Source organism: Rutilus rutilus (genome assembly GCF_951802725.1).
Source record: "Rutilus rutilus genome assembly, chromosome: 2".
NCBI lineage: Eukaryota > Metazoa > Chordata > Actinopteri > Cypriniformes > Leuciscidae > Rutilus > Rutilus rutilus.
The window spans coordinates 33,526,307-33,668,931 of record NC_140210.1 but is presented as its reverse complement, the minus strand read 5'-3'; the positions used below and the strand labels follow the sequence as shown (position 1 = coordinate 33,668,931).

At 37.6% G+C, this 142,625-nt stretch overlaps 10 protein-coding genes across 22 annotated transcripts; 5 read left to right on the top strand and 5 right to left on the bottom strand.

The window, feature by feature from the left end:
* Nucleotides 1-1,490: 1,490 nt before the first annotated feature.
* Nucleotides 1,491-10,852, bottom strand: ccdc149b (coiled-coil domain containing 149b). 4 transcript variants are annotated; one of them, XM_084402098.1, is made up of 13 exons: nucleotides 10,660-10,831; nucleotides 9,493-9,654; nucleotides 8,711-8,749; nucleotides 7,313-7,420; nucleotides 7,028-7,144; nucleotides 6,252-6,424; nucleotides 4,725-4,797; nucleotides 4,513-4,597; nucleotides 4,234-4,381; nucleotides 3,992-4,068; nucleotides 3,788-3,820; nucleotides 3,549-3,635; nucleotides 1,491-2,672 (listed from the first exon to the last, which is right to left on the bottom strand). In XM_084402098.1, the coding sequence occupies exons 1-13, from the start codon at nucleotides 10,708-10,710 to the stop codon at nucleotides 2,140-2,142; spliced, it is 1,686 nt and encodes a 561-aa protein (XP_084258224.1). In that variant the 5' UTR covers nucleotides 10,711-10,831; the 3' UTR covers nucleotides 1,491-2,139. The 4 variants fall into 4 exon arrangements, with proteins under 4 accessions (XP_084258224.1, XP_084258226.1, XP_084258227.1 ...); XM_084402099.1 differs by having other exon boundaries at nucleotides 1,497-2,669; XM_084402100.1 differs by lacking the exon at nucleotides 3,788-3,820 and having other exon boundaries at nucleotides 10,660-10,852.
* Nucleotides 10,853-12,330: 1,478 nt separating this feature from the next.
* lgi2b (leucine-rich repeat LGI family, member 2b) lies at nucleotides 12,331-20,314 on the bottom strand. Of its 2 annotated transcripts, XM_084396998.1 has the most exons (9): nucleotides 20,190-20,314; nucleotides 16,024-16,105; nucleotides 15,760-15,831; nucleotides 15,491-15,562; nucleotides 15,231-15,302; nucleotides 14,725-14,796; nucleotides 14,455-14,624; nucleotides 13,837-14,001; nucleotides 12,331-13,741 (listed from the first exon to the last, which is right to left on the bottom strand). In XM_084396998.1, the coding sequence occupies exons 3-9, from the start codon at nucleotides 15,789-15,791 to the stop codon at nucleotides 12,924-12,926; spliced, it is 1,401 nt and encodes a 466-aa protein (XP_084253124.1). In that variant the 5' UTR covers nucleotides 15,792-15,831; nucleotides 16,024-16,105; nucleotides 20,190-20,314; the 3' UTR covers nucleotides 12,331-12,923. The 2 variants fall into 2 exon arrangements, with proteins under 2 accessions (XP_084253124.1, XP_084253123.1); XM_084396997.1 differs by lacking the exon at nucleotides 20,190-20,314 and having other exon boundaries at nucleotides 16,024-16,325.
* cdk2ap2 (cyclin dependent kinase 2 associated protein 2) lies at nucleotides 19,048-23,485 on the top strand. Of its 2 annotated transcripts, none has more exons than XM_084397032.1 (5): nucleotides 19,048-19,516; nucleotides 19,786-19,945; nucleotides 20,391-20,482; nucleotides 22,307-22,427; nucleotides 22,741-23,485. In XM_084397032.1, the coding sequence occupies exons 2-5, from the start codon at nucleotides 19,891-19,893 to the stop codon at nucleotides 22,806-22,808; spliced, it is 336 nt and encodes a 111-aa protein (XP_084253158.1). In that variant the 5' UTR covers nucleotides 19,048-19,516; nucleotides 19,786-19,890; the 3' UTR covers nucleotides 22,809-23,485. The 2 variants fall into 2 exon arrangements, with proteins under 2 accessions (XP_084253158.1, XP_084253159.1); XM_084397033.1 differs by having other exon boundaries at nucleotides 19,418-19,516; nucleotides 19,791-19,945.
* Nucleotides 23,106-29,080, bottom strand: aip (aryl hydrocarbon receptor interacting protein). Its single transcript, XM_084397025.1, has 7 exons — nucleotides 28,922-29,080; nucleotides 28,032-28,214; nucleotides 27,707-27,895; nucleotides 27,394-27,570; nucleotides 24,501-24,639; nucleotides 24,032-24,264; nucleotides 23,106-23,911 (listed from the first exon to the last, which is right to left on the bottom strand). Exons 1-7 carry the CDS (start codon nucleotides 29,018-29,020, stop codon nucleotides 23,906-23,908), a joined length of 1,026 nt encoding a protein of 341 aa, XP_084253151.1. The 5' UTR covers nucleotides 29,021-29,080; the 3' UTR covers nucleotides 23,106-23,905.
* A 260-nt stretch (nucleotides 29,081-29,340) lies between these two features.
* Nucleotides 29,341-32,589, bottom strand: sod3b (superoxide dismutase 3, extracellular b). Of its 2 annotated transcripts, none has more exons than XM_084396974.1 (2): nucleotides 32,448-32,557; nucleotides 29,341-30,523 (listed from the first exon to the last, which is right to left on the bottom strand). In XM_084396974.1, exon 2 carries the CDS (start codon nucleotides 30,490-30,492, stop codon nucleotides 29,893-29,895), a length of 600 nt encoding a protein of 199 aa, XP_084253100.1. In that variant the 5' UTR covers nucleotides 30,493-30,523; nucleotides 32,448-32,557; the 3' UTR covers nucleotides 29,341-29,892. The 2 variants fall into 2 exon arrangements, with proteins under 2 accessions (XP_084253100.1, XP_084253099.1); XM_084396973.1 differs by having other exon boundaries at nucleotides 29,746-30,504; nucleotides 32,448-32,589.
* Nucleotides 32,590-34,405: 1,816 nt separating this feature from the next.
* Nucleotides 34,406-37,714, top strand: ing2 (inhibitor of growth family, member 2). Its single transcript, XM_084402102.1, has 2 exons — nucleotides 34,406-34,683; nucleotides 36,689-37,714. The coding sequence occupies exons 1-2, from the start codon at nucleotides 34,545-34,547 to the stop codon at nucleotides 37,384-37,386; spliced, it is 837 nt and encodes a 278-aa protein (XP_084258228.1). The 5' UTR covers nucleotides 34,406-34,544; the 3' UTR covers nucleotides 37,387-37,714.
* Nucleotides 37,715-40,900: 3,186 nt separating this feature from the next.
* stox2a (storkhead box 2a) lies at nucleotides 40,901-95,500 on the top strand. 3 transcript variants are annotated; one of them, XM_084402054.1, is made up of 4 exons: nucleotides 40,901-42,003; nucleotides 84,222-84,374; nucleotides 88,758-91,275; nucleotides 93,616-95,500. In XM_084402054.1, the coding sequence occupies exons 1-4, from the start codon at nucleotides 41,676-41,678 to the stop codon at nucleotides 93,815-93,817; spliced, it is 3,201 nt and encodes a 1,066-aa protein (XP_084258180.1). In that variant the 5' UTR covers nucleotides 40,901-41,675; the 3' UTR covers nucleotides 93,818-95,500. The 3 variants fall into 3 exon arrangements, with proteins under 3 accessions (XP_084258180.1, XP_084258181.1, XP_084258182.1); XM_084402055.1 differs by lacking the exon at nucleotides 40,901-42,003 and adding an exon at nucleotides 65,743-66,300; XM_084402056.1 differs by lacking the exons at nucleotides 40,901-42,003; nucleotides 84,222-84,374 and adding an exon at nucleotides 66,025-66,300.
* A 7,149-nt stretch (nucleotides 95,501-102,649) lies between these two features.
* Nucleotides 102,650-107,770, top strand: tmem134 (transmembrane protein 134). Its single transcript, XM_084397182.1, has 8 exons — nucleotides 102,650-102,862; nucleotides 103,708-103,964; nucleotides 104,048-104,115; nucleotides 105,748-105,834; nucleotides 105,973-106,049; nucleotides 106,289-106,333; nucleotides 106,547-106,600; nucleotides 106,827-107,770. Exons 2-8 carry the CDS (start codon nucleotides 103,752-103,754, stop codon nucleotides 106,907-106,909), a joined length of 627 nt encoding a protein of 208 aa, XP_084253308.1. The 5' UTR covers nucleotides 102,650-102,862; nucleotides 103,708-103,751; the 3' UTR covers nucleotides 106,910-107,770.
* On the bottom strand, nucleotides 107,712-115,738 carry irf2a (interferon regulatory factor 2a). 4 transcript variants are annotated; one of them, XM_084397146.1, is made up of 10 exons: nucleotides 114,939-115,144; nucleotides 113,293-113,386; nucleotides 112,479-112,578; nucleotides 112,075-112,251; nucleotides 111,877-111,911; nucleotides 111,673-111,784; nucleotides 111,099-111,266; nucleotides 110,924-110,967; nucleotides 109,181-109,243; nucleotides 107,717-108,864 (listed from the first exon to the last, which is right to left on the bottom strand). In XM_084397146.1, the coding sequence occupies exons 2-10, from the start codon at nucleotides 113,377-113,379 to the stop codon at nucleotides 108,541-108,543; spliced, it is 1,110 nt and encodes a 369-aa protein (XP_084253272.1). In that variant the 5' UTR covers nucleotides 113,380-113,386; nucleotides 114,939-115,144; the 3' UTR covers nucleotides 107,717-108,540. The 4 variants fall into 4 exon arrangements, with proteins under 4 accessions (XP_084253274.1, XP_084253272.1, XP_084253273.1 ...); XM_084397147.1 differs by lacking the exon at nucleotides 114,939-115,144 and adding an exon at nucleotides 115,542-115,738 and having other exon boundaries at nucleotides 107,910-108,864; XM_084397148.1 differs by lacking the exon at nucleotides 109,181-109,243 and having other exon boundaries at nucleotides 107,712-108,864; nucleotides 114,939-115,158.
* Nucleotides 115,739-117,639: 1,901 nt separating this feature from the next.
* dctd (dCMP deaminase) lies at nucleotides 117,640-141,897 on the top strand. 2 transcript variants are annotated; one of them, XM_084397123.1, is made up of 6 exons: nucleotides 117,640-117,849; nucleotides 123,894-124,005; nucleotides 126,153-126,288; nucleotides 131,519-131,635; nucleotides 136,788-136,884; nucleotides 141,268-141,897. In XM_084397123.1, exons 1-6 carry the CDS (start codon nucleotides 117,809-117,811, stop codon nucleotides 141,368-141,370), a joined length of 606 nt encoding a protein of 201 aa, XP_084253249.1. In that variant the 5' UTR covers nucleotides 117,640-117,808; the 3' UTR covers nucleotides 141,371-141,897. The 2 variants fall into 2 exon arrangements, with proteins under 2 accessions (XP_084253249.1, XP_084253250.1); XM_084397124.1 differs by lacking the exon at nucleotides 131,519-131,635 and having other exon boundaries at nucleotides 117,692-117,849.
* Nucleotides 141,898-142,625: the final 728 nt, after the last annotated feature.

The following is a 142,625-nucleotide window of genomic DNA, read 5'->3' as shown; positions in this document are numbered from 1 at the left end:
GTGGGAAGAACACACACAATTGACCAACGAAGGGCTCGTAACTCGACAGAGCGCAACGACCCCCAGATAGAACAGTGAAGCAATCACTGTGCGAGAACTCAATATAGGAATATCCAGTCAGAATTCAATCCAATGTAAACATAAAACGTACCATCACAGCTAGGGAGGATGATGTTAAGAATCGATAATGCTGTGCTCACGACACTACGAGATTTCGTTGGTATGCGTTTCGACCTATCTGGGGCCCTGTTTACACCTGATGTTTTGGTCGATCAGATCAAAAGTGGATGACCTTAAATACAGGTGTAAACGGAGTCAAAAACGCATTCCACCGGATTACTTTGGTAGATGCTCATGTGGTCGAATAGCCACACTTCCGCCTACTGGCCTAATGCGTAAACATTATGGGAAGCGCACTAACCTGGCAGGATATAAACTTTGTTGGCATTAAGACACAAATTTGGTTTGAAGACGAAAACCGAACCAAGCACAATGTTCTTTCGCCGTTCCAGATTTCTAATACACACTCACAGTGTTTGCCGTGGTTTTGCGGCTGTCAGAGCAGAAGCGAAAGCTGATGCTCTACGTATGTTTTTCCAACATCTCCAGACGCATTCATATGTAAATTGGCCAAGCTTATTTTGGCCATTAGATCGAAAGATCTGAAAAACCCATACATTTTTTCCCATACCCTCCCCTCAAATAAATCAGGGCAGAAGTGGTTGAAAGTGGACAAAAGAGACAGATTAAAACACCAGGTGTAAACGGGTATGTGTCTCCCTCGTCTACTTGTGATCCGATCGACCAAAACACATCTAAATTCCAGGTGTAAACAGGGCCTGGCTGGCGCTGCAATTATCCACTAATATAACACAGACTAATATGAAACAGAACCCAATTACATCCAAAGTGCGATTGCACAAAACGGAATCCAAACCGCAAACTAAATAAGCTGCTTAAACTTCCAAGCCTGACATAATCTTTTAGGTGAGTATTGTATTCAAATACTTTATGTTGCTTCATTAAAACGTATGTTGATAAATACAACGTGTTTTGTGAATGGCAAAAATAGGCTAAGCGGCGAAACTGTCTCACTGTTTACACAGATAGAGATATCTCTCTTAATACAATGGAGGGACCAGTAGCCTATATTTGCAAATGACCCGTGTCAGTATGTGTGACTAATTAACTGGCAGCTCGCACCAATTTTCAAAATAATGGCGTTGCCCTGAAAATGTCATTGATGTTTGTAAGCACGCATGTTACATAGATTTTATTTCGATAAAACACTGACGCGAGGACATCGAATAAACAACGAGATAATCCTTCCGTCATTATAAATATTTTCTGGTGTACCCAACAGGTCAAATCAACACAAACCACTTAAACTAAAACTTGATGTAGCCTAGTAACAGGCCTATTATATAGCAATCGCTAGTGTGTTGAAATGCAGGGTTTTTTTGTGCATAAATAAATATAACTTAAGCTTTCAAGCTGATGATTGTTCCCATTTTATTTTTACACTATATTACAGTATAATATTAGGTGATCTACACAGAATGATTTTACACCAACCTTATCAGATCAAACACTATTACAATCATTAAGATCAATTATAATAAATAAGACAAATATGAAATTAAATAAATATACTGACTCTGTAAGAAACCAATCATAATGGTTGAAATGACATCCAGTGTATTAAGGAAAAAATAGCCTTTACCTTATGCATGTGGATCAAGAATTACATGTGTTTTACTCATAAAGACAAATTACAAGAAGATTAAAATGACTTATGAAGATGTTTAAAATAGTCCAAATAAAAGAAGTGTCTTTGAAATGATTTCACAATAATTCTTGATGATCTCAGATGATTGAAAGCCTCCAGAAAGGGCTTATCACATTGTTGATTTTAATATTCAGCTTGCTGGTGTTACCAGCCATCCTCATGGTGAACTTTGTTATATTGCTTTGAACTTAATTGGAATAATAAATACGTTTAATTTAGACATTCAAGGGTTCTTTGTACTCTTTTGCCAGTCTTTTTCATTGTGTACACTTGTTTTAAGTGGGGCTTCAATGAATGGAGGTGTTTATATGCACTTCTCTCATAGTTCTTAATATCACGAAGAACAACATTTATTCCTGGTGTGAAGAAGTTTGAACATGAGAACTTGTGTCTAGGAAAGCATGTGATTTTTCGACCGATTGCTCTGTTTGCTGTTCCAGTGTACAAGGCTCAGGTCCAGAAATACAGTCCATACTGCCAAAGGTCTCTGATGCCACAGGCAGACTGTCTTCTAATACACATTGAATATCAAAGTCCTCCTCAGAAAGAACAACAGGATCATCATTCTTCACAGCCTCTTCTTCTGAACCTTTCAAAGACACTTCTGTGTTCGTAGACTGACATCCCCGGCTTGTAAGATCTTCATTATGTTCTTCTGATTCCCTCTCAGCAGGACACACAGGCTTCTCAGAGTCATAAGCTAGGGTTTTACACTGTGTGCTCCCTACAGGCTGGACACTTTCTGCTGGATTACTGAATTGTGGAGTTTGTGAGACTGAATATGGGCAGGTAAAATATTCATCCTTTTGGCTCGACTCGACTGCCACGGCCAGTCCAGTGTCCTCTGTGACCTCTTCTCCAGTAACAATCTCTTCATCTCCTACTGGAGAGAGATTGATCATCAAAGTTTTAACTTCATCAATTCATCAATTTGTTGTTGTTATTTTTTTATTAGACTTAAGAAATGCAGGTAATAGGTCATTTTTCCCTTTTTTCCAGTGAAAAGAGGTGATTTACCTTCAGAAAATGTTTTCGAAAGTTAACTGAAATATTCTCAAACTCACATGAGGTTTGAAATTTGTGGAATATATTCCAAAATTTACAGTTTAAAACATTGATTTGTGTGATTCTGAAGTTTTCTAAAAATGTTATTTTCCTATTATGCTTTTTACACTTAACTTTATGTTGCTGTTTAAGCATGAAAAAGGTCTGCAAAGTCCACTACAAAGGAAGTTATTCTCTATATCAGTAAAAACTCTTTCTGAACTCGATTGTGGTCGTACGTGCATGTCACAATATTCCTCATTTAACGCGTTAATATTTAAAATCGTATGCGTAAAAAATATTGAATGCAATTAATGCAGCATCCGTTTTTCTGTCATCTATCATTCTGTTTTTCTGGCAAGCGGTACATTATATGATAACGCTTTTATTCACGCAAATGCTTTTAAACCATTCAAGCGCGATTATAGGCTACTGTCTTTATGTTGTTTCTACGTTAATTTTGAGATTAAATGTGAAATTATTACAATAAAAAAATATATGAAAAACTTTAAATGTTAGGTACGATTAATCTCGATTAATTACAGGAAAAATGTGTGATTAATTCGTTAATCTTTTTTAATCGACTGACAGCACTAATATTAAAAAACTATTAAAAATTACTAAACATTTAGCTTATTAATTTAGCCTACTAAATTATTTCGCTAAATTAAACAAATCATTTAGCACAGGCTAGCAATAATAACTAACAACTCACCCATTGACTCTGGTGTTAGATGTACAGACTGTTCTGTGGTGGACTGGACATGCTGAGAGTCACTCAGGACAATAACAGCTTTCCTTCCTGTAAACAACGTTGGCGTCAACAAATGTGCTAATGAACTATTATAAATGATAGCTATATTGTCCGGTTAACAAAAAGGGTAGATAGAATTAGTTTGAAGAAAATTGCAGAAAGGTATAAAAGGCAAAAATTATATCGAATAATAAACGTACTCCCAAGTCCAAGAGACACATTGTAGGTGATGCCTCCAGAGAGTTGAGAAGAAAGAGTGGAAAGCAGAAATGGGAGAGCAATTAAAAGTTATTTAAAAATTAAAAATAAGCAAGATAAACTATATTATGTTACTAAAGTAAAGTTCTAAACTAAACTTAAACGATCATTAAAGTAAACTGCATGGTATTAGACGTGATGTTTACCTGGCAGACTCCACAATCCAGACACCTCTAATGTTTTCAATTTCCTTTCCAGTTCTGCAACCCGGTTACCCAGGATCCTGGTAAAATATACACAAACTATTAGTTAAATTTCACTTTTTAACAGTTTCCTATAAAATAAGTATTCTTAAAAGTAACTTTGACTTAACTGATATCTCACAATACTAATAAACTAGATCTTCTGTGATTTTCCGTACAGAAAATTAGGCGTCATCATAACATACTTGTTGGTTTGCCGTTGATGCTGAATGACCATGTTCTTCTCATGGATGGTCTCCAGCAGAGCAGTGGCCAGGGACTTCAGGTCACTAATGGACTGTGAAGTGACTGGGAGACTGCAGCCATTCTCCTCAGACAGCAACAACTCTTGTACTGGAAACACATGAGCTGTACCTTAGCTTCTAAATAACATTCCTTCAAAGAATTGTAAATAAATCAAAGAATACTACTTGTGAAGAACCCAACTGTTACTGTTTGGATTCTATAGAAGTGCTGTGTGGTACCTTGTTTAGCAGAGAGGACACCTGTCAGAGAGCTGCTGTTGGACTTTCCGTAGACTTTACAGTTCTTCTTGCTTTCCAAAGCACTCTGTAATAAAACACATTAGTGCATGATATGCTCAACATCAGAATATAGAATGAGTTTACACATATTACAGTTAAAGTAAGTGAATCTTTTGTGTTTATATAAATGTGGTTGTATGTGTAATAAATACCTTATACTTCATGACATTTGCTTTGAGGAGGCTGACTTCCTCCTGAAGCTGCATAAGCCGTTCATGCAGATATCTAAAAAAAGAAGATATTTTGAAGACTTCAGTATGATATACAGTCAAATTACACACAACATGATTAGCTAAAATAGCACTTTTGATAATGAATGATAATATTTAAGCAATGGCAAAGCCAACTGGACGTCACATCACTGCCTGTAACATCCCCACCAGACCACTAGAGGTCAGTCTTACCACAATTCTGATCGTGAGTGCAGCAGGGATGACGTACCAGTAAGTAGGTGTTCCAAATGATGTAGTGCACTTATACACTATGCACTTATACTATGCACTATGTACTTTTTTTTTTTGTTAAAGAAGTCCATTATCCAGGCATTTGGAGTGCACTTTTTCTCTTTTTTGGGAAATTTTAGGTGTGTACACACTATACATACTACAAGAATTGGGACACACCTAAATTTTTGTAGGCCAAAACCTGGAAACAAGTTTGCATTTTAGCACTTCCGATCCTGAAGTCAATGGGGTTTTTTTCTTGAAAAAGGCAGTTGCTTACAAGTGGTTAAATGAGACTACAGAGTCTGTCAATCAGGGACATTAAACATCAGGGACACTTTCACAGTCTCATGTTTATACTATTCTACCTCAAACTTTAAGGGAAAACATTTTTTAAATAAAAACTGAAGGAACTGTCAGATGCTCATTGACCGTGGGGTAGTTTGTTTATAGCCTACGTTTAGCTTTTTGCTTCTGCCAGTTGTATTCAGGCTTCAAAATTCAAGTTGTGTTCATTTGTGAAGATTCTCATGATGAACAAAACATGAATGAATCATAAACTTTTGTTGAACAAGGAGTTTATTTTCTGCAATAGTCCAAAAGCCAATGGAAAAATCCTATTGAGTTTTTGTCAAGGGAACCAGGGTGACGCAAGAAATAAAATATTTATTGAGTGTGGATGCATAGCAAACTGATGGGTCTGTATGTCTTATCTTGTTTTTACACAAATTGTTTTGCTATATTTTATTTTAAAATGTAGTTATATTTACATATTTGTATATTTACAGTAGGCATATGTGTATGCAGCATGAGTCCAAGTCATTTTTCTCTTACATGCGTGCGTTTCAAATTACTTAGTAGTATTTTAAGTGATATAACAGATTCTATAAAGAACTATAAAAGATACTTTTCTGTTTTTCTCCAGCTCTCGGCATCAGGTGAAATATGCACACACTCGCTAGATTGGAAATCCAACATGGCGGCCACATGCAACAAGCCTACATGTTTGCAAATTGTGCATTACTAAGTTCTTACTGAGTCTTTACTATGTTACTGAGGTTTTCTATACTTCTGTTAAATATACTGACTGTCATGGAAAACTAAATTGCACTGGTTTATGGATTATTTTGGATATAAAAAAATACATTTCTGTACGTGTAAGATAATTCTTGTGGGGAGTTTATCTCTTACTACTAATGCTAAATGTATGTATATCCTGAACATGTCAACACTGACCTGTTCTCCATACAAAGAGCATCTATATCCAGGATGCGGTTCTCATTGCTACCCAAGATGTGGTTAATTTCCAGATTTAGTCTGTGAGCTTTCTCCTGGTAGACATTACGCTCTGCTCTCACATCGTGAAGTTCATCTGTGGCTGCTTTTAAGCTTTGTTCCAGTGCTTCGTTCTACAACATCATAGGGTAAGGACACAGAACTATATTAGTGTATCTTTGTTGTTTTTTACCTCAAATCTATGACAAAGAAACTGAGACATGGCACATTAAGATATTCTTGAGAACTTAAAGTCCCCCTGTGGTGAAAATCCAGCTTTTTATCTTGTTTATATGTGTTTTTTTTAAGATGCATCAAGACAAACCATGTGCAAATTCAGAAGTCAACATCATTGCTGGGTATTTTCTCTTTAAAACTGCAGTGAACCAAAGACAGTCTCAAAATCGCGGTTTGAAATCGCTGGTGTTTCCGACATCACAAACCACCTTGTTACCAATCACAACGTGTGATCGTCAGCGAGTGGATCTCTGTGAGTGAGTGGAGGCGGGGCTAATTTGCATATCCATAGAACCGCATATATACTAAATGAGACAAGGGTGTACCTTTGAGTTACATTCAAGCGGTTTTAAGGCAAGAAGAATTTTTTTCAAGGAAAAAACATTTAAATATGTCATTTTGGTGATCAAAGATTAGTTTTAAGTGATAAGTTATTGACTACAGGGGGACTTTAAGTTTGATTTGACCCCAAAACGTGTAGAATGCCAAAGGCAATGCACCTGTTCTCGAGCTTTCTCTAACTGCTGAACAAGATCTTCTCTCTCATGGGCTGGAAAGTGACGAGTCCCCACCTCTTCGTCCCCTAGACGCTGCTTTGCAATGGTCATCCTCAGCAGCTGTGTGATGAAAAGACTGCATATATCTATGCTATACCACAATATATGGACTGTGATCAAAATGTTGAAGCCTCATAAGCATGCGACTACTCATTTGACTTTGCAAACATGTGCACATGATTTAGTCATGCAAAGAAATGACCTGACCTGCGTGTGCAAAGCCCATACCTTGTTATCACCCTGCACTTCTGCTAAACGTTGGTTCAGTTCTTTCACCTCGTCACCCAGCTGTTTGTTCTGTTCTCTCGAGTCTCTCAGTAACTGCGCCAGATTGACCTGTGGCAAACACAGGTCGAACAACACATTTGACTTTTCAACACGTAATACAAACAAAATTCCATTTATTTGAATAACATCAGATGAAAGTCATGAATACTGCTGGGTTGACTACTTCACTAAGTATATGTTTTGTTAACATACAGTGCTATGCATAAGTTTAGACACCCATGCTAAAGTTGACTAAAAAGAGGAATAAAAAATCATCTTTTGGAAATTGAACTTAATGCCTTAATTAAAAAAATGAGGAAAAATCCAACCTTTAAGGACACCAATTTTCTTTGTGAATGAATAATGTATCGTAAATAAATAAATGTTCTTCCTTAAAATACAGGGTGCATAAGTTAGTACACCCCTATGTTAAATTCCCATAGAGGCAGGCAGATTTTTATTTTTAAAGGCCAGTTACTTCATGGATCCAGGATACTATGCATCCTGATAAAGTTCCCTTGGCCTTTGGAATTAAAATAGCCCCACATCATCACATAGCCTTCACCATACCTAGAGATTGGCATGGAGTACTTTCCATAAGATCATCTCTCAATGCAAATCAAACCAGCTATTAGGCTAGCTATTAACTGAAATAAAACCATGCCAATCTCTAGGTATGGTGAAGGCTATGTGATGATGTGGGGCTATTTTAATTCCAAAGGCCAAGGGAACTTTATCAGGATGCATATATCCTGGATCCATGAAGTAACTGGCCTTTAAAAATACAAATCTGCCTGCCTCTATGGGAATTTAACATAGGGGTGTCCAAACTTATGCACCCTGTATTTTAAGGAAGAACATTTATTTATTTACGATGCATTATTCATTCACAAAGAAAATTGGTGTCCTTAAAGGTTGGATTTTTCCTCATTTTTTTAATTGAGGCATTAAGTTCAATTTCCAAAAGATGATTTTTTATTCCTCTTTTTAGTCAACTTTAGCATGGGTGTCTAAACTTTTGCATAGCACTGTATATTCAGTTGTATACATAATAGGGCATCTTTACAGAGATAAGTTAAGGCTGCTCTGTGCCTGCTCAAAATTCTGTGTAAAGATGCAATGCTGCATAAAAGCCAGGCTTAATGATGCCTGCTCTGACCTACCTCAGCCCCTAGCATCAAAGCATACAGCTGGAATTCCAGTATAAATGCATGTATGCACCTCTGAGCAGCATTAAAAAGGTCTGTGTAAAGACACTTAAATTCCAATTCAGAATTAATTAATTAAATTTGGCATAAAAGCATCTAACAGAGGATATATATTTAGACATGTTTAAATAGATGATAATAACAAACATACTTGCTTTCTTTTTTCAGGAGGCAGAGAGGGGTCACCATCCTATTAATGAAAAGAAAAAAAAAGTTCATATAAATACAAAGTTCTGTCATGAACTCTAGATGGGGCATGCTGATAATCTGCTTGCAATCAGGTCAGTAGCTGGGTTTCCATCCAAGCGTGAAGCAGATTTAATCAAAGTTCGCAAAATGTTTTAATAAAATGCGCTTCAATCAAGTTGTTCAAGCAGAGGATGGTGGTATTGGTAACCTAGTAACCAACAGTAAATAAAATACCATCAGCGGAAACACCCAATTAGTCGTGTGGGTTTAATGTTCACTATGTCAGAATTTATTAAGCAAATGAGTTTCCATTTCCAATTATTCGTATTAACTCTTTCGCACAAGTCAAAAACCACCTCAAGCGAGCGTAAATACTTTTTTTTTGCGAATGAAGGGATTTTTCTCCCCTCGAAATTTGGCTTTTCCATCACTCGTTTATAATGCGATTTATAAAAACAGGGTGATGGAAACATATTCTCTAAAAGGCACAGCTGATTGGTTCCAGACGTATCAGTAGCCAATAAGCTTGCTGCTTAACCTTTAAATGCTTGGTCAACATTTGCTATAGCAGTGCAGCATACTTTCAGAAACCCTCCAAACACTCAGAGTTGTCATGACAGAAATACACTTCATTATAATGACAATATATATATAAATTGCAAAATAATTAATGTACTTCATACTTCTACATGATTGTTTAATCAATTTAGAATAGAATAGAATAGAATAGAATAAAATACATACTATGAGCTCTCTGTACTTTTTCTTCAGCCCTTGGTGGCGCTCACGGAGCTGGTTTGCCATCAGTTTGAACTGATCCCTTTCCTGCTGGCAGGTGTCCAGTTCTTTTGATAAGATCAGCAGTGCCTCCTTCTTACTCTCCAGTTTTCTCTTGCATACCAGGAACTAGGCACAGAAAGAAAACAATGGGGTATTTAATGCTCCAATTCAATGCATTAGTCACCATTGCCAGAAAAGACAATAATCAAAGTGGGGTTTTGCACTGTTTATAGTGTTTTTCAACAAACTGACTTGAGCTTTGATTCCAGATGTTTCGGGAACTGCATGTTCTTTAGTAACATTTAATGTAGTTAGATGCTTTAATGTTACTTTTTAAAGTATCAAACAGTTACTGGTTGAATTAATGGTTGAAGGCCATTATTTTAAATTAATTATCATAATTAATGTAATTAAGTCATGGGGCCCCCTTGGAAGTTTTGTTGAAGGCCATTAATGGCCCTGACCCACTGTTTTAAAGGACTAATTAAGTCCTACCTTTAAATTAAAACAACCTACGAAGTGGTCAACCAATCCTTTGAAATTAGGCTATGCACTATCATACTTCCATATTTACGTTCACTGATTAGAAAGCAACATCTCCTACATTTTGTGCGTGTATGATGATTTGTGTAGCCTAAGGAGATTGTAAATCATTCTGTAATAGTGCAACATTGCAGTTTAAAATCATTAATTTCAAGATTTGCTTAATTTGCATGCCAGGTCTACCCTGAATTCAGCGCCGTTCACGGATCTTGTCGAGAAGAGGAAAGAGGATAAAGATTTAAGTTAATCCCTCCGCTGATCATGTCGTGTCAGACCTTACGTATTTGATTTATTATTATGCAAGACATTTAAAGATGCAATGAGAAACATACTACCTACTATTCGATAAAAGCGTTCACACGAAAATATGAAAACACGGGTACATATGGGGCTTTTATGTCTCTGTACATCAGCAAATCGTATTTAGAAAATCATGCCATTTAATTTTACACACGTCAAGTAGGTAAATCCATTGAAAACCATATTATATGGTTAATTTAAGCATCCTCTATACAGTGCAATGCTGATGATAGTATGATTCATAGAGTGCAGAGGAGCGTGAGGCATCAATATGTCTGCGTTTCCTACCTCATTCACCAGTCCCTGCCAATCACTTTCGCTTCTTCTGGAAGGATTCATTTTCGGTCAGAGAATATTCTTCTAAAAAAATCTGTCACTAACAACAGCTGTCACGTCCTAAGCATCTATTGCGACGAGGATGGCACGATTACATGTTTCGGGTTTCATCAATATAACGTACATCATTTCCGGCTGGGATGATGGCCAACAGTATGGCAGCGTGTCCCTTTAAGGACGCGATTCACGTGAAGTGCAATCTATGGTGAAGTGATAGCTGCAAAAGCCTAAGAATATACCATGGGTAATGTAGATTTTTACGTTAATTTATGTGATCATAAAGCTTCTGGCCTCAAATAAACTATAAATTATCGTTGCGAATGCATTGTTTTGCTGCAATAAGCCCCTGTAAACTTGTTTTTTACATTACGAATTTCACATAATGTTGTATCTAACTTGTAAATGATTATAATTATTCTAAGCCATATTCATTTGTTCTTTCTATTGTTTTGTTTTGTTTTGAGATGACCAAATTTGATATTGATAAGTCTACTCTTAAAGGGATAGTTGAAAAATTAAAGTGAAAGATGAAAATTCTATCATATTCACCCTCGTCGTTCGGAACACAAATTAAGATATTTTTGATGAAATCTGAGACCTTTCTGTCCCTCCGTTGACAGTCTACACAACTACTTGTCTTTGACGCTTCAAAAAGTTAATAAAGAGATTGTTCAACTAATCCATATGAATTGAGTGGTTTAGTCAGAATTTTTTTTAAAGACACGATACAAACATTCATCAACTCACACACATCAGTTGTGGTAAACGAAGCTCAAGCATATTTGCTTGACATGTGAAAACTGAGCCTCATTAAGAACCAATGAGGTTTGTTCTTGCGTGTCAAGCAGGTTCGGTTGAGCTTCTGTTTATGTTTGCTGATCAATGTTTATATGTGAATAAAACCTTAAATTAAATCTGTCCATGAAGCGATCAAGTCTCTTTAGAAAAATTGGACTAAACCGCTCAATTCATAAGGGTTAGTTTTACAATCTCTTTATGAACTTTTTGAAGCATCAAATTGGTAGTTGCATAGCTGTCAATGGAGGGACAGAAAGCTCTCCGATTTCATCAAAAAGATCTTCATTTGTTTTCCGAAGATGAACACAAGTCTTACGGGTTTGGAACGACATGAAGGTGAGTAATTAATAAAAGTATTTTCATTTTTGGGTATATTAAGGTAAAACTATAGGCTCTGTCTCTCTCTATAGGCCTATACATAATAATACTAATGTGCACATAATGCACAGCAGGCAATATCATATACTGTAGATATAGGCCTCTAACTTACATCACATAATTTCTGTGCTTACATCTGTGACATTCTGCTGATGCAGTCTTATTTATCACACCTAAGTGCTCTGTCACAAAGAATGATACTGCTGACTGGCTGGTAAAGTGATCCTTGTGAACACAAGCAGTTTCTCACTGTCAAGGAATAAAGTGTCATCCGGAATGTCCATTTTAATGTGCTTATTTCTTATTATGTTCTGTGTTTATATTGACAGTATGGAACAGTGATGCATTCATGACAAGCTGCTAAACCATTTATGCAGTTGGCTTCTTTGTGAGAAACTGAAAATGCATACATGTGAATAAGAACCAACAAGAATGAGTGAGCAGATCAATAGAAGATGCTGTTTTATTTATTATCATTAATATATTTTCAAATCTACATTCATTATATTGCTCGGCCAGCTACAGTTATAAAACTGACAAAAAGATTCTGTAAAATAAATAAATAAATCTAAGGCTTTCATTCATCAAAGGCAATAACATTGAGGGTCTCTACTGAATAATAGCATTAGTCAGCACCAATAACATGCTTGCATACAGTCAAACCAGCTCAATGGGTTAAATTAGCTTAGTTGACAAGCTTAAGTCCACAGTCTTTTGGATTGAAGGCTGAGTCCCTACCTTTGGTGAACCTAATATTTCACAATGAAAGTATTTAAAAGTGCCCTGATATGACCAAACATTCAGGTATTTTCAACATCTGAATAAATTAAGCTGCAGTGCATTATTTATTCAAACTTTAATACAAAAATGTTGCATAAATAGCTTTTGCAAGACTATAGAATAGAGATGTGCACTGGGTTTCAGCCTTTTTGTTGACAAAACATTACATTCATAAATATCAAGGTTAAATGTATGCATATATTGAGGAATAGAGTTTTGTTTTAGCATCTGACCAGATGGAACAAATAACAGCACATGCATCATTTGCTATAATCCACTGAAATATGTTCAAAAACCTTGGTTTTGCCTTTGAAACTGGTGGCCAGCACAAAATCACGCTGGTCTGTTGACAGTGCTGTGAATGAGCGTGGCCATTGAACATACACATCCCTGAACTTGATAAAACTCTGGTTCTCCTCATCCCATCGGAAGATCTGGGAAAAAGAATAATCACTGCTCAGAATCAAATAGTGCTGGTCTTTGAACTTGATGGGCTGTAATACCGTGGCGCCACGTGAAGGGAAGCCCTGTACTTCTTCAAAGTGTTTGCCGGTCCACTTCATGACTTTTGAGTCACCGATGTAGCAGGCGAGGGCAAGGTAGAGAACGTCCTTAATCCTAAAGGCCTTCACGCTGACAATGTCGTCCATATTTGCTATCTCATCATGTAGAACAAACTTTTGGGTGCTCTTGTTCCATTGGTAGATAACAGGAACCTGGGAGCGGCTCACTAGTATGAGAACAGATTTGCCATCTAAATCAATAAACTCTGCATCGGTATCACGAAACCACTCATGAAGGAACTGATATGGGTAGAAACCAGTTTCGTTCCATTTAAACAGAGTTGTCATTCCAGCTTTGGAACTGTCCACCATAAGGAAGAACCAGTCATCTCCAATCTGGAAGACTTCAATGTCATTTGGCTTGGACACATTAAGCATTTCAACTGCTTGAAACTTGGTGAACTTATTCTGTGCTTGGTCATATTTGTAGACAAGGGAGCCATCGAAGAGCTGGGAGACAATGACAAGTGCCTGCTCGTTGATCAGAACAGACCTGCACCCAACAACAGACCGTCCTGAAATATAATATATTTAAAAAATAAAATAAACTTCTGTACTCTTTCATAGTTATGACATATGGCAAATGATTATGGAGGTAACAGTGTCAAACCTGTGATTTCATCAAAAGGCCTGAAATTTGTCTCAATGTGATCCCATTCCATGATTATGCAGCTGTCTGAATTTGGAACTGCCATAGCAACATATATATCATCTTTGTGAAAGAAGATGTCTGCTGACATGGATTGAGTATTCACTATCTGATGCTGAACAAAATCTGAAGGGAAAGGAAACAGAAATAGTGTAGCACTTTCATTCATTGTCATTAAACAAGTGTGAACAAATCGCATTTCGCAATTCTTGTTTTTTAAGTAATATTGCAGCATTTATTATGAATGATTTATCTGTGCACATCACCATTAAAAAATAAAATAAAAATCCATGTGCCTTCGTAATCTTTAATCAAAATAAATTCCCCTTCCTCTTGCAGAGACTCCTCTCTTCTCTGATGACATGTTTACTGGCGAGAGGGCGGGACACCTGTCACTCACATGACATCACAGCAATGGCAAACCACAACAGTCCAACAATCAAATTAAGACCCGCCCCAAATTTTTTATGTTCGAGAATCAAAGTTTGTTTCACAATAAGAAAGAAAAGAATATCGCAACTTCCTTTTCGATTCAACAAAAAGAAAACTGAGATATCTGAGCAACAGAAATTGAGTTACCTGTGGAGACACACTTGCTGTGTTTTTCTGGGACATCCTTTAACAGGACACCCTTCATGGCAGATGGACTGGCACAGTAAACATCTGAGATTGTGGCATTGGATCGCTTCAACCACAGCATCAGCCACATGGACTCACAGTCGCACTGGAACATGTTCCCTCGCAGGTCTCTGTTTATTAGACATGAAATAATTAATACACAAGTTATCTACTTGGCAAAAGTTGTTGATTACATGTGCACATTTGCAAATAGTGAACTGAAGAACTCACAGTTCAATCAAAGAGCGCAGGTCAGAAAAAAGACCTCTGGGCAATGTTTTTATATTGTTGTTTGCTAATGATCTGTAAAAACAGAGAGGAAATGAATCAATACACACAGGCAAAAAACTTTATTTATAGTTTATACTTATGTATGTAAGATAATTTTTAGGCACCACAGTACCTTATAATTAATAATACTCAAGACAATAGCAGTCAGCAGTGTATCATTTACATTATGCATTTATCAGACACTTTTATCCAAAGTGACTTACAAAAGAGGAACAAAGCATTCATCAAAGAGCCAACAATCGTAGTACACAATGCCAGGAAAATACATTATGCATGTGCATTCTGTATCACATTATGTAGTGAAAATAAAATAAAATATTAAACAAAAAATATATGACCTACTTAATTAAATATTATATATGATGCCAGCCATAAATCTACATAATCTAAATTAATATGCATTCTGCAATGTCTTAGCCTTTCCTTGCTGCATGTTATATACTCACAGATGTGTAACATCCCGAAGTCCTCTGAAGGCATATTTGTTTATCTCTTCGATTTTGTTCCCCTCAATAAATCTGGTTGGAGAAATAAAATGAGACAAAATATACATCGCCAAGAATTTCAGTCAATCACTCTGCAGGGATAATGATCCAGATATCCAACAAATATGCGGATCTTAGTTAGTCAGTAATATATAATGTAAAGTCGAAGTGATCACTTTTTATCATAAATGTAACTGCAGAAAAGCTGTCCAAATACTTACAAATACTCAAGATGAGGAAGCCCTGAGAATGCATCCTCCTTTATTTCAGAAAATGAATTAGAACTAAGGAGACTGAGAAGAGAGAGAGAAAAAAGATACCAGGAAATAGCCTACCATGATGCATAAACTATCACAATTAATACCCGTCCCATAGTACAGAAATGACCTACATTTTCCAACATAACAAAGCATGCCTTGAATTTAATACATAGTGTTTCCTAATGCAGATAAACAGGTAAATTTAATAAAGTGATGCAGCAGTCACTTACATTAACTGCAGTGAGGGCATGAGCGAGAACATAGCCTCCTTGATGTCTGGGAAACTGCAATTAACAATACTCCTAAAAAAGAATAATAACAAATTAATAAATATTGCACTTTCATTTTTATTTTATTTTTGTACGTGCGCGTTCAGTTTCGAAACCACAAATATTTTATAGGTTTGGATGTCGCACCATCTTTATATTTGATACTGTGTAATCATAAGGATTTTCGCTCAAAAAATTGTTACGAGAACATAATATTGCACTTACAGAGAGTTGATGTCACTCGGTATAGTCCGGGGGATGAGAGAAGAACCGACACAAATGACTGAATCTGTCGTGCAAGTGCATCCTGAAGGACATTTGATTATTCGCTTTGATCGAACCAGTTGAAATGAACAAATGAATAGTAGTGTTACCAAAAGACACTTCCGGAAGGAAGAAAATTTATCGTTTGTAAGATCCATGGCTGTGTGCGGAGACGAAATCCAAACGCTCCCCTGTCCCGCACAGTGAACTGCAGCACGAAGGACTGACTCCAGAATCAGCAGCTCTGATGCAGTTGTGCTCTAGACTGTCCCATTGGAGGTGGTCTCACAAATTCAATAAAACAACTCAAAGTAGCCTATAACCATTAGATCATATCACTATTCTTTGTTTGTGTTTCTTCTTGCCTTAAGATGATTTTAAAATGTGCTAATTATTGCAAAAAAATAAACAAAAATTTTTTGACACCTCTTCCTGTTTTTCCTTGCTACAGGCTATTAATATTTATATAGGCCTAAGTTAAATGTCATATCAGCAAAATTGTGCTTTATCTGCATAGAGCAAGTTTGAAAATGCACAGATGATCTCAGCAATGAAAGCATGTGGGTAAAATGGAATATGTGGTAATGACACAGCAATTCTTTGAATGAATGGCCTCTGTGTCTTGTGTTATAGACAAGCTTCGCGGACATTGGTCATTACTTTACATTAAGATAAGCTCAAGCTGTTTGTGTCCTATATTTCCCTACATATTAAACTAGATGATGCATAACATAAGTTACAACAATTTCTCTGGCAACCAGTAATAAACTTCAATATTACAGGAAATAATGGACTCTACAGAATGCATACCATTAATCATTTAGAACCAGATCTGATTTCAGCATGTAAGTGCTTTCTATCTATATGTGACTATAGAGGAGGTGCTTAAATGGATGACAGAGACTTCTGCAATCTGGCACTTATTATGAAGTAGGTAGTATTAGTGGGTCTCAACTGCTTTACCTGCAGACCAAACTCCCAATGCATCAATGTCCATCAAATCAGTCACCATAACAGACTGCAAATTCCTAAGTATAGCCTATTTGCAGACAAGTCAATACAGACCACCTCATAAAAAAAATAAATAAATAAAAAATCATAGTCAGACAACTAAGGAAATTCAGAAACCAGTCAGCACCTTAGTCTGTTTTAAACCATCATTCAGGCATTGTCTATTTAGTACGGCAAAGAGAATACTTTAAAGGGGTGGTATAATGCCCCTTTCACAAGATGTAAAATAAGTCTTTGATGTCCTCAGAGTGTGTATGTGAAGTTTTAGCTCAAAATACCCCACAGATATTTTTATATACCATGTTAAAATGGTAAATTTTTGAGTGTGAGCAAAACCGCACTGTTTTGTGTCTGTTCCTTTAAATGCAAATGAGCTGCTGCTCCCAGCACAGGGGGCGGAGCTTCAACAACTTGCACTTACACAAGACATGCACTGAAAATTTCAAAACCTTTTAGCCTTTTATGTTCAAACCAGATTCAGACAATGATGGAGAGACTCAAGAAGAGGTGACAACATGTAGAATGAATGTAACAGGACGTTTCTGAATTGTTAGTTGATGAATTTATGTAGCTTATGTGTAGTTATCTTCTAGTCATTGATTAGCATATTCTGTCTTGAAAATATATAAATCGCGTTCCCGGGGACCGGGTTTATGTACATTTTAGGGTTGGTGATGTCACTAACCTGGGAGGAATGTCATGTAGTCCCTTTTGTTGTAGCCTAGTCCTTAAAAAGCTATTTCTTTAAAGGGGTGGTTGAATATGATTTCGCTTTTCTAACTTTATTTAGTGTGTAATGTTGCTGTTTGAGCATAAACAACATCTACAAAGTTACAACGCTCAAAGTTCAAAGCAGAGGGAGATGTTTGCTTTTAAAGAAATTACTTTTTAAGGACTACAACAAACGGCTGGTAGGGACTACACGACATTCAACCCGGGGTTAGTGACATCACTAACCCTAAAATTTACGTAAACCCACCCCTGGAACGCGATTTATAGATTATCATGACAGAATATGCTAGCCTAATCAATGACTAGAAGATAACTAAACACATAAGCTACATAAATTCATCAACTAACCATTCAGAAATGTTGTACATGTTGTTACTTCTTCTTCTCTCCACTGACTTCTGATTACTTTCTGACTTCGGTTTGAACATAAAAGGCTAAAGGTTTTTATGAAATTTCCACTGCATGTTGGTGTGAGGTAACAGGACACAAGCTGTTGAAGCTCCTCCCTCTGTGCCGGGAGCAGCAGCTCATTTGCATTTAAAGGGACAGACACAAAAACGGTGCGTTTTTGCTCACCCTCAAAAAGTGACAACTTTAACATGCTATATAAAAATATCTATGGGGTATTTTGAGCTAAAACTTCACATACACACTCTGGGGACATCAAAGACTTATTTAACATCTTGTGAAAAGGGCATTATACCACCCCTTTAAAAGCAAACATCTACCTTTGCTTTGAACTTTGGGCGTTGTAACTTTGCATATGTTGTTTATGCTCAAACAGCAACATTACACACTTACAAAATTTAAAAAAGTGAAATCATAATCAACCACCCCTTTAACACATTGTCACTAAAGCTTTAAAGATCCATGGAACAGATCTCCCCCAGCACATAATCTAACACACCAATATAAAAAGATGACCATGGATCCATCTAACTCAGCACATAACAGCAACTCCCCTCAGACAGAAGCTGGATATCATTAACAGCTAAAACATCCATCAATAAAAAACAGTTTCTTTCAAACAGCTGTCCTCAATAAATCTCCTTTACATAACCGTATTCTAATATTTCAACTAACTTTTTAAATGTACATGGCACATTGCGTTGTTTAATGCAGTGTAGCCTATTGTAGGCTACATTCATTGCATGCAGTACTTGCATAGGTGTTGTGCCACATTCTGACCCCCTGCCAGATTATTCCCCCGCTCCTCCTAATTTAGGATTAGGTGTGTGGGTGGAGTTACTATTAGGCAGTCAGATAGCAGCCTCAACACTATACCATTCTATTAGGCTATATTTTATTCAAAAAAAAAAAAATTTCAAACGCTTCTCCGGCTTACTGTAGCACACTCTCTCCAAACACCTCAACAAGAAAATTCCAGAATGGAATCTTCATTGTGGAAGAAAGAGAGGGCAAAGGCGCGTGCCTGATGACGCAGTCACTCTTTTTGCCGAGTATCATGGGAAAATAACATAGCAGGCTAGCACGCGCAGGAAGAGAGGAGAAGAACCGACACCTCCGCGAAGCGAAACTATTCCCGTGCGTTATATTCACCGCTTACCTCCTCGAACAAGTGTAAACCGGCGACCAGAAACCATCTTTAACGGTCCAACATATCGCGAAGTGTTTACGGTTGTTGTTTGTTTCATTTGTCGGCTTGTTGGATACTTAGCGCGTGTCGCTGTCGAGCGATTTCGCGGAAGAGGTGGGTATAGTTAAATTTACCTTTCATATACCACTACAGACATCCTCCACTCTTTATTACACACAAATGTTCGCACTAATTTGAAAGTGTTCGTTGTTCTACCCTAGCAGAAAATAGTGGAAAAGTCTATCAATGGCAGGCGATTTAAACAGAGTCAGGGCTTGAAGCCGGTTAAGTTAAGAGGGGACCGTCTTTTCTGTCCGCTAGCCTTTACCATGTCTCCCACCTCTTACACTTATCTGTATATCTGCTATTTGTGTTTACATTAGGCCAGCATCGTCCCTGCTTCAGATACCAAAGCCCATCGAGATTACATTCAGAAGATAAGAAGAAACTTTTCATCAAGCGAGGCTACAGTCGACGGCGGTGTAAATATGAGTTACAAGCCGATCGCCCCCGCACCCACCGGCTCCAACCACACTCCACCAGGTGAGTTTCATTGTGCTCTCTCTTCATTCATGATTTTTTTTACATACATTTTACCCGCATATGGGGTAATTTGTGTCTATCGCGTTTACAAATGCACCGTTTTTAATCCCGCGGAAAGGGGTCAGTGAACCTACTGTAAAAGAGGTCAGAGGCACGGATAAAGGGGGAGGAGTTAAAGGAGCCATCGCCATCTGTCTTGCTCATTACATAAATGTGTTATAGTGTGTTGCTAACCGCACCTTACCGCGTTTATGCTTAAAAGCTAAGTGTTGTTTTACTCATATGTGAGTGTGCCATGCCATCACATCCGTGCATCCGATCTTGGCTGTATCTTTCCTCACTTCCTTCCATACTCACACTGGGTGGCGAGATGTCATTGGTTGAAATTGGCCTTTTGACATTTTCATGGTTTGTGATTGGTCTTCCTATTGCTCTCTGGTTTTAGGATCATGTGGTTCATCTCCATCTCTGGCCTCCTCTTCTAACTTTAGACCAGCATTTAGTGACTTTGGTCCACCATCAATGGGCTTTGTACAAGTAAGTTAAGTTTATGATAACAGTGGGATTTTACTTTTTTTTTGCAATCTTGAAATGATTCCCAGTGGATCTAGTCTGTTTTTAATTGGAATATATATATGTGTGTGTGTGTGTGTGTGTATATGTATGTATATGTGTATATACACACACACACACACACACACACGAACACTACCGGTCAAAAGTTGGGTATAATTGTATTTTTACGTTATTAAAAGGTCACCAAAACTGCATTTATTTATTTAAATGTACTTTATTCCTGAATTTTCAACAGCCATTAAGCCAGTCTTCAGTATCACGTAATCACATGATGAGAATTGAGCACCAAATCAGTATAAATTATTATTGGTGCTCAATTACGTATTAATAATGATTCTTATTATTAACGTTAAACAGCTTGCTGCATGGTATTTTTGTGTAAACGGTGCTAAAAAAAAGTTGAGGATTCTGTCACTGTGATAGAAAGTTTAAGGGAACAGGTTTCATAAAAAAAAAAAAAAAAACTTTTGTAACATTATATATCTTTTTGTCGTCACTTAGTTTTGAGCAATTGAATGCATCCTTGTTAAAATATTCTTTTCTTTTTTTTTCTTCTTTAAAAAAAAAATCTTACTCCAAACTTTGGTAGTGTATCATGGTTACCACAAAAATATTAAGCAGCAAAAACTTTAAGTATTGATAGTAAAAATAAACAGTGAGCATAAAATTCCAAACTTTTAGTGTATATGTAACTTTTAGTAAAGAGGGTATCGCTCAGACTTCTGCACAACTATCTTGCAGGGCTCAGAATTAAGCCTTGTCATGTGCTTGTAAATCGGTCATTAACGTGTCCAAGTAAAAACGTTGCTTGTCTGAAAAAAATAGGATTTTTGTGTTGTAAATATAACTTATTCTGAAGCAATATTCTCAGTGTTCTATCAGCTTTGACATATTTAAATCTGCATATTTGTGATATTTACCCTGAGTGTATTTTCCCCCCTAATCTTATTATAAAATCTGAAATTTTATCAATAAATTCAATTAAAATAATATGACACTATAGGACTCTTACCAATCAAATTAAATAATTTAAATTGAAAAATTCCAACTGCATTAAATAATGTTATGAGATTGTTTTAAAAATATTTTTAATATACAAATAAGAAATGAACTAAATAGCCAGTGGGTGGCGGCAGGTGACCATTTTAATGAGTGAGTCATTGAGTCATTAATTCAAACGATTGGTTCAAACGGCTGATTCGTTCAAGAATGGGTCATTGAATCTTTGACTCAATCGATTTGTTCAGAACGCTGGATCAGTAATGAAAACACGGTTGAGTGTTACTGTGAGATGCACTATGGTTCTGCTGTGATCTTTGTCTGGAAATATTTTTGCTGTTCAAACAGAACAAAAACAGACAATATTGTGTGTAAAATGTAAGTCAAGTATATTTGTATAGCGCTTTTCACAATGCAGATTGTATCAAAGCAGCTTCACAGTATTACATTAAAATAATACAACAAGGTTTGTTTCTAGTGGAATTGACTTAATTTTAACTAGGCTATTTGTTTATTGAAATATGAAATCAGTGTCACATTTTCAATTGTGATGGTATTCAGGAAAACTGCACTCTTGATTGTGTGATGTTGCTTAACTATATCATATTTTATACATTCTGAATTTACCACAGTATGTTAAAGGGATAGTTCACCCAAAAATGTAAATTCTGTCATTTACTCACCCTCAAGTTGTTCCAAACCTGTATGAATTTCTTTCTTCTGTTGAACACAAAGGAAGATATTTTGAAGAATGTTTAATGTCGAGCCCCGTCTTGTTTTCTGTAGCCAGTTAAAGTGTCCCAGGGATCTACGTATAGTGAACTGCTCTCCGTCATTGAGGAGATGAGCCGTGAAATTCGTCCTACCTACGCTGGCAGCAAAAGTGCCATGGAGAGACTGAAGAGAGGTACACCACACCCTCCTGAATAAAGTGCATGCAGCACATTTGTAACAGTCAGTGACGTTTAGCCCTCTGGAGGAATGTAAGCCTAAGGACAGTCGTGATAGAGTTCACTCGGTTTTTCAGTTCTTCACATGGGATCAGACTTGCAACATTTATTTTATTCAGATTAATTATTGAAGTTGCATTACATATAAAAGTTGCCATCTAGTGTCTGACATGTAGTCATTTTGTATATTTGGATCATTAGCAAATGGTCTATCATGCTTCGAAACATTTACCTTTGAAATGGCTGATATGTGTTTCTGTCTTTCTTTAGGTATCATCCACGCACGTGCTCTTGTCAGGGAGTGTCTAGCGGAGACAGAGCGAAGTGCTCGCACATAACACACACACACACACACACACACCCTCCCTCCCTCCGGTACTTGTCTCCTCATTGTTCTGTTTCTCACAGACATGTCCCTTCTCTTTGCCAAGCTATTTACAACACCATCTCTTTCTATCTTTCTTAACGACATTTGTCCATCATGCATAGCTATCTCCCAGATGTACACCTCATGTAGTGTCACTGCGATTAGCCTAGAAATTTTTTAAGCCCAATTTTTTGCAATTCTGTATTTAAATAAAAAATAATAAATCAATCAATTTGTTAGATTTTTAATTCCACCGCATGCAAGAATAGCTTGTTTAAAAAAATTGGGTGAATAACTTTATTTGGCTTTGGTCACAACATAAATGCAGACTAGCTGCAGCAACATGTATTTAAAAAGCACTTTGAAAATATATTTTTATTTGTAGTGACATATATAGGTTTAACTGTGACAATTATTAACTACGCAAAAATGTGAACGAGTATACGTGTTCTGTTTCACTGATGGGGGAAGTATATTCTTTTACATTTATCACAGTGTTAACAATGTGTCTTTCACTTATATATTTCACAGGCCTTCTAATGCCTGACATTTCATATTTATTTCCTTTATCTTTCAAGATTAAAATGTAGTATACATACAAAGACAGTAAGGGTAATAACAATACAAGGGGGGGGGGGGGGGGGAGATATATAGTCATAGCAATCCCATTTTATCATCATCAGATTGTCTTTCAGCTTTGTTTCTTTCAGACTGCCCTTGTTAAAGAGCACTGGCCATAATGCACTGGGTTGTGAAGTTTCCATCAGCAATATCCAAAAAGTGAATACACAAGGCTGGTATTTACCCATTCCTGGTTCATAGAAGTTGCAGATCCCATTGATAACAATGAAAATGAGCATTCTTCAACAAATGATGGGTAACTCTCAGGGATAAATGGATTTGCCAGGCCATTCAAAGCTATGCACTGGATGCACTCTTCATTTGTATGTCAATTTACCAATAAAACATGATGAACAATAAGGGGATGATGGGTTAAATAAAGTTGTGAGGGATACATTTATCAGAGTGCATATCTCCTTATAAATGGAAAATTGGACAACCTTTGTTTCAGCCCTGAAAAGAGGAAAATAGCACTGGTTACTTAATGGAGCATTTTTTGTTGTTGTTGCTGTTTAACAATGTTATACACCCTAATTTAGATTCTTCATAGGTCGCATTTGAGATTAAACTGACCGTGGTAGCTGCAGCAGAGGCTTTGTCGCTGTAGGTGAACAGGTTTTTGTAGCGTCCCTTCTCCTCTTTCTGTTTTTCCCGAATGCGTTCCTCCATTGCTCTCAACTCCTTTGCAACTGAAGTTTCAAGTGATGGTTCCAATGTAATCACTTTGGCAAAGTCAGCTCTTGCCTCGGCTTCGTTCCATACCGCTGCATGAGCTTTCCCTCGTTTGAAATATGCCTTCACGTTATCTGTGAGAAAGACAAGACTGAGTATGGGCATTTGAAATGCAATAAAACGGTTCTCATGGTACTCAAGTTAACTGTAGCTTGTTTCTAAAGAACAATATTATTGCAGCTTTTAATTCCCTAAAAGATTTAGGACCAAGAAATTACACTACCCTAAAAGCGGGGGGAAAAAAAGTGCTTCGAGATGCCTAGCTGTAAATACAAAGTACATGTGATTTGACTTGTTTTGATATATTTACCTTCGTACTTGATGATAGAAGAGCAGTGGTCCAAAACCTCATAGTATTGGCCCAGCAGAAGCTTGCACTGGCAGTAGTTGAGGAGGAGAGGGGTGATCATGAGATCTAGTTTGATCCAATGCTCATCACCCGGACGCTCCTTTGAACAGGGAATATATCTTGTAAGTAAAAGTTGAATCTTAAAGGGATAATTCACCCAAAAATGACAAATCTGTCATTAATTACCCTCCCCCTCATGTCGTTCCAAACTCATAAGACTTTCGTCCATCTTCAGAACACAAATGAAGATCTTTTTTGATGAAATCTGAGAGCTTTCTGTCTCATAGACAGATACGCAAGTACCACTTTTGTACAAAAAAAAGGGTTCATTTGAAAAAGTTCATAAAGAGATAGTAAAACTAATCCATGTTTTTGAAAAGACTCATTTGCCTTTATATGATAAACAGTTTTAATTTAAGCTTTTATTCACATATAAACATTGATCAGATAACTTAAACAGAAGCTCAACTGAACCTGCTTGACGTGCGAGAACAAACCTCACTGGTTCTGGCGCTTGTCTGAAGTTTAAAATCATTGGTTACCCGTAAGCCAATCACATAACGTTTGGTTATGAAGTGTTATGTGCCGACTCAGCTGCATCGAACTTGCACTGTAAACATGTATGATGCGAAAACAAAACCATCGAGCGAAATTCCGGAGTGAACATGGCTGTGAATGACTTTTGCAGATTATGTGAAGTAAATCTACGCATCCACGGTACAATCAGGGCCTCTAAACTAATATTTGACAGTAGAGAGAAACAAGAAAATATTTGCAGCCAACTGTCAAAGTTAGGATTAGTTCTGTTAAACACAGCTCTTTGTTCATCTCGAGTCTGTCGGAAATGCTGCAACTTAACTGCAAGATTACAGCATGACATGGCAATATTTAAGGACTGGAAAAGAAAGGAATATAATACACTGTTGGCTAGTGCTACACGATAATGCACAGAGGTTGAGCAAGTGCATATATTTACCAATCAGAAACAACTTGTGAGATTCATGTTTGTTTCATCACTAAGAAGGTTTTCTTGCAGATTTAGTCGCAAGTGATGCTCATGAAGGTGTTTTCAGATCATCAGCGCTTTTTTGCAGTGCAGAAAAAGCATGTTCAATTAAGAAAAATACAGGGAGGAAACTATCAATTTAAGAAAATAGCTCTACTTAAATCTCTTGAAATCTAGCAACCAACACCAAATGCGAGATAACAAATGTCATATGAGAAAAAGGTTTTAGGATAAATAAGCAGCGGGCCAATATCTCAGATTATTTTGCTTAATCAGTTTGAGAATAACAATTTGTGGTCAAATACCATTAAACGTGCAGCCGAAGTGTTGGTTTCAAAAGGCTTCATTCTGTGCAAAAACCACCCCTGATATATTGCATGCAATGCTTCAAGGATACATTTGTTCTTCAACAAGGGTAATGTGTAAGTTTTAAAGGGTCATGAAGATGTTAACATATGTACAGTTGCACTTCACTGAAAACAACAACAGCACAGGTGCTTAAATTATTAAGGGAAAAGTGATTATTTTTTCACTTTTTTGGAGCAATTATGTTCTGGTTTAAAAAGCAAAGTTGAACCAACGTCATAAGTGAGGTATATGCATTAATTGGGAGTGGGGATTGGCTGTAGAGTACGCATCTACGACATCACTTTCAGAGCATTTCTCTGCATTTATTCACGAGTATGAACTCTTAATCCAATCACTGCGCTGTATTATGCATGAGATCGCATTACAGCGGAAAATTCAAATGTTACAAAAGAGAGATTCAGAGCTGTTCATTCTTGTAGCCTGTTCAAGTTCAGACACAAGGGTTTGTTTTCTCAGTACAGCAACACAAAAGTGTTGTTTGCACACAATGCGGTCAGAGCTGGAGTTTGACTTCCAACACATGAAAAAATATGACTGTAACGATATTTAACATGCAACAACACTCGCAACGCGGATAACAGTTCATATCCGGACCAGAGCAAGTGTGTTTCAAGTTTTTATGGACATATTTCATATTCTCTAGTGCCCCAAACATGAACCAGCACTGTCTGTGTGCACATATTTCATAATGTCTCTTCTAATACAGTAGTCAACATTTGAAGTGGATCAAAAAAGTTCATCACAGTCGTCCTAAGACAAGACCGGAAAATGTTCAAAATTCATGTATAACTTTGATGAAAGGTTTTGATCCACTTAAAATGTTGACTACTGACTGTATATATATGTGCATATAAGGACACTGATACAGTGGTACTTCTGATCATGAAGTAATTCTAATACACTGAAGAAACTTAAAGCCGAAAAGTCAAAGAGGAATGGACAAAAAATGAACTATACCTTTATTCTTTGTGTATTAAACTGATGTGTCATTTTTTAAATATCGTAGTGCTCGTATACGTAATGAAAATATTATTAGATCTTTTTAATGTTCTACCTCGTTTTTCATATAGACCAATAGCTCTGCAAAGTTGTAATGCTGATTTGTTGATATTGCTAAGAATAATTTATCAAAACATATTTGATTTGTTTATGATAGTTGTTAGGAATGATAATAATGATGACTTTTGTGAGTTTATTGTCATAGGTTCATATTTTTAAAAATAGATCAAGGCGTCCTCAACTCTGTTGTGCTTTTCTTTCTCCGCTCATATTTTAATATTCATTTGTCTGTTTATTGAGTGTGTTGTAGGTCTGTGTTTTATTGGTTGTTTTCTCCCTTCTTCCCACCCTCTACACTCCCACTTTTCCACAGCTCTGCACGCCCATTTCCTTAATCTTTTTCATATCTGAGGTGTGAACGACCAGTAATAAACCAGGGATTTCATGACACTTCAATGCTTAGCAACTATTAAGACTAACCTTCATCTGTAAGCTCTTCAGACAGGCTATAGCATTGTAGTACTTCTCAGCAGCTGCTGCAATATCTCCACTCTTGAACAGCGCATTTCCCTCTTCGTGGATCTGCGGTATGGCCTCCAGTTTCTCCTCATCTGTCATTGCCCATATTTCCAACTGAAAGGAGCCGGGGGGCAAGACCTTAGGAAGATGATTACATAGAGAATCATGAAACAGCCGCTTTGTAATTCAAGTATTTTTGTTGTTAAATTAGGCAGTTTTATTATGATAGCTCCGTTAACACCTCTAAAAAGGATACCATGCTACTGTTTCTCACCTGTAGCATTTCCAGAGTAAAAACTAGAGGCTGAGGATGGGCCTGCAACTTATCCAGATCGCAGTGACCTATGGAATGATGCGAGTGAACCTGAGCTACTCCACAGCAGTGTCTCTGTCCTTCCAGTGGGTCTTTTCCTTGGCTGATGTTGCGTAGTGACAGAGAAACCATGGGGTAGAGAGCTGTGTGCTATTACAGTAGAAACAAAAACAAATCAGCACTGAGCCGAAGAATCTCAAAAAATAAATGTTCTAAAGAATAACACATAGTTATTCAGATATTTACATATTACTGTAAGGCAGAAAAGAATGAACAGGTCACTAACCTTTACATCACAGGTGAAATCAGCAATTTCACCCTCTCTCATTGTGGTAACCACTTGCTCCCACACAGGAAGCTTGAACTTCTTCCCCAGTATGAGCTCCATAGGTTTACTCTTACCTCCCATTGTCCTGGAGTCATCCAACACAGTGCCATCACAAAGACTAGTGCGGTAATGAAACTTGACCTTTTGAGAGATACAAATAAAAGAATATTAATTTGTTATAAAGCATGTCATTTATTCCTCTGATATTTGTTGCATTATGACATTTAGTTTGATTAAATATTTCTAAATGTTGAGCCCAACAAGCTCTCAGGGCAAAAACACAGACATCTCTGGTGTTTACATTTTATTTTTCACTTCCTATTGTTTTTCTGACTATCATTTCATATGTCTGGCTTGACAGGTTAAGTTTATTGATATTTCATATAATGTAGCCAGTGGCTAACGTTACATAATATTGCAGTTAAAACGCTGCTGTTATTATACGTATATTATACGTGGGAGGAAATTGTTTTCCTCTCTCAGTGCCAAAAATGCAAACAGAAAGACACGCATATTGTCTGCGAGTCCTCCTTGATGGTCTGTAACATCAGGTATCCATCCCGATGTTTAGCTAAAGGCTAAATCTGAATACATTGGGCCTCCTTGTAAAAACAGCTCATAAAACAGTACAAATTCTCACAGTACTAATGCGATATATACTTAACATAACCCACTGGATGACTTCTGGGCAATTTTCGGGCGAATTCAAGCCCATAGTACACGTCAAAACTGGTGAATCTAGCTAACGTTAGCTCGCCATCTGTAGAGTTCGACACGTTAAAAATAATACACTTGTTCTCCGTCTCGACATTTCATTACTGTAAAATGTGTCCTGAACGTTACATTACCTTTGTTCCATTAGGAAACGTGGAAAGCTCTCCTTTTCCGGGAGAGATTACTTTTTTCTGAACGCCATCCGCTATGAGCTTAATAGCAAGTTCCTCCATTCTTCTTGAAGATGTAGAAGAATAGTGTCCCTCAGTCTGTTGAGACTAGATGGCGCTGCTGTGTAGCAGCGAAACGACATGGTTCACATTAAACAGCTTCACTTCAGGTTATAAAAAAATAAGATATTGATTTGACATAGTGTGTTTTGTAATTTGAATGCTGAGAGTATTTCTCATATTTTCTTTGACTATTAGCACTGAATTGTTCTTCTGGAGCTGATTTTGTGTGTGTGTGTGTGTGTGTGTGTGTGTGTGTGTGTTAGATAAATGTGTTTTTATGTTTTATACTCATGACAAACCTTTAGAAAATAACATTTGTTCTGTTCGTAATTTATTTATTATTTTAGGTAAACATCATATTCATAAATGTTATTGGTCAAAAAGAAATGTTGATGGCCAAAATTTGAGCTTTATCAGTAGCCCTATATCGAAGCACCACAGCAAAAAAATATATACTGTTTTCATTCCATTTTAGAGGCTTTTGTGCTTGTTTTGGTATTAGTGATGTTAGTTAGACTTCAATACACCTATAGGTCTTTAATTCTGTTTTTATTTAATTAATTTTGAAAATGCATTATTGATTTTTATTATTGTTATTCTTTTTTTGTGTTATTATTTTGGATCTGTTCTTTGCTTTAGTTGAGTTAGTTATGTCACTAAATTAAGCATAAAAAAATACTTAACATAGATCAAGTTTAAAGAATGAAGACATCTAAAAAGCCAATTAATTCAGTTTAATGGTTATTTAGTGTTGAAGATATAATAGCAACCAGACGTTTAGACCAATTAATGCAATTCTACAATTCCATTTTCAAAGTGTATCAGATATTCTATTGATAAATACTTCAAAATGTACTGTATATTATTTTCTATTAAATTGCAGGGTTGCCCAGTCCAATAACACAGCATGCCAGTCGCCCTCCAGCATTGCCATTCAGCAAGCTTGCCACATTGCCACCTCTGCCCAAATCATCCTGCCCCTCATGAATGACAACAGACCGGCCAAGTATTGAGAGAGTCCCAAAGAGTGTTGCATTGGAGTCCTGGGAGTGACGAATCTTCCCATTAACAGGCACAAAGTTCCCAAAGTCCCCTGGATGTTGTGGATGGTTCACGTTGAGGGGATTGTAATGCCCACCTGTAGATCCGCAGCCCTTGCTTAAGTCTCCGTACTCATGAATGTGCAACGCTCTGGGCTGCTGACTGGAGACAGGGAGACCATACAGCCTGAAAGTCACGCTCAGCTTGTCCTTTGGGCCAGACTGTGTGAAAAGAATGTGACCATACACACGAGGCATGCCAGGTGCTAGTCCAGTGTTAGGGCGCATTCTACATACGGCCCGATGGGAATCACTGTACACTGCTGTGGGAACTGGATATGAAGCATATGCCAAACCTGAGCGTGACCCACAAAAGTGCACATGGCAACTGAGCAAAAATGCCAGAAGTGGTAAAATGTAGAAGCTTTTCATTTCTTCTTTTCTCTGCGGCAAAGCAAAACACCTTAATTAAAAAATCAAAAAGCCAAATCAAATTATACAATGAGCCAATGCATTTAACATCAACACTCTGTTTCTTTACACTCTTTGCAATGTTGAACATGGACTATGTGCTTATTATTGAGCTATATATTCACAAGTGTACAGTACCAGTCAAAAGTTTGGAAACATTACTATTTTTAATGTTTTTGAAAGAAGTCTCTTATGCTCATCAAGCCTGCAGTAAAAAAAAACAAAAAAACAAAAAAAAACAGTAATATTATGAAATATTATTACAATTTAAAATAATGGTTCTCTTTTTTAATATATTTTAAAATGTAATTTATTTTTGTGATGCAAAGCTGAATTTTCATCAGCAAGTACTCCAGTCTTTGGTGTCGTATGATCCTTCAGAAATCATTCTAATATGATGATTTGATACTCAGTTATTATCAATGATGGAAACAGTTGTGCTGTTTAATATGTTTTTTTGGAATACTTTTTTCAGGATTCATTGATGAGTAAAACGTTAACAGCATTTATTCATAAAAACAGCATTTATTCAAAATAAAAACATTTCTAACAATATAAATCGTTACCATCACCTTTTATCAATTTAACGCATCCTTGTTGAATTAAAGTACTAATTTCTTTAAAAAAAAATAGTTATTGTTCCCAAACTTTTGAACGGTAGTGTACATTGTTACAAAACGGTAGTGTACATTGTTATTTTTTTTATAAAAAATTATAAAATTTCTATTCTAAATAAATACAGTTATTTTTAACTTTTTATTCATCAAATAATCCTGAAAAAAGTATCTCAGGTTATAAAAAAAATATTAAGCAGCACAACTGTTTCCAACATTGATCATAAATCAGCATATTAGAATGATTTCTGAAGGATCATAAGACACCAAAGACTGGAGTACTTGCTGATGAAAATTCAGCTCTGCATCACAAAAATAAATTACATTTTAAAGTATATTAAAAAAGAGAACCATTATTTTAAATTGTAATAATATTTCATAATATTACATTTTTTTTTTTTTTTAACTGCAGGCTTGATGAGCATAAGAGACTTCTTTCAAAAACATTAAAAATAGTAACGTTTCCAAACTTTTGACTGGTACTGTATGTATATACAAACATGAACTTTAAGGCAAGACACCCAGTTGACTGATAACATTAAGAATTACAAAAATAAAATTTGTATTACTATAGTTTTCTGAAATGTTATATTTAAATATGCAAATGAGCATTATCCAATTAAATACATACAAATTTTCACACACACACACACACACACACACACATATTAAGACAGGTTTACATTTTTTGTTTCATTTTTTTGACATTGGATTTCTGTTTTATCACTCTATAAATATGAAAATACTGTCAACTCAACAGCCAGAAAAAAAATTGTATTTAGATCAGGCGTATTATATAGCTATATGAGCAAACCACTCTGTATGAACCTTCAGAATATGGATAGGAATAAAACTGAAAAGTTTGGTGTATGTAAGTTCTGCTAAAGTGGAGATTTCTGCCTCAGTGCAGAAAAAAAAAAAAAAACTCATTTTGAGAAAATCCTTTATATTGTCATTTAAATCTACATACGCAAATAGATAAAGTGAAATAAAGGTAACACTTAAAAGTGTATTTTGTATGTTTTCTTTCCAGTCATTTGAAACAACACTTAGCCAAATAGTCCAACATCTCAAAATTGACCGATGCATAAAAAAACTGTTTTTGCCTTTAGTGTCAGAAGAGTGTACCACATAGCTATAGGCTACAGTCTCGCCTTTTAATGGTCTTAATTAATTAAAATGTTCAAATATCCTAACCAATACCATACGCCTCGTCGTTGCTAATCGCCCAAAACAAAATCTATATCGTTAGGTTACATGTTATGCTGATGTATACAAGTAGATTCTGCTACAGCTACTTACCTCTCGTGTGACGTCACGTTTAAAAAAAAATAACTTTTAAATAACAAACGATCGGTGTTCCTTCGCGTGAAATAATGGAAGGTTGTTGTTTTACACTTGCATAACTCAGGGGCGTAAACATCTCAAATTTAGTAAATTATAGGCTAATGCTTGCACTCCTTCTACGGATCAAATTTCATGTCTGCCCACATTGCGCAAAGAAATCATAGGCCTATGAAGATCACAAATAATTGAAGATTTTTTCCCCTCTTGTTTGTCCTCCATCAATGGTTTAGTAGTGAAAAGGTAGTTTTTTAAAAATTTTTTTAATGAAAGTATTATATATTTTGAGTATTTAAGAAAACTTGTTTAGGCTCACCCAGAGCCAATGAGAGAGGCGCTCGCATGACGGTTCGACGTGACGTATGTGGTCATTTACATGACGTCTCAGACCTCACTTCAGGACCAGGTAATTCAATGTATCGCAATATACGTGCTTCGCAATTATTGTATGTCTTTGTAGTGGTATATCACAGTCTTATATAAAACAATCTATTGAAATGAATGTAAAGCAATAAAGCCACCGTGCCACCGTCATGCAAACGCATCGCTGAATTCCGCTCTATATATTTCTTGGGCTAAGATAGTTATTAGTGCGCATGCCTGAAAACTTGTATTCTAAGCTACTTGCGGGGAACCTGGTTTCGCCATCATTGCTTAGGGGAAAGTCCCCGGACACTGGGCAGAGATGTCCTGCACACAGAGCAGAGCGGCGGTTTGCGCAGCCTATCAGAGCTAAGATGTCTTCAGTGACGGAGCGTGGAGCTTGCATTCCCCGTTTGTCAATGAAATAGTTACACAAGTGTAGTACACACGTACATCTACAGAACGGGGCTCATTCTCAGCTTGCGCATTGTTTTACACGGTCAATCTTGAATCTCAAATTCTTGAATTTATTATATTTATTGACAATTAATATTGACATGAAAACTGATTGTTTTCTTATATATAATATGAAAACCTATTCCAGTCAGTTATTTCACTTCAGTAAAATGACAATACTTGTCCGCTAGAGCTGATTTTCAAGGGATTTTTTATGAGAGCATTTGATTCTTACCATATTAAAATCCTTTGTGTAATTAATAACATAATACGTTAAATTAATTAATATAATTTATTCTAAATAAATTATTTTAAATAAATTATAATTGGGTTACCAAATTACATCAGCATCAACTCAAATTTTATTTGAAAATGTGTAATTTATATAACTAGGCCAACAATAACATGTTAGGAAATATAAACAAATGATACAAGTTTAAAAAGAGGAATTCATTACAGCGACATTTTAGCTGTTTAACTATTTAAATTGCCTTATTGACTGTCCTTCTGGTTTTTATGTTTCATTTTCTTATTGTACTCCGGTGTCTACTATTAATTTACAACTCTTTCGTTTACATATTAGAAATACATTTTATATTTATGTATAGGCTATGTCTGTGTTCATATTGTGTTTTTATATTGTTGTTCTGTGTCGTTTTTTTGGGGATAACAAAACTCTGGGGATAACAAAAATATCTTAAATCGTAGTCTCCACAATTTGAATTTCGGGGCATTTTTGTCACTATCAATAGCATTTTCGCCCCTAGCCCCAATTCATTTATGACTCTACTACAACTGATGTTTTTTGTCATTACATCATCTCATTATAAACAGTATATTTGCTAACCGTAGCATAACGCTGTGCTCGTATGGATCCATCTCGCTCTTAATGAAATCGAACCTCCAGTGTTCCATTAGAACTCTGGTCTGGACGCGCCCAGCTGATCCTGGATCCGCCCATATCTCAGCAACGCCACCTCTCATTGGCTAAACCGTCTGAAAATGCAAACCGCGGCATTTTATGGGTTGATCCTGCGCATGCGCACATCTGATAGTTTTGTTTGAAGGAGTTCTCGTAGCTAGAGAAGACTGGACTGTATTTGTCCGGAAAGAGTAGCTCTCTACGAGGTTGCCAACTAATACATTTTTAAAGGAACCTATGTGTGAAAAGCACCTATTTTTAAGACGCGGTTCTTCTCGAAAAGGCGCATAGCTGCTTGATGCATTACTATCATCATGTTAGGGCATTATCCAAACGTGGAAAAATCGCAGCTTGTCAACTACGTGGAGGATTATTTGGAATGTGTCGAATCGCTGCCTTTGGATATACAGAGGAATGTTTCATTGTTACGAGAGATCGACACCAAGTATCAAGGTAAGCGAAACATTTGTGAAAGGTGCCAGTGCGGTATGATGTATATTTATGCACATTTTAACGTTACATCGTGTGCACTTCACCCTGTGTAGACCGGCTTCGTTTAATTTCTTCGCAGTAACATAAAATACATTTTATTAAACATTTTATCGGTGCTTCCAATGCTGTCCACGCCCGTTGTGTTTTAGTTGTATTTTGTCTTTAGCACATTCAACTATGTTTGTTCCAGCAACACTATCCTACCACCAGTGATCAGCCATTTTGACTAGTGCATACTCTGTACTGTTGTTTGGCAGTGCTCCTTCTTAACGCATCGCTTTAGTTGCCATAGTATCGACGTAATGGTGCTTTCAGCGGCGTGTGTTTTGTTCGCATGTTGCCGAAACATCTACAGCTCGATGCCGACGCCTCGTAAAGCCTTCGAGTTTTTACTTTACAGTTTGCAAATGAAGGTTACCGAGCACATTTATTTATATGCAACGGGCAACGATTCATTCACGTTGCAAAGCACCGTGTAGTTCCTCATATTTTGATAAAACCGAGGTGCACGTACTGTGTGCTTGGGCAGGTAGTCTGGTTTTGTTCCACAGCGGTAGATTAAGCACTAGAACAACCCTGGCATATACATGCATCGCGAATACCAAACAATCGACTGTATTATGTGGAAGCCCATTTCCGCCACATAAGAAAAATAAGCATGCTTTTGTAATTCATAATTATTATGACATAAAAAGTCTAAATTCGGACATACTATGACGTAACAAGTCAAGTCTAAGTAATGACAAACTGTCTTGGTCATCATTTAGATTTTTTTTTTTAAATAGTAGGCTATTAGTTTGTCAATTTCTCATAATACATTTTTTTTTTGTCATATTTTGACTTTTTAATCTTATAATTATTACTTAGTATGTCATAATCGACTTAATGTGCCTATTAAGGCAGTTGTTCAGTTGGCAGTTGTTCTCAACTGGTTTGGTCACGGCCCACGGGACCCACACATTTCCCATGGTCATTAAGCCGCGACCCAACTTTTTTTTAAGAACTTGAACTAATTCATATCTATCTATCTATCTATGTGTATATGTGTATATATGTATATGTATGTGTGTGTGTGTGTTATAATGATTTATATGAATACAAAATGACACACACAAAGTACCGTGACATTTACATAATTGTAAGAATATGACTAAAACTGATGAATATACAGTATAAGGTAGGATATTAAATAGCAGTGCCAAAATAGGTTTTGTTAATTCAATAAAGTTAGTAAGTTGGTATGAGGCACCACAGTCATTTAAAAATAGACAAAATAACACTAAGTGAAAAAAAGTGGCAATGTTAGTTACCACGAACAAACACAAATAAATACACAATACTAACATAACCTGTTCGTGAAACATATGGAAATGAATAGAATGAACATCATACCTTCCCAGCTAACACACAAAGTACCAGTTATGTAATTTATTGATACTTTTTGGTAATTTCATTACTAATTGACATAACTACGACGTTGTAAGCTTTATTTATAATAAAGTGATCTACAAGAAAGTTCACATTTCTGAGGTGAGAGACTTTTTTTATTTAAGAATAATGGCACTGACATATAGCCTGACAGCATCTCATCTGACCGTGGATACTGAATCAGGACAACACGTTTTTCTCAGGCACTCTTAAACTGCGTCTGACAGAAGTATCAATAGCTTTCACGCACGTCTTTCAAAATAAAAGTCTTGCTTAAGAAAAACATTGAATTACGTTTGTTGTTGTTTCTTTGACTGCACACTCCGTGACCCACTCAGAAGACCCACTAGTTGAGAAACTGTTTTATGTCATAATTAAGATTTACCAAAGCATGATTTTTTTTCTTCTTCTTTTGTGATGGAAATGAGCTTCCATAGTAGTATGATAAAGAATGGCTTTGTAAAATGCATGCGGTGTGCACAAGCCACCTCACGTAATCTTTGTCTTTTGTTTTTTTTCCCTTTCCTGTGCCACTCAGAGGTCCTCAAGGAGGTGGATGAGATCTATGATAAGTACAAAAAGGAGAGTGACAGTGGGCAGCGCAAGCGGCTGCAGATTCAGTTGCAGCGGGCGCTCATCAGCAGTCAGGAGCTGGGAGATGAGAAAATCCATGTGGTCACCCAGATGATGGAGGTGGTGGAAAACCGCTCGCGTCAGATCGAGGCCCACTCGCCCTGCTTCTTGGAGCCGGCAGACACAGAGCGACCAGTGGAGAAGGTGAGGCATGACCCCGCGAGCACCTCCGCGAATGTTCTGCCTGAGCGCTCTTCGACGCGGCGACCCAGACGTCAGCGCAACAGCGAGAGCCGTGACACTTGTGCCAACGGTGCCATGGAGGACCTGGGAGAAGAGCCTCCGCAGCAGCCCCGTGAGAAAAAGTCCAAGTCGGCCAAGAAGAAGAAGCGCTCCAAGGCCAAGCAAGAGCGAGAGGCATCGCCGGTGGAGTTCACCATCGATCCCAACGAGCCCACCTACTGCCTCTGTGAACAGGTGTCCTATGGGGAGATGATTGGTTGCGACAATGAGCAATGTCCTATTGAGTGGTTCCATTTTTCCTGTGTTGGACTCACCTACAAGCCCAAGGGTAAATGGTATTGCCCCAAATGCAGGGGTGACAGTGAAAAGACTATGGAAAAAAGTGCAGATAGGGCCAAGAAGGATAGGAGGTCCAGGTAGTGCCTTACAGAAGATTGTCCTAGTGAAAATATGCCTGTGTGGGGGATTGGTGGATTTTTGTGTTTAACTTATGTTAAAAGGTTCTCCTCATGCACTTAGCTGAAAAGTTTCCAAACAGGTGCTGTTGTTGCTTTTGCATTAGGTTGGAAAATGACCAACAGATGTTATTAACCCTGGAAACACAGATGTTTAAGATACTGCCACTAATGTCCCTAAGACAATGAAGAGTTCTTTTCTAAGCCTTTTTTCCTCTTAATTGTTGATTTTAGAAAGCCTCAAGACTTTATATATGTTGGAGGTCACCCGGTCCAGGGTAACACTTGTTGTTAAAAAAAAGAGGAGTGTGATCAGTGCACAGGGTTTGATGAACATTATCAACACCTTTCTTTTGCATTTCTTCTTCTTCTTTTGTTCCACATTTTAGAATATATATATATATATATATATATATATATATATATATATATATATATATATATATATATATATGAAAACACACCTCTGAAATGTCTTCCAGTGAGAGAACAAATTCATTTTCTTTGTTACTGTTTTTGGAGTGATGTTTTTGTTAAATTCTCTCTTTTTTAAGTTTCCTCTATTTAAATAAATCAGTGCTTGTTATGTCTCTAATCTGCTTGTTTTTGTCACATGGATGATATAAAAAATGTCAGATATATATAGACAATAAGGTCTGCATATTAAGAGGTTGCTCGATTAGAGAAAATCTACACTACCAGGCAGAAGCTTGGGCACTCTTGAATTTGTTTGTCCTTTTAAAAATCTTTTGATATAAAGGCTTGTTCATAAAATATAAATCATTCATATGTATACATTTCTTTACGAAAACAAAAAATTGGACTAAATAGTGAATGAGAAGTGTGCAGCATACAGGAGCTTCTTAACTATTATATGAAAGCATCACAGCATGCAGACAGAGTGACTAATTTGAAGAGGAATTTAACATTTTATTTCTTTTATTTCATTTTGTTTTTACTATTCTTCTAAAATGTGGAAAATCGTATGAATAAAGAGTGAGTAGTTGTGTCAAAGGTTTTGACTTGTATATAAGAGCAGTGTTGGGTGTAACTCATTACTAAGTAATTATTACTATAATTGAATTACATTTCCTTTGAAAAGGTAAATTAAGGGGTTACTTTTTCTGTAATTTAATTATAGTTGCTTTGGTGTTATTTCATTAAATACTGTATAGACACAGAGCAATTATATATAAAACAGTGGATTTAACATCAAGATTTAACGGCTAATGTCAAAATGTATGTTTTTAATGTAACCTCCCTTTAAAAACTTTGTTCATTTTACTAATATTTTATGCAATTTTATATTGTTTATTTAAAAGAATTAAAATAGCAGTTTCATGTATATCCTTATACGGTTCAACTGGTGGTTGATTTAGAAAATTAGAAATGCGTAATGCAATACTTTTTCGATGGTAATTAGTACAGTAATCTATGTTGAAGATGTAATTAATTACTTTTTTTAGTTACTTACCCAACACTATATAAGAGACTATAATATTATGCTAATGGTAGAATTTGGCTCTCATTTCTTGCGTTCATCTTTCAATTTAGATGTGAAAGTCCAATTAAATAATTAAAAAAGGAGCTGTTGGTAAAGAAAATATTAATGAAAGGTCCTTGCAACTACAAGTTTTTGCTGTACTGATGAGGTAAGTTAATGTTTGTTTTTTTGGAGGTTTATGATGAGGTGTTAGTAGAAATATCTATTTAAAAGATTGGGATTTAGTCAACAATTTTGAGAAAATCGACTAAAAAAGATATATGTGCAGCAGACAGACATATAAAGACCATTCGTAATTTTAATAGAAGCACTGTATGAAACTGCCCCCAGAAAAAATACATCAAATCATGCAATTCAGTTTTTTTGTAGAGTATAAATAACAGTCCGGCCAGCAGATGTCCCTATAAACGCATCATTGGTTCTCAGCTGGTTTTGTTTCAGAACCCTTTTTTTGAAGTTCAAAACAACAAAAAAGCTTTAAAATAACAGCTCATTTTACAGTAATGTCTGAAAAAAAGAGATCACATTTTGTTAGAAGACACTTAAATGCGATTTTAAAGTACAACCTGCATATTTAATTCAACAAAGCATTGTGCTGTTTGGTTACCTGCAGCTCATTCAAGCTTTACAAATGATGATCATTAGTTGTGAATGTATATTTATTCTGGGTTACACAGTAATCATGGTTACTCTATAACCCAGGATTTGTTAAGTTAGCTTTTCAAAATCTATGAATTCAGCTGTCCGTTAATAAGTAATCCTGATTACTAAATACCTTCTAATGTGAAATGCAACACAGTTTCAATTCTGAAGTTACCTGGGCCGGTGGGAGTGTGTAAAGAAATGCCTTTTTATCTAAACAATTGCAACCCTGGGTCAGGATTTTAAAAGATTCAGTCTTGTTCTTTCTAGTGATACTCAAATAACTAAACAAGAGGAAACACCATGGGAACTTGGGAACCGAAAGCTGACACGAATGCCTGGTGCCCTTGCTCTCTGTGTTCAAGATAATTGATCAAGGCCTTAGAGAAAAGAAGCTCACACAAATTCAAACAAGGCCAAATTCTTTTCAGATAACAGTCAACCAATTCAAACTGCCTACCAAAAAAGGAAAGAAAAAAATACATAAATCAATTTAAAAAAAAAAATTAAATAGCCTACATGAATACAAATATTCTAAAGTAGCCAACTAAATGTCATAAATAAGATAAACTAAAACTATAGAAAGCTATTTTTGTACAAAAATTAAGAACTAATGATGATGTTGAATAAGTACAAAACTTACAAAAGAGTTTTTTAGTTTTTCAATTAGGCCTATCGATAAAGTTAAGAATTTAATTATACATTCCAGCTATAAAAAGGAATTAATTATAAAGACAACTGTTATATGACTGGGTTAATAATGTGCTAATATCTGAAAAAAAAGAAAAGAAAAGGTGTCACCACCTAATTGTGATTGGGGCATTTCTACACTTCAGCGAAACTTTTGAAAAAAAATAAATAAAAAACATTTATTTGTGTTTAATCAAAAACCCATCATTATAGTCCAATAGGCCTAGATCAAAGCGATTTAAATTGGGATAGCCTATTTTTTATATTTTTGCTTTGGACCCAGAGCATTGTGTAATATAATAAAATGCACTTGCTCTTTTTAATCAGCCCATAATTATAATCAGTTGAAATGTAACATTATGCCTTAGCCTGTATTCAGAACTAGATAAAGGCACCGAAACCAAGGACGGTGCCGGATAAATGAAGAAAACACATTGGCCAACACACACAAACAAACAAAGAACACAAACATAGCCTATCCTCTCATAGACTCTTTCAAGTTCACCCCATCATTTTCCTTTCTTGTAAAATGTTAAAAGTTCGTTAAACTAATCTGTGACCGCCAGCTCTCGTTCTGCTTTCCCCATGTTCACCTGTTGCGAGGCTCGTGCACTACACTCGCGATGTTTTGAAGGCCGCCTGTAGGTGGAGTCAGGAAAACATCTGGTGATCCGCGCGCTCTCTGTCGACACGTCCAATCTAATCCGCCGCACCGGACAGACACCAAGCGCACGGCGTCAGGGACGAGAACCCGACGCCTCCGAGACGAGTTAACGGCTGCGAGCGTGACACCGGAAAGCCCACGGTCTATATGAACGCCCCAAACAGTGTATAGACCGACTGGGAGGCAACCTCGGAGTGCACCAAATGAAGACGTGAATAAGAAGGAATGAAGTCATCTCCTGCGCTCTATGGCCAACAAACATCACCGATGAATGCAGTGATCGATCAACCCGCCGCTCAAGAGGCCTCGATGGTGGAGGAATCGGTCTCGCTTGCTTTCGGCCGAATGCGCACAATGTCGCGGGAGAGGTGTGGAAAGAGGCAGGTTGAGATCTATTAGTACAGACAGTCCCATTGATCATTCAGCTCAGCTGCTTTGCCCATCAGTGCAGTGCCTGGTTTAATATTGCCCAACGGACTGCTGGCACCGGGCTATGGGCGCACCGTACGGAACGCGGCGTTGCAAGCGTTTGTCTGATGAATAAATGACATTTGCGTCTCTCGCGCGTATCATGCTGGTGGACCCTCCGCCGTCACGCGCAGCGCTTCGGCTCCTGGAAATAAACTGAAATACGGTGCAATGTGTTCGTTTTGGAAATTCAATAAGGTGCGCAATAAAACCCCGTGTGAGTGCCGGACAGCATCGGACAGGGTCGCAATCCACGCCGTGGCCTGTGTGTGAAACGCGCCGGAGAATGGAGAAGTTCCTGCAGATAGCGCCCCATTCCTTGGCCATAGTGCTGTCACGGGTCAGCACGGAAGATGAAGCAGCCGCCGCGGTCACGGAGAAGCTTCAGCAACATCACACCGGCTATGAGATATTCGCTGACTTCAAAGCGGAGAACATGCAGCACTTCTGGAATAAGAAAGTCACAGACGCCATATCCGAGACCTTCTTCTTGGGCTGGATAGATGAACATGTTCTGCTCATTCAAGGCAAGGAGGATCATTTGGAGGTCCTGAGGGAAGGATGGACACGGAGGGCCCTCAAACCACCGCGGGGCTTCGAGATCAAGTGCATAGGTAAGTCTGACCAAATGGCATCACAACAGTCAGGGGAAGGAAGCAGACAAGTTTTTAGGAGGAATTATGTGGGCGAACCTAGTGCCAGTGTTTTGCAGTAAAGTATTTCAACACAGTGATGTGTAGTTGCAAAGGTATGAGAAGTATCCTATATTCACCTCCATATTGAACATGCCAGAAGGTGCACTTGTAAACTCAAATTGCATTGTGTATTGAGACTCCCCACCACGCACAACTGTCATGTGAGGTTTATTTATCTGCTTAAATTATCTACATTGTAAACATGCAACTTTAAGAAGAATGTGAAAACGATAAGGTAAAAGTTACCTTACCATGTATGATCTAATGGTATTATTTAAAAGACAATGCATTTTACTGTAAAAAGCGTTTTAGAAGTTAAAAAAGTATGAAATACCGTATAATTTCTGAAGAAAAGTTATATTCAATAAGGATTATTTTATAGTGATATTTTTTATTTATACTTTTATATTGAGATATATAAGTAAAAAGTAATCAATGCTTTCCCAGAAATCCTTAAGTGAACCAACACATTTAATTTTTTTTTATTAAAATAATGTACATTAGTGTGTAGGGACCTTCTGCTATTTTGTCTCTGTGTCAGTTATGCTGTGCTCTATGTGTAAGTTAAACAATTGATTATAAATGAGGCCACTTTCATCAACTTTAAATAGCTGAAATAGGCTGGCATATTAACATTATATTATTCAATGACACATACAGTAAGGAATTATACATTCTGCAGTATCCTGATAATTTACATTTACATTTACATTTAGTAAATGTAATGCTTGAAATATGTAGCAGTATTTTGTGTGGGAAAAGTTGCCAGTTAGTTGACAGCTGCCAGTTTGCTAGAACCAGTTGCGTACATAGATTTACGTATCCTTTAATCATTGTCATGTCAGAAAAAAACTGTCCTTTTAAAAAAAGAAATCTGGCAATCCTGGACAAATAAATTTGACAACTGGAATTTACAGTGAGATTTATTGTAAAACTAGGCTTTATAAAGTCTTTAAAACTGCTTTGAATATATATACAATATACAATCTAATAATGCTTTCCCATGCTAAAATACATTTGATGAGGATTTTCTTGTTGCATAAACAATATGAACAAGGAGACACTTGTTGCTATTACTTTCAAACCCCTTGTTCTGAAGGGTTCACCCATTCTTTGCTTTAACACTAACATAAATCTTGACGTCTACTTGAAGGAGAAAAAGGTTTAAAGTTAAAACCTTCCACTGGATTGTCCATCATTCAGAGATGAAGTACGAAAAGTTGTGCTTTATCTCTGTGGAATGTTCCTATTCTCCCAAAATTGCCCAACATTTCTTGGCAAAACAAATTGATTTAAGCCCTGTTTACACCTGGTATTAAGATCACAAGTAGACGAGGGAGACACAACATACCCGTTTACACCTGGTGTTTTAATCTCTCTTTTGTCCACTTTCAACCACTTCTGTCCTGATTTCTTTGAGGAGAGGGTCTGTAAGCAGGTAAATGTATAGCCACGTTTCCACCGCAAGAACTTTCCCCAGGAACTAGGAACTTTGGGGTGGTACTCTGTGTGTTTACACCGCAGGGACCAGGGTCTACATGAAGTTCAGGGTAAATATTTCCCGCTCCAAAAGTCCCTGCTCGTGAGGTAGTACTTTTTCAAAGTTCAGGAACATTCAGGGGTGGGACTTGGGCACTGAACATGCTGATTGGTTGAGTTCATGCCGTATTTTGATTGGTTGACTCCACGCAGCATTTTATTCAACCACCATCTGTTGCGGTGCGCAGCTGTAAAAAGTGAACAGTTGGATCAACTTAAAAAAATTACTTAAATTGGTAACACCTAAAGAAATTAAGTTTTCTCAACTTAAATTATCACGTTTTTCACGACCCAGTGAAGTTGATCCAACTGTTCACTTTTTACAGTGCTGTCGTCTGCTATTCGAATCAACAATGGAGTTTAAAAAATATGACCGATGGACCGACGACGAGGTTCAGGCTTTATTAAGCTTAAATTCAGAGGATGAAATCCTGTGGGAACTGTAAAGTCGTTCGCAGTCCTACGTCACTGGCCTATTTGCCTAATCTTCACGGTACTTTAGACCGCGGTGGAAACGCGGCTAGCAACAGGTCTGGGGGAAAAAGGTTCCTGGTAAAAAAGTTCCTGGGACAAATTGTTCCGGGTAATTTAGGTGGAAACGCGGCTTATGTGTTTTTTCAGATCTTTCGATCTAATGGGCAAAATATGCTCGCGCAATTTACATATGAACGCGCACAGAGACGACGGAAAAACACACTGAGAACATCAGCTTTTGTTTCTGCTCTGATAGCTGCAAGAAGACGTCAAATGCCTGTGACCGTGAGTGTGTGTTAGAAATCAGGAATGGTGAGAGAACATTGTTGTCTTGAGACGAAAAACGTAAGCTCAAAGTTTAAATCCCTTCTGGCTAGCACGCTTCCCATGTTTACGCATTAAGTCAGTAAACGGTGAGTAGGCAGTCTTTTGCGGCTGTTTGACCACATCATCTACACTACGAAAGAAATCCGGTCAAATGCGTTTTCGACTACCTCTGGAAGTGGTGGAAAGTGGACAAGTTCAAAAAGTTTTAGACCCCGTTTACACCTGTATTTAGCGTCGTCCACTTGGGATCCGATCAACTAAAACGCATCTTGATACCAGGTGTAAACAGGAGTATTGTAATCAACTGTACTTTAGGTTTTATGATGATGGAACTAAACTCTGTAGGGCAGTTGCCCTTTTTTGGACCGGATTTGAGGAATCCTGTCTTACACCGATCGGTCTGCACAGCGCTGCTTCAAGTTGAACACACCTCTCCGAAAATTACGAGTTTGCAGTACACGTTGTAATTACACATTCTACAAGCACGTGAAGGCTTCTTACACTTCAGAATCGTTATGGTAATTACGACATGCCATTAATGTACCTATATTCCACCTGCAGTTTTCTGGACTCTTTGTACGTCTCCATGGCTGTGTTAACAAAATATATTTTCAATATATTCGACTGTGAGGGATTGGGCCTCCAGTCACACATAATGCAAACATAAAACAAACCATATTACTGCACTCGGCTCAAAGGAGAATTCTTCTCATTCCACCGCTTTTTGGAATGTGGTGATATGTCTAGTATTTGCAGATTTGAGTTTAGACTTTTTGACTTGAATGGGCTAATCTACATTCCAACTGATCAAATGATTGATTCATCATTTTGAATGTTTACAATGGTTTGGGCTGTGTATTTAGTTTAAAAGAAGCATTCACTCTGGTTATTTTTCAGTTTGTGGTCTGATTTTATTACCTGAAAAGCCCTTAAAATCATCCATTTATTTAATAGATTTGTAAAAATCCAGAAAAAAATGATTGTGCAAACACATGCTGTTGTTACTCTTTTTAAAAGAAAGGTTCTCTATTGGCATTGATGGTTCCTTTAAGAACCGTTAACATTCACGGGAACCTCTCCACTGCACAAAAGGTTATTTCCTATGAAAAAAGGTTCTTCAGATTATTAAAATGTTCTTCACACTAAGATTTTTTTTTTTTTTAAGAACTTTTCACTTGAAGGTTCTTTGAGGAACCAAAAAATAGAGCTATTGCATCGCTACAAAAAACTCATTTTGGAACATTTATTTTTAAGAGCCTATAGACCTTATGTAGCTCTGCCCCTTTTCAGCGCTGCGCTCATTGTCTTTTGACTTCCGGTCTGTATTTTCACAGCGTTTTGCGTGTTTATTAATGAACGGCTCGTTTTAAAATCTCCCCGGTCGATTTACATTTGTTAAGTCATCTGCTTTAAACATTACAGTCCTCATGATAACTTTCGTTAACTTTACATTAAGTAAATCCACTTAAAAAGCTAATTACTCCTGGACAGAAATGCCATATAAATATACAGAGCGACCGCAAAACGGAAGTTAAAAGACAATATTCCAAAGATGGCGGCGCCCTTGTTTCTCTGGTGCATAAGGTCTATAGCAAAGAATTTGATCACAAATTGTTCTTTTTTCTTAGTTGATTTTGTGAAGATAGCATCTTTTGTAACAACTAATGTAGTAAATATTGCAAGCAGTTAATGTCATGTGAAAGGATTATTGTTGATTATCACCCCTCATTAATATCCACGATTGACAGCCAAATCTTAACCATTTAACGTTCTTTAATTAACTTTCTATAGTTAGTGATTACACTTTTTTTGGCTTGTCAGGTTAGGCATGCAAAAATACAAACAAACATGAGGTCTTATGTACCTATATTATAAGATTATGTACACAAATGAGGCTTTAAAATCTGTTGGTGTTTTCTCAATTATGGTTCTGGATCATCTTTACACAGCAGCTTTATACATGAACCAACCCCTTTTACAACCCCTATACTGTAACATAAATAAGAAATTCTTCCTTGCTGGCATTTAACATGAATATTCTGCTCTTCAATAAACTAATTGTTGATATAATTGTATAATTGTTGTTATATATATTCTATTCTTGAGTTGTTTTTCTTCCTCCCATGCAGTGAAACAGACCCAACAAAAGTGAAGACTCAAAAGTTAAAACTGTATTTCCTTAGATGTATAACCCAGACATCACCCCTGCCAGCAAACACTGCCATCTAGACAGTTATAAAAGTTTCCATTAGCGCTAAAAATGTCTTGACATGGCACAGGTCCCCTAAGGTGTGTGATTATCACAAGCATGGCAAACAAGTAGTGTCAAGCAGAGTTCATAACTGTTTGTGTGAGCGGTGGGGAGGATGTTTGTGCTCAGTGATACATCTGACATTAACTCAACTTATGTAAGGAAACTTTTTTCAGATCTTTGAACACTGTCTGGTAAAAACTTAATTGCAGACATGAAGTTTGACTCAAGCTTATCTCAAAGCTTTTGAAGTAAGCAGCCTGGGTGTTTTTACATTCAAAGATGGAACATATTTAGATGTATTTTGTAAAAATGTTGCATAGGAAAAAGATATAAGCGATATAGTAAAGGAAAAGTTAGCAACTAAGCGATAAAAGTGCTTTTTTAATGGTGTTGTTCTGCATCTTAAAAATAGTGATAAACAGACAAATCCATTTCAACTTTTGAGAATTTAGCTGTGCATTTTTCCAACATAAACAAAATAAGATCAGTTTCTACAAATTGTGAAAAACATAGCCTGCAATTATTTCTTCAAAATTATTAGAAATTTGAGATGTGTGTAACTCAAAGCCCCATATTTTCTTCTGGATGTCAGGATGAATTGGGTTGAAGATTTATATACTCTGGGTAAATTAGGGTGGCTTCCTCTGATGTCTTTGTATTACTTGGAGGTCGCCCAGAGACCGCGAGGTTTTAGATTTCACAAAACACTAACCACTTAGAGCCTTTTGGTAACCACACTCTTGAGGCGTCTGCAGAACAGCAATCATTTGTTGAAAAGTGAGAATCCCTCTTTAAACATGTTCAGTTTTTAGCATCTGACAGTAATGGAATGTGGTTGACTGTCCATAGATCACAGGGCGGAAACATACAAGGACCGTGATAGTACAGTGTCCCCGAAGGTCGTGCATACACATGGATTGTGGTGGTGGCAGGTCTGCTTTTGGTGCAGATGGGAAGGAAGGCTGTGGGACAGGAAAGGGAACTCTGTGACAAGCCCTATAAGCCTTGTCTTCAATAGGAGGAAAGGGAGGAGTGCTGAAGAGAATGAAGGGAAATAGCCAATGGATCAGCAAATCGGCATCATGTAGAGATGTGTGGACAGCCTGGCTCAGTCGTCAACTTTTCAGACAAAAGTTTTTTTGTTGTTGACAGTTAGTCCAAGAGTGTTATGGTTTCATTGTACCTTTTCCATAAATCATGAGGAATCCATTTTACTTTATCTTTTGAGTTAAGGAAGTCAATTCCAATGAAAATGAAATGTGCTTTGATCATATATACATATTTACTTGCGTTTGCCACTAAAAAAGTGCAATATTGATGTGTTGACAGCATCTAAACGTAAATCATTTACTTAAAAACAACCTTACAGATGTAGAAATGTTTACAAATCCTTATTTAATCTATGAATATTTAATTAATGGAATTAATTGTTCACAATTAAATGTTGTGTGAGGAGCAGATCCATTTCAAGTCTTTAGTCAATGCTCTTTATTTTATTTATTTCTTTAATAGTTTATTATATAGCTTTAATTGGTAGGGACAGATACAGTGAACATAGATTATCTTCTCGAAGAAATCCCATGTCGGTATCATAGTGTTTATAGCCAAGGCTAATTCGCATCTTCATTACTTCAGTAATTACTAAAAACTTTTAAATCCCACACCTATTAAAAATTCAAAAAATCAAAAGGAATCTAAAAATACAATATATTTATGTAACTATATAAATAGCCTATATGTTTATGATATAAAAGGATTCGTTAATATTTTACATGTATCTACAGTAAATACTAATACTGCTTACATTTTAGATGTTGTTAGTATGTCTATTGTGTCCATATTGTATGTTTCAGCATTTACCCAAATGTACAAAAAAGTTTTTGTTTCCTACAAATGCCTGCCTAAACAGTGAGTCCAAGCTGTAGTGGAAGCAGGATGAACAGCAGACGTACTAACAATAGGAGTTAAACGCAGTTCAGTGTTCATGGCTGTGTAGCACCTGCCGCTCTGCACATCCTACAGAAGGATCCCAACATTAGAAAGAGCAGGAGAAGTTTATTTTACAATATCTGTGATCATTTTACTCTAATCTTAACCGTTTGTTTGTTGCTTTTCACAGAATCGGATCAAATATAATGAGTAATGTCTCAAATAAGCGCTGTGTCTCATGTCAAGAGGATGTTTAAAGGCACAGCAGCAAAGAAAACATCCTTGTTTAATAAAATAAATTAAAATATAATAATGTTAATGTAATAACAAGATACCAGGGAAAACAAAATACCAGAAAAAAAAACAATTAAATTGTGTTATTGACCTTCTGTGTGTCTCCACTCTTGCTCTTTGTTCCCCAGTTCTCGAGGGGTAAAGGTTTGTTAGATGTGTCATCAGGTGTGTTGATAACACCTGATCATCCAAAGAGAATAAATAGTTCTGTGCATGTCTGTGTGGGAGAGGTGAGCAATAAGTCATGTTGAGTTGTGTTCTTTGTGGTGTTTTACTGCATATTTGGCTGATGTGGTGTTTGGGACTGTAATGCCTGTGCAGGTTCACTTTTAACACCTCATTGTAAATCTACCACTTCTGCCTTCAACACCAAACCTGGCGCAAGTACAGATGCGCAAATTTCCATGCATGTTAAACTGCTCAGTTTACTTCTACATTCGTTTTTAAATTATGCACATAAAAAGCATAAGGTGCACTCAGTAATGTTATTTTTTTTTATGCATTGTGATTCGACAGTCGATATGACTAGTGAGGTGGCTGCAGTTTTGTGCAAAAGTTTTCACTTACACATGGTCAAGTCTCCTTTATTTATATAGCGCTTTATACAATACAGATTGTTTCAAAGCAGCTTTACAGTGATAACAGAAAAAGAGAAAAAACCTTGGGAGAAACCAGGCTCAGTCGGGGGGCCAGTTCTTCTCTGGCCAATGAACGAACACGTTGTCATTATAATTGTTTAAAAGGACTTCAAGCTTAGGACACATATTCGGGTCGCCTGAAGTGCAGCCGCACCATATGTCAGAGCACTTTCCCACATGGCTATGGCTCCGACCTTAGCTGCAATTTTTAATGATAGCAAAAACTGAAAAAACATTAGTCAGAGAGATGAATAAGAAATGTCCTGTTGCATTCTACATGTTGTCACTTCTTCTTGAGTCTCTCCATCTTTGTCTGACTCCGGTTTGAACATAAAAGGCAAAAAGGTTTAAAAATTTTCAGTGCATGTCAGTGTGAGACAAGCTGTTGAAGCTCCGCCCTCTGTGCCGGGAGCAGCAGCTCATTTGCATTTAAAGGAACAGACACAAAACGGTGCGTTTTTGCTCACCCTCAAAAAGTGACAACTTTAACATGCTATATACAGTATCTGTGGGGTATTTTGAGCTAAAACTTCACATACACACTCAGGGAACATCAAAGACATATTTTACATCTTGTGAAAAGGGCATTATACCACCCCTTTAACGTCCATACCTACCTCTACCTCTGCCCTAAACCTACCCATAGAACAATGCAAATATAGTTTGGTAGCATTGTTAGTCAGAACATTTCATCCAACTGTCGGATTGACAGTTTGATGTTGTTGACACTTAGCAGCATAAATTCGGCAAATAAACATTAGTGGTCCTAAAACAGCCAAACAATATTAAGTTTTGTTTTCATTCATTAACTATGCATTTTAGCATGTCAGTACATATCTGATCTTGCACTTTGGGCAAATAGACTTTTGATGAATTTTCCGGTTGAAAGCCCAGCTGTGGCTTTGATCTTTGGCCTGTAAGGAGATCTGAGAGTGATCTCTGTGATCTCTCCTTTAGCCTGGAGCCTAACCTGCACTCTTCACCTTCTCCCGCGCCCGCTTCCCTCATGTGTCACCTACCTTGGTAGAACTTTGCTGAGTGTCGTCTCACTAATACCATTCTTGCACACTCTTATCAATCTTCTGTGTGTGTAGAGTCACTCCCAAGCGACTCTGAGAAGTTTCACACAAATCCATCTCAGTTCATTTCACAGTTGTTTGCTCTGTCTTGCTTTAGGGGCACAGTCATTCTCTAAAGTTCCAGCCAACACAATAAATGTGCTAGTGCTTTGATAGTATCTTTTTAGCCCATTCATGCTTTAAACTTCCTCCTTTTTAATGTTTTCTTCTTGCGGTCTTATATAAATTTGTGTTCATGTGTAAAAAGCCATTTTACAGCCATGCCATTCAGTCAAACCTGTACTAGGAAGGGCAGCCTGTGGAGATTCTACAACCTGGCAAGTTGCCACTTGAAATGTTTTTCTGACATTTATAGAGTGCTTTGAAAGGGGGAAATTACTGTGATAAAGACAATAGTCAGCAACACTTCTTTCAGTGTGTTCCTCTGATTAACGCAAAGTCTTAAGGCTTTAATGGAGTGGTATACAAAAATATATATTTTTGTGTCATACTATTGCTTCAAAAGCAATAGGAATCATTTTTGAACTCTTGAAAAGATAACCTTAAAGCTGCAGTCTGTAGTTTTTCCTCTTTTTCGCCATCTCTGTTCAAAATCTGCAATTGCAGTTATTCGCGGAATTATCAACTTTACGTGGGTTGTGCCTCGAATGTGCAGCTGTCAGTCACAGCGCCGGTGTGGATAAGCCTACTGTCATACAGAATAACAGATTCTACTTTTTGGAAGTATGACCAACATAAGAATTTTCACTGGAAAATATCGTATGAACAACTGTCACAGTGTTGTGTTATGTTCCCTGGTGTCCACTAGAGGTCCCCTTCCCCCACGGTGTCATTCTCATTAGGAACTGCATTTCCCACAATCCTTGTCTGCACTCATCACTGTTCATTGTACCCAGCTGTTCCCCATCATGATTGTTAGTTCTGTGTGTATTTATACCCTGTCTGTTTTAGTGTTTGTTACGGACATAGGCGTCGATTTCGGGGGGGACGGGGTTAATGCGTACCCACCAGATTTCGTCATGAGTCATTTTGTACCCACCACTTTTAGCTTCCGTCCATATTAATTTGACTTTTGGTTCGATTTTTTTTACCGTTTTCAGTGGTTGTGAGGAACAATATGAGAGAGAAATTTGGTAATCATTGTCTGACCCAACAAAAAAACATTATAATATTCATTTTATTTTATTTTCCGTGTTCGCATTTATGAGGGAATAAACAACATGTCAGTTCTCGGTTACGGACGTGAGCGCTCTGAAAGCGGCACTAAAAGACTGCTTTAAAACTTTCACAGAGACCTCAAACAGAACAGCTGCCTTTCTTTAAAGTGAATTTCGTTTTGTATTAATTATATCTTAATTTTAATCAATGTTTCATGAACCAATGGATTTAATAAATAAGAAGTAAATAGGCCTATAGCAGATAATCACGACATTGGAGGCGCTGGCGAGTGAACTGGAGTTCGTCTCATAAACGTTGAAATGAACCGAAACTCAGCGTATAATGCACATTCACATTCACAGCATATTTAGACACATTTAGACGCAGTCATGATCATTACTTTTACTTCAGTTCTTTGTGGCAAGATTTATGCGTGCGGTCGTCGGCTTGAGTGCGGCTATATTACGTAAACGCTCATTATCCTGTAGGCTATATAAGTAATTAAATTAATATAAAGGGGCGATTTGTCCACGAATTACTTAAATGAACAACTATAGCCTACTAGTCGACTAGGAAAAAAACTTTTAGTCGGAAGCAGCCCTTATTCCACATATTTTCGAACCAGGCAACAGTGTTGAGCGAGCGACCCTGCGGAATGAGCGAGCGGAGCAGAATATTCAGAAATGCGCTCTCCACTCACGAGCTCTGATCGGAACAAACCCGAACCTCACTGTCTGCTGAACTTGCGCAGAAACATCAAAATATAACCAGCTTTTTAAAATGTTTTTTAAAACTAAATACTATTTTAGCACAAATTATGAGCTTATTGGCGATTTTTTTAATAATTATTGACAAAATTAGAATATAGTAAAAGTTTTTTTTTTTTTTTTTTTTTTTTGGGGTGGGCGTGCCTGAGCTACAGGACATCGTCTTTCAAAACATAACCTGCGCGAAAGAGAGAAAAAAAATGAATGCGTCATTCTACCCAGCACTTCTGAAAATGCACTTCCGAATGCGTCTCTGTCCCCAGCACATTTCAAACCAAACTGACGCCCATGGTTACGGAGTCCTTGTTATTTGTCATGCCACTTCTGATACCCTGTGTTGCCTGTGTGTTTTTGTATTTGGATTGCCTATGGATTACGACCTATTGCCTGGACTGGATGTATGAGTACGGATTTCCCCAATAAAAGTACTGCGCTTGGATCTTGCCTTTTCCTGTGTGTGTTTGTGACAACAACTAAGTAACATCCACTTTTGTTCTGACCAGCTAAGGGAAAAAAAGCATTGCAGTAAATCGCGCTGATTAAATCTTAACGATTGCTTATATCACGTCAAACCGTGCAAATTATACTTTGTTCTCAAATTGTTAATGTTAACAGCATCAGCATTGCGTGACTACATTTAATGCCTTCCCGATATTTATCCTTGTTTTCGCATGGGCCCGGTTGCAAACTCTTTTTTTCTGTAGCCAGTCCGAAGTCCGAAGTCTTTCGCGTTTTACAACGGGTGAATCTCCAGTTGTCACTGGTGATTGTCATTTGAACCTTTCTGGATCCGCCATCAAATTTATGTTTAATTATATCAAGTGCTGTGAGAAAAGGCTATAAATCTCCATCTCCAAATTCCTCACACGCAACATAGCCTACTAGCCGAGACTCCTCCTTTATATGTACAGATGTGACGTAATGACGCAAAGACATGCTCGAATTAATTAATTCCACTGGAATTAAAAACATTATTACAAGCTTACCGTTTTGAAATGAGCTAAAGCAAGCAGACAGTTTTGAACACTGGCTGGTTATGTACTTGCCCAAACATTTATTTTGGATCATTTTTAACCCAAAAAAAGTTAAGGACTGCAGCTTCAAGTGTGGCATAATCTTTTATTATTATTTAAAAGGTAACTTACTAATGTTTTGTACACAAAGTTTTTACCTTGAAAAATATATTTAAAACCTTTTTTAAAACAATTAAGATATGTGCACTCACATGTATTAGAGTGTGAGGAAAATGTGTATTACTTTTTGCTTGATGGTTTCACACCACATTGGCATTTTATTCAGTTGAAAACCTTTAAATTTAAACTTTTCTTTACGGTTTTTCAAAACCATGTAAAACAACATGAATACAGAGAGTAGATTTCTTTGTCATGTACACTGTAAAAAAAATTCTTCAGATGATAAGTACTGGACTGGTTGTAGTTTCTTAATGGATTGTTTATTGATGGTTCATCTGGAACGTTCATGTACTCAATATACTTATATGAAAAACCATGTCCTAAGTCACAGTGGATGATATTTGGATGCAAGCAAATATTTGGACAGATGGAGTATCTACAGTGGTTGAAAATGTCACACTGATCAGAAAAATTGTGTGTTCATTGTATTTTGTATTAAACACACTTTTTGCTAACAGATCTGGGCCTCGATCATCTTAAACTGACATTAACCAAGTGTTGTGTGCAAACATTGAAATAAGAAGCTGTTTACCATTTGTGATGTCGGGGATAGTGGTCAATTTGTTTTCCCACCTCTAAAATGAATTAGGGTCCTTCAAGCTCTTATATTCATCAGGATTTGTGACCTGGGTCAATGGGCTTGTCAGCTGAGGCTCTATATTCCTTTATAACTTTAAAATTTTCTTTTATAAATTGTCACATCAACACAGGTAAAAAAAACAACAAAAAAAAAACATTTGAGATCATTCAAATTCTATGAAAATGTGACTACTTTGAATATCTGAATGTTGGATTTTCTGTTATTTTACATTAGACTGTTGGTATACATTTCTGGCTCTTACTCATCCAGGCTTTGGTTAAACCTTTATGTTTATGGTGTGTTCATACTTGGCAGGTTTGGTTTAATTAAAACAAACCCTGGTGCTATTGCTTTGTTAGTGCGGTTCATTTGATTAAGTGTGAACGCTGCCATCCGAACACTGGTGCGCAACAAACAAGCGGACTGAGACCCCTGAAAATATCGACTGAAATACACTATATTGGCAAAAGTTTTGGGACATCTGCCTTTACATGCACATGAACTTTAATGACATCCCATTCTTAATCCGTAGGGTTTAATATGGAGTTGGCCCACCCTTTGCACCTATAACAGCTTCAACTATACTGTGAAGGCTTTCCACAAGGTTTAGGAGTGTGTTTATGGGAATTTTTGACCATTCTTCTAGAAGTCCATGTCTTTATGGACCTTGCTTTGTGCACTGGTGCACTGTCATGTTGGAACAGGAAGGGGCCATCCCCAAACTGTTCCCACAAAGTTGGGAGCATGAAATTGTTCAAAATGTCTTGGTAGTTCCTTTCACTGGAACTAAGGGGCCAAGCCCAACCCCTGGAAAACAACCCCACACCATAATCCCTCCTCCACTACACTTTATACTTGGCATAATGCAGTCAGGCAAGTACCATTCTTCTGGCAACCGACAAACACAGACACGTCCATCGGATTGCCAGACAGAGAAGCGTGATTCGTCACTCCAGAGAACACGTCTCCACTGCTCTAGAGTCCAGTGGCGGCGAGCTTTACACCACTGCATCCGACGCTTTTCATTGCACTTGGTCATATAAGGCTTGGATGAAGCTGCTCGGCCATGGAAACCCATTCCATGAAGCTCTCTACGCACTGTTCTTGAGCTAATCTGAAGGCCACACGAAGTTTGGAGGTCTGTAGCTATTGACTCTACAGAAAGTTGGCGACTTCTGCGCACTGTGCGCCCATAGACAGTATAAGAAGTGGACAGAGCCATCTCATTGGAACTCAATTGAGACAAGTGAAGGCCATTTTTAGCGTTTTTTTTTTTTTAGGACTTCCGTTCCTGACGCGCAGACTCAAACAGAGCTCGACGACGTAGATGTGACGTGAGCAACCGTCTGTCTTCTAGTGGCTGTGGCATGAGAAATCTGAATCATTCCCTTCCGAAACTTGCAGAGACGGAGAGTGTGAGTAGGAGCTGTCCATGAGCTAGGAGCAGGAGAAACTTTTGCTAGGTATTCTGATTAATTATTTTGTCATTTTGCCTCCACGTCTCCCCGATTGCCCGCAAGCTTCTCCTCCTGTCCATACGGTAATCTCTCTACTGTGCGACAGAGAGTCGCATGGTTATGACGCAATCGTTAGCCTACTTTTACAAAAACTGCTTCTACGGGACCGTAACGTAAGATACAAGGTAATGGAGCATTTTATACATTGTCGTGTTTCTTTAGAAATAAATAATGGACAAATGGAGTCTTTAAACGCCTCAGAAGTAAAGTTATTCGCTGTCAAAGTGATGCCAAAATGAATGGGAGTCAATGGAATGCTAACAGCAGGTGAAGTTCTGCTACAAGATGGTGGCACGCGGCCGGCTTCAACTTCCGGTCGACTTCCTTCCCGCTTGTGTGCGCCTCAGCATGCGCTGACCCCGCTCTGTGATTTTACGTGGCCTACCACTTCGTGGCTGACTTGATGTTGTTCCCAACAATTGTGACTTATTGCACAGGTGGAAACCTATCACGGTACCACACTTGAATTCACTGAGCTCCTGAGAGCGACCCGTTCTTTCACTAATGTTTGTAGAAGCAGTCTGCATGTCTAGGTGCTTGATTTTATACAACAGTGGCCATGGAAGTGATTAGAACACCTGAATTCAATGATTTGGAGGGGTGTCCCAATACTTTTGGCCATATAGTGTATGAATGCAACACGGACCAAATACATCTAAACAAACCAAAAGGACAGCATGCTCAAGTTTTTCTCATCATAGTCGCGATTTTGCCCATTACAGTATAGGCACCGTCCTACAGCAGATCTTCGTCTGTGTGCGACAGAGGAATTGCTGCCGCTGTTTTGACTCCTTTACACATTTTCTAAGTTCTTTGTGAGTTCTCAGCTGGTAAAAATATCATGTACGCACATAGAACGAGCATATTTACACAGAACACAGTACACAGAATTGTTTTGGATGTTCGGTAAGTTCCGTTGTAATATACAGTGCCCTCCACTAATATTGGCACCCTTGGTAAATATGAGCAAAGGCGGCTGTGAAAATAAATCTGCATTGTTTATCCTTTTGATCTTTCATTAAAAAAAAAGACAAAATTATAACCTTTCATTGAAGTAAAACAATTGAAAGTGGGGGGGAAATCACATTATGAAATAAATGTTTTTTCTCCAAACATTTTTTTTTTTTATCAAATATATATACAGACCCTTTCCAAAAAATTAGAATATCATGGAAAAGTTTATTTATTTCAAGAATTCAACTTAACAGGTGAAACTAATATATTATATAGACTCATTACATGCAAAGTGAGATATTTCAAGCCTTTATTTGTTATAATTTTGATGATTATGGCTTACAGCTTATGAAACCCACAAAATCAAAATCCCAGAAAATATGAATATTACATGAAATCACACAGTAATTACACAGTGATACCATGGTCATTGAACCAGGTATTGGTTATTTTGGCAGTGTGGGCAGGTGCAAATCCTGCTGGAAAATGAAGGAAGCATGAAGTGCTCTGAAAATGTCCTGGTAGACGGCTGCGTTGACTCTGGATTTAATAAAGCACAGTGGACCAAAGTCCTCTTTTCTGATGAGAGCAAATTTTGCATCTCATTTGGAAACCAAGGTCCCAGAGTCTGGAGGAAGAATGGAGAGGCACACAATCCAAGATGCTTGAAGTCCAGTGTGAAGTTTCCACAGTCTGTGTTGGTTTGGGGAGCCATGTCATCGGCTGGTGTTGGTCCACTGTGCTGTCCACTCAACGCAGCCGTCTACCAGGACATTTTCAGAGCACTTCATGCTTCCTTCAACAGACAAGCTTTATGGAGATGCTGACTTCATTTTCCAGCAGGATTCTCTGTTTGATAATCCGCTGAAGCCTCAGCTCTTCTGCTGGTGCATCTTCTCCTGCCACATTTTGCCCTTCGCAGACGCAAGACGGCAAGTTGTATTTGAATGAAACGAGAGAGAGCGCGTCCGTTGCGATACATGGATGTGCGCTGTGTTATAATGCGTTGCTATTGACGACGGTCATTATAAGGAAGGAAATGCCATAGAATATAATCTTGCTTAAAAAAGTGCATAGAGCTGCTTGTTTTATTTGTTGTTTGTTGATTTTCAAATATTAAACTGTTTTTAGTGTGAGCATCAGTTCTTTTTGAACACTTTCATCTCGTTTTAACAAAACCGTGATAATATTGATAATCACGATAATTTTGGTCACTATAATCGTGATACGAAATTTTCATACCGTCCCATCCCTATTATGAACTCTGTGAAAATTGCACACCCTCTCCCAATTGGGACATTTACAACAGAAGAGTTCATTTGCAAAAACAGATCACTCCGTTCTTGTTCATTTTCATAAATCATGTTTTTTTTTAATTGTGCATTCCTAGTAATATCAATCAAACTGCAGCTGGGTTGTTTTGATTAAGTAATATTGAATAATAAATAAAAAAAAAAAATACAGGCAACTTACAAAACAATTTTTTTTATTATTAAAAGATAGTTATTTAGCAAAAGCAGATAACTCCAACAGTTGTTTTTTGGCAAAAATGACAAACTTTATTGTTGTGATTACACGCAATACAGGGAGCTTTTCCCTCACCACTGTAACATGCTGCTTTATAAAGGCTATAATCCCGAAGAAGATATCTTGGGTTCATCAAGTTCGTTTAAATGATCCATCCTGGATCACTTTTAGTCAGTTTTGACGAAACTCCCCTCAGCTAGCACGTCTTTTCGAAGTGACTAGCAGCCTTGTCACCTGACCTGAATACTGCGCACTGATTCGCTAAAACTTATCGGGTTGTGTTAACAAACAAGAAGAGTGCTTGTCGGTTTCTGCTGTAAAACTTGAACTCGCGATGCCTTGACAGTGGACAATAGGCTTTTGTGACAAAACGTGTTTTGGGTTCAGTCAATCTTGTTACGCGTCTATTTCAGATGATGAGATTAACGTTACAAAGACACACTTGCAGACAGTATTGTGAGTAAACGAAAATGCGTGCTTTTGACGGACGTTACTTGAGGACGTTGAGAGTTTCAAAATAAAGGTAACATATTGATATTTTACGTGTGGCATCGATGCATCATATCGTTAGAGGTTTGATCGATGCATCCATATCGATGTACTGTTCCACGCCTAGGTGCCAATATTAGTGGAGGGCACTGTATACACGTCATAAACGCTGTTTTTTGTGTTGTATTTTTAGGTTTAGTGTTAAAAATGACAGTGTGAATGCTAAAATGTAGCATACACCAAAATGTATCTTTTGGTCCGGACCAAAAGAACCCAGAGAACAGAATTAGGGCTTCTCTTATTAGGGCTCAAAAGGTTTATTCAAGAAACAAATAATTTAATGAAGACCCCTACATTTTCCTTCAGTAAGCTGCCATTTTACACCCTGTCTCATTCCCTGTTTAAATGGAGCATTTGTGCAGTGTTTGTTCAGGGCAGGCCTTTTTAAATCTCATCTGTCGAGGTCACCCATTTAAAAGAATTTCAACTTTTAGAGAGGTTTTGTGGAACTGTTTGTGTGCCCTGTAACACTCATGACAGAAAGAAATGTGTTATTGTTTGTGGAGTTTTAGAATATTACATTTAGGCCATATACATTCTTTAATTTATTTCTTTATTTAACTTTTTATATCAAGCTCAATCCTATTTTGATTTATTGATTTGTAATTAAGTTACATGCAGCATAATTTCAGTTTTATTGTAATTTATTAAATATTTATTAAATTAATTTACATGACAATTACATCACAATGTAACTTGTTCTCATACTACTTCATAGTATAATATTATGACTGTTGTGATTTGTCAAAAGTGACGTGACCTTAAAGTAATCTGACTATGTGAATTTGTGTGGTGTCTTACTCTGTTGTTTATACAAGGCTTATTTATATTGATCAAGCTGTATGCTCCACCTGCCTGGCTGACAGAAATAAACTCATGATATGGATTGATGCATTGCTGCCATCTAGAGGCATGGAGTATAATTTCTATCTGCATCCAGCCCTTTAATATAGTGTTTTAATATAAATCATGGAGGTTTGTCTTGTGAGTGATATCATATATATTTAAATATAGTAATTAGAATTTTAATTGAAAAAATAAAATGGTAAAAATAACATATTAATGATTATATTGTAACCATTTTAACATGTTAATATAGCTTCACAAAGCTATTATATCAATTAAACATATAAAATAAAATCTATAGCTCAGACACATGATAGATCAAGTTGAGACGGAACAATTAAACAGTTGAAAACCGAGGAATAATGAGACAACACAATAACTAATAACTAGGTGATTTTAATTATATTTGAGTTATTTTATATGTTATGATTTATTGTTGTGTGTGTGTGTGTGTGTGTGTATACAGCTCTGAAAAAAAAATGAAGAGAACACTGCAAAATTAGCAGTTTCCCTGGATTTATTATATTTATATGTATCTGTTTGAGTTAAATAAACATTTTAATTTATTCTTCAAACTACTGACAACATTTCTTCCAAATTTCAAATAAAAACATTGTCATTTAGAGCATTTATTTGCAGAACTAGTCAAAATAACGAAAAAAGATGCCATGTTTTCAGACCTCGAATAATGCAAAGAAAACAAGTTGATATTCATTTTTAAACAACACAATACTAATGTTTAACTTAGGAAGAGTTCAGAAATCAGTATTTGGTGGAATAACCATGCGACTTTGTCACACCTGGGGAAAAAATTCATGCAGCTTGTCTTTATTTAATGGCTGGTGACCCTCTTGCTTACATTCCAGAGGTTTTCGTGGGGTTCAGGTCTGGAGATTGTGATGGCCTTGACAGGGTCTTGTTCTGGTGGTCCTCCATAAACATGTTGATTGGCCTTGGCTGTGTGGATTGCAGGATTGTCCTGCGGGAAAAAAACAATCCTTCCAGTTGGGGAACATTGTCAGAGTAGAAAGAAGCTATTTTTCTTTCAGGATAATCTTGTATGCGGCTTGAGTTATACATCTTTTCGCAAAGACGTATCTGCCTGATTCTAGCCTTACTGAAGAACCACTAGATCATCACCAATCCTCCACCAAATTATCCCGTGGATGCAAAAGACTGTGGGTTGTAGGCCTCTCCAGGTCTCTGTCTAAACATTAGAGGATCACCTGAAAACTGGACTCATCAGAGAGGATCAGAATCAGGCAGATTTGTCTTTGTGAAGGACACGTGACTCAAGCAATGTACAATGTTTTCCTGGAAGAAAACATGCTTCTTTCTGCTCTGACAATGTTCCCATACTGATTTCTGAACTCTTCCTAAGTTAAAGCATTAGTATTGTGTTGTTAAAAATGAATAGATAAATAAACAGATACATGATAAATCCAGAGAAACTGCTAATTTTGTGGTGGTCTCTTAATTTTTTTCCAGAGCTATATAAATGAGAGAGAGAGAGAGGGAGGGAGAGAGAGGGAGAGAGAGAGATCAGTTTGTTGGTATTGGTAATAACAATAATATAACTTTTTTTTATCGATTTAAAAATGGCTCCTAAAAAGCAATCAATTCCTCCTCAGCCCCTCTCCATATTTTCAGCGGTGTCTACTCTCCACCATTCACCTTTTAGAGATGTCCTACTGCAGAGCCTATGAGCTCATCAAGCAACGTCGCCATGGTTACGGCTGCTGTTGCGGCTCAGAAATAAGATGGCTGGTGTTTTTCCCCCCTTTCCTTTTTGTATGAATGAACCAGAGCAGCTTCGCCTTCACTCTTTTTTTTTTCTTCACACTGACTCTCTAATCCAATCCCCCGTCCTCCAGTCCGCAGCCAAGCAGGATAGTTAGTGATTTCAGCTGATGAGCAAGCAGACGGGCATAGGACGGTGTGAGGAAGAGGTTAGCACAAGGCCTTCATCCTCAAATGTACCTGAGCTGAACCTGCTGAAGGGCTCAGTCGATAAGGGAAGAGGAGTATTTACTATTTAGTAGATTTACTATTTTACTTGTTTTGTTGACATTGGGCTATTGAATTGCATTGCCCACACATACTTACACTAACACTAAATAATATTAATACTAATGCTGCTAGTACTTTATTATTTAATACAACTTTTACGTTTGGCGTTAGTACGATTTTATTATATATATTTTTTTTCAGCAATGATACTTTAAATTAATCTATAGTGACATTTAAGAAACTTAAGACAACTTTTTTTAACATTGGTAATAATGATAAATGTTTCTTGAGAAGCAAATCAGCATATTAGAATGTTTTCTGAAGGATCATGTGACACTGAAGACTGGAATAATTATGCTGAAATTTCAGCTTTCCATCACAGGGACAAATTAATAAATGTTTCAAATAAATGCATAATTTAGTGAACATTAGAGAAATCTTTCAAAATGTTACTGTCCCTAAACTTTTGAACAGTAGTGTACAAAAAATACAAAGCTAGTAATACTTGTCATGTGTTTATAGCCTACGCTAGAAGATTTGTTTCATGTATTGAACTGAGACTCATAGTAGCAATATTGTACCACTAGATGGTATGTTAGGATTATACCCATTGTAAAATGATCAAAACTAAATATCAGTGATGAGAAACATTAGACATTATTCATACTTTAATATGTGTATGTAGCCTATATATTGTTTGTAGGTGTGTATTTGTAGCAATTATTCTCTGAACAAGTTCAGAAATTTCAAAACGACTCTCTCCATTGAATCAGCTTAAATGTATCAGCTATTGTGGATTTTATTGTGATATTCTGCAGTTATGTTCTTGCTAGATACATTGTTACAGTTTCACTTTATTTTACAGTACATGCACTTACATGTACTTAGAGTGTACTTACCTAAGAATGAACTGGGTAGCATAAGGTATCTACATGGGTTAAGGATAGGTTTTGGGGTAGGTTCAAGGTTAGTAGCTAGTTATTACACAGTTATTATAATTACTATAATATGTACATGGGAAACTGAAATGTAAAATAAAGTGCTACCATGATTACTACAAGAAAGCACATATGTTGTGTTTGTGACATTTACATATGGGTAGGTAGGTAACAAAACCATCTGTAGAGTTAATATTCTGAAACTGGGGAGGTTCTCTGTTACATTTGATTAAAAAGAAGAAGAGATAGATTAACTTTCTACAATAAATTACTGTAAAATGAGTCCCTCCAACTTTTAATGCTGACTCACAGAGGTCATGTTCACAGCATGTTGTGTCACACCCCCTCTTGCTTGTTGTTAGCCTTTAGCCTCCGTAACGCCTTCTTGCACGAAGTTTTGTGCCGTGGTCACATTCTCTCTCGTTTTAATTGCAGAGGGGGTGGGAGCAGCTTGAAGGGAAGGCATTGGTGTTTTGTCATGCTTAGTTGGCCTCTAACCTCCTCCTCCTCTTGATTTTAAATCAACACAGTCCCCTCCCCTGCATTCAAGTTCAATTATTATTGGGATATCAACTAGGTTTGTCAAAATACCAAGTTACTTAAGTGCATCTTAATAGGTATGTTTTGTTTGTGGTTATGCCATTGTAGAAATGCAATATCACTATCAGCCATGATTAATGTATTTAAAGAGCGAAAGTGACCAATAATAGAGGGTTACCAAGATAAAGGGAGTTGTTTTCTGGTCATGTGATCTTTATGTGATGACCCACTACATGCAAACTAATTTGCTTGGGATTACATTTTCTGTCAAGGTACTCTTGTTAGTATATAAGCATTGAGTAATATTAATTGCTATATTTACCATAGGGTTTGGGTTGAGACTAGTTGTTTGTAATTATGCATCATTTACTGTTATTACTATAGTGAGTCCATGTAACGTGTAACAAGGATACTGTGTAAAATAAAGTGTTACCTTTTATTATTATACTACTGAGACAACTGGAGTCTTCATCTTATGTGATATTTCATGATTTCAAGCATATTTTTATATTAAGTAGGATACATTTGTGTGCATAATGATTCGCATATTATGTTATTCAAAGGCATTTGGTCATTCAGCTCTCTCCAGCTGTTCTGCATTTAAAGGGATACTTCATCCCCAAATTAAAAATCTCTCATCATTTATTTACCCTCATGCTGTCCCAGATGAATATGATTTTCGTTCTTCTGTGGAACCCAAACAGAGATTTTTAGAAAAATATTCCATCTCTGTGAGTCCATATAATGCAAGTGAATGGGTTGACTCTTAAAAAACAATGCAAAATGAACATGGCAGTAATCTATAGGACCCCAGTTGTTGGTTTGTGTACGACTAAATACTAATATTTGTAACTTTTTACACTGTAAACCTTCTTGCCAACTGTCAGCACTTTTTGAGTGATTTTCACATCACGCTTCACAACGTGCCGATGTTTGCGTCAAGCGCACATGTATGACAGTTGGTAGGAAGTGATTGTTTATAATATTAACATTTAAAATATTAGTATTTTTCTCCCACACCTGTCGTTTTGTTTCAGAACACCATTACCATTGTGTTCATTTTGATTGGTTTGAAGCTTCAGCTATGAGGGACCCATCCATTTGCAATAAATAGACTCAAAAAGAGAGATACTTCTCTAAAAATCTCCATTTGTGTTCCATAGAAGAACGAAAGTCTTCTATTTTTTATCTTTAAAAAAAAATAAATACATTTTTGGGTCCAGTATCCCTTTAATGTCATTACAATGTCTAAATAAATACAATTGTGTCCTGATGGAGTAGTGTAGTGTAGAGTAGTGAAGTAGTGGATTAGTTTTACAGGTCCTTGTTTATTCAGTTTTACACATTTCTCTGTTTTATAATTGAACAGAACAAATACTCTGGTACAATTAGCATAGCACTAAAGCAGGTCGTGGGGAAGATGGAGAAGATGCGCACTTGTTTTAAACATTTTTATATTACATGTTATTCTAGGACACCTGCTATGATCTGCATGTGTTTTCCATTCAGTCTTTAATTTCCTTTATGAACCCTGCTATTATTTCCTTTTCTCCCCATCTTTCTTTTCCATCCACGCTAACTCGCTCTCAATCGCACTCGAAACACGCACGCTCACGTAGAGCCTCTGCCGTGCGCTCACACACTCGATCGCTTGCTCTGCTGCTCTCCTGCCTCCCCCCTCACTCACACATACACTCTCACACACACACACCCCTTTCATAAGGTGCTGGCAGCAGCAGTGTTAGCAGCAGCAGCGACGGCAGCAGCATTGAAAGAGGAGGGAGCCTCGGAGACAAGATGTAGTCGCGTGAATGAGCATGTAGCCTCGCAGCCGCCGTCCTCCTTCACTGTGGAATTACGGAACAAAAGAGGAGGACCATTCTTCCGCATCTGCAGTTTCCATTTTTTCCACCTTCCCCCTCGTCGTGGTTTTTCTGCCTTCCCCTCGCCCGTGTCGTCGTTTTCGACGGAGGCTAGTGGCAGAGCTGGAGACGAGGGAGGCTGACAAGGGCTTGTCTGCGGACTGAGATCACCAAAGCTTCGAGGTCACCTCAGAGGCCGTTCTCGCCTTTCTTCTTTTTTTCCCTCCCCCTTTGCATTTTCTCTTTTCCAGGCAGGCCTTTTGTTTTTCAGCGGACTTGTCCGAGAGGCTGCCGCCATCGTGCTGAATTGGGCTATTGTTGGACAGGCAGGCCTCTCTCTTTCTCTCGCTCTCTCTCTCTCTCTCTCTCTCTCTCTCTCTCTCTCTCTCTCTCTCTCTCTCTCTCTCTCTCTCTCTCTCTCTCTCTCTCTCTCTCTCCCCCCTCTCTCTCTCTCTCTCTCTCTCTCTCTCCCTCCCTCCCTTCACTATACCCTATCTTCCCTCCCTCCTCTATCTTCCTTCATCACTCCATCCTTTCATCGTGATGCACCTTGCTTAAACTCATATGTGTGTTTGGTACACACGCATTGTCCGGAATTGTCTTTGCGCTGCTTCACGTTTTCCTTCTTGTCCCACCCTGCCGTCCCCCTCTTCTCCCATCCCCGCAGTGCCTGGCGATGTAATGTGCCCTTCGTGGCACACGAATCCGGATGTTTGGCAGGGGGTCGGTGGGATTTGTTCCAGCCAAGGGTGATGCCTCAGAGGACAGCCCATCCCAGCGCTCCCACGCCCACCTCCAACCACTGAGCACGCCCGCCTGCGCCGCCACGTGTCACCCCCTGTTCGCGTGCGTACGTGCGCGTATGTGTGTATATGCGTACGCACGGGTGCATGTGCGAGAGCGCCCTTACCATGACTCTGGCCTGATACCTGGACTGGGGTGTCCCCTGCCAATGTGGGGGAGGGACTGAACCTCAGGTTACTCCCCACCCCCTCCCTCCCCTTACCCTCTTCCCTCCCCCCTCCCCCTTCCCCCTTCTCCCCGCCACGGGTAACCTGCCGGCATGAAGAAGACCCGCAGCACCAACTTCAGGCGGGCCTGGCCCAGCTCTGATCTATCGGAGCGGGCCTTAGAGCGCATCCGCACTCGCAGTGAGAAGGACTACCACCACCATAAGCACTTTCCACCGCCCCCTCCTTCGACCCACATCTCCCCTTCTCCGAGGGGCTACATGACACCAGGTGGGTCCCCCAGGACCTCTGATTCACCTTGGACCAGAGGTTGTAAATCAGGGTTCCTCAAATCCGGTGCTGAAGGGCCACTGCCCTGCAGAGTTTAGCTCAAACCCTGATCAAACTGACCTACCTGTCATTTTCTAGTAACTCCGAAGACCTTGACTAGCTTGCTCAGGTGTCTTTGAGTAGGATTGGATCTAGACTCAGCAGGGCAGGAGCACTCCAGGGCTGGATTTGAGGAACCCTGCCATAAATGTTTGTTAGCCTAGCGTATTAGTAACCTGCCATTCTCCATCAATGTGTCTTGTTTAACTGGGCATGTAAGGTTTCTGTATTTGATGTGCCGATTGAGAGGAGCTTTTGAAGCAGTCTATAGAGGTGAAGCAATCACAACAACATGAGGAAAGAAAAGGATGAATCAAGCATGCATCCTCCATTTTGGTCCCAGCAAGGGTTTTACAGCACTAAGTTTGTAGCATCATGAATAACAATTCTGGCAGCTGGTTTTCCTGTTGTACGAGTGTTATGAGAGAGATTGTGATATGGCCCTAGGATTCATGGTTGCTTTTCTCCATTTTGCTTGTGAGTCTTCTGTGATTGTCCGTAATATTGAGCTGGAGAGCTGGTCAGGCCTGTAGAGGAGCACAACTGTGAAATGGGAAGATGACACATCTCATTTATAAACCAATTGATCTGTAGTTGAGGTAAAGAAACTTTCCACTGAAGTTGGTGCTAATTCAGATATGTCAAAAGCAATTTATATATGCTTGTATGTTTGTCTAGCCAAGCCATGTGTGTGTTATGTTTATGAAGTGTGAGTTAGCAAAGAGGCTGTGAAAAGGAAGAAATCATTAAGTTTTCTTAGCTTTAAGCGCACTGGGCAACACTCACAAATAGGATATTTTTTGGTGTCCCATTATGTTTTTGTAAACCATTTTAGGCACATATTCCATGTTTGGTTGAAAGAATTATTAGATATTTTGATAAAATATTATGTAATGTTAGATTAAGCCTGTCCCACCCTAGAGGTCTTGACCTTCTTGACTGTATCCAACAATTAAAAGCATACAACTGTCATAATTTTAATCGGTTGAATAGAGGTTCAATTTAATCTTTTTAAATGTAACTAATTTTATTCACCATTTTCTACAGCATGACATGAAGACAAGTAAATTACCACAAATTGTAGTCACAGCAGCCACTAAAACTATTGTGAGAATAATGATCAGACAAATATTGTTTCTTTAGGTATTGGGAAATAAAGTCATCCTAAACCACTTTACTGAGTGGTAGCTTAATATAGGCAAAATATGCACCACAATTACCCATTCAGCTGTAGTGATTTGATCAATTTAATTTTTAATTTAATTTTGAGGTTTATATAATGTTTATTGCTTTATACATATACGCTATATTTGTTTTATTCTGCTTTTGTCCCAATCTTTGGTAACAGGGTTGAAAAATTTGAACTCCTATGTAAAATACAATTTCATATAAATTGTAATTTGACCTTCTGAGACTGACAATCATCATTTTATGTAGGTTAAGTTCCTCTTTCTCTGACCATTTGCTGAAAGAGTATCCTTCACTTCATCGGACCCTCTTTTGTACCCCATGGAAAGTGCCACAAAGCAGACTAGTTTTCACCAGATGTGGTTTAAATTGTCTACTGAGGCAGTTACAAGTGTCTACACCTTGATTATCACGTTTTTTTTTTCAGGTCTCACTTTTTTAACGTGGCAATTCCTTTATAGTTAAGTGATTTAGAGGCTGACATTTTGCCATCTGTCCCTTTATTCTTTAAAGGGAAAGTTCACCTATTTACATGGTATTCCAAACCTGTGTTTTTTTCCACCACAGAACACAAAAGGAGATGTTTAAGAGAATTTTTGAGCTGCACTTTTCCATCACTATGGCTGTCAAGTGACATATGATAGTTTTGCATCAAAAACAGACAGAAATTTACAACCCAGGCTCAGTGCAAAAACGTGGCTGAGGCAACATTTGTGCTAAATGATATGTCGCTTGCACAATTTGCAACACTTTTAAATGTTTGAAAGGAATGTCCAGTGAGTGGTGCTAAAAGAATGTTCAGTTTGGTTTAAAACAAATGACCGTGAATATGGAAATATTAAATTATGTTGGTGGTTGTACATATCGCGTTAGTTCGGAAATATACTCTTTCTCCGCCATTGACGGAATTTTCCTGCTTTGTTTTCACTATTATATGGTAGAGGGTGCTATTACGCAACTTCTGAAAGAGTAGAGAATCTCCGAATCAAAACATGGGCAAAAAAGGAGCAGAAACAAGCGATAAAAGCTTTGCTTATGTACGTTGTAGTCTTTGACAAAAATAGGGGGTGTCAAAGACTGTCGATTTTTCTCAGCTTTTTGTTCAAAATGTTGCTTTTTTTATGAACCTTACCCACATTCAAGTGTTGTTAAAAAAAGGAATGCATGAAGCTAGACTAAAACTTTTTTTAAAAGCAGAGTCTCTGTTCTTTCGTTTGACAAATTGGATGTTCAGATATTCATATCACAAAATATTCTGGGGGCCGTGATGACATTTTTGTGAAAATGATCAAAAGCACTGGTGGTGGCTGGCAACTTTTAAATTAAATAACGCTGTTGGGGAAAGAGTTAAATGTGCAGTGAGTGGTGCTAAATGGTTAATGCTCTATTACATTTGAAATTAACCTACCCCCTATAAATCCTACCATAAACTGATAGTGTTAACAATAGCAAACATGAGATAAAAAAGTATGCCATGTTCCATTGCAAGTACAGTGTTGTACCAGACGAGCTACTCAGCAAGTTTACTACTTTAGAAATGCCATACATATGGAGCTGGTTATGTGGTGCGAACTGCTGGCACTATAAAAGTGTTTTGAGGTCCAAACATAGTATTGTACAAGGAACCATGCAAAATTTAATCGATAATCTCCTCCTGTAATAATCATTTGTGTGAAAAACAGATTTTGTAATAAAACACAGATAACTGCAGCATACAGTACATGGATCAGTGCAGCAAAAACACCTTTGCTGCCTTGTGTCTTTTTCAGGAGGGCGTCATTTTACCAACCAGCTTTACAGTGTGCCCAACTACAGTAGGTGTCAAGATTATCTTTAAAACTGTGCGACTTTTACTTGTCAGTGCAGGGTAATCACTGTATATAGAGTACAGACTAATATAACTCCTTGACTAACCTCATGGGTCTTACTACAAGTAAAGTTAGCTTACTGTGCTTACCACCCTTTTTACAATGAGACCAGCTGCATACAATGAGCTGTGTTCTTATTATTGTCCTAAATTTACCTGCTTGTAATTATCTTAACATTAGACAAATACTAATAAAATTATGCTATACATAAGTATATAATTTGTAATGCATGGCATTGATTTATAAGTATTATAAATATATGCCTTCAATTTACAGTACAAGTACTATAAAAAATAAGTAAGTTTTGGTGTTTTAGCATTTTTAATTGAGTATTTTTTTGTGGAAACCATGATACATTTTCTTCCAGGAATCACTTTTGTCACTTTTGATTTACCCCAAACTTTTGAATCTCATTGTTCTCTATGTGTCTGTGGAAACTTTTGCTGTGTCCTACATTACAAGCCAAACCAAAAATTCTCCCAGTGCAAAATTTGTGTTTTTAATATTAGTGTGAATTTCAATTCGCAACCCACTTTTACTTCTGTAATGTGACGTACTTCCATAGGACAGGATATTCCATGAAAAAAGTTTGAGTTTTATGCATTAGGAATTGATAGGATGGTGAAAAGTGGGTGTTTCATACCAAAATGAAATGAGTTTTGATCAAATTAGTTCTGGAACTAACAATAGTTGAATAATCCTTTGGTTAATTTACCAATAAATAATAACCATAAATAATCTATGGATGAACTTTTACTTAATGATATTATTTATCCCAAAAGATAAGATTTCTGCAGTGTAGGCCTAGGAAAGATGTTTACTATGGCTGCATTCACTGTCACTTTTTGGGATTTACAGCAGCGACTGTTTACAAGTGTGAATCCTGAACTGTTTTGTTCTTTCAGGAGATTAAAGATCAAACAGCTGAAGTCACAACTACATTCTAACTAACTAACTAACTACTAACCATAGCGACAGTATAAAACATGGCGGTGTCCATAAAACCGTGAAGTTTTACCACGATTGACAGCGCATAGTTAAATAAATGAGTCCAATCGAGGGGCTAGTTCATCCATTAGATATTTTAAATAACCAACAACAGCGTTAAGTGCTAAATGTTAAATTGTAACCAGTTGCACACACCGCAGCTTGTATAAAACAGAATGCCTTTTAAGCGCAGCCGTATTCAGCACAAAATATGTTTAAATATAATGACGATTACGTCAACGCATTGTTCCAGCCCTAGATAAAATATTTCAAAGCCAATCCATTTTTTCTATTTTGCATAGTTTGCACCTATAAATCAATAAGAACATGTGCATTAAGAAAGTAAATAGTGTCGGTTCTGATTTGATGTTGACTAATGGTTTCATCTCGGTTGCCTGTTTTTCACTGAACCGTACTTAGTGGCACAAAGTAACTACACACGCTCGCACGTACGCACCGACCCAGCTGTGACAGAGTCCCTGATTTAGGTGTGGGAGAGGAACGAGGCCATGCTGGTGCAGTAATAGCCTGGCCTCTGTAGTAATGCGAGAGAGAGATAGAAGAGGCTCTGCTTGAATAAATCGTTGGTCTCCGCCTCCAGTCAGCTGATAGATTTGTAGAAATCATTCAGCCACTATGAGGAACTCAGTTAAGCCTTTGGGATATTTTGCATTAATAATGACACACACACATGCATGTTTGAAAGATGTGCATGCCGTGCATGTCCTCATATAGTGCCTCTTGCTTTCCCTGTTCTGACACACACACACACACACACACCTATTTTAATATAGACCATCTCATTATTTCCTCACAACACAGATTTGCTCTGTCGTTCCATTTTTTTCTCTCTCTCTCTTCTACACATACTATCACTCGTTGCACCAGGCTAAAAATATCCACCCCAGTTCTGGACATCCCAGATGCTGACATCACTAGTGGGACTGTATGCAGGATTTGCATGGGATGATTGAGAAGAGAATGAGAGCATGAGAGAGGGAGGGATGGTGAGCGATTGGGCCACGGAAATAGGACTGCAAGCTAACATACTGCATGCAGTGAAGATTCTGCATTGACCCCCATTTGAAGAAGTGTTCGTTTCTAGTCTGTCCTATATAGCGATATTTGACCTTTCCGTAAAGAACGCCGGTCTCCATTTTGTGCCAGGCCTGAAGGTTACTAAATAAATCCTTACAGTAACATGGAGGACTGTGCATATAGTATGACTGTATCTTCATCACCTCCTTATTTAGTTAATGTGCTTGTAGTAGTGTTGGCTACGGAGTGAGACTGTTCTTGTCTTAAGATGAAAGTGGGTCAGCAGAGAGTCTGGGCCTAGTCTGAAGGGACCACCCTGAGTACTCGTCTCTATCCACTCCCTCACTTTTCAGTTACACTGGACCACTATACATTGTTGAGAATCAGGGACAAAATTAACTTAAGAAATTAAAAGATTCTTCTATCATAGGATGAAGCTCAAAGTTTGTGTAACAGAGCTATGTGTTCCCATTGCTGTAGATAGATTCACTGGGTCATAAGCCAACTTTTTGGTCTTCAGAAAAGAGAATGAGACAATGAAAAACTGTGGTTGATGAGCACTCTTAGGTTTTTCCAGTTTCATCAAACTACTCTATACAATGAGGTCCATACTATATATACTATATTTAACTTACTATATTTTGCATACTGTATTTTGCAATTTTTCTTTATGACTAATCAAATGCAAATTTGTGACTGACCATGTTAACTCATTTGTACAGAAGGCCATATTTCCTTACTTTAAATATTTTGCTTTCATTGAAGCCCAAAAGATTCTTTAGAACATTCTCAGATTGTGCTGGGATAACATGGATGATCAAGATTTCTCCAGCAATTGAAGCAAAAGCAGGACATACCAAAATAATAAGACACTGTGAAATTTCTATGCAATATACATACAAATTATGTTTTACTATATTTTGAATTTACAAAGTTGTCAATCAAAATTGACAATTATCTTTTTATGTAATATGTTTATTATAAATTATTTATCTGTGCACATCTTTTTTTTTCTTTTTTTATTAATGTGCCATCGCAATCTTTTATCAAAAAACGTACCCTTTTGTCATCTCTTCTCTTCTCTGAAGTGTTCCCTGACACAAGGGACATCGCAGCAATAGCAAACGACCTCGCTCCAATGATCCACTCAATTCCCGATGGACAAAATCAATATCCCATTTTGGATATACGTCATAATGGGAAAGATGATAACAATTTCCGTTTCATGACAACCTTAAATTAGAAGAAAATAAAATGTAAATAGAAGTATTTTCACTTGTGGTCTCTTTAAAGTCAAATTAATTATTACTTAATTGCTGTGCAAAACTTTATCCAGCCATGTTTTATTCCAGCAAAAGCTCCTCTTTTTTTCTGTTAAAACCACCTGTTCATTTACTGTTCTTTTTGTTTCTGTTCTTTTTCTCTTTATCGCTCTTTTAGAACAGTTTCTAGAAAAGTATTTTATTTACTATTCAGGATTATTGTGAAAGACATTGAATTGCTTGAGTTATTTATTATCTGCACAACGTATTTACTGTATACTTAGTCACTTTGTGTTTTGTGATCAATCTGATTGCTATCTCATTGGGTATGTATGCACATGTACACTTGCCCACATAAATGTGTCTCTGCAATATAAATAAAATTTTGCAAACATTACAGAGTTGCTTGACGCTGCTAATGTTAAGCACCAAAATTGTATGTTGAATCCTTCTATCCTCATATGACAAGTCTTTGAATTTTGCAGTTGCGCGCCATACATGTATGTTGTCCGTGACTGCTCGCTCATGTGTAGTTATGTTTTGGAAGTTTACATATGTTTCCTGACTCAAATATTTCTTGGAGGGCATTTGGTCTTTTAACTATCAGATACTTTACGATTTCTGCTACTCCATCCCCAGACTCTCTTCAGAGGATGGCCTGCTTTTGGCAAGGGCTACTCTTGCCCTGGCTAAATTTGGAATCCAGTGCCACAGCATCTGCGTCAGAGACAGATATCTCAGAATATCAGGATCAGAGCTTTTTATATGCCCTTTTTTATGTGCCTGTATGATGGGGGACTTTCTATAGAGACTTTTTCGCAATGTTTCTAAAATGAATAATGTTTTATGTATGCATTTATTTTGTCATGAAAGTGAAGGTGAGTGACTTTTAAGCAGCTTTATTAAAGTGCCCTTATTATGCTATTAGGTTGCTTATTTTGAGGTCTCCTATAGTACAACTATCAAAGGTAAAAAAAAAACTGCAATTTTCTCATAATATACATTGTAATATACATAATATACACTTCACCTAATTTCTCTCAGAGTCTGAAACCGGCTCGTTCGAAGATTAAGTCTCTCGAAATCCCTCCTTTTTTCGCGAGCCTACTGCTCTGATTGGTCAGACTGCCCTGTCTGTTGTGATTGGTCTACTGCTTACAACGGGTGTTGGAATTTTAGCTCCGGAGTAGAGCTGCACGATTAATCGTTAAATGATCGCATTCTTGATTCAAACACCTATGCGATCTCATTTCTAAATGACAACGATTCGCCTGTCTTTTAAACTCACACCGGAACCTTGAAATCTGCTTTTGTGCTGCTGCTGACCCAGAGAGAATCATGTATAGGTATGAAACGGCTTCACAAACAGTCTTTTCAAGCAAACACTTTCATTATTTCTGTGTTTCAATCATTCATATTATCACAGAAGAACTGGTTTATATAGCTTGGATATAAACACTGATGTCTACCGAAACGATCAAAATAGAGCAAATCACCTTTTGAAAGTAACGAGACGCTTCAAATAACGATTGTATCAATTATATCAATACACCAGTAGATGGTGACAACTGACAAGTGACTGTTAAAACATGTATTTGTCATTGAATCATTAATTTAAGAGATTCGTTCAAAAATGCTGATTCATCCAGTAATGAAACAAGTGAAGTATTTATAAGTGAGTCATTGAATCATTCATTCCAATCGTTTTTTTTTTTAAATAATTCAGATTAATTAAAGTCCTACTGAAATCAAAATTGACTCTATTTACTTTGTTAGCGCATATTACTAGTCTTGTGGTGAAAAATTAATCCGTGCAAGTTAATACACAGAAAAAATTGGTTTGCCGTCGTAATCTTTAATCAAAGTCTGAAAAGTTACTTCCGGTCTGGAATGGCGTTCCTTCTCTGATGACGTCGGTTTGACGGCTTGGTTTGGGAAACGCTTAACCACTCCCCTCAAACCGTTAGTCTGTTATGAGCAGAGATGGAGAGGAGGAGTGCTAGAGTAAAACCCTGCCCTCTGTTCAATATTCCGTTTCACTGGGAAATACGTCACAACACTGGAGAAAAGTCGTTTGCAACTTCCGGTTCACGCGTTTTAAATAGACTGCAGCAATTAACATTTTGCCAGAACCTCTAATAAATTACGTGTTGTGTTGTTTTGTTTAGTTGTCTGTTCAGAATCATGGGAGAATCGTGATCTCTTTTTGAAACAATTTTCAGTTGTAACCAGAATCGTGCAGCTCTACTCCAGAGGCTTCTTCAGCATTTGTATATGCAATGATTCGAACAGTAACAATGGCATTGTTTTTTTTCCCATATCAATTCCAGCGTGAGTCCTCATCCTTTTAAAGTGCATGCACTGTGGATTCGCAGCACAGAAAACAGCATCTTCTCGACGCAATCCAAACACGAACCGAACTCTTCCAGGTCTCGGCTACAACTATAGTCAAAGTAGACGTTGATCGCGCGCAGCCAATGAAAACTATAGGCTGGCATTATGTAAATTGATTACACTTTTACGTAGGTATGTAGCAGGAAGTGAGACTGGAATTGCTGACGACTCATTTCAGCAGTTCAGAATCGATTCTTTCTTTTAGGAGACGATCACTTTTATCTTTAAAACTTTGTTGACCTTTTACATTCATAAACAGCTATATTACACACTGCATGAAAGGTAATATTCAAAAAAGCTTAATAAATGTCATTTATTCTCATTATAATTCAACTTTAAAAACAGTACATTTAAATGTAAACATTAACAGATATCCAAAATGATGTTTACATTGTCTACTACATGTATAGTTCTTTCTCAATATCAGATAATCTGAGTGTAAATGTGGGTTGTTCAGGGGGCGGAACTCTGTTTTGGCACAAGCTAGCCAGACCAGTCAATAGCATAACATAGACTGCCATTGATTTTAGCTCTCGTGGTGACCTTGGCTGCTAATACACAAATAAATAAATAAAAAAACGTGATATTTTGGTCCAAGATTTCACATCCATATTCACTAGCATGTTTTATTGAAGTCGATATTTAAATCTAATGTTCCAAAGATAAAATGCTTCTTATATAAATTTCATACGGTGCTTGACGCATTACGCAGATTTGCAGAATGAAAGTGTGTCAATGCAGTGGAATGTAGTGGCCTACAGTCTGTATACTCTCATCTGAGGCAGTGCTAGGCTAGGCTAGCTGCAGCAGCAGCAGCACATTACCCCTGCTGGCCTAGCACTCACAATATCTCTGCTTCTTATCATCAGACTTTATCCATTGGTGTAATGATGAATAAAAAGTATTCAGCCTAGTACACATGTAATGCCAAGACCCACCGCCTGTGGTTTAGAAAGTTTAAATGCGAATTAGAATGTAGAAGAGTAGCTCCGGGGAACTCTTTTGTTGCGTTTGAAATATTTCTACTGTGCTAACAACATGAACATACTGTGAGTGGATGCCCAGCATTTTCTTTAAAGCTGAAAATGAATTTTATTGACATTGATTGTACTGTTGTATGTTGAAAATCCATGTTTACAGAACAAAAACATACTTTGCTTATACAGTATGCTACATACTGAATTTCTTTCAAATGTAGCATGATTTTACACAGAGTGGGTCTGACATTCTGCTTAGTACACTGTAAATATTTTATTTTTACAGAAAAAAATAAAAAATAAATGTATGCTACAATAAAACCTGTAAGTTACTTTACCATATAGTGTGAAAAACTGTAAACACTGCATTTTATGTAAATCTACTGTAAAACACTGTTAATGTATGACTTTTGCAAGTAAACAATGAAAATACTGTGTAAAGTTACAGTGGAAAAACAGTAAAAGGACATTACCAGAATTCCCTGTCTGACACATATCACATATGATTATATTTTGTATAAATTATTTTGATTCTTATCATTTTTGTTATTAGTAATGTACATTAGGATGTTTTGTGTTATATTTTCTATTATTTAGTTCATGCTTATTGCATCATTTTAGTGTTGTATGTTATTCTGATGGCATTTTGTCTTTGTATTGGTCATATTTCCTGGACAGAACACTTTTGATGAACTCATTTATCATGTGGTTTTCTATTGTACCACCACCTGTATTATTATCAGTACTTTTTAAGGAGGGGGGTCTATTTTGGTAGTTCAAGTATAGGTATATTAACATTATAACACAAAATATACAGACACCAATATCCATCCCAACACTGTCACCATATATTTAATGGTAAATTCTTGGCAACCAAATCTGCCTTTTTTTTACCATAAATTTCAAAAGATATTCTGTACAGTTTAGTCTGGAGTTTCACAAAACTGATTCAGTTACTAATTGAGACCTCAATATTCCCATCTATTTGAAACTTAACTTGGCCTAGGACCCTATTAAGCTGGGTCTAAAATTCAGATTCAGTTCGGTCTAAAAATGGCTAAACTGATCATTTTAAAAACGAGGTTGAGGCAATTTGTCTACTAAAAAATGACATTGTTCTAGCAACCTCTGACAAGTGTCCTGCTTTGCTTTTGACTGCCAGCTGTGTCACATGGCCCAATCCACTCACATGTCCTAAATATGAATTTAAAGTGATGGTTTATATGTCTATTTATATACTGTGGATCTTATATACAAGATGTTTTCGGCATCAGTGATGCATGCCTTGCTTTTTACATGCATTTGTGGTGCATTCTGACGTGGCTACACATAAACAAGGCTTAAGTCTGTCCAACAACCTGTTTTAGTCCTGCCAGTCAGTCTGGTGACCCTAATCCATTACCTACCTATCAGTAAGAGAGAGAGTGTGTGTGGATGTGTGTCTTATGGGTGGAGTTGAACTAGTTTGAAGCTGCTGGGCTGCCATATGGGACGTGATGTAATTCGTGGGCATGGTGAATGTGTGGGAGAGGGTGACTGTCATTCTATACTGACTGATGTATAGAAATGTGGCATATTTTTAGATTTGTAGTATGTAAAGCCATTTTAATATGTGGTTCCCCATCTTTTTTTCCCCAGCAAGTTCATGTAGAATGTTAATGGAAAGTTTAAAATGTTAATGTGGAATGTAGAATCTTAATGGAAAGTTTAGAATGTTAATGTAGAATGTTAATGGAAAGTTTGTACGTAGAAAAACACACTTTCACCTAAAGGGATTGAGAAAAAAATAGTGATTGGCAGTTTCAGCCATTTGCTGAAAGATTTTGATTTGCACTTGGCTCTTGATCTATGCCTCAACTATTGCAGGCCTTCCCAGAGTGAACAGCGCCACAGCACAAGTGGAAAGCATGGCCTATACAATAGGGCTCCAAGGGTAGTGCTGGCCACATTTGGTGTGTACAAACAAACACTTTTTTTTCTGGTTTGTTGTCATGGAGACAGATCTTTTGTGTCCTCTCCCACAAAAAAATGAGGTCACCTCTCGTTCAGTGGGCAGCTGTGAGGATTTAGGTAGGCTCTCTCTCTTTCTTTCTCTGTTTCTTTGTACTTTTTTTAAGATGTAGAGCTAACAAAGTACAATATGTACCTGGGTTGTTGAGAGACAGTCTTATGATCATGGAATTGTGATGTATTATTGCATTGTTTAGATAAACAGAAATCATATTTTCAGTTCGAAAATCATCAGTCATTGTCAGTCGTTGAAAGTTTTATCATGTTTGTAGACTCACTTTTCCACTCTTGCATGAATACATCTTGTCTTCTATGGAATCTTGAGGTTTCGTAACAAGTTTCTGCACTATTAAACTATTTAGAAAAAAGAGGAACCTTACTTTTAAATTAGCATTTTTGCCATTCATGAATCAAACATTCTCAAAATTATCATAAAATAATCAAACCTTAAAATATACAAGACTACAAGCATGTTTTACATATCAAATAGGTATCAAATCTGCGCCCCACTCATTCACTCGCTCCCTCTCAATGTGATATGTTTACATCATAGATCACCAAGGAGATTAGTCAGGTGACCAAGCCTCCATCTTCTCTCAGTGGTGTGGTAGCACCCCTGAATTGACTGAGCGTTTTCAGGTATCAATTAGGCTAGAAAATTAGCTTTATTATCCAACGTTGGTTCTAATAATACAGTAATTCAGGAAGATCAGGCTGCAGATGGATTTGGATAGCATTTGTTTGATATTCAAAACTCGTTGAATATTCAAGACAGCCTTACAAGCCAGGACAACCCAGTGACAGCCTTAGAAGAATGAAAGTTATGAGATTAAAAAATACATTTATGTTAGAGAACATTTTGCTGCTCTCTTTTTTTCCCCTCCATTGGTTTTGGACATTTTGGATTCCTGCCTCCACCTAGTGTTGCCTCAGTCAAACTTCTACCTGCGTTTTATAAGGTTATGATGGTGACATCTCTCACAGAAGATACAAATATAAATATAAGTTTCTTTTTCCCCATTTGTTGCAAAGCACAGCTGGCCTTTCATCATAATTAATATCACTATATCAGTAGTTTTTATTTTATTTTATTTTCCTGGTTTTCTTTTACCATTTAAAAGGCCGGCCCATAGTGAGGAACAGAATGGTTGACAAAATAATTCTTATTATTGTTTATATTGTTGAATAGTATTCCAGATCTGTATTGATATCAGTCGCCCAACAGTGCACTGCTAAGTGGACTTGACAGGATATTCATACATTTTAAGTGTGGTTCCAGATTGTTGGAAGAGTACATTTTCAAAGTGAAGAGCACTGCAAATGGCATTGGGAATACATTCACATGCGTGTCTAGCACTTTTAGTCAGCTTGATTCACCTCAAATGTGTGGTTTCACAACAGTCTCTTATTAAATGTAGAGGTTTTACAGTGGGCGATATACTGGTACACGATTAACCTCTATCACAGTTATGCTCATAATGTTGCAATGTTTTTGTGCTGCGTGGTCACGAAAGCTTATTTGCATCCGTTTTCGGTCGAAGTCCAAAGTAGTCGATTGCCGAGTTCACGCGCGTGATCATAGGTAACTAAACCTATGGGCGTGAACTCGGCAATCGACTACTTTGGACTTCGACCGAAAACAGGATGTAAATACAGGTATTTGCGCTGGCTTAAATAACATCATTTTTATTCTTATCTTTCACATCTACTGCAGTCAGATTCACTCGTGTTCACTCTGAAGGAATCACTCACATTGGCTGTGCACTTGTAATGACACATCAAGGATATTAACAGGCTAAAAGCAGGTTTAAACATTGCCCCATTGAAGTCAACAGGGTGCACATTTTAAAAAGAGGATAACACGGTGTAGGCAACACCGATTTTTGTCGTTGTTCTCTGTATTGACAGCACTCCAAATGTACAAAAAAATTAGCTCAATGTTAAAATTGACCGGAGTTCTCCTTTAAAGGGACAGCATCCAAATTTACTTGCTGCTGTTATTAATGCTAATCAAACAACAAAAAAGAGAGAAAATCGAATAATACGAATAAATGTATATTTAATTTACACAGTATAGACTATGCATTGTTTTTTATGCATTTGATTACTTTATACATTTTATAGTAGTATTTAGTGCATGAAGTTTTTCAGGTAGGTCTATTTCATTTTTGTCTTTGTTCTGTTGTAGTTTGTTTTCTTTGCTCTTTCTTTATTACTGTTTGCTTGTCTTCAGTAAGCTTGGGTTTATTTAGGCTAGTATTGTTTTTTTAAATGATAATGAAAATGGTGATAAGAATTATGAAATTTCAATGGTAGGCTATATATTTTTTTTCTCTTTATTTAAAGCAAAAATAACTGTATTGGTGATATATATCGTTATTGTAAAATAAAATTACTCATATCATGATATAAGATTTTGGTCATTTCACCCACCACTAATTTGACATTATATTTTCTATAAATTGACATAGATCTATTATATACAATTGTGTAGAGTGAACACTGCGAATTGGAAGGCAGCTTATAGTTAAAGGATCATGCATATCCTTGAAACATTGAGTGACAAAGCATGAAAAATATATCCACCCCTTTTTTTAGTACAAAATACACTTGATACTGGTCTTTTCCCCAGCCACATCAGTCCACGTTAAATTAACTATCATAAATGACTTTGCTTAACACATTTCAGACAGTGAAGTGTTTGCTATTTTCATTGACTATTGTTAAATGTTTGCAGCAAGTGCTACATTCTTAAACAATTTTAGAAGCTGTGATGCATTGATTGTAAGTTATAACGTGGTAAATTATCCCTCATCTCTTGACCTCGTCTTCACTCTCTCTCTCTCTCTCTCTTTCTTCCCCCTTCCTGTCAAATGCTTACGCCCAGTGGGATGACGTCACCTTAGATGTGCTTGCAGCCACACAAGCCGGCTTGCACAAAGACTCAATGCTGTATTTTAGTGTATAATAATGTGACACTATTTAAGCCCTTTCCCCCATTTTTCAGAAAGAGTGAGAATAATAAACATGTGGTTAACTTTGTTTTATTTGTTTGGGGTCTCAGAGACCCCACTGGTGTAGGGCTATGTAAAAATATTAATAATGTACATACATCAATAATAATAATGCTTTCATTCATTATAGTGCTTTATTCAGCACTATATATATATATGTATTATATCTGGGGTCTATATCTAGTTTAAATAGTTGAAAATCAGTTTTCATAAGATCAACATAAGTCATAAAGTAGCATCCTGATACTATGATGGTTTTTTGAGCTTTTTAAACCATCTTTGAGTCTCTCAGAGTCCAAACAGAACATTAGGTTTAATGCTGTTTTTGTATAAAGCACAAGTTTCTTTGCAGGACGGGCTGTTTGTTTGTTCTATTCATAGTCCTGTTTGTGATCATAAATGTCATAGCTGTCTGTTTCCCATGACTATTGATGATGACCAGGCAGGCACAGATGGAATCAACTGACTTTTCTGCATTTTCTGCTCTGCAATTCAAAGAGAAAATCTATGGAATGGATTTAAACATGGTACCATTTTTACTATTACACTTATAAATGGGGTCAGTAAGATTCAAAATCTTTTTGAAAGAAGTCTCTGATGCTCATCACCAGAGCCGCATTTGATCAAAAATACAGTTAAAACACTAATATTACAAAATATTATTACGATTTCAAATAAGTGTTTGCTGTTTTAATATATTTTAAAATGTAATTTATTCCTGTGATGACAAAGCAGAATTTTCAGCAACTACTCCAGTCTTCGGTGTCACATGATCCTTCAGGAATCATTCTAATAATGATAATTTGCTGCTCAAGAAACATTTATTATATAATTATCATTGAAAACCGTTCTAACAGTGCTAATAATTTTGCTGAAACCGTGATTCTTCTTTTTTAAAATCTTGAACATGTTTATGAACTCCTTATAAAATCTATATACTCTACTCCATATTAATATACTACTCCAAGAGTAAGAGATGATATGTGTGTGTGTATAATAGGGGTTATTTACCTAAATGGCCTTTGTGGTTGAGCAGGTTTTGCTTAGTCTTGCAGCCAACATTCTCTCCTCAATTTTTCACTAACAAGATTGAGTGTGTAGCACTAGAGCAGGAATGGAGACAGGAAGAACAGGAGGGTGGGTGCTAGAGAGAGAGAGAGAGAGAGAGAGAGAGAGAGAGAGAGAGAAATCCTGGAGTAGCACACATCTGAGGAACAAGAGAGAGCAACTGGGATGCGTTGCCATAACAACGAATTCAGCAGGCCACCTACTAGCTTGTGTGTGTTTGTGTGTGCGCTTGTGTGTGTGTGTGCGTGCGTGTGTGTCTGTGTGTGTCTGTGTGTGTGTGTGTTTGTGCGTGCGTGTGTGTGTGTGTGTGTGTGTGTGTGTGCCAGTGAGCAGTGCTGGAGGAGAGTATAAAAAAAGGTGTGGATGAAGCTTGCTTGTGATTGGTCACACCTCTCCTGTCTTTGTGTGGAGTGGAGCATGTTGGGTAATTGTCCATCGTCAGAGCCGCCTTTTCTGGTGGCTGCAGCACAGGAGCTGAGGGATGAGGGAGGGGTCTCTCTGCGCCTCCCTCCATTCTGCTCTCTCTCTCTCTCTCTCACACACATCCTCACACCCACTCTCCTCCCCCTACTAAAGTAAAAACAATAAAATTCATAATGGAGAGCAAGTGAATTTAGCTCTAACATGCTGATACCTCACAAAAACAACACTAGGCTACCAGCCTCCCCTACAGTCACGAATGCTTCTTAAGTCATTTAGACTGGAGGGTTACGAGCAGCACGTTACTGTCTGTACATACTCTGCTTGAACAGTAAGACAGCAGGCTGGGATTTGAGTGATGGTCCTTTGCTTGCCGTTCACACACACACACACACACACACACACACACACACACACACACACACACACACACACACACACACACCAGGAGAGCAGCAGCTCCGTGTGGATGATGTCATCCTATCTGCATCCTGCAGTGTTAGCAGTGCAGCTTCAGACCCTTTGTTGCCCTTCATGCTAGACTCAGACCAGTTTTATGCTTTCTTTTAGCATGGTGAGCTAAGTAGCGAAGCATAACATAATCTTTAAAGGTTAAAGGAGTTGTTCAGGCTTACAGTTTAACCTCAGTGTAAAATATATGATTTTTCTTGAGATATTTTTTTGGCTTCTTTCAAAGCACGTGAACAGACACTTGATCAGTGTTTATTTTGCTGCTAATCAGTTTGGACATCATCTCCATGCAATAAAGACTGCTAAAGTGTACAATTTATAATTGTTTTATGAACAGTGCTATAGAATTATGCATTGTAATATCATCTCATCCTCTCCTTTGACCAAATTTAACTTAATTTCAATATGAAAAACTGTATAAATGATCCATAATATAAATCTTGCCTTGCCAGCAATAGCTTAGATAATGCTGACTCAGTTCTTACTATTATCTCACAATAGTGGGTAATACATAAATTATAGAAAATATTCCAATATTGTATTTAATTTTTATTTCTTTATTATATTCCATTATAACTCAAAAGTCATTCCAGGGGCATTTTATTTTTCATGCAAAAGTGCAAAAGTGAAGTATAATCTCTCAGATGTATTATGTGATATAACATGTTTGATTGCTCTGAGCTGTGTTTCTAGTAAATCCAATATGCATGGGTGCTTTTTTGGAATCAATATTGACGCATGGCCTGGGGTCTTTCTGCCTACGCAGGCAGAGGGGCTTATCGCTGAGTCGTCAGTATAAGGTCACATTTAGCAACACGTGATCACACACCCTGGATGACCCTCATGCTACTGTTGTGACCGGATAGCATCTTGAAAGCTCCACGCCCCTCCCTTGCCTTAAACACCTCTTTTCTCCTCTCTCTGTCTTAACAGGTCCCACATTAATACTATTGGAGACATCTTGAACTTCAGCATAATTATCCTTAGGGGTTTTTTATTTTGTTGATTGCTTGTTGGGCAACTGATTGGTCCTTAAATGTCACCTTTTTTTAATGCAACACAAACATGTTCTAGTAAAGTAGGACTGAACATTTTTTTTTTGTGTGTCTCTCTCTCTCTCTCTAGGCGATGTATCTCCAATCAGTATGTCACCCATCAGTCAGTCTCAGTTCATCCCACTGGGAGAGATTCTGTGTCTAGCCATCTCAGCCATGAACTCTGCCCGCAAGCCTGTCACACAAGATGCGCTGACGGAGCACCTTGCCACCTGCTTCCCGGGTAGCCCTCCAAACACACTTATGTACTAGGGTTGGGAGGGGAAAATGATCCACCTAACTATCACGATTTTTTTTTACGTTAAAAAAAATAAAAAATAATATATATATATATATATATATATATATATATGTATATATATATATATATATATATATATACATATATATATATATATATATATATATATATATATGTGTGTTAATGAATTCCAGAGTCGATATTAATTCATATTAAAGGCACATTATGTAAGATTTTTGGATCAAAATATCCAAAAACCACTAGAACAATGTTATATATTTTGTTGATTTGTGTACTTACTACTTACATTATTCCAAATGTTTCTAAGATTGTTTAAATCCAGAGAAATTAGTAGTTTTAACCAGGACACGGACTGTGTCTGTGCGTTGCCTATCAATGACATTAAACCCGCAATACCCTCGATTTCTGGTTTTATTTTTTAGAAACCATGGAAATACCAAAGATGCTTCAATATATGATGTTTTATTAGACAAGTGAGCAACTGTTTGGATACATTAATGGACAGAAAACTAATCATTAGCCGTGTTTCCATTACCTTTCAAATTGCGCAAATTGAAATTGCGAATTGTAAAAATGCCCAATGGAAACAGGTAATTTTCGCAAAAAAGTTTTTACGCTCGCATAAGGTGGTTTTTCAGGCAATTTGAAAAATAAATATTTTGCAAAACTGCAATGGAAACAGTTTTTGCGCATGTCCAGGGGCCTCATTTATAAAACTGTGCGTAGGAACCTTACTACAAGTGTACGTGCGCCCGAAAGCCAAAAATGGCGTACGCAAAAAAATATTCAGACTTATAAATGGAAAACACACATACGTCTCCTTCGATTAATAATAATGGCCAGTGCAGTGGCTGATATACATAAACCTACCAACGTCCGTTGCCATGATTTTTGGAATTACTTACTTATCGCGAGAGGAAAAATGTAAGTTTTAGTCGCATAACATCGGTTAATGGAAACGCCGTCATTTCGTAATAGACATTTTTCTCGACATTTAGAAAAAATCGCTAAAGTTTTGCACAAATCTGTAATGGAAACGTGCCTATTGTTATACAGCTCAACACGGTTAGTCTTTTTGTTTAAATCTCGTTTTCTTGATTTACTGCGAGTACCATATTTACCATGCCTAGTATTGATCTAGCTCACTGCAGTGTGAAATGAGTCTCATATAGTAGCTGCCAAGCGAACGCACAGAATAGCATTATAACAACTTTCAAAACACTCAAATGTATCTAATATGATAAAACAGTGCTGCATTACCCCACATTCGCATGACCGGAAGAAGCGGAAACGGCGTCTGTGGCATGATAAAAGCTCCACTGCTCTTGAGCTGTGTGTCTCTTATTAGCAATCGCTCCAGCTGCCTTGTTCCGCTCCAACGGCTTTCGTAACGTCAATAAATCTTTAAATACATTACCGGTCAACCATGAATATGATTTCTGCCCGGGGCCCGTCGTATTCTCCACCGGTTGTAGAGGTGAAGACAACAAATCCCATGATTCCGCAAAATCAAGGCGTCATCAAGCTACGCCTTTGTTTTGAATAAACGACCTCTAGTGGCGAAAAATTACACAGTGTGCCTTTAAATTTCTTTAGTTTAGTCTAGACAAGGCGGAGTCTGTGGCCTCTTATTTCAGCAGAGGCAGTATGTGTTGAAAACAGTGAGCATTGCATGATGTCATATCGAGAAAGTGATAAATGGCGGACGGAGAGTCATTTACGGATATACAGTACGACCTGCACCATCATGTATAAGTGTATCATTCAACGTTTCCCCATGGTCTAGAGTTAAAAAAGCAAGCAAAAATCGCAATACACAGGAATATCGAATCACAATACTTGGAAAAAAAGTTTTTGTTTTCACAACAAACGTTTTCCTACAGATAAAAACGTCATCAAAATGAGTCCCGTTCACACGGATCCGCGGAAACGACAAAAAAACACTGTATTATGCATGCCAGACAAGTATTTGGCAATGTCACTTTGTAAAGAAAGACTACGCGTTCTTCTTCCTTTTTCTTCCTTCTCACAGATTCACGTTTTGAAGTTTACGCAGAGATGATAACTGTATTGATTTCAAAACCCGTTTTAAAAAACGTGCACTTTGAAACCTACTGTTCTCAGGCCACCAAAACGGCGTTGTCATGTAAATTAACAGCTAGAACACATTAAAAGTATTCTGTTTTCACGGTGTCGTGTAAGCAGCTCTTAAGTTAATAACTAATGATTTTTTACAACGGAAATGAATCAAAGTTTTTAAAACTTACTTAAGCTAGACAATGACTTTCTTCTAGAGCTGCTATACAGCCAAAACAATCTTTGTTGCATTAATTTCCTATTATCACTGTAAAGTTGCTTTGAAACGGTCTGTATTGTAAAGCGCTATATAAATGAAGGTGACTAGTATCGAATTGGGAGATAGGTGTATCATCCCAGCCCTATTGTGTACACAAACACACACACACACACACACACACACACACACACACTCGAGTGCTGTAAACACTCACATCATAAAAAGGCTTCCATTTTTGGGGGATAATCCTTGTTATAAAAAATATTGTGCCTGATACATTTTTTGGCTTCATTATATATATGCTGAGATTATAGCACTTGGTCAAATCCATAATCAGTATTTTTAGTTAAGTAAGACTGACCATAATTTTGATTTGTTGAATGAAATGGAAAATATTCATACCCCGTAATACTTCATAATACCACATACCCCAAAATAATGTACATTTTATGAAAATATTTTTGGAACAAGATGTGTTTCTAAACTACTGTAATTGTTGGTGATGATTATTGTGACTGTTTTGGAGTGGACGGTACAATTTGTTTTTCTGCCTTATTATATATATATATATATATATATATATATATATATACATATATAAATATATTATTTCATGGTACTGGTGGAAATCAAATTTATGATGACACTATTTTTCCCATGGGAAACTCCAACAGTTTACAGTTTCAGAAAAAGGTGAATGTCCAAAGCAATTAATTTGTATTTTATCAAACATTATTTTTTAATAATCTCAGTAGAATGAGCCTGTTGTACACCTTCTGTTGCCCAGCGATGTTCAGAGAAATCAGTCAATCAATGTGCAAAGTGTGCAAACTTCACCTGAATAGTCTGCCTGCTTTCCTTTAAAGAAGGAGTGGGAAAAAAGAAAAAATTAACAGAGGCTCTGGGTTGCGTCATGTTGGTATGGCAACTACCACTGTATGATGTAATGGCAGGCAACACTTAACCCTGACTAGTTACAGCTTATCTGCTCCTTTATCCGTTGTGTGTGTGTTTCTGTGATTGAGAGTGTTGAAAAGCTGATTTGGGTGAAGTGAGGACTTGAGTGCAGCGAGGACACCATGTAGCCTGTAGTGCAGTCTACCCTGTTGGTGCTCCTTGTCTGTGAGTTACAGACGATGTTTACTTAGTTTACACATGTGACTCAAATACTAAACTCAAAGAAACATCCACAGTACTGAGTCATGTCACAAATCTGATGTCTGTCTTTGAGTGCTTCTGAGCCATTTTAATTGTATATTAATACATTTTTATAAATAGGATTAATTTTTTTTTTTAAAACAAAGTACAATAATAACAGTAGTTCTCAAAATACGATCTTTGGACCACTGGTGTGAAATCTAAAATCTAAAAAGGAATTTTTTTACACTACTTAAAACTGTTGATTATTGTTTTGGTAGTTTCTCCCAGATTAAGATTTTATTATTATTATTATTATTATTATCTAATAATATTATTGGTCTTTTATATTTTTTTATTTTATCATCGTTTGAGTTAATCTTATGAAGGAGGACCCCTTTGGTAATTCACACAATGGCAGTTTTTGTCTTGTTATTACATTGAGGGGCTTACAGACGTGATGATGAAAGATGAGGTAATGGCTGGTTTGTTGTGATTGGTGGTGACATAAATCAGCAACCAATGCTCTTCTTTTGATTGGCCTTCTATAGTTATTTATATATACTCACAGTTAATCCTACTTTTGGCATGTCAAAACAGTTTTGGATAATGCTGACTTGAACATGAATCCACTAATCTGCATCTCCCAACACCCCCCCTACCCCCCCCCCCCCCCCCCAAACTTTTTCCTCCACTCTTCCCCACTCTCTATTTTTCACATCTAAGTGTTTGCCTGTTGAGATATTCCTTTGACAAATTAATTGTTACTGATTGAAGTTTTATTATTATCATATCACAAATTGTTGCCAAATAGAAAAAAAAATTAATACACAAAAATTGTATCAGCACTTACATTTAGTTTGCACTATGAAAATTATTATGACATTTACATATGGTTGTATTTTCTTCAGGTGTACCCACTCCGAGTCCAGAGATCCTGCGGCACACGCTGAACATGTTGGTTCGGGAGAGGAAGATCTACCCCACACCAGAAGGCTACTTCATTGTTACTCCACAGACCTACTTCATCACCCCGTCCCTCATCCGCACCAACAGCAAGTGGTACCACCTGGACGAGCGACATCCAGAGCGACAGCAGCAGCAACAACAGCAGCAGCAGCAGCAGCAGCAGCAACAGCTTCAACAACAGCAGCAGCAACAGCTTCAACAACAGCAACAGCCGCCACCTCAACAACAATGCACGTCACCACAATCTGGAACCATCACTCCCTCCACTTCTGGCTGTGTACGAGAAAGGCCTAACCCTAAGAACCACTGCGACTCCTATAATACCTACCGCGATGAGGTGCCCAGCCTTCATACCTCCACAATTCAAAGGAAATCCCCAAAAGAACCCAAAGGAGATCCCCCTTCATACCCACAACCCCCACCCCCTCCAGCTACCATTCAGCACCCACCTGACCCCACCGATAAGAGCAAGAGCATGACCGCCACCTTCTCTTACAAGACAGACACGCTAACCAAGAAGAAGGAGGGCAGTGGTGGGGGCAGCAGTGAGAGGCAGTCTAAGAAGTTTGGGCTGAAGCTGTTCCGCTTGAGCTTCAAAAAGGACAAGACCAAACAGCTGGCCACCTTTTCAGCACAGTTCCCTCCAGAGGAGTGGCCCTTGAGGGATGAGGACACACCGTCGGCCACAGCGATCCCCCGTGAGGTGGAGATCGAGATCATTCGCCGCATCAACCCAGACCTGACAGTGGAGAACGTGGCCCGTCACACAGCTGTCATGAAGCGGCTGGAAGAGGAACGAGCTCAGCGCCTCAAGGCCAGCTCAGCACAGCACAGTGCCCGCAGTCGCCGCAGCCGAGGTCACCGGCGTGTACCACACGGGAAGTCGCGTTCGCACAGCAAGACGCGAGCTTCTCGGGGAGACCCCTCAGAGGGCTCCAATCTGGACCTGCCAGCAGTCAGCCTGGAGAGGGACTACCGTTTTTTCAGCCATTCTCTGGTACGCTCGCCAAGAGAGGGAATGTACACGGTGGAACGCAGAAGCGGTGGTGCCTATCTTGTCCACAGCAACCCCAACATTGCTGAGTCGCACTTTCCTGTCACCCCGGAGTGGGATGTTTCAGGGGAGCTTGCAAAGAGGCGAACAGAGATGCCTTTCCCTGAGCCTTCACGTGGGACGTCACATTCTAGAGTGCACCGAAGCCACAGCCACACTCAGGACCGCAAGTCACGTAACGAGCGGCCCGATAAGGCTAAAGAGCGATCACGTTCTATGGACAACTCCAAGGGCCCGCTGGGAGGTGGGAGCTCCACGCTTGGCACGGCTGAGGATTACGACCGCAGTCCCGATGACAGAAGCCGATACTATACCGACGATGGGACGCTAAGGGCCTCCTCTCAAAAGGCCCCGCACTATTCATGCATCATGTTTTCTGCTGCCAAGTTTAGCTCGGAAATGTCTGTACTCGATATAGGCAAAATGAGTTTGGATGAATCGAGGCTCTGTAGCCCTCTAGAACGGAACAAGAGCAGGGACAGCCTCCCAGCCTACAGTGACCTGAAGGCCCTGTCGCCAAAGCCTTTGGCTGATGACTACTTTCAGTGCAATACATCGAATGAAACAATCCTTACTGCCCCGCTGCCTCTGGGCAAATCTGACCATGACACTTTAACTCCATCTGACGGAATCCGCAAGGGCTCTCCAGCTGACCGGCAGACACCGCACCTCCCCTCTCCTCACCCCTTGGAGTACAAAGAGGACTCCTCGACAAAGGGGCACAACGGTTCTGGCAAACCCACACCGAGCCAGACACCTGAGCCTATGCCCAATGGACGGTTGATACAGCACCAACACAACACTGACCCAGGGGGCGGGGGAGGTGGTGGTAGCACTGGTGGCGGGGTGGACAAGAGGAAAGAGATTTTCAGTAAGGACACTTTGTTCAAACCGCCACTCAATGTTTTGACTGTGAGCTATGTGGACAGTGGCTACTCAAAGTCAGGCACTTTGCGTAAGACTCCACATATGAAATCATCCGAGGTCCTTGACACTCTGGAGACCCAACAGCCACCTAACTCCACCCCTTTGTCTGCTTCTGCCCCGGCACCTACAGGCACAGAACAGGGTGCTCCCTCCACATCTGAAGCTGCTTTTGACTATTACAACGTGTCAGATGATGACGATGAGGAGGAGGTAGAGGAGGCCTCCCGTAAAGAGGCGGCCCCGACAGAAACAAAGGGGCGGGCAGGGGCCGGAGATGGTGGTGGAGGTGGTGGGACCATGCAGTGGTTGCTAGAACGGGAGAAAGACCGGGATTTACAGCGGAAATTTGAGAACAACTTGACTCTACTTAGCCCTAAGGAGAGCGAGAATAATAACAGCCAGAAGACTGCTCACTCGGCACGGCTGGACAGCATGGACAGCAGTAGTGTGACTGTAGACAGTGGGTTTAACTCCCCTCGGTAAGTACTCGCTCCATAGAAAGAAGATGCTACAATTGAAAACCCATATTTGAGTGTACATTGTTGATCGTGAACAAGTGTTTAGTGCCTCAATTTATTCCCATTCTTCTGGGTTTTTTTTAAAGATAATCTTATGACTTACCAAATTCATAAGATTAAACTAATTAATATAAATTGCTAATGTGCCAGAATCAACTTTTCTTTTCTGACATCCCACAAAATGACATAGTGTTTATATCTAATGTCTGGTGTTTTTCAAAGGACATTTTTTATATATGTTTTGTTTTATTACAGTTTTGAACTAGACTGCACTATGAAATGCATGTTTGATTTGAAGCACATTGCTGCCATAGGGCTCATATAATTTCTTATCCCATCTTATACTGAGGTGCATAGCATGGTTTCTCCCCTTTCCTTTGTCAAGGCCACAAACCAGCACAGACAGCCTTTAAGTGGGTTTCCCAGGGCTGTGTATGTGTTAGCAAGCCCTTTATGAGTGAGGGTGAGGACTTTTTTCAGTTGCTAAAAATAGACCCCTTGTGTCTGTATGACTCATTCAGAGGGATATGGCAGGAGTAGAATAACTCAAAGAGCCTACATGTTTTGCACATGTGCTGCCTCTACTGCTTACAATACACTCTTAAGAAAGGCACATAAAATAAAGGGCAATGTACCGTGTTATTATGAAGAACATTTCTGTATTGATTTTTCACAGGTGTTTTGCCCATATTTTGAATTACACATTGCATTGTGTTTTAGGAAATGTCTGTAAACTTAACGGAAAAGGTACTAATTTTCTACCAAAATATTGTTTTTCTTACAGTACAGTGCAAGTTTGTGTTTTTTAGCTGTACGTGCTGATCCAGGAGTCTAACATTTTTTACCTAATAATGATATTCTGACTCCTCATTCTTTGAGTGATATGGCAGTTCTTGAAAATTAAGCTCTATACTGAAAATCTCTAAACTAAACTTTGCATTAAATTTGTAATGTTTTGAAAATGTGTGTAATGCAATGTACATTTTAAATGATCAGTGCCATGTATTGATGATAAAAGTAAAGGGCCTTGAATATACAAAAGTTGTGGCCCAGGCAGTTACATTGTGATGGAGCTATTTCTGCACTTCCACACAAATTTGAAGACCCTTTATCTAAGAGTTGCAATGTGACTGTGCTTTGTTCGCTCCGTAAGCTTAGTCTGTATGTCTTGTGTTTGCCTCTAAATTAATAGCCCCAAAAAGCTAAGGAGACAAACTGACACAAGTCTCTCATTTTAAGACCCCTAGCAGCCCCTTCTCACTCACTCACACACACACACACACACACACACACACACACACAAATCATTCACTATTTTCTGGATGACTCATAACATTAGTGATGATGTCATCCTACAGCTCCTGGAAAAACACCAACATAGCTCTTGTGCATAGACACAATTTAGTTTGTGATTGATGTGAGGTAGTAATGCAATTATACGGAGTGGGACATACAAAAAAAAAAAAAAACTCTGCACTTTTCTCTATGCAGTACTAATGTTAAATACATCCTATCTGAGTTTAACCTTTATAGTTTTTCCCCAAAATATGTCATTGACAAATCATTGACTTACTTGTATGACTTACTTTCTACCATGGCACACAAAAAACGGTATATTGATTGCTGGGACTGGACTTTCATGCCTTAGAAAACACAAGACACCATGAAAGTATTACTAAATTAGATCTTACTCAAAATAAATATTCAGTTATGAATATGACATTTGCTTCACCTTGGAGAGCTATGTGAACATTTTCAGTGAATAAAGATTTAAATTACAATCTGTTTCCCACAACACTATCATATGGACCTCTTTTATAGTACTTTGGTGCTTTGTGTCATTTTTAAACTGTGTAAACTTCAATACCTGCCCATTGTAATTTAATGGACAAGAACAGGGAAAACGTCAACATTTCTCCTTCTGTTTCCTGTGGAAACATTCTGTGGAATACAGTCAATTAAGACTGTTCCTTTAATCCACTTCTACCTTCAATATAAATATATTATTTTGTGTATATTATATACTGCCTTCTTATTGTTGGCTTTCAGTGCTTCTGGTTTAGTTGTCTGAATATGTTATTGTTGTCATCAAGATCTAGTTCATTTTTGTACAGCTAAACAATCCTGCAAACCAGAGTTAAAACCACATAGTGTGAGGTTGTGCATTTTCTCTTTGTGAGGACTGTGTGATATTGTTTTTCATGCCCCGAAATAATCAGTTATCTTGTCTTTAAACCCCACTCTTTTTTCTTTCCATTTCTTCATCTCTGGTCATTTTCCCCACATCTACCACTTTCTCAGCACACGGGAGAGTCTGGCGTCCAACACCTCAAGCATTGTGGAGAGTAACCGGCGACAGAATCCGGCCCTGAGTCCAGGCCACATGGGTACCACCAGCATCGGCCCCCCATTCAGCTTCCGTGCAATCCCAGAGCCCCCTACCACGCAACCTGAGAAACTGCAGAAATCCCCCAACTGCCTTGCCTCCATCACCAGCGTCTGACATGGGCCCATCTGGGTTGACGTAGGGTCAGGGTGATCTGCAATGTTGGGGTGCCTAAGTGCAGGAGGTTGGGTGACTCCCTCCATCAAGCACCTCGACTACATGGGGACTGTTAAACCTGCAGGCATGGCTTCCAGAGACTGTTCCCACAGCATCAAAGGTCACTGCAAAAAAAGAGGAAAAAGGGAAAAAATGGAAAAGGAAATTTCTCATCATAGGATTTACCTTCACAAGCAATTAATCAGGAAATTCTGCAGTCGGAATCAACCGTTGTTTTCAAAATAGGCTTGAAGTAACTGGTAATTTAACAATGTTTTGTTTTCAAGAGTATATTTTGTCAGTCACAGATTAGAGATCATCCAGCCAATGGATTAAGTTTGCACGCATTAAGAAGTAGATGCTGATGTGCTGGTCAAAGGTATTAAAGATTTGTAATATTGGTATGCAGTACAATTTTAAAAAATGAGGCATAAAAGCTCTCATCTGAGCAACATTTAATTCATGATTCATAAAGTTGTATAATATTCCTAAAAATAAACTCATTTCTCATGACAGTTAGCTGCATTGGTGAAACAATAAGAATCATACTCATATGCTTATTAAAACAAGTACATAGACTGAATTAGTGGAAAAAATTTTCTCGTTCTGAAATTTAAGATTTTTTTCTTTTCTTTTTTTTCTTTTTTTTACCCAAACTTATTGTGCATACAATTACTTTGTATGCAACTTTACACTACGTAATGGATTTACCTGTTTCATTAAAGTTAATATTAATCTCAGGTCATGAACAGTTAACTCTCCTAAGAAGAGGTAAAGCATCAGTTAGTCTGTAATCATGTTTCTGTGGATCGTTTCACCAGTCTTTGTTTTTTTTAAGGGAATAAAACACATTCTCGGTAGACAAAAATATAAATGATTTCAATTACATTTTTGTCAGATGTAGATTATTTTTATTATGTTGATTCCCTTTTGAAATAAAAACAGCTGTGTGCCAGTGTGAATCCGATACCAAGTCTCGTGAACCAGGAGACTTGTGGATGTCATTGTTGGTTTGGAAACATGCTTGTCTTCTTCTGTGTAGCTTGATGGCTCTATTTGTTTTCACGAAAGGAGGAGGATGTTGGAAATCGCAATGGCGGGAACACGGGTGTTGTGTCCAAAAACATCCAAAACACTCCAAGGAAAAGTCATACAGTTCTCTTCCTTTGGGCCAGTGGGATTCAGAGACTCGGCCCTTTTGCTGCTCTGATAAAACCTTTATTTTGAAAAATGTTCTTTCTTGAGTTGAATCCAGACCACTATGGTATTTTATTTTCACCTTTATTTTTCCTGGGAATTGAGCTGGTTTTCAAACCATGTCCCCGACCTAAATGCAAAATATGGTCAACAGATGACATGGTTAACGATTTTGCCACAGCCAACACATTATCTGTATATTCACAATATTCTCAACCTTTTCATGATTTCAATAAACGCTTCTTTTAGGTTGGAACAACTGATTCAGTGAAAGTATGTACAAATAATTTGCTCCACTGTTATTTATCATTCCTATCATATGTCAGAGAGGAACAAAGATTACATTAGATTTGGACCTGCCTGTGTTATATACAGCAAGGTTCTGATCCATGAGCAAAAGCCCCTTTTCCAAGATTGAACTAAACATTAAAATACTTTTTGGACTATGGCTTTAACTGTTTGGCGTGCCATCTCAATGCACCAGAACTAACGCTCGTGTCCCTTCTTGTAGTGACTCGGTGAGATTTGGGAAAAAGAGCAGAGCTCATGTCACATCCATTGGTGCTATTATGTGGTGATCCTCCCTTTTTTATCTTTTATTTGCTTCTTTTCCCATACTCCTGTGGGACTTCTTGTTAACCACTTTCAGCTCGCTCCCTCTCACTCGACTATTACCCACACACACACACACAGACACACCTGCAATCAGCCATTCAAACTACCCTAAACCCCACATACATGCACATAACTAGCTACCTCCACCACCTGTGTAACAACAAGGTAGGGACGTGTACAGATTTGGATTCTTTGCCTGTGGAACACAGCGCTATCAGCCTCTTCTCTGTGAATGTTGACAAGGAGCGGCGGACATTGTAACTAAGAGGACTTATTCTAAAGTAATCAGTATTAAGTGCTGTAGTTTCAACTCAATTTTTCTCAGTTTTTGACAGAAGTGTCTTTTACTTATTTGCAAGTTGTGTATAAATCTGTCTAGCACCACATCTACAAAACATTCCCAATTTTATGTTTCCCCTCCGATTTGTGCAAGAAGCCATTTTCAGTTCTCCGCTGCCCCCTTTACATGCATATTTGTTTATCTGCTTCATGATTTCAAGCCCAGTGAGTAACTTCAGTTTGTTGAAAATGCATCTCGACGGAAATCAAGGGACTACATTCTATATTATAAACAAGCACCTCAACAGATAGAATATATTAAAATGAATCATGTCAGGCATCCTCCAGTCCTAAACGTTTTGCCCAAATCAAGAATTGTTCATCTGCCTTCTACTTTTTGGCAATACTGATTACAATAGTACTGTTTTCAGTTTCCCACCTAATATTTGAGAGGTCAGTGGTTAGGGTCCAAACAGCCTCTTAGACCCTGTAGTTGGAGGTGGGATGAAGATTGTGGAAAGACAAAAGCCTCATATATAAATGGTTATTTTAAATCATTGCTAGACATCACAGATGTACATCAGAGAGTCACATTAGACAGAGCAAGCTTCTCATAATGTCAGCTCTATAAATAGATTCTTTCTCAAAACATTTCATCAGAACTTTTCTTAAAACAATGATTTAAGTCCAGAAGTATATTTCAGTTTAGTTACAAATACACCTCTAGAACTTTAATCGCTTTTGAATGGTTTCTGATGGACACTAATACAAACACATGACCTCCTTTACTTGACAAGGCTTTGTCAGAGGATGCATTTTGGGTATGTGTCACATTTTGTGAAATTTAGTTTTAATTTCAAACCCCTTCATCTGGTAATCTTTTTCCCCCCCTTTTTTTGTTGATAGACAAAAGGGAGTAATGCAGCCAAGACTGCCTTGTAAAAAAAACATGTTTGCACTGAAATGCCTGGCCTCTGGTTGCTGTTAAGTCCATCCAAGACGGATGCTTTGTTTATATTGTAAAATATTTCATATGAAATAAAAATGACCATGAAATGTCTTCCCTTAACATTATGGATTTTAGAACCACGTCAGACAACATTGTTTCTAAATGGTGACAGTGTACAGTATCATACTGTAAATGAAATCAACCTGCCATGCTTAGTATAACTTCAAAAGAAAACTGAAAGATATGAGGGATCTTTTTGTAATGTCTATAATATTTGAAAAGAAGTCCCTATTTGTGTAGTAATGGTGTTTCATCGTTGTGGTAGTATATGTGATAAACCCAGTTGGGAGATTGTGTTACTTTTTCAGACAATAAAATAACATGTTTGGTTATAAATTTGACATTTTCTTGTGTCTTGAAACCTGTGGAATGTCTGTGTTTGGTTAATATTAACTCAGCAGGATATGAAACTTCTCCGTAATCTTTTATAAAAAATGTTTTTGAAGAAATCTTTGGGCATGCCAAATGAAATTGAAAGTAAGTGGTTCAAAAACGATTGTGTGAGAATGACAGACATTTTTGAGAAATTTTAAATATTACACTCTTAGAAAAAAAGGGTGGGGTTCTTCAGAACCATGGGTTCTTGACACATTAATGAACCCTTTCAGGTTTAAACAAGGAAAAATGATTGCGAAATACTTTCATGTTTAACTATTTAAAAAAAAAAAAAAGAAAAAAAAAAGAAGAATTAAAACATTTAATTAATTCAAACTTAATCCATGAAATGATGAATCCCTAAAAGATCTATATATGAAGCAACTAACAGAAACCTTTAAGGTCGATAGAACCCTTTCCTCTAAGAGTGTAAGCATTATATTTATTGCATGTAATCACTCGTTTACATACATTCCATTTCCCTGTGGTTTTACAGGTTAAACATAACGAATCATTGAATACTAATTGAATATGATTAATGAAAAAATAGCTGAAACATCAGGGCTTCATGGATTAACTTCATGGATCCCTGTAAAATTTAATCAATAAATAATCTATCTGGTTTTACTGGAAGACAGCAAATTCAAGTGTTGGTTGTATCTTGCCACCATCTAGTGGCTACACAGTGAGTAAAGTAGACTGTTGTAGATTACGGTTTAATGCACATAGACTATGGAGCACAGATTCAGTTTAATTTAAGAGCTACAACAAAACATGCTGATTTGAATCATAGGCCTACACATGACAAATATCAACGAGCAGAATCTGATCGACACAAATTAAAAAAGAAGAAAAGGTCAGATGCAGATATATTTGAAACGTCTGAAGTCACATGATGGTGGAAAATTGACGAAGGAGGGACACGTCACGTGTTACAAATTAGCGTTAGCTACAAGCACTATGATACACGAATTTGATGGCTGTTGTCACAGTTTTATCTATGTTTATTTGTATCTTTATACAAATAAAACATTAAATAAATAAATGGATAACACCGAAAAGTGTGGGGCTCAAAAATAATTGTCATTTGGAATAAAAAAACGTATTAATAAAAAATATATGTTGATAATGATTAAACACTTCCGAAAGCATCATTATAGTTTTTGCACGCAGTTATTGTTTGTGTGTGTGTCTACTTAACTATATTTTTGGGACAAATTTGTACCCAGAAGTGACCAAAACCTGACAAAATCTCCAAAAACCTACGTCCTAATCTGTAAATCTGGAATAAAAATAAAAAAGTTTTTTTAAATGTGTAAAAATGCAGAAAGCTTTGTGTGATGGGTAGGTTTAGGGGTATGGTTAATGTAATGGGATACAATATTGTAAAATATAAAGTATAAGATTTATACTGCAATTTAACCACCAGAACAACGGATATGTTGAACAACAGATAGGCCTTAATATTTCAGACCTAACGAGTCCCTAACACTCAGTGCCAGTGTTGATGTAGTCTAACTGATGAGAAAAAGGATACTTATCAGAAGAAAGAGAGTTACATTCTAAATATATTGTTTAATTAGCATTAAGAATAGCATTAGAATGCGGTCTGTCTGGTGCACTGAACACCTGCCCAGTTTGCGTGACCCCTGGAAGTCTTGCTTGACCGAGGTCCTCACAGGGTCACTGCTAGGTCAAGCTCGCGCTTAGTGCCAGACTGAGTGAACGTGCGTCTGTCTGGCTTCTGTGAAATTTTAAACAGTGTAACATTTTCAGGGCCGTGCACAGACAGTTTGGGGGTCAGGTGAAAAAAAAAAAAAAGCAGTCTTCTCATAAAAAATACATCAAAAATGAAGTTAGTTATTAGGCTACTTTCATATTTATTTATTTAAATTTATAATTATGCTGTAATTAATTGAGCAAAATCAATATTGTTCATTACTGACAGAAATTACTAATTATTATACTATTATTATACTATTAGGCCCGTTGTTTAGATGCATAACTGCAAGTTACAGGAATAATGTTATGAAATTTGTGTTTTAAATGTAAAATTTTGAATAAAGAAATATGAAATAATACTTTTCTTTATATGATACGTTTATACGAATCCAGTGGATTATTTACTAGCATAGCATACCCGATTAGCCCAGTAACTTAGTTTAAAGCTACACGCATTTGTACTTGCCCTACATGTATTCACAATCATCTTCAATGTAATTACTTGTTAAATTAAGTGTTAAATGTCCAAATATTTCAGTTAGCCTATACAAATAATGTAATGATGTTCAATTGTTTGCTTATAGGCTATATATATATATATATATATATATATATATATATAGGCTATATTAATTTATTAACAGTGTATCAAGTGAAATAAATTACGTTCAGTTTGTTTTATTATGCGCTAAGCTAATCTATCTATAAATTACAGAAACGTCTGTCTGTCTGTGTGTGTTTGTTAACCGCATATCTCTCGAACCGTTAGTCCGATGGATTTCAAATTCGACAGGTGTCTTGCCACGGGCATGAGTAAGTGCAGTGCCAAGTTTGATGCTGTTTGGATGAGAAATGCAAAAGATATCGTTAAATATATCATTTTTAGAAGGTTGTGGTTTAAAAATAAACATTCTGACATTAGAGGGTTGTATCGGTCAAAGAAGCCCCAAGAAGGTTGTGGTTTAAAAATAAACATTCTGACATAAGCACTCTGTCAGCTACACTGTTTACTTCTGAATATTATAGTTTGGTTCCAGAACGTGATAAATCCATTTTGATTAATTTGAGTAAAAATGTGTTTTCTTTACCAAGAAAGTGGCAAGATGAAAAACACTATTTTCTTTTTCAAACTTTCACATAGCATCTTTAGGTTATAATAACATAAAAAATTCAAATCCAGATTTGGATTTTCAAAGATCTATTATAAAAACTGATTATTTTTCCCCAAAAATGCAATAAATTCATGACACTTTTTTTTTCAAAATGCTATCATATTGAAATCAGCCATCACTAAGAAATATCTCCTGAACTTTTTTGACGGCGATCAGCTCACAAAAACTGATTTTGCACGGGCACTTTGCACTGCTCCCTGAATCGACGCACTTATTCATTTGTGGATGTTAACTGAATCTGTAAGTCAGCTATGCTGTTTACTTCTGAATATTATATTTCATTCTGGTGCGCTTAAAGTTATCGCTACTGTGTAATAGTAGCCTAAGCTATTCACCAACTAAACATATCCTATTCAATGCGTTCACAGTCTCTTTCGCGGGCATCATTTGTAGTAGCCTATTCACAAACTGTTTCCTCAAGCATAGCGTTTTCTCAGAGTTCACTGTGTGCTTTCTACCATGCACAAATAAAATGTCACTGAACTTTTGCTGTGTAATTGTAACAATGAGCACTCAAACACACCAAACCAACAATTACTAAAAACACAGTCAGCTACACTGTTTACTTCTGAATATTATAGTTTATTCACAGCCATCATTTGTAGTAACCTAGCCTGCTTCCTGAATTCAATGCGTTCACAGTCTCTTTCACGGGCACCAAACCAACAATTACTAAAAACAAACACAAAAACTGATTTTGCACGGGCATTTTGCACTAGCATTTTAAATTAATATTGTTCGTACTTTGTATGATCATTAACTGATAGTTGGTAGAGACCTGATTTCGAGTGAGGACCCGATTTGTAATGACAGTGGCAAGTATTCATAAGTTAACTGAAAAATCATTAATTCACTGATTCGTTCAAACCAGCTGATTCATTCTTGAAAGAAACACTCTGTGTTGGAGGGAAACACAACTATTCTGCTTTGTTTGGAACTATTTTCGTTTGTGAAATAGAGCAAAAACAGTCAAAATTGACATGACTTGTTTCTGACTTGTTTCACTTTACATCGTGTCTACACTTTGTGTTATAATGAGAGAATTCGCGAGCTCACAAAACTCAGCTCAAAATGTACAAAAAACTCATGCGTTTTGAGCGATGAGTGGATTCTGACTAACGCCTCTGATTGGTCATTGCGTTCAAGAAATGTGATTTGCTACATTGCTAAACTTTGCAAAACACGTTGTAAAAAGAAACCTTTGACACTATCCAGAGTGCAAACACTAATATCACATCACTAACGCTAATATCACATCACAGTAGATCATCACTCCTTGAGTGACATTGTCTTGTGGTATTCAACTACTTTTCTTAACCTGTATAACCTGTATCGCACCTTAAAAATTACCTCATGAAGGTTCACATGGGATAGGACATACATATTCTGTCTTGGCAATAAAATATCTAACATAAATTGAACAATAATCTATCATTACCTCGCATTTATAACTGAAAATAGGCCATATATTCTTCTTTTCAATGGCATTGCATAAAATATAATGGATAGATAGCCTACTCTTCACTGATATCTGTGAACAGGTGTCTGAAAAATACAACTTCATCAACCTGGCTTGATTATCATAGAGATAAACACACGGTGTCCACACCGTTGCTTCCTCACCACTAGAGTGAGCAAACAATGAGGGACAGCCATCAGTTGTAGGATAGGAGTGGGCAACTGAGAACCATAACAGAAAAAAAAGTTGATAAACTTACTGTAAAAAGTGAACAGTTGGATCAACTTAAAAAAAATTACTTCAATTGGTAACACCTAAAGAAATTAAGTTTTCTCAACTTAAATTATCACGTTTTTCACGATAAAACGTGATATTTTAAGTTGAGAAAACTTAATTTCTTTAGGTGTTACCAATTGAAGTAATTTTTTTAAGTTGATCCAACTGTTCACTTTTTACAGCATATCCTCACAGGCCTACAATTACAGACTGGATAATTATGTATGGAACGGAAGAAAATTACACTGGACCTTATACTTGAGCCTTAAACAATAGCAGAGCAATTTTCTGTGTACACAATTCTGTTATTACATAAATTGTCACATTAAATTCAAGGGACGAGCATCAGAATTATGAATGATTTAGGCCTATGATATGAAGGATTTGATAAGTTCACTAATCAGTTCAAGATACACAGAAACAGAAATACATTGGGATTGTAATATATAACATGCTTTTCAACTCGGACCCATCAAGATTCAGTTTATCTTTCTTCAAATTAAAATTTCAAGCATCACCATAATTATTTCTTAAAATATTTCATTATTAAACATATATCATATATATTTCAATGTTAAATTATAGCCTATTATTTATAATGATTACTAAAGATAATTATGATTAATAATTATAATAACAATATACAGTAAATTACCACTATAATTGTTGAATCCTCCAGTCCTCTAGGTGTCGCTGAAGAGACCACCGCTACTTTTGTCTGTTTAGAGTCGACCCACAAAAAAGAAGCAGCTGTTACTAGCAAAGTTTAGGTTAAAGTTTTCCGTCGGCCAGTAAACAATACATTTAAACAGATTTAGTAACCTTGCATTCCTTGAAAGTGATCTAAGGACGATGGCAGAAGGATCTATGTGTAACTGAGGAGGGTCAACAGTAATGTGACAGTGAGTAACTTAGAGGATTCTTCCTTTGTGATTTAGCGCTATTGTGGTGTTAATAACGGGATGTTCGGCTGTGTAAATAGTCAAGCAAACCTTCTCAGTAGATTAGCATTGGAAATTCTGCAACTGATATTTTCAACGAAATGATTTTAAACGTACATTTATTATTGTGGCACGTAATTATAAGCGTGATACATGTAACGAGCTTCTCTGTAATACGTAAGATGTAACGTTAGATTGGTTTGGGTGGATACAAATTTTCTGTTGTTAAGAAAAAGCGGAAGACCGTGTCAGTCACATGCTTCCTAAGGGCAAATATTAGCTATGTCACACTCGGGCATTTATTCCACATCTAACAATCCTATATATGCCTTATCAAATGGAGATTTAGCTAACATCTGTAAATGCGACTGGTCAGATTCAATCAAATAAGTGAATGTCTTGCGCTGAAATAAAACCAGGATGAAAAAAGAGAAATACATAATAAAAAAAAAAACTACGCGTCATCTTCATAACAGATCCGAATAGGTCGTTTTATACTTTCTCGTAATAGAGGGAAAACACTTCCTTGCTGTGCTTCCCATAAAAATAAGTTAAACAATTTTGTATAACTTTAATACAATTTTGAAATGGTCTGTACATTAGCCACAGTGAGCAACTTTGATCTAAAGAAGGTAATGTCCTTTGCTCTTCTTATGTAATAGTTTGGTGTAGAAATTAGGATTCATTATTGTGCATTGTAAAGGAATATTATAGGGCAGTCAATGCACTATACTGAAGTATGAGAAATGTAAAGGGCAGAGAGTAGATGATCAGTAACTCAACTATGGTGTTTATCATCTTCACAGTGCTTGCCGGTTAACATCCAGTCAATGTCTGAGGGCCTGTAGCAATGGGGACACCGTTCACAATAGATGACGCATTCGTCCTGGAGGGAGAGGAGGAAGAGGAAGGTGTGGTTCCTGGAGAAGATGTGGGGGAATGGAAGGGGAGAGAGAAGGACGGTGGCGGAGAGATGACATTTGGACCTCTTTCTTTTGCCAAAACACAATCTCATCCTTCTGGATCCGCCGGCACTCCTGAACACAGTAATCTGAAATATCAGGTCAGGTGTTTACATGTCTGTCGCTTTCTCTTTGAGAGTCTTTTACGGGCAAATCTGACTGACTTTTTTCCGTTCTCCCGCAGAATCTGGAAAATGAAGATGCTTTAGGTGGCACTGTGAACTCTTCTTTCAACAACTTCTTCAAAATCAGGTTTGGCAGTTCACATCACAGTGTTGACATTTTTAATTGGAACATTCTCATTAAGCAAGAATATCTATTGAATGTAATTATTTGAGCAGAATTGTATCAAATGAAGGATGTGTTGCACCAATAAGGCTGAGTTTAAAGTTAATCCAGAATTGGTTGATTTAGGTTTAAGCTATTTTGCACCACTAACAAGTCGTTAAAGGGTTAGTTCACCCAAAAATAACATTCTGTCAGTAATTACTCACCCTCATGTTGTTCCAACCCCGTAAGACATTCGTTCATCTTCGGAACACAAATTAAGATATTTTTGATTAAATCTGAGAGCTGGATCACTCCTCCATAGGCTTCTAGGTGACCGAAACTTGCTGGCCCAGAAAATGTATTCAAGACATCGTTAATATAGTCCAAGTGACTACAGTGGCTCAATCTTAAGTATATAAAGCGACGAGAATACTTTTTGTGCGCAAAAAAACAACAAAAATAACGACTTTATTCCACTATTCATTTCCTTCTAGCTGGGCCTTTAGTGTTTTTGCGCAGCGCGTCTGTGTCACTTGGACTATATTAACGATCTCTTTAATACATTTTCTGGGCCAGCAAGTTATAATGTCTTAGAAGCCTATGGAGGAGTGATCCAGCACTCAGATTTCATCAAAAATATCTTAATTTGTGTTCCGAAGATGAACGAAGGTCTTACGGGGTTGGAACAACATGAGGGTGAGTAATTACTGACAGAATGTTATTTTTGGGTGAACTAACCCTTTAATTAAAACCTTCACCTGTGATTAAAACATCCTGATGCAATTAACACCAGTTGTCAGCGATTATATTTACCAGTGAGTAATATTAATATATAATGTTAAAATATTAAATTGAAAGATTTCGGACAGACTGAACAAGCTGTTGTTGAAGCAGGGTGTATACTTCTCACTAAAAATGAATCAATTAAGGGAGCAATACTAATAGTCCAAAAAAAGTTAATTAATCTTAGCATATTACAGATTCCTTACAGATATATTTTTGGTCTGCCTAATCTTTTCCTAAAAGTCATGACACAACAACAGTTTTTATCAGGATAAAACTTTGATGAATCTTTTTTATTGTTTATGTATATACAAAATTGTTTCATCTTTTTTTTTCTTTCTAAGTTGAATTTTATTATATTTGTATTGCATTGTTTGTATTTATGGATTCTGCATGTGCCTTGAAATAGCATGTGAAGCTGATATGACAATAAACTTGCATATTACTATTACCACTGAATTCACCTATTTTACTCAATTTGATACATTTAAAAGGCAGGTTTATCCCAGTTAATAATTGGTAAATATAAGTTTACGTATCTGCAATGATGCATTCAAATTGTCACTCACCATAGTTTGCGTTAGAAATGGCATATTTTAAAAGACAACTATACATACATTGTGATGTTAATTTCTTGTTTTCAGCCCTAGGGTAATGCTAAATTTGAAAGTAAATGCTTAATTTCCCACAAATTTTCATCAGAGAACAAGAAGTGACCAACTGGCAAACAAACAAGCCATCAAATGACCAACCTAAACAAAATAAGATATGTTGCTTCGATTTTTTTGATGTACAAGTACTTGAAAAGCCAAGTGTCTGTCTGTGTTCCAGTGATCCTGCTACTCTGTCCTACTGCAGCTCTCAGTGGTCGTTCAGCACACTCAGCTCAGTCACACAGCTGTCTGCTCACTGCTGCGGGTAACACACACACATTACTGAAAAACGTCTATTTATATAAGCTGACATTAACTAAAAAAATACTGGTCTTGTTCATTTAAATAGTTTGTGATATTCTTTTCCTTTCCTCAACATTTGGTCTGTGTGGATTGTTCCCAGGTGGACGTCTCACCCGCTAGTGAAGAAGAACAGACGAGTCGTTCTTGCCTCGTTCCTCCTCTTAATCACTGGAGTTGGTGAGACTTTCATACCTTTCGTGATGTTCTTTGATCATAAGTACTACAGATCTCAAGGGAAAGGTGTTTGGGAACCACAGTTTCTGTTTGACTTGTAAAGTGCTGTTAATGTTTATCTTGCTGTCAACTCTGATCTTAAGCACAGATGGTGAATTCAGATGTGATTGTCAGCTGATTAGTAAATTTATTATCTTTTCTCTCTCCCTGTCGTCCCCCTCCCTCTGCCTCCTACCTATCAGCTTTGATCTTTACAGGCATTGTCATACAGTTAAACCCTCACGCAGGTAAGACCTGTCACGTTGGTATTGGTTGTAAACACAGATGAGACATGTGCAGGGTTCTCAAACCTGTTCAGCTAATTACAAGTGGAGCATATCAGATAATAAATAACGCCTTAAAAACAAAGACAACGCCACCTTCAGACATTTAACGCTTCAGTTGGTTTCATGCCAACTTTGGTCAGTAAAAATGTAACCCACGTATTAATGTCTTTTCAGGTGTTTCAAGTGCAATTTTCTTTGTTCCTGGATTTCTTCTCTTCATTCCTGGTGGTAAGATCTAAATGTATTCTCAATACAAGCTTTTATATTATAGTCAGCTTTGCCTTTGTGAATACCAGTGATGGATTTTGGACCTTAGATAATATATTAGTTTTATGAATTGTGAAGTTATCTTTGTAATGCAGTCAAGTAATGTGTATACATAGGAAGAAACTGACATTAAAGAGGACCTATTATGCCCTTTTACAATGTCTTGATTTTCCCTTTTTTGTTTCAGTGTATCATGTGATCTATATAAGCTGTGCGGTTCGGGGACGAAGAGGATTCAAGTTCTTTTATTTGCCATACTTTGAGAAGTAAACCGTTTCTCTTCACATCATCCAGACTGGTCGTCTGGATTGCCCACCATTTCAATTCCCCCCCCCACCCCCCAAAAAAAATGAAGTAAGGGGATGACCTATTTTTACAACCTCAGTTACTAGTGGTTTTCTAAACAATTTCTTCATTTTTGTAAAAGCCTTAAAGCCAGTCTGTACACATGTCTTAAGTATAACCTCTACAGAAAAAAAAAAAACTGTGATTTAGTGTGTCAAGCGCAACAATATACACTTTTACTTCATAAGAAGGCACAGACTGTATTAAAACACCTGTGTTTATAGAATTTAAGAAGTTGCATTCAATTGAGACGTTTTATACGAGCTGTGCAGCAGTGTTGTCCTTAGTTCAGTGAAACATACTTGGAATTCAGCAAGGAGCATTATAATAAGCTTGTTATAGATGTACAAAGTTTTGTTATAAATAGAGCACTGAACATGAAACATGAAATTGTACACCACTAGCTTTGTACAGTAAAAAAATGAAATCATAGACAAAATGAATGACATGAAGAATGAAAATCTCAATCTGAGAAAACCAAGAATGCAATTTATCATTTAGGCCACTGCCTACTACACACACACACACACACACACACACACACACACAGTCTGAGTTATAAAGCATTTTCATTTATCTTCCATCTATTGTAAAATCAAGTAAGATACAGCAACCACAGTGATTGCTTTTCTACTGCACATTCATCTTTTTAACTAGTACCACTACTAACACTTTGAACCACTGTTTTAGTGTATATCATACACCAAATGAGTGTTGAAAAGATTTTGTATTGTGTAATGTTTTTAATGATTTAGACACTACAATAAAACCTGTTTTTATATTTGCTTTTAACTCTCAGTGCTGTATTTCTTATGCACATTATTGACTGTTGTATAAAAAATACCTTATACAAGAAACTTTAGCAAATCTCAATTACATTGAAACAAGATTCTGTCAGAACACAAAGGAAAACGGTTTGTCAAGTTAATATACAACTCTTAATTAGGTGAGCATCTCTATTCAAGTATTTGTAGTCCCACTGACATGTGAGAACTAAAAAAGGTCTCTAGGCAGTTCAATAATTGTGTTATATAATTGACAAACATGCCACGTTCATAAAAAAAAAAAAAATTATTCAAACGTTTCTTTCAAAAACTCTGATCTCAGTATTGTGCTGTACCCTGTAGAAAAACATTAATGCAAATCCCCAGTTCTATTGTTCTATTTAATTTTTGATTGTTTTGTTACATCTGCTGTCACAAGTATGAAATGTTACTCAGAAGTGAAATTAATACTCCGTGTTCTACACTTAGTTCTTCTCCCAATGCTGTATTATTACTAGCTTACACTGCCGACTTCTGTGATCAAGAGTTGCATCTGTGAGGTAGTTCTACAAGTTACATATTTAATACAATTATGAGTATGAGGTAGTGTGTTGCAAAATATTTCAGAAACATAATGATCTAGTATAACGGATTCAGATACCTTAAAACGGTTTGGTCTTAAAAGCCGAACATCAACACAAGTCTAAGACCTGAGACCAGTTGATTAATATTGGATTATGGGTTGTAAGTTTAGCATCTGAACAAGCAGCAGGTTGTGCATTTCAATTGTCTTCATTGTAGTGTTTTGTTTTTTGCAACAGAGAGGTCCATAGCATTAGCCATCACACTGGCTTGAGAAGTTGGGCTGCTGGTGAGATCTGTTTTTTGGGCAGGGCTTGAGGGTCGCACGTCCGTGACATTTTGGAAATTAAACAGGCAGGGAAACCATGGAGGAGTGTTATAAGCAATTAGGGGCGAGTCCTCTCTGCAGCTGGTCACTCTGAAATTAGTTTTCGCTGATGTGAAAAATGTGTTTGGTGAGGAATTAGCTGATGGTGGGATCCTTAACACAGAACTACATGATGTTCTAGCTTTTATGGACAGGTCCTGAGGAAGCTGCAAGGGAAAGTTAACACTCTTAGCAAAAAAAACAACAACAACAACTTGATGTTACTTAATGACAACATGAATGTTTCTATTGTTGTATGTCTATGTACACTTCAGTTGAAAAGCTTGGGGTATGATTAAAATTTTTTTTTTTTTTTAATGCTCATCAAAGCTGCATTTATTAAAAACAAACAAACAGTAAAACCATAATACTGTAAAATATTATTAAAAATGAAAATAATAACAATAACTAAGAGTCACTGTTCATTTGATAAGCTGCTTTGGTTACAAAGTAAGAAACAGATATGGAATGTAACTTTCTCACCGGTTTGAAGTTGAACCATCTAAAGACCATTTCATTCCCTGCCAGTGTGTTAAACTTAGGGCCCTATGATTTCAGCAGTGCAGAAAAGCAGACAGAATCACGGAATCCAGTCATAAAATTGGAATTTACTGTATAACGTGGAATGTCACATAATTTGACAAGATTTTGATGAATAAATCAAAAGTAGGGCTGTACACTTAAATCGTGTTATGGACTTAGTATTTGTGAATATTACCTTGGAAAAAGACTGCTACTTAATATGAAGACTGCTTGTTGTCTGCATTGTTTTTAAGGAATATCACACACAATATACATTTTTCAGCCATGTTTTAATTTAAACAGAATCTAAATCTCGTGGTGCAGCACTATCCCCTGGTTTCACAGACAGGGCTTAAGACTAGTCCTAGACTAAAATGTAAGTCTGAGCTGTTTCCACTGAAATAAACTTGCACTGACTGATCTTAAAAATATATCAGTGCCTTTTTAGTTTTAAGATGCACATCGGTAATGTTTTTTTCTAAGCATGTTTATAAAAATGACTTAAATGTCCTAATTGATCTATGGTCTAATCCTGGCTTAGTCTAAGCCCTGTCTGTGAAACCGGGCCCAAGTCAACAAAATTTAAGAAATTGTTAATTTAATTTGATTACATTATAAAAGATGAATTAAATTGTTAAAGTTTTGAGCATCTGATCTTTTTTTTTTTTTAAATTGAGAGCTTTCTGTCCTTCCATTGACAGCTACGCAACTGACACTTTGACGCTTCAAAAAGTTCATAAAGAGATCGTGATCCATATGAATCGAGCGGTTTAGTCCAACATTTTCTAAAGAGACACGATAGCTTTATATGATGAACAGATTGAATTTAGGCTTTTATTCACATAGGCCTAAACATTGATCAACTTACACATCAGATATGGTAAACGGAAGCTCAAACATGTTGGCTTGACGTGAACCAATGAGGTTCATTCTCGTATTACGCAGCACGTTTGAGCTTCAGCAAGAACCAATGAGGTTTGTTTGTGCACGTCAAGCAGTGAATGTTTATACGTGAATAAAAGCCTAAATTCCATCTGTTCATCATATAAAGTGATCGAGTCTCTTCATAAAAATTGGACTAAACCGCTCAATTCATATGGATTAGTTTTACAATCTCTTTATGAACTTTTTGAAGCATCACAGTGTCGGTTGTATAGTTGTCAATGGAGGGACAGAGAGCTCTCAGATTTCATCCAAAACAAAATCTTCATTTGTGTTTTGAAGATGAATGAAAGTCTTAAGAGTTTGGAACGACATAAGGACACATTACTTAATGAAATTTTCATTTTTGGGTGAACTATCCCTTTAAAATAGAATCCCAAAAAATGTAAATGGGACACATGGAATTTCAGCAGCCATTGCGCCAGTCTTCAGTGTCACTTGATCCTTCAGATATCATTATAATATGCTGATTTAAAACATTTCTTATCAATGAAATCTCTTGTGCTGCTTAATATTTTAGGGTAAAAAATATTAACATTTTTTCAGGGTTCTTTTATGAATAGAAATAGAAAATAAAAAAATATTTTGAATAGAACTGTTTTGTAACATTAAATGTCTTAAAATAGTAGTAGTAATGACCCCAAACTTTTGAATGGTAGTGTATTTGCTTAACTGGCTGTCACAAAATACACAATTTCTAAAGATCCAGGTGTCTAAATTGTATTAAAAAATATAAAATAATGCATTTAAAAATATACATACCTGTACCAAGTCTTCGTCGCTGTATGTGCTCTCTGTGTCACTCTCTGTATAGTATAGAATAAAATCCATGATGATGTGCAGTTGTGTTTGTGGCCAACAATAACATGTAATTTATGACTCCTGTGGTGAATACGACACAGTAGACAGTAAAGATAAAGGCAAGAAAAAACCTTACCACTGTAGGATGAAACATGGGAGTCCTGGAGAGGCAGAGACACTTCAGCGGGGCAAACCGCAGGTTCTTCATTCTCTGTTGCCACCTCAACAACTGCACACACATCATGTAGTTCAGCTACAGCCATATCCCTCTTAGATGACATGGGCTCAGGGGAGCTCTCATGCTCTGTTGATGAATAAGCAAGTATAAAACAATGGATCTACTGTTGAAGGCAAAGAGTACTCTTGTGGTGGTCAGAAATCACATTTAAAAATTGACTTAGTTCTGAGCCTTAGTGCCAGAATGGCTTAAAATTTCAAATATGTTTTGGTAAAACTGTAGATAAATAAGTACATTCTCCAATGTATCTGAGTATGATATCTGAGGGTAGAACAAATGAGGGAATAACAAGTGGTTATTTATCCATGTCCACTTTTGTTGGACAATAACTTTATCCTAGAGCTGCTGTAAAGCCAAAACAATCTCTGTTACTGTAATTTCCTATTATCACTGTAAAGCTGCTTTGAAACAACTCATATTGTTAAAAGCGCTATATAAATGAAGGTGACTTGACTTGACTTGACTTATTTACCAGCAAATAGCACAGTGCTGTCCGGTGAAGTTTCTATCTTATACTCTGCTTCACGCTGTCCTTTTAGAAGTTTAATTTTTCTGGGAGTGCCAGCTTTCCGTTTCTGAAAAACCTAAAGAATTGAGGATAGGTGTGAGATCATTTGCATTTGCAATACTTAGTCAGAAGTGTGCACTATTGTTTAAGTGTACTATTAGTTCCTACTTTTGCTCTTTGCTCCTGGTCCATCTTTTTCTTCCCTGGAGAAGATGACAATATGCATTTAGAGGATCTTAAACATCATCAGAAGAATGTTTTGTTTACCAAAATAAAATGATGTAATTCTACACTAATGATAAGTGTATGAGCAAAAAATACATGGTGAAATTTCCCCAAATAATTTATGTTAATGACCAAACTTACCTTTCTTAACTGCTTTTTCGGATGAGGAAAGCATCCTGTACATTCTGAAGGCATTGCTTCCTCTCTTCATGCTTTTATCCTTCACTTCCTCAATATCTGGTAGAGAATTCATAGCGCAGCGGAAATTTGCCTTCCATGTCTTAGGATCTGGTTTGTCAATACCTGGACGATACTTTCCTGTATGAGACATAATTGGGTAATAACTGAATCATAACATATAACAAAATGGAGTCACAAATCAGTAGATCCAGCACAAGGATCACCCCAGCAGAAATACATTAAAAGCTGTATGCAAATGCAGAATCAACTCAAATGCATAGTGGACATGACAAATTTCACCTTTAAAGTAGTCAGCCTTATTCTTTATAAAAGAGACAATGGACAACAGATCTGTCAACAGTTACCTGTGTGAATGGCCCAGTTCTTAAATAAAGGTGCATCCTTTTCCAAATCCCATCCATGTCTGGCTGCATGCATCCATGGTATCTGAAATATCCTTTTCTCCTGTTAATGGAAACATTTTAATAGTGTACGATTAGACTATGTTCACACTGTCAGTCCAAATCCAATTATTTTGTGTATCCAATTGTAAACTGTGTGCCGCATCTGTTCAGATCTGATTTGTGTGTCCCATGGCTATCTTTCGTTTTCCATGGCATTGATAGGACTATGCCAGAAACAACAAGAAACGGTTTGCAATGTTGTCTTTGACAATGTGTAGCTGCAGCGCTGGACTGCTAATAAAGCAAAGTCGAAAACTGAGGCTCACATGAGCGGCTTTATTCTGTACAGGAGACGTCTCTCTGCCACACAGTGAATGAAGTGACATTTTCTGCGTGACCTAAACATTGACAACAACACAACGCAACCTTGTTCCTGCAACGATGTCTGAAGTTTTTACGTTTTACGTGGTGAGAAAGTGACACATAGGGAGAAAAGCTATGCGAAATCCGATCAGAGAGGTCAGACAAATGGATTTCCAGAAATGAGATTTGAATAGTATTTCAAACCACATATGAATGTAGCTTGAAACAGATTTTTTTTTGCGGTTCACACTTGCTAAATATGATCAGATTCAATTCGAATCGGATATGCACAAAAATCAATGTATTGGCAAAGACACAAAGTGCCACATGAGTTAAGCATTACATGTTCAAACTTAATTAAGTCTCTTCTTAAACTGAATACAATAGAATTGTATTGAATTTCCACCCTCACCTCATCGACCCATAGAAGACCTTGAATTTCCCCGCTGGTAATCTGTTGCTCCAACCAGGGGCGCATTCTCATTCTGTCCACTGGCATCTTGACTCTGAATAGAAAAGAAACAAATAGAATGAAGTTGTAAAGAGTTAGTTCACCCAAAAATGAAAAGTATCCCACAATTTACTCGCCCCCAATCCATCCTAGGTGACTTCTTTCAGCCAAACACAATCGGAGTTATATTAAAAAATATCCTTGCTCTTACAAGCTTTATAATGAGAGTGAATGGTACCTGAGATTTTGAAGCCCAAAAAAGCGCATCCATCAGTAATCCATTCAACTCCAGGGGGTTAATAAAGGCCTTCTGAAGTGACAGGTTTTAGTAAGATATCCATATTTATAACTTTATAAACTATATTCACTGGCTTCCGATTGGAACTTCCGAGTGTAGTTCCGGTGTTGTGCCGAATTTCGACCCCTGCCAAATTATTACCCCCCTAGTATTGGTAGGTTTAGGATTAGTTGTGGGGGAGGGGTTGGGATTAAGGGTGGGGTTAGGAAATCAGGTACTGACTTCAACGAGGGGGGTAATAATTTGGCAGGGGGTCGAAATTCGGCACAACACCGGAACTCGAAGAGCAGACGGATGTTAGCGGAAGCTAGTGGTTACAGCTTATAAAGTTAAAATTATGGATATTTTTCTAACAAAAAATGCATTGTTTCTCTTCAGAAGGCCTTTATTAACCCCGTGGAGCCGTATGGATTACTTTTATGATGGATGGATGCACTTTTTTGGGCTTAAAAAAAATGGCACCATTCACTCCCATTAAAAAGCTTGAAAGCGCCAGGATAATTTTTATATAACTCTGATTGTGTTTGGCTGAAAGAAGAAGTCATATACACCTAGGATGGCTTGAGGGTGAGTAAAGTATGGGACAATTTTCATTTTGGGGTGAACTAACCCTTTAAATATACTGGACACCCTGCCTCACAAAGAAAAAAAAACTAACATTTTGTGCGGAAAAAAACATTAGGAGCCTGATGAAATGAAAACAATTTTTGTTAAGAGTAGGAAATTTGCATTTTAAATAGAAAAAACATATTAAGTGAAGATACACTTCCCGTGGCACTTTGAAATTCAACATTCTGTCAAACTGAAAAGGTTCTAGATGCTTACATAATGCAAAATACTTCCTATCTGTTTATTCTATGCAAATAAGGAATTCTGTTAAATATTATTAATTAATTATAGTAATCAATCAACTTTGCACAAATAAATAAATCTCAGTATCTAACAAGGGAGGATTCCACTTCACTCAGACACACCCTCCCAATGATCAAATCAAATCTATGCTCTTACAACGATAATTCATTCTGCGGTAATACACCTTTATGGCTTACCTTTCACACACATTCTATAGAAAACAAGAACGTATTCATTCAAATATGTAATGCCTTTCATAAAATACAGAAGAATAAACGATATCATATCTGTCAGAATCAATTAAAACCGTCAATTTGCTTTCTTAATGTGACGTTTACTAATATAAACATGCATTAATTTCAGCCCAGCACAGACAGAGAATCTCGTAGAATCAATCTATTTATAAACAGACTAATAAAGGAATAGCTCTGCTTTGAAGCCATGTATTTAACGTTACCTGGACGAGAGGCAATCGATAGCCTACTCCCAAGATTCCTCGATAAGATGTGTTATAAAATCCTGTCCTAGAACTGCGCAGAAAACATCACCATGTTTTGTTTCTTCATTTTAAGAAGAGCGACGTAGTGTTTTTTGAATCGACATGTGAATTCTTCCAGAAGCCTTTCGCGTTTGATAGAATGACGCAACACGTCATCTAGCAGCAGACCGCGGAAGTGAAACAACGAAGCGTTTCATTGGTCGGCGTAGCTTTTGAAAGTACGCTTTCTTTCACTTTCACTTCCGCTTCCTAAATTATGCCACACCGCCTGCTGGAGCTTGGCGTTACTGCCAGTAAAATCGCACTGGTCCAACTGGTTGGGACCAAAAATGGGTAAAACAAATACAAATTATGATCGAAACATTTTGTGACTGTGGAACTTGGTTAAGCATGCATGTTGAAATAATGTCATGCTACTTTAAAAGCAGACCGTATGAACAACAAGAGTGGCATTTGTCATTTTAATTTGTTGAACGCATTGGAAATGTTCCCGAAATATAAAATTTGAGTATTCATGGTCCAGCTAGTTCCACAAAATACAATGTCAATTATATAACTTACGTGATTTTGAGCAAATTGTAGCTTTTGTGTCAACTCTTATTTTCTTTCGGACTTGTCCTTTAACCCCATAATCCTAAAAGAGCACAATTATTTATAGCCATTGGGTGAGTGAGGCTGGGTTTCGCTGTAGTTGTGTTGTGAAACTTCTCAGCGGTGTTCTGCTGTCTGTCTGTGTCCCAGCTTGTTTTGGACAGACTGATTTCATTTGCGAATTGCGCAATGTTAAGGAGGGTGTGGTCGGAGCAGGGATGGGATGGGTTATGGCCTTATGGGTGTAATTTCTTTGTATGACTTTATATTGACAACTGGTCCTATGGAGAGCATACTCTCTCCATATAAACTCTTCCCATTGACTGACTTCCACTGCATTTTTGTCCATACAATGGAAATCAAAGGGAACCAAAACTGTTACCTTTCATTCTTCAAAATATCTTCTTTTGTGTTCCACAGAAAATCATACAGATTTGGGACGATATGAGGGTGAGTAAATGATGACAAAATTCTGTTTTGGGCGAACTATCGCAAGGATAGGGTCAGAACTTTTTCAACTACTCAACTCTTCTTCACTCAATTGTAATTAAAAAATGGTGTTATCAATGAATAGTGAATGAGTGCAAAAAGAAGCCATCTGTTCAGTTTTGTTGTTAATATTTGAGATTTCATAGGCTATTTGTTATTATTTTCAGTGTTAATCATGTAATGACTCCATATATGTTCATCGATTTCATTTTAAGAAGGTAAACTATTAAACTTACGGTGTCTTAAATTACTTCTAAAACGATACATCATAGCCTATTATGTTTGTAGTTAGATGTTGTCAAGCTTAACATGTCCACCCTGTCATAAAGTGAAATATGAATTAATATAAAAACTTTTCAGAAATTCAAAATATAATTTTTTTTACCATACACAGTCAGCAATAAATCACTTTGCTAACTGAAGGTACACCATGTGTTCATTAAACGCTAACTTTAGAAAAAATGTCCACCCTGTCACCAAGCCTTCCAACAATAATTGCGGAAGCTGACTGTGTATTGTTTGAAATGTATATTTTTAATTTCTGATATTAATATTTCACTATGACTGGGTGGACGTGTTAAGCTTGACAACATCCAATGGTGTGCGTCTCCGAGCAACACACAGCGGGGTTTCATTACTGAAATGAATCCACGTTTTTTAATGAATCGAGTGATTTTAGTTTCATATTTAGAGTATCATCATAGTGTATATTGCTTAAGGGTTTCTTGTTGTTTCTCTTCATCCATTAAAGCCTTTGTCCACCATGCCATTTTGTTGTCCACCTGTCATGTTGTGTACCGTCATCTTAATCTTTTATGAAAATAAGCTAATGATTTGAACAATTTAGCAAAACCTTTTGTGTAATTTCTTTATAAATAAATGAGGCCAGTTAGTACTGTTTGAAAGTTTTACCAACCAGATATATTTGTTGTTAGATGTTATTTAGAAAAGAAAGTGCTAATCTATAACATTCTTTTTTTTTTTTTTTTAGAGGGAAACAAATATTTTGCTGTTATTTCATTAAAGACTTTTCCAATTAACTAAATGTATTGTGAAAGGGACTAAATATCTTTCTGAAAATCTACATTTCATAATCACTATGCAATGAAAATGACAGCTATTGTGGTTTGCTCATACATTGTCTGCTTGCAGTTAATTTATAAAAAGTGCTGGAGCTTGACCAACATGCATTTCTAACTGCCTATACGGTCTCCTTAATACAAAACAAATTAAAGTCATATGGAAAATCTCGGCTTTTTATTTAGGAAATTATGAAGTCTCAACAAATAAACAAACAAATGATGGAATGAATGAATAAATAAGTAAATAAATATTGAAAAAACATAAATGTTTGAATGATTGAAGGAATGAATGAAAACACATAAATGACTGAAATGATGAATGAATAAATAAGTTGAATAAATAAATAAATAAATGATTGACTAAATGATTCAGAACATAAATGCACTTTACGGTGATTTTGACCCCGTTATTATTTGCAGTGTTATTCATGTTATGATATGCGTTTTAATATCCAAAAATGCAATAGAGTGAAAGACTCGCTGCAGTGTGCAGAATTGTGGACAGATGGCGCTATTCAACTCTTTGCTCCTCCTCTAAACCCGGAACAGGGGGGCTGGTCTCTTGTTTTTCGCGGGAAGTTCCTCTGCTCTGCCTCTGTCTGCTCTGCACAGTGGACGCACAGCCGAATATCGATAAGAGCACTGCAGACACTTTCTGATTAAGACATGGACGACAAGGCAAAGAACGGTACATCCCAGCTCAACGGGTAACGTGTTTTATATATTGCTTTACTGTTACATTCATAATCGGCACATGCTAGGGCGGAGATATGACATGATTTTAGATTTGTGTTCCTGAGAAATGTGTTAGAGTACTGAGAAGTGCATACGTTTTGTAAAAAAGGGTTCACCAGAACTGAACGTTGTGTGAAAACAACAACGGTGTGTTGGCAGTTTTTCAGAAGATGTGTTTATGTGTCTGGCACATTAGCACAAAAAAATAGTTGAAAAAATAGTTGCACATGTAGATGGATCTCATGATTACTGCCCTCTTGTGGCCATGTTTGGCATCTTCAGTCCTGGAAGCTGGCTGTGATTTCACCATGTTCCTTGATCAACAGCTCTGTTGATCCTGGAAAAACATGGCAGTCAGCTAATCAGATTATGTCAAGTTGCATCATTTCCCTCTAATTTTAGGGATAATTTATGGGAAGGATTAGGGGTATGGATAGGGTAAGGACTGTTTTCAGAAAGGAATGTCCAGGATGAACAAAATATGTTGATCCAGGAACATATCTGGCAAAATCATTGCGAATTTGCGACCGTAAGTGAGGCTCACTAATCAAATCAGATTAGATTTAAAAGGAAAATCTAAAACCCATTGTATTTTCAGATAACTGCACATTTTAAAACTGTTTAATGACTACCTCAGCATTGTCTCACTGCACTGCCCATTAGCTTCAGATCATCAACCCTTAGTATTCCACCATTAGACTCTCTCTCTCTCTCTCTCTCTCTCTCTCTCTCTCTCTCTCTCTCTCGCTCTCTCTTTCTCTTTCTCTCTCTCTCTCTCTCACACACACACACATACCTGTTCTGACAGTTGCTCAAAAAAGAGAGAATCACCAGAGACATTAGGAAAAAGAGTGAGTCAAGTCAGATGGGTCTTCACACATAAATCCCCTTGCCTTTCAAAGACAGTCAAGGTGTAATATCACTTTTAACTAAAACGGAAAGCCCTGGAGGAAAACCATCTGATGATCATGTCTGTCAGTGCTTATCACACATAGAGTAGACAGTCATTGCTGGGCGTCAGGGGTGCCAGTGTTAAGATCAAGTAAAGATGTAGTACTCTGCTGAGGCAATAGGAATCTTCTATACTGGAGATACAGATATGAATGTACACTACCATTCAAAAGGTTGTGGTCAGTTAGATATTTTTTTTTGTAAAGAAATGCATACCTTTATGTGTCAACGACAGTAAAACATTTATAATCTTTAATATAATCATTTAATCTATAATAAAAATTAAATCTTTGAGATAAATACTGTTCTATGAACTTAATATTCCTCAAAGAATCCTGAATTAAAATGATCATGGTTTCCACAGAAATATTAAGCAGCACAACTGTTTTCAACATTAACTGTAAATGTTTCCTGAGCAGCATATTAGAATGATTTCTGAAGTATCATGTGACACTGAAGACTGGAGTAATGATGCTGAAAATTCAGCTTTGTCGTCACATTTTACAATATATATTAAAATAGAAAAAAAAGTTATTTTAAATTCTAATATTATTGCACAACATTACTATTTAAATGTATTTTTGAACGGTAGTACAATGTAATAGACAAGTGTAGCAATTGAGATACATGCACGCACACACATGCTGAAAACTATTTATACATTTTTGAAAACAGAAATTGTACACAATCCATTTGATAAGTATCCTAGTTGATTTCTGAACTGACATGAGGGCACGGATATTGGCCAATGCTGATAATCTCAAATATTGCCAATACATCTGTCTGCCAATGTGCCTGGCACTTAAATGTTCATGACAATGTAAATAATTATATAATTTGGCTAATATTAAGGGTAATAGTATTATATAAATTCTGCCCTCAATTTTTTCACATTCTTAAAATATTGGTGAAAATAAATAATCATGTTTGTGTTCACCAGTGTTGGGTAAGTTACTCTAAAAAAATGAATGAATTGCTAGTTACTAATTACCTCTTCAACAGTGTAATTAGATTACTGTACTAATTACTCTCTCTAAAAAGTATTTAATTACTTATTACTAATTACTTTCTAAACCCCATATCAACCTCAACCAGCTGAATAATACAAGGATAGACATGAAACTGTTTTAATTCTTTCAAATAAATACTATTAAATTGCATGAAATATCCTTAAACTGACCAAACAAGTTTAAAGGGAGAAGGTTACATAATAAACATACTTTTTAACATCAGACAATACATTTTGATGTTAAACCCACTATTGTTTTATATATAATTGTTCTAGTTTATACCAGTGGTTCAGAATCAGAATCAGAATCAGAAAGAGCTTTATTGCCAAGTATGCTTGCGCATACGAGGAATTTGTCTTGGTGACAGTAGCTTCCAGTACACATACAATATAAAGTGACAAGACAAGTAACATAGGTATAAATAAAAAATAGAAAAAATAAAAATAAAAGATTATAAATTATAAATATATATAAAGTTATAAGGTGCTATAATGAAATGTCTGAGGGAAGTATTGCACATGTTTGTTCCACAGTAGCGGAACATTTAAGTGTTCATGAGGTAGATGGCCTGGGGAAAGAAACTTTTCCTGTGTCTGGTTGTTTTTGTGCTCGGTGCTCTGTAGCGTCGACCAGACGGTAACAGTTCAAACAGAAAGTGTGCTGGGTGTGACGGGTCCAGAGTGATTTTGCGAGCCCTTTTACTCACTCTGGATGAGTGCAGTACTTTGAGTGTGGGAAGGGTAGTGCCAGTGATTCGCTCAGCAGTCCGAACTATCCGCTGTAGTCTACGGAGGTCGGTTTTGGTAGCAGAGCCGAACCAGACGGTGATGGAAGTGCAGAGGATGGACTGGATGACAGCTGAGTAGAACTGTACGAGCAGCTCCTGTGGCAGGTTGAATTTCCTCAGCTGACGCAGGAAGTACAGTCTCTGTTGGGCTTTCTTCACAATAGAGTCTATGTGAGTGTCCCACTTCAGATCCTGAGAGATGGTGGTGCCCAGGAACCTGAATGACTCTACTGCAGTCACAGTGCTGTCCATGATGGTGAGTGAAGGGAGTGCAGGGGGGTTTCTCCTGAAGTCCACGATCATCTCCACTGTTTTGAGCGTGTTCAGCTCCAGGTTGTTATAACTGCACCAAAGAGCCAGCTGCTCCACCTCCTGTCTGTACGCAGACTCGTCACCGTTCCGGATGAGTCCGATAACAGTAGTGTCGTCCGCAAACTTCAGGAGCTTGACAGAGGTGTCTTTAGAGGTGCAGTCATTTGTGTACAGGGAGAAGAGCAGTGGTGAGAGAACACATCCCTGTGGAGCACCGGTGCTGATGGTGCGGCTGTCGGACGTGATTTTGCCCATTCTGACTAGCTGTTGTCTGTCTGTCAGAAAGCTGGTGATCCATTGACAGATGGAGCTAGGGACAGAGAGCTGGGTCAGTTTGGTCTGGAGCAGTGATGGGACGATGGTGTTGAAGGCAGAACTAAAGTCCACGAACAGAATCCTTGCATAGGTCCCTGGTTTGTCCAGATGTTGTAGGGTGTAATGCAGTCCCATATTGACCACATCATCCACAGACCGGTTTGCTCTGTAGGCAAACTGCAGGGGGTCCAGCAAGGGTCCAGTGATGTCCTTCAGATATGCTAACACCAGTCTTTCGAATGACTTCATGGCCACAGATGTTAAGGCAACAGGTCTGTAGTCATTGAGTCCTGTGATCTTTGGTTTCTTCGGGATTGGGATGATGGTGGAGCGTTTAAAGCAGAAAGGGACTTTGCACTGCTCCAGTGATCTGTTGAAGATCAGTGAGAAGATAGAGGCCAGCTGGTCAGCGCAGGTTTTCAGACAGGCTGGTGAAACACCGTCTGGGCCTGGTGCTTTCCTTCTCTTCTGTTTCCTGAAGATCTGACGCACATTATCCTCACTGATCTGAAGTGCAGGGGGGGAGGGGAGGGGGATGGCTGGAGGTGTTGATGGCTGTGTAGAGAGATGGTCAGGGCGGGTATGGGGTGTCTGATCGGGGGTCTCAAATCTACAGTAAAAGACATTCAGCTCGTTCGCAAGATGCTTATTGCTGTCGATGCTGGGGGATGGTGTCTTGTAGTTGGTAATGTCTTTCAGGCCTTTCCACTCTGATGCAGGGTCGTTGGAGGAAAACTGGTTTTCCAGCTTTTTGGCATAGCTCTTCTTAGCCACTTCAATCTCCTTTGTCAATGTGTTCCTGGCCTGATTATACAAGATCCTATCCCCACTCCTGTAGGCATCTTCTTTGACCTGACGAAGCTGTCTGAGTTTTGGTGTGAACCATGGTTTATCATTGTTGAATGATAAGTAAGTCCTGGTAGGGATGCATAAATCCTCACAGAAACTGATGTATGATGTTACAGTCTCTGTGAGCTCGTCCAGATCGCTGGCAGCAGTTTCAAAAACACTCCAGTCAGTGCATTCAAAAAAGGCTTGTAAGACCTGCTCTGTGTCGTTGGTCCATCTCTTTACAGTCCTTATTACTGGCTTAGCAGTTTTAAGTTTTTGCCTGTAAGTTGGTAGAAGATGAACCAGGCAGTGATCGGAAAGTCCTAGAGCTGCTCTGGCGACGGAGCGATATGCATCCTTTGTTGTGGTGTAGCAATGGTCCAAAATATTATTGTCTCTGGTGGGGCATGTAATGTGCTGTTTGAATTTAGGCAGTTCACGTGTGAGTTTTGCCTGATTAAAGTCTCCGAGAATGATAAGAACAGAGTCCGGGTGTTGTTGTTCTGTTTCTGTGATCAGATCAGCCAGCTGTTGCAGCGCCGTACTCACGTGTGCTTGCGGTGGAATGTAAACACTGATGAGAACGAGCGAGGAAAACTCCCGCGGCGAGTAGAACGGCTTACAGTTAATGAAAAGCACTTCCACATCAGGACAGCACATCTTCCTTAACACAGTTACATCAGTACACCACCTTCTGTTGATGTAAAAGCATGTCCCACCACCGCGCGTTTTCCCCGTTGACTCCATATCGCGATCCGCTCTGAACAGCTGAAAGTCCGGTAGATGTAACGCGCTGTCCGGAATGGCTTCGTTCAGCCAGGTTTCCGTGAAACACAGAGCAGCAGAGTTGGTAAAGTCCTTGTTTTTGCGTGAGAGCAGAAGTAGTTCGTCCATTTTGTTAGCGGACATTCGCCAGATGGATGCTAGGCAGCGCCGTTCTGAATCCGCGCTGCCTGAGCTTAACGAGTGTGCCGGCTCGCTTCCCACGCCTGCGCGTCTTATACTGTTTCCACAGTGCAGCGGCACAACCGACGACAATGTTCCGCAAAACGCCAGAAGAATCAAAAACTGGTTGGTGATCAGTTGGTGTGCACTGCCGAATGTTCAGCAGTTCGTCCCTGGTATAACTGATAGCGAATGACAAACATAAAACAGGACAAACTAACAAAAACAGTGTAACAACTGGAGAGCTCAACACCGAGGCAGCCATCCGCGGCGCCATCTTGGATCGAAAAATTGGATCGTTCCATTGCTCCGCACATTTTGTATGTCTTCCCTAATTTAACACGCCTGATTCAGATCATGAGCTCATTAGGAGAGACTCCATGAACTGAACTGAGTGTGTCAGATAAGAGAGACAGACAAAATGTGCAGAGCAGCGGCTCACAAGGACTGGAGTTGAGAACCACTGGTTTATACCAGTCTGATCTCATGACGTTTCATACTTATTTTACAAGGTGGCTAGCCTAATTCGTACGAATTTTTATGAGTGAGGTCGTACGATTTAGCCACCTCATAAAATGCGTACGAATTGCCGTGAGATCGGATTGGTCTATGCACAGTATTTAGCCCAATTACATCAGAATTAACTGTAATTAAATTACAGAAAAATTAAGAGTAATTCCTTACTTAATTAAATTACACTTAGTACAAGTACTTAGTAATAGTTACACCCAACACTGGTGTTGTTTACACATATTATCATGTACTATATTTCCCTAAATGTAATGATTTGTCTGTTTTTTTTGTGCTCTCGTGTCTACAGGTGTTTATTTTTTTCTTAATTTCATTCATTCTTTCAATCCATTAGAACACACAGTGAAGGTCTGACAAAGAAGAGGCAGGACTACCTGGAGTGGCCAGAGTATTTCATGGCTGTTGCCTTCTTATCAGCACAGAGGAGCAAAGATCCCAGTTCTCAGGTACCCAGAGATCGATTGCCTGCAGTCCTACTAATTTGAAGTGTGGGTTGATTTGGTGACCACTCATCAATCTGAAATGTGGTTAAATAGTATTCAATGAAATTAAATAGGGCTACACGATATTGGAAAAACTAACATTGCAATATTTAGTTTTTCTGCGCTGCTAAAACAATTTGAAAACATTTCATGACTTGAATAGCTCTATTTGGAAAGAATGAATCATTATAGAACGATTGTGGGGATTTTGTAGGGAGTGTAGGGACAAGCTTTGAATATATGAATATGAATCTTTTTTAAAGCTACAAGAGTGATTTTCTCTGTCTTTTATTGTTTGTTTGATTAATTCAATTCACATTTATTTGTATAGTGCTTTTCACAATACACATTTGGCGCTTTTCCACTGCAAGGTACGGCTCGGTACGGTTCGACTCGGCGCGGAACGGTTCGGCTCGCTTTGCTTTTCCACTGCGTGGTACGACTCGACTCAGTACGGCACGGTTCGGCTCGCTTTAGCTCGGTTGCTTTTCCACTGCAGTTAGTACCGCTTCAAAGTGGGTGGGACTGATCGTTTTAGTTGCCGTCTCTACTACCATGACATCATCATATTAAATGCGAATTTTTCATTCCGTGTTTCCCCATCCACTCCTCGGCAACCAACGAGAGGAACGTCTGCACCTCGTCCACTGACCACGATTCAGCCATTTTTTTTTTTTTTTTTGAAGTTTATACTCTTTTTTTGAAGCAAATACTTTTAAAACAGGTGCTACAGCGTTGGCTGTTGTCTACTGGCTATTTAAATCTAGCGGGTTTAAGTGTCTCGTGTCGTAAATACAATGAAGCTGGTAGTGATGATTCTGTCTGACCAATCAGTGATCTGCAGTGTTTTCACGTCACATTTTAGTATCGGTACGGTTCGCTTGGAACCTCAACAGAGGTGGTACCATTTAAAGCGAGCCGTACCGTACCATGCAGTGGAAATGCGCCATAAGTGAGCTGTACCGAACCGAGCCGTACCATACCATGCAGTGGAAATGCGCCATAAGTGAGCTGTACCGAAACGAGCCGTACCGTACCATGCAGTGGAAATGCGCCATAAGTGAGCTGTACCGAACCGAGCCGTACCATACCATGCAGTGGAAATGCGCCATAAGTGAGCTGTACCGAAACGAGCCGTACCGTACCATGCAGTGGAAATGCGCCATAAGTGAGCTGTACCGAACCGAGCCGTACCGTACCATGCAGTGGAAATGCGCCATAAGTGAGCTGTACCGAACCGAGCCGTACCGTACCATGCAGTGGAAATGCGCCATAAGTGAGCTGTACCGAACCGAGCCGTACCATACCATGCAGTGGAAATGCGCCATAAGTGAGCTGTACCGAACCGAGCCGTACCGTACCATACAGTGGAAATGCGCCATAAGTGAGCTGTACCGAACCGAGCCGTACCATACCATGCAGTGGAAATGCGCCATAAGTGAGCTGTACCGAACCGAGCCGTACCATACCATGCAGTGGAAATGCGCCAATTGTTTCAAAGCAGCTTTTCTGAAAATGCATGTTACTACGTTACAGTTTGTCTACAATACAAAGTTATCTGTTATCAGAGGTGACTGTGCCCAAGTAATGTATTTCAGATATGTACATCTACAAATCATGCAATTAGATAACATCATGTTTCATGTATTAATCTTAGGCAGAAGCAATGAGCTCACTGAAGTAGTTATTACAATTACGATCATAATAATTGATTGATTCATTCAGAGTTTGCGTCATCTGAAGTTCTCTTGGGATTGCACACTTTTCACAGGCGTTGGGGCATCTGGAAGTCTTCGTAATGCGCTGAATCCAAACTGGAGCTGGTGTAGTCTCTAGATAAAACATTAATGACATAACATTAACAATAATGACGTGCACGGCAGCAGGTATATTAGGATGCTGTCACCATGCGTTCTGTTAATTCAGCTCACGACGTGACTTGTCGATCTTCTATTGGTCACATGTCTTCAAGTGATAGGAATTTGCAGGTAAACGAAGCTAAATTTGCATGAACTTGCTTTTCCTGTCTCCCTTATTCACATGCGTATGAATGAAAGTCAATGAAATGAAAAGTTTAGTATCACCACTCCTTAAAACTGATTTAATTTCAGGTTGGTGCCTGTATCGTGAATCAAGAGAACAAGATAGTGGGTATTGGCTACAATGGTATGCCCAACGGTTGTGACGATGACCTTCTGCCCTGGTCTCGCAGTGCTGTTGACAAGCTGGACACCAAATACCCATATGGTGAGTTCTGAATTTGATCCCTGTGGCCTGTTGCATGAAGCCGGTTTCAGTTGCTACCCAGGTAAGTTTGAGATTTGTTTGAGCAAATTCTATTTTTCGGGCTCAAGAAGATGGATTGCTAACTGATGCTACATGGCTAACCTGCTCTGGAGCAGGTTTTATTCAGGGTTAGAGCAGACCAAAACTGGACCAATTCGCTGTGAGTAAAGTGACATGTATCTGATGCAATAAAGCCACTCGCCCTGTATCTCTCGCTCCAAATGAAAGCAGATCAGAGTGAAAAGATTTTAGAGACAAAATTGCTCATATTTTGCTGCTAATTAACCTATTTATTATATTTCTGTTATATGAATTGTGTATAATTCATATAATCATGTAATTATCATAATTTACAATTAATATTACATTTTGCTTTTAAACATTAGTTTTCTTTTGAGCTCTTTGTAAAATTATATAAATAAGTTTGTTTGATTCAGATATTTCCTTTCAGCTGCCTTCTCAAACTTTCGCTGCAGCAGTGGTGTTTATTCCTGCCTTGCAAATGCATTTAAATTAATTATATTTTGCATAACAATCTCTTAATCTTCAACAGAGAAGTGAATTGTGCTGACTCTCTCAAAAGAAGTGAATCAAACTGACGCTCTCCGTGTCATTTTTGCCACACGTGTCACACTTTCAGGTGCATGCGCTTCAGAGTTAATCGTAAATTTTTGTTTCAACCTGAGTTGGCAGAACGTTTATACAGAGCGTTGTGAGCCTGTTGAATCTAAACCAGGTTGGATTTATATGTACTTGTCAATTCTAAACCTACTCTGAGTTCAACTAGCTTCATGCAACAGGCCTCTGGAGTCTTGGCTGTTGAACTGCAAGAATCAGTTACCCATAATTATCAGTCTGTCTGCCTCTGTTTGACATCGACAGGTCAGCACACAACACCCACATTAGCACTAGTTTGAGGCTCTGTTAAGCAGCGTAAGGTGTCTGTTAACACCGTGTGGTGATGTGTATGCTCTTTTGAGCACATGGTGGCAGTCATGGATTACTTTTCACCTGCATGGGGCTGATGGGAGAGATAAAGGTGGAGCTGCTGAGTGAGGGAATGGGCAAGGTCACTTTGTGGCAGCTATTTGTGTGAGAAATGGAAATGAGTTGGAGCTGGCGATCCTAAAGTCGGCACATGCCAACCTGAGACTTTGAATGGGTTGTACTGCCAAAGGGAAGGTGTGAAAACTTGGGGGAGGATTTATCAGTCTGGCACTCGACTGATCCACTGCACGGTTCATTTTTTTCCCTGGTTTATGTGGTCAGTGGACAGGATTAGGATTTAAAAAAAAAATAAAAAAAATTTGTAAAGCCAATTGAGTTGGACTCCACAAAGTGACCCAAAATGTTAAATTGAAAGTTTTTATTTTATTTTTAATTTAATTTACAACAATCAACAACAAACATATTCACATATCATCACAGCATACATACAATTATAAGCAAAATCTGACACCAGCATCAGTTCGTCCGCTTACAGTTATAATTGTTTTGAAGATAATTTATGAAAGGACGTCACATGACAGCGAACCTTAACCTGGAGCCTCTTAATTTAAGTCTTATTTTTTCCGAACTTAGGAATCTCTGGCCCGCTGTTTAAATGAAGGGGGAAAGGACTGTTTCCAATTAATTAAAATTAAGCGCCTTTGCCAACAAAGAAGTAAAAGCAATACAGTCCAATTCACTTTTTGACTAAGTGTTTTTTTTTCCACACACAATGCCAAAGATCAAAGATGGTGGTTAAAGGATTTGCACAAACATTTTGACTAAATATTCTAGAATAAGATACAAAAATCTGCATCCATTGCTTACATCTTGTACAGGTGGGATCAACTGAGGAATACATCTTTGCCAGCTTGGCCTTAGATGAAGTCTATGTACCACTTTGAATTGAATAAGGCTGTGTCTAGCACAGACAGAAGAGCCATGGATCCTATATTTAGCCTCATCCCATTCCTCGTCCGTCAGGCAGATATTAAGGTCCAGGTGCCAGGATTCTCTTTGTACATTAACAGAAGTGGATAATAATGATGTAAGTTTTATACAAGCTAGAGATGTTGCCTCTTTGCTCTGGGTCTTCAGGAAAAGTTGATCAATAGAGTTTCGATCTTGAAGGGAATGAAAAGAAATAAAATTCTTACGTGTGAAATCACGTACCTGTGGATATCTGAAAAAGTGGCCTTTAGGTATTTTAAATTGAGATTCTAATTGCGCAAAAGACAAGAAGCAACCATCAGCAAAAAGATCTTTAAATGTTAAGATACCTTTTTCTTGCCATAGCAAAAACGCCTGGTCATTTAGAGGCTGAGTGAATCTATGATTTCTGGCAACTGGGGCACAGATTGAACCCCTCTGCCATCTGAAATATTTGCGAAATTGGGCCCAAATCTGGACGGCGTTCCATACCGTAGGGTCCAACGAGTGAGAGTCTAGACCCAGTGGTAAGGGTGAGAATAGGAGGGCTGAAAGTGAGAAGGGAAGGCAAGCTGAGGATTCTCTCTGGACCCAGTCTGGTGAGTAGTTTATTTAATGTGAACCTTGCCAGTAAGTCAGAGCTCTTAGGTTACAAGCCCGATAATACAATTGAAAATTTGGGAGAGCCACCCCATCTGTTCTTTAGGGTTTTGCACAGACACAGACGTATTCTGGGGGGTTTCTTGTTCCAAAGATAAGAGGAGATTATCTTGTTTAAATGAGCAAAAAAAAAAAAAGTTTCTTAATGTTAATGGGTATAGTTTAGGAACAAGTATAAAAACTTAGGGACTGTATTCATTTTCTTTGATCCTAAAATTAAAAATTTAAAAAGAAATTTGGTTTGGTTCCACAGATCATGGAGTTTGGAAAGCTTTTTTTTTTTTTTTTTTTTTCATGTGATAAATGTTGTTTGATCCATGATATAACTTTTCTGGAGTCTGGTATTACAGATAAAGTAATTACAATCACATTGCATACAATGATTTTGTCTTTGTTCTCATTGGGACGGGTGGGGCCAACAACTGTTTCTTTGAAACGGGCCTCTGAATTGCAAAGAAACCTCTGTGTTTCAGTTTTCTTCTATTCATTTATTTGTTTTTATATAATATATTTATTATATTTGTGTTCTGTCCTCTAAAAAACCTTCTTTATTCCGTTTTCATTCTTCGTTAAGGCTACTTGTCAGTCAACCTGATTATGTTTGCACTGGTATTTCTCTATTAAGTGTTCCAGTTTGCTGAATATTTATTTAATAATTTGCTTATAATTTATATTTATGTTTTACATTTGAAAAATATTTTCTTTAAGTTTCGTTATTTTAAGACAAGGCTGATATGTGTATTATAGGTTATGGATTTTGTTTGCGTTCTTATCTCAGAAAAGTTAAGGAGATATTTGCTGGTGTTCCTGCTGCAAGTTTTATGCGTGCGCTTGAGCGCTTAATTATATTTGAATTGCTCATTAATTGTGGCTTAGTATTTCTCCCCTAACTAATCGACTAATGGCTAAAATCAAGGACTTACAGCCGACTTGGAAAATCTTTAGTTGGGGGCAGCTCTAGTCTTAAGGACCATAGTTTAGAGTCTCATTAATTTGGAGTGTAATCAATCATATTAAGTTGATTTTTTATATTACAATGTTTACAGGTGCAGAAGTGATGGCTGAAATATAAGGGCTAAAGGATACCACATATCGGCATTTCTTTATTACTGTATTATTAGCAAGTGAGGCAGGGAAAAACGTAAAGCACCACTAGAGGACATTTTGAATAAGCTGTTAAAGTAGAATAATTGTATTTGTTTCATAAAATAGTCCAGGGCAGGATTTTTCTGAAAAATAAATAAATTGTAAACGATGTTTAGATCCTCAGGCTTTGCTGTAGTAGTGGTTGGCTAGGTGTTCAGTGGTTTTTAGTTCTGATTTAGGATGTTGCTTATAGTTCTATTGGTTAAGTAAAACAAGTCCATGTCCAAATGGAGTGCTACAGTGTCACAGCATTACAACATTTGATTTGGAGCAAAAATGTATGCAAATCTGGGGGGAATACTACAAAACTGTACTGAAGCGTGAAACTGAAAATGACATAATTTAATCAAAATCAATCTACAATATATAGACCTTTTAACTTGTAGCCATTTGTATAATTTTAAGTGTAAACCTATTTACATTTTTGCTAAATTTTCATTTAAGTTGAGGGTTTAAGGAAGCCAATTCAATTGGTTATTCACAGTGTTTATGAGGGTGGATGACGACTGCTTGACATTTTAATACATCATACATCAAGTATGATGAGCAATAGTCAAAATGATTTATGAATTGTCTGTACAGTATTGTGCCACTAGAGGATGCTGAAATACCAAATATAAGACTTATTGGTCTAATGTGAATTTTATTTTTTATTTTTTTGCCCTGAGAATATAATGACACTTTCACCTCATTCTCTAATAGGATACAGTGTTTATATGCTGCAACCACAGAGAAATGTTAGTTGATGCTATGCTTTATTTTGCTGCAGTCCGTATAGCAATATCTTCCATGCTACCTTTTAAATAAATGACAGTCCAGTCAGATTAATACTGAGCGTGCATCAAATGTTTGATAGATTTAATGGCTCAGCCCCTCCCATGTTCACTCATTTGATCGTACTCCATCGTGAGCTTTATCATGCACACTCTCTCTGCTTTATGTGTGTGCCTGCTTCCAGTTAAAACACACAATGAGTGTGTGAATTACTGATGTCTCTCTTCCATCATAACTACATGCCCTCTCTCTCTCTCTCTCTCTCTCTCTCTCTCTCTCTCTCTCTCTCTCTCTCTCTCTCTGCCTTGTGCTGAAGCTCTGCCAAAATAAACGTGTGTCAGGCCGGTGTTTCGTGGTGCAGTGGTAATGTGCCACCGCTGATGGGCCAATTCATTCTTCGTAATTAAGGCGAGCAGAGTGAGTGATTAGACAGGGCTTTTTCTGGGTGATGTTGTGGAGAGCTGACATCTGTTCAGACTCATGCTTTGAAATCTTTTTCCTTTATAACAGTGAACTGGTGACTGGAGCCAGTTTCTGGTGGAGTGGTACAATGTTGACAAGCTAAGAAAGCTCAGTCCATGTTTGTTGTGAAGCAGAATTGTTAATCATAGTTATGATTCATCATTCTGTGCTGCATGTATGCGCCTTTGTGACCTCTGAACGCTTCTAACAGGTCTTTCATGTCTTGTTGCAGTGTGTCACGCAGAGCTGAATGCCATCATGAATAAGAACTCTGCCGATGTCAAGGGTTGCACTATGTATGTAGCGCTCTTCCCCTGCAACGAGTGCGCCAAACTCATTATTCAAGCAGGTGAGAGTGTATCTGAGCATTTGTTTCTAACTGTGCATGTCTAGGTTTTACAATCAACACTTTTATTTCCACTGTTCAGGAATCATAGTGGCACACTGAACCTATGGTGACAGGTAAACAGCTAACTGTCATGTTCATTTCGTAACAGGCATCAGTGAATTAATACTTTGATCACAGTTATGTTCTGTTTCTTTGCTGTAACATTGGCATGTAAAAGATACGTCCCTATTAGTGCTGTCATGACTCATGATGGTCAGTACCAGTGAAATTTCATGATTAATTTTGATACCTAATCAAGAACTGATGAATGCAGCTGTGCTGTTGTGTAGTGCACAGACAGACAGTAGGAAATGGTAAGATATGCACGTTTTATTTTAAAAATATTTTGTCAGTGAGTCTTACAAATTATTCACACTGAAAAAAATAAGGCCTATCTGTTCCGTTAAAAATACACAGATAGGAAGGCCACAGGTAAATTACATTTATTATAAAGGGTTTATGTGAAGATTAAAACAATCTTTAAAATGAAGTTCCCTTAAATTAAAAATTATTTTTAAAGCCTAATAAATGTTGAAATTGCTAGCTTTTAATTATACTGTAATGCTGAATGTCTATAGTGTGTGTGTGTGTATGTGTATATATATATATATATATATATATATTCATAAAAAATATGCTATTACAACAAATATTAAAAATAAAAGTTGTTTGTACATTAATTTGGAGCGTAACTGTGAAACTATTACGATATAAAAATATTAAAAACTCCAATGTTTTTAAATGCGATTCTTGATCAATTACTGAAAAAATGTGTGATTAATTCTATTTTTTTAAATAGTTTGACAGCACTAAAATATACACTGCCGTTCGAAAGTTTGGGATCTGTAAGATTTTTTATGTTTTTAAAAGAAGTCCCTTATGCTCACCAAGGCTGCATTTATTTGATTAAAAATACAAAAAAAGCAGTAATATAGTGAAATATTACAATTTAAAACAACTGTTTTCTATAAATGAATACTTTTATTCAGCAAGGATGCATTAAAGGATGCATTAAATTGATCAGAAGGGACAGTAAAGACATTTATAATGTTACAAAAGATTCTATTTCAAATAAATGTAATAGAACTTTCTATTCATTTAAAGAATCCTGAGAAAATTGTCTGTTTTCAACATTGATAAAAATAATGAATGTTTTTTGAACATCAAATTTACATATTAGAATTAGAATGATTTCTGAAGGATCATGTGACACTGAAGACTGGGGTAATGATGCTGAAAATTCAGCGTTGCATCACAGGAATAAATTACATTTTAAAATATATTCAAATAGAATAACAGCTATTTTAAATTGTTGTTTTTTTCCCTTGGTATTTTTAATCAAATAAATGCAGCCTTGTTGAGCATAAGAGACGTCTTTTGAAAACATTACAAATTTTACCGATCCAAAACTTCTTGCACGGCAGTGTATATATAAATATAATATATATATACACACATATATGATATGAACTCAAACTTTTATGTTAGATGCGATTAATCGATTTGACCGCACTATTTTTATTTATTTATTTCAGACTGGCCGATGTCAATTCAAAAAGTCCTTTTTACCACATATTTAAAAGCACTAAGTTATATGCCACTGGAACATGGACCATGCTGTAAATTTCAGTATGTAGGGAGCAAATATGAACAGTCCTATTGTCACTTTGGCACCAGAGATATTTAAAAAAAAAAGAAAAAAGTAAATTCAGTAGTAGCACCAAAACTGCTTCAGTGAGAAATCATTTGAATAACTTGTTTACCCTCTTTAGGGTTTTCTTTAAGTTAACTAAATGCAATCTCTGCTGAGCTCTTAAACAGTTTTGTCTTGCACTGTGACGTGTGAATGTAAGTGTGACAGTGTACATGTGCCCTCAAACTGTTTCTATCGATGTGACCACAGTCTGAATGCCCTCTGCCTTGCATATACCTCAAGTATAGTCCAATTTATATTCATAAATTTGTTTTTAGTTCATTGTTGCATCTGTATAGTTTCACTGTCCTCTTTCTAACAATACAACAATTTAGCAACAAGAATGACTGTAATTATGCTTGAAAAGAACTCTTTATTATGCTTTATGTACTTTCCACTTCAAACACATTTAATATTTATTTTTTCTGAGGTAGACACAAGATAAACCGCTCTACAAACAGTGAGCTTCTTTTTTTTTAAAGTGGCAACCTTGTCAGTGCTGATGTGGCTGCAGATGAAATGACAGTGGAGACAAGTGGAAACTGAGGTTCTCTATGGTCATCCTGCCATACTGAGAAACCTGCAGTGGGCGTCACTTTGAGCAGCCAGCTTCTTTGTGAGGCTTCTTGGCTGCTTAGATACAGCCTACATAGTGACAGGTTGTCTTTCTCTTATTTTTCCTTCTCCAAACCCTGCTCTGTTGTTATTTTCAATCTCTTCTTATCTGTTGAACTCTCTTAACACCCTCTTCCCCATTCTCTCTCCTCCCCTCCAAGTCTTTTTGTCCTGATCTTCTCTCTCTCTCTCTCTCTCTCTCTCTCTCTCTCTCTCTCTCTCTCTCTCTCTCTCTCTCTCTCTCTCTCTCTCTCTCTCTCTCTCTCTCTCTCTCTCTCTCTCTTTTTTTTTTCACTTTTCCTGATTCCCCTCCATGTACACTTGTGGCAAAGCCTACTGAAGCTGTGTGCTGAAGATAGCATGACACACGCTCCGATGCCGTCTGATCTTCAGGATGCTTGGCCTTGCCCCGGCCCATCTCTCAGTGGGGTGTCAGCTTCCTCTCAATGCTCTGGCATCATTAAGGAACACACACAGCACTTTCTTTCCCTTTCGTCTCCACGCGCTCTATAGGATGCAACAAAATGCTGCTAAAAATGATCGTCCGACCTCATTAAAAACGCCCTCTGATGATGCCAATCAGATGGAGCTGAACCAAGCGGATGTTTAATGTTTGAATGCTGAGTTTAAAAGAATCGAGTCGGGGTGTCGTCGCTGTTGGTTAATTTTGAAGGTGTTCTGGCCATGTTTGTTTACTTGGAAGTTGTAAAGCCTCACGATATGAAGAAACACAAAAGCCTCTGCATGTAAAAAACATGAGGATAAAGGGAATATTAGTAGACTTGGACTAGCGAATCCACCCTGATTCTCTTATAAAGGCATCCCGGCTGTATCTTGTTTCTATGTACGTGGTAAACCTTTTGATATTGCTGGTGTGTGCTTCTTTAAAAGAAAACTAACATAATTTAATTACAACCAGAGGGATTTATTAAAAGGAATATTTTCCTTTTATTTTGGTGCCAATGGTATGCGTTTTTGTGCCCGGCGACAAAGCTTTCGTTTGACTTCCCACACAAAGTTTGCCTTCTTGGTCAAATGACTATGATTACATGTGCACCAAAAATGGCACCTTATGTTTAAATGACACGAGCAAATCTATTCACTCCAGTTTACATGCAATTTTCATTATTCTGATTATTTGCTAAGAAGTATGGTTATTCCACACTCAGATAGGCATACAGTATAAATGTTACATAGTTCAATGTGAATATGCTTACTACAATTATGAGCTTAATCGCATTAGTTTGATCGAAGTATTGCATTTACATGAGGTAAAGTTTAATCGCAATATTGCCAAAATCCTATTATAATCGCATTATGAGGGGGCATGTAAACGCACTCATTGACAACTGTTCTTGTTCTAAAATGAGATCTTTCACTGTACTTTCTCCCCCTTTTTTCTCGATCTATAATTTTGTTTACGACAAATGTGAAATTGAAGTCCCTAGATATTACATTTCCCCCCTTCTGTATCTAATTCTGTAGCTATTCCTCCAGTGAGAAAGTGTTACAGCTCATTTCAAATGCAGTTCAAACGTGTCCATCTCTCAATCTTACTGTATGAAATGACACCAATCATTTTCACTTCCTCTGGCATCCATGTTGATGTCCCCCCTGCACTTTAGCTTCTCGGTGCCAGCGACAGCGTTTCTGAAGCGCGGCTTTAGAGCCTATCCTCTCTCTGAGGAATTAAAGTGTTCAGCTCCCAAGCAGCTGCCATCTTGTCATTTCCTGTGACTGTTTTTGGAGGGACTGAGGGACTGTACGGTCACCTCATCTCCAGAGAGCATTCTGGAAACGTGGCATCTCCAGAGTTCTGCTCCACCTTCTATCAGAAGCTTCCCTTCTGTTGGACAGCTTGTCGTCTTGGAAGTGTTTTATGCAGCTTCGATACTTATCCTCATGTTCTTTTCATGGAAAGGCATGTTTACATGGAAGCACTCGTGCAATTTCTTCGGCCTTTTGTATCACGTCAGGTTTTAGTTGAAACACTTTAAATGGTTTGAGGGCTTTTTTTGGACCTTGAGTGCTTGCTTTTTATTTTAAATAGCCAGATGAGAAGTCCTTTTCCCTCCCCCCCTATGCACCATGAAATGTCACCAACAAAAGATGGCATGGTTTTAAGATAGCATAGCCAGGCTGTTCCATGGTAATTTCATCTGTTGCCTCTTAAATTGTTCAAATAATTCCATGGAGAAGCCCCATGCTTGTAATGACAGCCTTTAATGAAAGGTGGAATTCACTCTGCAAGTCATTTTGCCTTCGATCAGAGCACTTTTCTCCTCCTGTGCAGATAAAAGTACTCGATGGAGACGCTGTGTATTTTGAGGTGGTCTGTGTGTGTCTCTCTCTCCGATATATTCACCTGCAGTTGCAACAACCATTGGCTATGTTGGTTTACTCTTTTTCACCTCTGAAAGCGTTAAGGGCAAGAGGGAGTCTAAGTGGTTTTACCAGATTCCTCGTGTTTCTCTGTAAAGCTTGGCTTTTATAGACTCTCCTCATGTGGGCCGCTTGTGAGTAGTCAGCACGATGCGTGGGGGTGCTGCCAAATGCCCCACGTTTTTTAGACGCCAGCAGGGCAGATTTCGTTTCAATTGGGATTGGTTGATATTGGCTTGAGCCTGCAGCGACAAGTTATCGACTTCTCCCCTAGCACATGCTCTTGTTCTTTCCTAACAGGCTATTTTGGGTCCCTGTTCTCTTTGGGCCTGTTTGTTTGAATTTCTCCTTCTGTTTTTTTTTTTTTGTGTGTGTGTGCATTTGTCTGACCCACACTATTCTTCTGCTGTCTCTGCCTTACAGGTATAAAGGATGTGATCTATTTGTCAGACAAATACCATGACACTCCAGAAATGACTGCCTCCAGACGTCTGCTTAACTTGGCGGGCACCACGTACAAGTAAGTCTCTCTCGAGTCTGACCTTAGTAAGGGGTTGGTGTGTGGCTTGGAAATTAAGAGGGTTCATTTGCATTCCTGTCGGATCTGACTGGCCCGAACGATTGTACAATCAAGGCTGTAACGGAGCCTGACCCTCAGATGTGTGGGTGTTTGTGTGACCTGAAGCATAAAAAAGCTTCTGTGAGCCTTCGAAAAAAGACACGCTTGGGGAAAAATGAGTAAGCACTGTGCACAAGTCTGGATTTGTCTCATACTCCATAGGAAGCCAAATCGTATCACCTTCATAACAACCTCAAAAGTGCAATAAACAGCCACAATTGACTAGTCATATCAATGACGTTTTATATATTACTAATTATATATTTTTATATTTTACTGTTGTTTTATACACACACCTCTACACAAACATTTGTTTGTGCAGTGGACATGAATGAGTCTTGTGGCTTGTTTAGAGTACTGTGTACTGTTACTTTAAGAGACTAGCCTGGTGGATGATTAAAATAAAATCCTGTATTATATTGTAATGTTGCATTTTTCAACAGTAGTATTATTGATACTTATTGGTAGTAGTATTATTAAAAAACATGATGTACAATGATGTGTATCTACATGAGATGGAGACTGCAGTAATATCAGTGGCCTAGAAAAGCTGTTTTATTCAAGATGGAGCTGAGCTGGTTTCCCCTCATGCATGTTGGCATCAATGACCGCAACTGAGTTACTACTACTACTTCTAATAATAATGATAATGATAATAAAAACTTAAATACTTGTGTATGACACTTTTAATCAGTAATTAAGGTGTTTTACGAAACAAATTACATATTAACAAACAAGCAAAGTTTAGAAAATAAACGCATACAGTCAGACTGAACAGACAAACATGACAAAGAAGTTTGAGTCGACAGTTCAAAGATCAACAACGTCACCTTAAAATTAAGTGTGTGTGTGTGTGTGTGTGTGATCCATCAGACAATCCGAATAGAATGAGTACCATGCCGAAAGGTGTCAGCTTAAAGTTCAAGAATACAGGGATTAAAAGAGCAAAATGTAAATGCAAACATTTAAAACCTTTAGTTTAAACGCATAATGTGAGCGAAGAAGCCCTTCACTTTTTTTTTATTTTTTTATTTTAATGAGATACAGGGTTAACTGACAACTTAACTGAACTCTCTGTGGGGTTGGCAGTCCTAACAAAGTCCTCTTTATGTTAGAGAGAGCCAGCAGGAACTACAGCAAGAACGGACTGGACGGAAATCTCATCTTCCCAGTTGTATGTACACACTATATATAGATGCACGGTAAATAAACTCTGAAGCCTTTCATCAGAGTCAGATCAAATAGAACTGGGGGGACATGAGCCTGAGGAGACAAAAGGAGTAGATCCGCCTGAAGATGAAAATCAGGAAATCCTTGAAGATACTTTCATGCCTCTTGCCTGTCTTTGAGGGTAGCAAGGTTAATTCCCCTGCTGCCGCTTTTTGAAGGTTGTTCTCCAATACTTCCAGCATTACTATGGATCTCTGCATTTCCATTTCTTCAGCCCTTTGATTGCAGAGCCATAGGCTATTTAATAAAGATATTAAAATCTATTCCACACCCATCACAATTTCAAATTTTTTTTTTGACCCAATGTCCATCTGTGCCAAGTATTTGGACATTTAAGCCTCTCATAAATGTAGGCATAGTTCAGCATTTATATAACAAAATATCAAACCAAGTGGTATTTATTTTAAGGAAATCGAACTAAAACACTTTTCAAGCAAAACATTTCACAAAAAAGTTAGTTAGATTTCATATTATAAAATAAATGTTTTGTAGAATGTTTAAATAAAATATTTCAGAAAAATAAATCTGATTGTAGAGTACTAGGGATTAGAGGAGGGTGGTGTTTAATGTTAAAATAAATATAGTACTGTGAAGAAGTCTTAACCACGTATTGTACAGTAGGAAATATCAGTTTACATTTCCAAACATTCATTTTGTCATTAATTGTAATAATCCAGTGAGATTTTTGTATGCACAAGGAGTCTGACAAAAGCTCCACACAGAGATCTGATCTCACCATCATAGAGTTCATCTGGGATTACATGAAGAAACAGAAAAAACGAGTCTAAATCCAGAAGAACCTTCCTGCAAAGCTACCTGAAAAACGATGTGCAAGTGTACCTGGACAAAAGCTGTTTAAAACCAGGCCCGGGGTGGGTAATCGGGAGAATCGGGAGAATTCCCGGTGGGCCGCTTCACTTTTGGGCCGGTCGAGGATTTTTTCTTTTCTTCACATTTGTCAAGTTAGTTACATTAGGCTACACACTTTACGCATTCTGACACCGCAGCGCGCAGCCTCTGCATGGGTTGTACCATGTGAGAGAGTTCTCCCCTCGCCTCCTATAGAGTTGGTTGGGTCCATAGCCCGTCTTTTCCAAAAACGTTTTCTTAGGTAGGCTACCGCGGCCGCGCCACCGCCGGCGCTTACCGATAGCTGGGCCGGCCCTACCGTAATGGTACGCGTCAGGGAGGATGGATGGGAGGAAGAGGCCAGGAGGTATGGAAGCTTGTTTCCCCCACAGCATAAAACATTTTAAAAGATAATTGCGACTTTTTATCTCACAATTGCGAGTTTACATCTCGCAATTCTGACTTTATTTCTCAGAATTGCGAGATATAAAGTCAGAATTGTGTGAAATAAAGTCAGAATTGCAAGATATAAAGTCAGAATTGTGTGAAATAAAGTCACAATTGCTTCTTATAAAGTCTAAGTGAATTATTATTTAACCTTTACATTATTTGTTGAACCATGGTATTAATACAAACTACACAATAGCAAGAGCTGAACTGTTGCTTCATTTATCCAATTTGGAAAAAGTGCTAATTTGGAATTCCACCATGGAAAAAGTGGGCCGGTCTAAAGTGGCCCCGCTCCGGCCCTGTTTAAAACGCAAAGGCTGGTCACACCAAATATTGATTTGATTTAGTTAATAGAAGTTAATTGATAAATAAAATATATTTATGACATTATTTTTGAAAGCACCCTCACTTTACAGCATTTTAATTGTGCCTTAAATTTTACACATACTGTAGCTTTGGAAGTAGGTTTCTTCAAACGTCTTGGAGACGTTGCCACAGTTCTTCTGGATTTAGTCTGACTCAGTTATATCTATTTCATGTAATCCCAGATGGACTCGATTATGGTGAGATCTGATCTCAGTGTGGAGCACCGGCTGTTGACACTCCTTGTGCATACATTGGATTATTACAATTAATGACTAAATTAATGTTTGGAAATGTAAACTGATATTTCCTACTGTACTGACACACTACAGCAAAATATACAAATAACTGCCTTAACCATTTTTTGGGGTGAAAATACTTTTGCTATGTATGTATGTATTCTATCTATATATCTATCTAATCTTATCTTGTTTATTCTTATACTTAATATTTTGTTTATATTATGTTTGCATATAATCTTTCCCTATGCACATTTTCGACCTGCGGAAAAAGGAATTCAATGCGCTACTTGCGTGTCCGATAAAAGTTTACATCTGACTTTGACTCGGACAATGAACTGCAGTAGCAGATCATATGTTTTCAGCTTTTTATTTATTCATTTTAAGTGCCAGATGATGAGAAATGAAGGATTGAAACCTCACCATTGCTGTGCAGAGTTCTGCATTTTGAATTCTGAATAAGATGATGAATCAATTTGCTCAGGCATCAACTGAAGCCGGCTTTGCATTAAGGAACATGGGAGCGCGAGAGTCCAAGCTTGGTGAATGTTCGTGGACAAAGTCTTTAATAATTTTTCTGTCAGTGGAGATTCTATTTGTATGGATTGGCTTCTGTTGTTATAGAGGTTCAATGATGAGGAATAGATTTTTGCCACATCCAGCTCCTCTCACACTGAGAGGGAGGGGTTCATAAAAGAATGAAGGGTAAAAAGAGTGGGGTAGAAGGTGAATTGAGAACAAGAAAAATAAAAGGAACGGAAAAGCAAGGTTTGTGGTGAAGATGGAAGAAAAGGCTAAAAGTGGGGGGAAAAGGAGTTTACCACCTGCTGGTTTGGTTCTTCTTGGCAGGGTATTTTCTCGTGAGATGTTGAGGTGCTTGGTCCTGGTGGGATTGCCTTTTGGAGGGGATGCTGCTTGTTCTCTCACGAGGACTAGTGTGTAATTGGTTTCCTCAACTCCAGCATGCTGAGGTGAATTATAGGTGTGACAACTTGGACAATGAGGACAAGAAGTGAATTCTCTCTGTCAATTTTATAAAGGGGGTTTTAAAACGTCTCTGATTTGACAAGAGTGACAAACTACTTGTGTTTTATTTGGACATGCTTCAGTAATCTATTTATATATTTTTTCTGTTCTTTTTTCTGTCCTACAGGCAATTCAAGCCAAAGCAAGGAAAGATTGTCATTGATTTTAATTCAATCAGCCACCCCGGATTGAACACTTCCAGTGGTTTTGGGGGCGTACAGTCATCATAAGCCAAGGAACTTGGAGCGTGACATTAAGTATTCATAAAACAGACACATTGTTTACCTTGTTTATGTACTGGTGAAGGTCTTTATGGGTTTGAGAGTGATTACTAAATAGATATAGTTCACTGTCGTGCAGTTTTGTTTTAAATCTTCGTTTCTTCAAATCTTGAAACTTTCTGAAATTGACAGTAGTTAAAGTTTTGAAATGTGTTTCTTTTATGTATATGCTCTAATGAATAATATTAATATTTTTTTAGCAATTTATACAATAGCGGCCGGTAAGTGACCTTGGCTGATGTGCCTGTTTTAAATTGATTCTTTTAGAGTTTCAGTATTTATGAATGGGTTGACAATGAGGAAATTAAAATCAAACTGGATGCCAACATTAACCAAATTTAAATTTACCTTTGTCTTTTAATCTTTTTGTATGCTTGTATGACAAGGCTGATTAGATTTTGATGTTCATTTCACTCATACAAAAACTGTAAATTACCCTTTCCTTCAATAAACCTCTGATGACTGTTTTGCTCATATTCATAAGCTTTTGTAAGAACCCCAGCAGATAAACCTCATATTTTGTCAAACCGCAATCCGTATTGTTTTGTGCATGTTGTGTCTGTGCAGGTTAGAGCCCACAACTTCTGGTTTTAATAAAAAGACTTGCAATTCAGAGCGATGTTTTTGCAACTGTTTGGTATCGTTATACCAGGATCACGCTCTCAAAATAAAAACTGAATAAAATTACTCTGTTTCTGGTTCATAGGCATCCTATGAGATTTTTTTTTTTTTTTTTTTACACAACACAAAATAAATCTGCCCACACAGCTGCTATTTTTTGTCATGTGGCATGCATACATCGCTGAACGGTTTCCCATCACACACAACAGACTTTGGAATTAATGATATTTCTTAACAGTATAATTGGACATTTTTTTTCTGAGCATCCTTTGGTCACTACTATTCACTATTCCTCCTGGGATTTGATAAAGCAGAGATATTTTAACATAAATCTTCATTTGAGAGTTGATGTAATGGTTGTATGGCACTGCAATTTCAATTTTTTTGGTTTGTCATATGGTTTGGTTTGTCACTTCTGAGTTATAGAGCTGGTAAGTCCCGCCCCTTCCGTAAAACCCCGCTGGACCTCAAAGTTGAAAAACCGTCAATGCAAGTGAATGGGAGAAAATAATTATTTTCTGGTCCCGTTTGAATTGTGCCATGAATGTGAACATATGTTGTCTGTGAATTTTTTATATAATCT

What these genes read in the sequence shown, in the direction of transcription:
- tmem134 (XM_084397182.1), top strand. Translation starts at nt 103,752, where the DNA reads ATGGGGACACCGTTCACAATAGATGACGCATTCGTCCTGGAGGGAGAG. An exon ending in AACAACTTCTTCAAAATCAG is followed by an intron (nt 104,116 to 105,747) that starts GTTTGGCAGTTC and finishes TCTGTGTTCCAG; the next exon opens with TGATCCTGCTACTCTGTCCT. An exon ending in ACAGTTAAACCCTCACGCAG is followed by an intron (nt 106,334 to 106,546) that starts GTAAGACCTGTC and finishes ATGTCTTTTCAG; the next exon opens with GTGTTTCAAGTGCAATTTTC.
- irf2a (XM_084397147.1), bottom strand. Translation starts at nt 113,379, where the DNA reads ATGCCAGTGGACAGAATGAGAATGCGCCCCTGGTTGGAGCAACAGATT. An exon ending in CGAAAAAGCAGTTAAGAAAG is followed by an intron (nt 111,912 to 112,074) that starts GTAAGTTTGGTC and finishes CATCTTCTCCAG; the next exon opens with GGAAGAAAAAGATGGACCAG. An exon ending in GATGGTTCAACTTCAAACCG is followed by an intron (nt 108,865 to 109,180) that starts GTGAGAAAGTTA and finishes TTTCCCTTGCAG; the next exon opens with CTTCCTCAGGACCTGTCCAT.
- stox2a (XM_084402054.1), top strand. Translation starts at nt 41,676, where the DNA reads ATGGAGAAGTTCCTGCAGATAGCGCCCCATTCCTTGGCCATAGTGCTG. An exon ending in CTTCGAGATCAAGTGCATAG is followed by an intron (nt 42,004 to 84,221) that starts GTAAGTCTGACC and finishes CTCTCTCTCTAG; the next exon opens with GCGATGTATCTCCAATCAGT. An exon ending in CCTTGCCACCTGCTTCCCGG is followed by an intron (nt 84,375 to 88,757) that starts GTAGCCCTCCAA and finishes TATTTTCTTCAG; the next exon opens with GTGTACCCACTCCGAGTCCA.
- lgi2b (XM_084396997.1), bottom strand. Translation starts at nt 16,220, where the DNA reads ATGGATCTTACAAACGATAAATTTTCTTCCTTCCGGAAGTGTCTTTTG. An exon ending in ATGCCCTCACTGCAGTTAAT is followed by an intron (nt 15,563 to 15,759) that starts GTAAGTGACTGC and finishes CTCTCTTCTCAG; the next exon opens with TCTCCTTAGTTCTAATTCAT. An exon ending in CAGCAAGTGTGTCTCCACAG is followed by an intron (nt 14,002 to 14,454) that starts GTAACTCAATTT and finishes CTTTCCCTTCAG; the next exon opens with ATTTTGTTCAGCATCAGATA.
- ccdc149b (XM_084402098.1), bottom strand. Translation starts at nt 10,710, where the DNA reads ATGAATCCTTCCAGAAGAAGCGAAAGTGATTGGCAGGGACTGGTGAAT. An exon ending in AAGTGCAGGGTGATAACAAG is followed by an intron (nt 7,145 to 7,312) that starts GTATGGGCTTTG and finishes TTCATCACACAG; the next exon opens with CTGCTGAGGATGACCATTGC. An exon ending in TCTAACACCAGAGTCAATGG is followed by an intron (nt 2,673 to 3,548) that starts GTGAGTTGTTAG and finishes ATCTCTCTCCAG; the next exon opens with TAGGAGATGAAGAGATTGTT.
- ing2 (XM_084402102.1), top strand. Translation starts at nt 34,545, where the DNA reads ATGTTAGGGCATTATCCAAACGTGGAAAAATCGCAGCTTGTCAACTAC. An exon ending in GATCGACACCAAGTATCAAG is followed by an intron (nt 34,684 to 36,688) that starts GTAAGCGAAACA and finishes TGTGCCACTCAG; the next exon opens with AGGTCCTCAAGGAGGTGGAT.
- aip (XM_084397025.1), bottom strand. Translation starts at nt 29,020, where the DNA reads ATGGAGGAACTTGCTATTAAGCTCATAGCGGATGGCGTTCAGAAAAAA. An exon ending in CGTTTCCTAATGGAACAAAG is followed by an intron (nt 28,215 to 28,921) that starts GTAATGTAACGT and finishes ATCTCTCAAAAG; the next exon opens with GTCAAGTTTCATTACCGCAC. An exon ending in ATTTCACCTGTGATGTAAAG is followed by an intron (nt 27,896 to 28,031) that starts GTTAGTGACCTG and finishes CTACTGTAATAG; the next exon opens with CACACAGCTCTCTACCCCAT.
- cdk2ap2 (XM_084397032.1), top strand. Translation starts at nt 19,891, where the DNA reads ATGAGTTACAAGCCGATCGCCCCCGCACCCACCGGCTCCAACCACACT. An exon ending in CTCCAACCACACTCCACCAG is followed by an intron (nt 19,946 to 20,390) that starts GTGAGTTTCATT and finishes CTCTGGTTTTAG; the next exon opens with GATCATGTGGTTCATCTCCA. An exon ending in CATGGAGAGACTGAAGAGAG is followed by an intron (nt 22,428 to 22,740) that starts GTACACCACACC and finishes GTCTTTCTTTAG; the next exon opens with GTATCATCCACGCACGTGCT.
- sod3b (XM_084396973.1), bottom strand. Translation starts at nt 30,492, where the DNA reads ATGAAAAGCTTCTACATTTTACCACTTCTGGCATTTTTGCTCAGTTGC.
- dctd (XM_084397123.1), top strand. Translation starts at nt 117,809, where the DNA reads ATGGACGACAAGGCAAAGAACGGTACATCCCAGCTCAACGG. An exon ending in CAAACTCATTATTCAAGCAG is followed by an intron (nt 131,636 to 136,787) that starts GTGAGAGTGTAT and finishes TCTGCCTTACAG; the next exon opens with GTATAAAGGATGTGATCTAT. An exon ending in TTGGCGGGCACCACGTACAA is followed by an intron (nt 136,885 to 141,267) that starts GTAAGTCTCTCT and finishes TCTGTCCTACAG; the next exon opens with GCAATTCAAGCCAAAGCAAG.